Raw genomic sequence first — 138888 nt, 5'->3', positions numbered from 1 at the left:
TAAGTGAGTCAATATTTTCATTAAAACGATTAGCAATTATTAACTTTGCAATACTTAGCTGCAAATTACCTAGCAGAAGCCTATGTAGGTTAATTGTATTTAATTAAACTAGTTAAGTTACTAATATTGGGTAACATTTTTATATTATTAGTATTTTTAGCATTTCATTAGCATCATCATCATTAGCATTAAAATAACAGCATTACCAAGCGTTAGCATTTATGTGGGCATCCTTACAGTTGTGGTGAGTTAGTTGCTTGCTACTGATTGTTGTAGCAGATTTAGTTGTACTGGTCGCAGTGACCTAAGTGCTACTATAGTTCTGCAGTCCTTCTTGATATGGCAACAAGATTTATCGGCGTTAGTATTAGTGTAAACAGTAACACAGTAACTTATGCTAGGGCCCCTGCTAACCCACCTGTTCCACTCCACACCGGCAGGGGCGCTAATTCCCTGTGAGCCGTTAGCAAAACAAAACCAGCTTGTCGTCTTCGTCACTTTCATGCGACTGTCTCCGCTTTGTTTGTTCCGCACACGGCAGCAGAGCCGCACACACCCACTTTTTTCCCCCAGATATTTTTAACCGTGTTCAAACCATCTGGTGAGCTGTCCACAGTCGCAGCCGCTCAGTCTAACATGGCCAGATCTAATGATCTGAAAGTCTTCTTGGAGTCTTCTTTGAATGAGATCTTTAAAGCGACAGTCAGCGATATCCTGGACTCGGTGGACAGGACCCTGTCGGAGTACCAGGGCACAATACAGAGGATCGAGTCTGAAAACGAGGGCCTGAAGCGGCTGCTGTTTGCACGGAATAGCACAGAGTCTGTTGCCAGAGGTATGGTTATCTGCACTCGGGTAATAACATATGTAGTGTAGAATAATGGAAGGTGTCGGTGCTTGTATTACAGTGGACAGTGTAGCTTCATACAACCACTGACCTTTTGTTCATGCATCCCCTGCACTGTCAGCAAAGTGAGCCTGCGGTGTGTGTTTAGCTAAATCTAATTAAATGGTAGCATGAGACACAGAGGAGTGTTCTTGTGTAAATTGCATTCAGTATATTTAGTTCATCCTTATTGACAACATGCAGTTCAGATTTTGCAATGTCTAAATGTCTCTGGAGAATCGTAATTGAACTGTGCAATCCCCTTTAACTCCGTGGAGCATTTTAGTGTGGTTCAGCATGTTGTTTTTGTTTTCTGGTGCACAGCTACAGTCGTCCAATACCAATCAACAGACATATTTTTAATGATTAGCCAGTGAACACAGTGAAGCACTCGACAATAACAGAAAATTCACTCAGGAGTTAGGGGAGACAAAGAGTGGATGGAGGATGGATATTAGGATCTGAACCGATGTTCATTATTTGGGTTTGTGTTCAGTTATAAGATTCAGACCTTTTTTTTGTTTGTTTGTTTGTTTTGCTGGGATGTCAGTGTGTCATCAAAGGCGAATGGGAAAATAGATTTTGTCATCACGTTATTGTAGTATATTTATACTCTTTAATTGCACTCTTAAAATGTGAAATGCTGTCGCAGCTTGGGTGTCTGATGTCCCACTCACTCAGCTGTAAACGTCATTCTTCAGTTCACCTTGTCCGTTAAAGGATCAGTATGTAACTTTTATAAACAGAACTTTCTTGTCATATTGGCTGAAACTCATTATATCATGACAGTGGACAAACACAAGGCAGATAGTGTAAAAATTAGGTTCATCTGGTCCTCCTGTCCTCCTGCTGCACAGCCCCCCACCCCTGAAAATGCTCTCACTCTGTCAAGTCTAAAGATATTAGATCTTTAACGGCAAATTCAGGAAGAGCAACCCAAGAACATGTTGGATTCAAATTTATCAGGTATCCTAAAATATCACTGCAAATGAAAGCATTCATTCCAAAAAAAACTTATTTATCCGGCTTTTAATAATAATGTAATACCACAATTGAATTTGTTCAGACTATTTTTGTACTACCACTACTGTCAACTAATCAAACACTTTAGCTGTTATGTAAGTATGTATGATCTGCGGCCTGTACCAATTTAATCAGTATTTTGATCTTTTTTTTACAGATATTTGTGAACAGGATGCCACTGAAAAGTTTTCGACCTCTGAATGGAGCAGTTGTTCCATCACCTCCACCCAGGGAACATTCAAGGTGTCCATATGCAGCAGTGACAAGAAGAGCTTCAAGAGGAAGCATAAAGACAAAACGAGGAAGAGCATATCCCCTTCCTCAATTCTGCTGCAGGCTGATGATATGTTAGAAAGAGCATGTTTGAACACAACAAAGGCAGGTGTCTGCAACCAAAACTTTATATCTGTAAAAACAGAGCCAGGCCTGGATGAAAACAGTGCTATTGACCTCTCACAACCTTCATCCCTTCTCAACATGACAACAAGGCCGATAAAAAACGAGAGCACAGAGGATGGTTGTGATGCATATGCACCTCTGCCGCCATCTGCAGGCCTCCAAGACTCCAGAGGCAGTGACAGTGAACTTAAAGTCACCATTGTCTCTGACACGTACATGGAGGATGGACAGCTCATTAAGACAGAGGACGAGGAGCAGAATGAGATGTTGCAGTATGGTGACGAGTTAAAAGACACAGTGGGATTTTATCCTGAGTCAGAAATGGATGCTGAGGGAGAAAGCAGACAGGATGAAGTAGCGACACCTGAGGAAAGTGATTCACCCACTGTTCCTGCAGACGAGTTTCTGGAGATTCACGACAATTTTTTGCGCTGTCCCTCTTGTCCCAAAACATTTAGCCGAGCGACTTCGCTCAACATCCACATCAAAACTCACAGTGGCGAGAAGGCCCACAGCTGCAGCTACTGTGGTAAACGTTTTGGCCGAGCTGATCTCCTCAAATCCCACAAGCGCACACACACGGGAGAGAGACCCTACAGCTGCAACATCTGCAGTAAAACATACGCCCATCCCAGTCAGCTCAGGATACACAAACGCGTCCACACCGGTGAGAAGCCATATTCCTGCTCGCACTGCGGGAAACGCTTCAACGAGCACAACCAGCTCAAAGTCCACTTGCGGACTCACACAGGGGAAAGGCCTTACAGCTGCCAAGAGTGTGGCAAAAGTTTCAGCAATGCAGGCAACCTGCGTATACACGAGAGGATCCACACCGGCGAGAAGCCATACTGCTGCGCCCAGTGTGGGAAAAGGTTCAACGGCTTGGGTGACCTCAAGACACATTACAGAATTCACACTGGAGAGAGGCCCTACAGCTGTGAGCTATGCAAGAAGACCTTCAGCCAGGCGGGCCACCTCACCATACACATGAGGATGCACACAGGGGAAAGACCGTACAGCTGCAATGAGTGTGGCAAGAAGTTTACGGTGGCCAGCAGTCTCAAACTGCACCAGAGGACTCACACAGGAGAGAAGGAGTACAGCTGCTCCTACTGCAGCAAGAGCTTCAGCAGGTCCGGTCACCTGAAGAGACACGAGCTGGTCCACACCAAAGAGAAGGTCTTCCTCTGCAGCGAGTGTGGAAAGACCTACACTGACCAGTCCTCCCTTAAAAAACACCTGAAGATGCACGCAGCCAAGGAGCAGAAGGCTCAGGGTGAGGGGAGCACCAGCGAGGCTGAAACTAACTCGGCCCAACCTGCTGCTTCGGAGACAATTTCAGAGAAATTGGAACCAAAATCTTGAAGATGAGTAATAAAAAAACAACCCTGCAAATCAGAAAGAATGTTAAATCAAGGTCCACTTACTAGCTTTTAAACTCATCTCACGGCCTGCTCCAGCAGAGTATTACAAAGTGTTTTAAGCATCTGATAAGCCTATAAAACCTTTAACTTGTTACTCAAGCTGGACTTTCTGTTTTGTGCTGCTCTTTAAAGCTCCAGGAAAGGCTAGTAAATGGACCTTACTAAGATTATTTTGTCAAACCACTGTTCTCAGCGTCGATACTAAAGTTTCTCCCTCAAAACTGTATGTGATGTTTGTGGTACAGTGCAATACACTGTTGTCTAATTGTTGCTGTGATTTTAGTATGTCCAAATATTTACCAATACCATGTGACTGATTCTTTTAACCTAATTGATGAACTCTAATATTCCTCTTGTAGTCTTCTCTGTCACGACACAGTATAAAGAGTAACAGACAGAAAATGGGACCTTTAAAAGAACAGCCGTTCTTTTTTCCAAACTTGTTGTATGTTACCACAGTGTTGGTGGTATGTTTCTGAAACGCTTTAAAGGAAAAGAAGAATTATTTAATGCAGTGTCTGTCAGATTGTCAGAATGATTTCAACCAGCCTGCTGAAGCACACTGAATTTCAGATCCAGGTGTCCTTTTCTGATGCTTGTCCTGGTCAGTAGAAAATAACTATATAATAGTTTTAGAGTTAAGATACTTCTACGCACATTTATACACTTTGTAGGAACCAGAAGTTTAGAAAGATGTGTTTCATCAGTGATTCCCGGTAAAGATCATTAATATATTGCTGTATATAGCTTTAACTATACAGTCAGGAGCCCGATCCATTGAACTGACAAGAATGTATTTAAGTAATAATTTTACTGAAAATTTTGTTGCTGATACTGATTGCAAATACTCAGTAGCTTTTAACCAACTTTCAGCAGTAAATTAATAATCGTTACTTAAGCCGTGCTGATCTCTAAGAAGAATGTCGCAAGGATTTGTTTTAGGTTCGCTGTTCTGCCAGGAAACTTGTGTCTTATGATAAATACAGAAGTAACATCATGTTTATAATGATAGGGCTACTGTTTGTTGTGACAACTGATATAACTGCGCAGTAATGTATAAACTGTTTGCTACTAGGAGCTAGGAGCTCATTGTGACGTACTTTTTCGTGATATGTGTCTAAATTAAAGAGAAGAATTAACTGAAAGAGTTTGTATGTCTTTTTTACACTTAAGTATATTTTATTTGAAACGGTCGACAGTGTGCAAAAAACCTTTGTTCACTAAACTACAAAGCACAAGTACATTCAAATACATTCTGTGAGATCTTTACATATTCAGTGCAACCAGAAAAGCAAATACAGCTAAGTATATAGATTTTGACGCTGTAAATGCTCATCAAACATGACGATTTGTTTTTTACAACACATTGTGAAACAGATTCATGAGGAGTTCGCTTTGCTGACAGCTGAAGTACATGAGGATTATATTTTTAGTACTTACATTTTCTACTGAGTGGCACTTTAAAGAGTCAGTTCATCCAAAACATAAAAATAACATTTTCTTATGTACCTCTGGGGGAATGTAGCAGGCCATTCAGATATATAGAATTTCTCTAAATTATCCACAGAATAGACTATAAGCTGTCTTCTAGGACCATATTTGTGGAAAGACACCTTCCTGTTGATTTAACTCCTTTATATTTGAGTGGAAAGAGATCTGGTATCTCTCACCGCAACAGTTATTTTCAGTTATTGATCTGATGATTAGTTTTCCAATGAATTCTTTAGTCTGAAAAATTTCAATTGTCACAATTTCCTAGAGGCCAAGGTTACACCTTGAAATTCAATTATTATTAAGTCCAAAAACACAAACTATTTTTTTCTATAATTCTATATTTAGTTTAAAAAATCTAGATATTTGAGAAGCTGGAAGTAGTAATTAGTTTTGCACTAAACACCTAAATGATTAAGCAGTTATCAAAATTGTTGGTTAATGTTCTATGGCTCAACTAATGATGAAATAACTAATCGTTTCATCTGTTGTTTCTCTAACTCTACTGTGACAAATACAACCTAAAACAAATCTAAATGGTTGCTAACAGCTGGAGCTAAGCCAGATTTTTTTTTCTTAATGTTTGTGATCTGGTCCTCTCAGTAAGATTTTATTAACATTTGATGGTGCCAAGCTGCCAGTCTTTGTGTTAAGCTAAACTAACTTCCTGCTGGCAGGATACCTTTAACGGACAGATAACATAATTGCTTCATTCTGTTCTGCTGACAGAAGTGAATAAGCATATTTCCCAAATTGTCAAACAGTTGTCTTAAAAAAACACACAAAATTTCCATCTGCACAAATCTAAACAAATCTGTTTATTGGAGTGATCCAATTATTTTTTAAATAGTTAATCAATCATTTTTTTCAACAACAGGACAACATAATTTATTCTCCTATTCTCTTACTGGATTTGGGTCTGGCTGGTCTGGCTGGTCGGGCTGGTCTGGCTGGTCTGGCACCAGTTGAAGCTGCATGGTTTCTCCTTGGACAGGTAGAGCATAGGCTGAATGCTGCTACTGAAGTCCATCAGTCCAAATGCGATATAGTAAATGTAGCAATGAAACACATCAGGAGAGAAGAAGTGTTTGAAGGGGAACAGGGCAACTAGTGGGAAGTAGTTGAACACTATGATGGCCAAGATGATGAGGACCATCTTGAAGGCTCTCTTCTTCACAGGATGCATCTCGTCTCTGCCAGGTCCAGACTGCTTCAACGCCCACAGTATCGCAATGTTGCAGAACACCATGAAGACGAAGGCTGTGAGGATCATCACCGTGAAGATCTCGAAGTTGTGAATGGTTCCCATGCATTTAGCAACTGCGTAGGTCAGAGTGATCACCCAGACTATGAAGGCCAGGACTGCTCGGTGCTGACGGTCCTTGAGCCCAGTGAAGGTGATGGGGTGGAGCACAGCCATGTAGCGGTCCAGGCAGATACAAGAAAGGAAGAGAGGTGAGGAGTCTTTCATGCCATAGAAGAAGCGCAGAACATACCAGGTGCTGCTGGTGGTGAGGTAGACTAGGTTGGCCAGCTCTAAAGGAAGGATGAGACAGAAGAGCACATCCAAAACTGCCAGATGAAGGATGAAGATGTCTGAGGTGGACGAGTCACCCTTGTTCTTGTGAATGAGCCACAGCACCATGATGTTGGCCGGGATTCCCAGGAACATGTTAATGAGCTGCAGGCCCAGGTACCAAATGAGAACCGCAGGCATGTCTTTGCAGCTCTCGTACACGGTCTTCTCATTGTCGGTGTAGTTTCCGGGTCTGTGAGAGACGAAGAACACAGAGGAATTCATGTACAAAACCTCCATGATGGTCAGTTCAGAGGGGGAGGTCGTCAGAGGGCAGATCTGTCAGAGAAACAAAACAGATCAGGTTGAGGTTGTTAGAGACAATTGTGTTAAAAGACTTATGGTTTGGTAAAGATAAAGATAAATGATAAAGATAAAATGCAAAATGTTGTAAATTTGTTCACAGTTTAAGTATTCTTAATACCCAAAACATGATGAATTTGTGGTAAGTGACGCTTCCTACCTTTAAGCACAGTGTCGATTTGTGAATAGATCTTCTCTGCCCTCAGCTGTCTGTTTTGTATGCCTTCGTTATACCAGGAAGTTTTGCCTAGCACATTTGCATTGCACTTATACTCGAACACACATATTGTGTCTATGTTTGGTTACATACACCCTTCCTATGCAGACACAAATACATCCTGTTTCTTAATACTGTCTGTCAGTGACCTTGAATGACGTCCTGATCCACCCTCGAGTGTGACTCTATACTTGCTCTCAGATCTTTTATTAAATAACCACAAAGACAGATTTTGTCAGCGTTTTCCTTTTTCTTTTCACCAAATTTTATTTCCACCACACCACCAAGTCAACAAACAGCCCATTTTGCTATCTATTTACTACTTGAATATAAAGAAACTCTCATCTCTGGCAGAGCATTTGATAAAGTCTACAGTTCCAGAATATTGCCACTGTAAAAGACAAGACTACAGGACTGAAAAAGATCCAAGGCATTTATGTAAAATTGCAGCTGAATTACCATTTCATGTCAAAATGACACTCACCTGTTCAACAGGACACTGCAGCACCTCCCTAAAAATGACTGGTGTCCCCACTCTTAATCCTTGCGACTCCTGTGTAGGCTACGTCTGTCCCACTGTGAGCAAATACTGAGCCTTCAGTTCAAAATGAGTGGAAAACATCTTTTGGAAGATGAGCCAACACTTCAGGGATGCTGTTGCAGCAGTCTCATCATCCAATCACAGTGAAATGAAAGTGTGGAAGCTGAGGATGATGTCCCTCTGGATGTCATGATGTCTGGTTTGGCCCCCTGTACATACATCACAAAGTGAACAAAAAATATAGAATCCTAAAACAAGAATAAAGATGACCATTTGAATGAGATGAATAAAAGCGTGATAGTGGGTTGGGTGAGGGATGGAGGACATGTTGTGGCAAGCCATCAACCGTTCACACTGATTGGAAATGATGCAACAGACCAATGACGGAAAATCAAGAGTAAACAACTGATGCAACAATCCAGAAAATCACTTCTGATTCAATTCAGCGCAACAAAGTGTACTATGTTACGTGAGGCCGACATGGTTTCGAGGTGTGATGTCTGTCGGTGGGTTTGTGCTGAACACAACCTGCAAAGCAGGGACCTGTACTGAGCGATCGCCTCACCATTCACATTTACAGTATTAACATGTTTCTCTGGTTGTTCAGGGCTCCTAAAGATCATTTTTGAATGACCTCTTAGGTAACATTTGAGCTTTCACTTCTGCTTATTGCAACCATAACAGTCCAGCCAAGTTACCAGATTACGCTCTTTAAACAACCATCACTTCTCCATTTATGCACTACGTGTGATTCTGCACTTGTGGTGTTGCAGTGGGTGTTTCAGGCTGTTTGAGCAGTTTGGCTCTGTTGAAACTCGATCAAGCTTTGTTAACATTCATGTGTCTGTCTCGGTGTCAAGGATATGTGTCTCCCTCTTATAAGGTAGAAGATTCTCACAAGTTTGCTAAATTCTGCATCAGAGCAGGAACACACACAGGAGAGCACATCTGCTTTTGTCCACACAGGCCAACCGGAGCTTCTTGAAGTTGATATTAGAAGATGCAAGCGTATCAGTAAGATTTTCCAGGTGACATTTTAGGGAGGGATTCGAAAAAGAGACAGAATTGCTACATGGAGATGGCTAGTTTGTATGAAGAGAAGAATCAATAGTACAAATGGAACTTGATCATAAGGTTATAAAAATGCCTGCTGATGTTAAATATCCACACCAGGCATGTTAAAAATCTGGCCCTGAAAGCCTGTTTTCTCATGCAGCCGCATGTTGTGAACCACAACAGAATTAGCAGGACAGACCATTACGGTAATCTACTGACTCTTTAAGCAAGGCTGAGTTGTTTTCTTTTGAACTGCAATTCAAAAAGGTCCTCAAAAATAGCATATTGCATATGAAATTGCAAACACTTTACATGACGGACCAAAATAAGGAAGCAGAAAATGAGAAGTAACCATTCAAAGGGATGAGTTGTTAAGTTAAGGCCATGATCTACTTGAGAATGGAGAAGTCTTTCGACGTACTATCTACAGCATCTGTACCAAATGCTTCAAGTCACCTCCTTTGTGAAGCTCAGCATTGCCAAGCTCATGAGGCAAGACATTGCATGGAAACACAGACCCACAGTCAGTATTTGTTTGGTCGTATTTATTATTTTTATATTTGATCTCATGTTTGAGTACTCTCGATAGGAAGCAGAAGGGAAAGAGTTTCACTCGCACATAATGTAGCTCGAGCAGCAACAAACAATACATTCAAACAAGCGGGAAACGGACATAAACAATATGTTAAGTGCAGTCATCCCAGCAGTACCATACAGATCCATTTTAGAACTACTGTGTGTTTTTCCTTCTACCGCCACCCACTAACTAAACATTTTTTTTCTTGTAAACTTACGGCTGGCTGAACGTTTTTACAGTTTTAGTCTAAAGCAAACTTGCGAGGACAAAATTATATCTGTGCTACCATTTAATCTCAAACAGAAATCTCTTCAGATAAATACTTTGCAGCTGAAAACATGACCCATGCAAAGAATCCACTGTAATAAGACATACAGGGGATGTGGCACTAGAGAGCCAAAGTGATTATTTTTTTCCTGACATGACATCAGAAGATCTCCCAACCAAGGAGCTCGAGCTCCGACATGCACCATCTACCGTGTTTACCCTCCGCCGCTCTCTCCTACATGCAAACTTTCAAACTTCTCTCATTCGTCTCTGCCCTCACATGACGATGGCTTGTAGGTTGTCCTCCCGTCTCTTTCTCTCTCTTTTTTCTTTTTAAAATCAATCTTAAAAAAACACATCTCTCTCAAAGGTCTTAACATTAAACGTGTTAATATACTGTAATATAAAAGCTGCTCTTTATAGTAATTCCTCTCTTTCCGTGTTTAAAACACTCTAAAAGAACGCTGAATGTCAGGTAAACATATTATTCATTTATATAAAGGAAATGCTAAAAGACACGAGCAAAGTGGATCTTGTTATCGTTTAGATCAAAGTACCAAACTTAAAAGATTTAAACAAAAATATAATTGATAGGTCACAGCAAGCAGATGCAGCTGATGATTTTTTTTTTAGAGTACAAAACTGTAAGAATATGGCATTATATTCCAACAAATACCAGCCACCCTCGTCCTTTCTGGACCACTAAGTTAAAATTCATGTTTTTTTTCTGTTGCCTGTGCAGTCAAGTGGCAGAAGTGAAAAGCACAAGTCTTTTGGGAGTGGGAGTGGAGATCTTGCAGATGCCGTAATCCTGCAAGGAATGGATCGATGGGATCTCATGAGACCCGAGTGGTTTCTTGAAAGTGTTCCAGTCTTTTCAGCTCGTTTATGCAGGAAATGTGAAGGCAGCAAAGTAAGAGAGTCTTCTGACTCTCGGGTCAAGTCGTTCAGATCAGGTATTCCTCGGAGTGTTCACATCTAGGTAGTGCGTGGTTTGTTTTGGGGTGGAGTGGTCACATGCTCCTGCAGTTGAGGGTGTTGGTGAGTCACAGCTAAAGGTGCATCACTGCTACAGGTGTGGGTAAACAACAATCAGCTTCAGTCTTTAGGAAGTTTTGCTCCAGGCCAGTGTTGACGATTCCTGGCTGAAACGCGGTGATGTTGTGGTGTTGCGTGGAGTGTAATTGTTCTCAGATGAAGGTGGAGTCCATGGTGCTGGTGTCTTGTGCACTGCGGGCCCGAGCCTCAAAAAGCTGTTTTATCAAGGCCGACTTCTCCTGCTCCAGCTGGGCGATCCGCTCGCTCTTGTCCGTCACCTCCTTAATGAGGAAGAAGAAGAAGAGCAAATGAAGTGAGAGACAGCCTCACTCCTAAAGTGACTTGTATGTATTGGCAGTATGTAGCCTGAGTTAGACCTGTGTGAGGAGTCGGTTCTGGTCCTTCAGTCTCTGGATGGCTTGTGGAGGTGCTGGAGCTGGAGGCTGGGAGTTAGTTGACAGCGCTGCAGTCTGAGCAGCAGAAGGAAATGACTGCTGGGAAACAAACAGGGACCAGCATTAAAGGAAAGATTCACCCCACATATGCTGTTGTTACATATCAGTGGAGTTTTCCATCAATTGTCTTGTCACAAAATGCCATATTTCACATACCTCCCACATCCTGCCTGGTTAGATAAAAATAAAAAAAAAAGATACATATTTTTCCTCTCATCTGTCTGGATTGTTTCTACATTTGATAAATCTGCAACTCACATGAAAACAATCAAGATGGATAAGTAAGAGGAAAATCTTAAATGAACTGTTCCACATGAACAGCCTGCTGACGTTTATTATAGGTGGCATTTGTGTGATGCAGTACTGAATTTCAGGTATTGACCCAGTGCAGCCTTAAAGTCCAGCAGAGGGCGTTCAACTCTTCAAACAACATCTCGCATCACGACATCTTAGGATGTCTGTTGCACGCATCCCAGATTAACAATAAGATCAAGCCATTGTGCAGTTTCAGTTTTGTGCTACAACATGTATAAAAACTTATGTCCTTCCATATGCTCAATACGGTCATAACAGCCATCTGTCGTTCTATTTAATTGGTGGCTTGTTGAGTGTTAGCCACTCAGTTATATTTATATCATACAGTGCATCCAGAAAGTATTCACACCGCACATTTTGTTATGTTACAGTCGCATTCCAAAATGGATTAAATTCATTTTTTCCCCCTTAAAATTCTACATAAAATATCCCATAATTACAAAATGAAACAAGTTTACTTGACTGCTGCAGTCATCTTTCCCTCAACCCTTACTAGTCTCCCAGTTCCTGCTGCCGCAAAACATCCCCACAGCATGATGCTACCACCACCATGCTTCACAGTAGGAATGGTATTGGCCAGGTGATGAGCAGTGCCTGGTTTCCTCCACACATGACGCTTGTCATTCATGTTAAAGGGTTTAATCTTTGTTTCATCAGACCAGAGAATTTTGTTTTTTTGCGGTCTGAGAGACCTTCAGGTGCCTTTTGACAAACTACAGAGGGGCTTTCATATGCATTTTAATGAGGAGTGGCTTCCATCTGGCTTCTCTACCATACAGGCATGATTGGTGGAGAGCTGAAGAAATGGTTGTCCTTCTTGAAGGCTCTCCCCTCTCCACAGAGAGTGACCACCTCCCTGTCTAATGCCCTTCTACCCCGATCACTCAATTTAGTTGGGCAGCCAGCTCTAGGAAGAGTCCTGGTGGTGCCAAACTTCTTACACAGACTACTGTGCTTTTTGGGACCTTTAATGTGGCAGAAATCTTTCTATACCCTTCCCCAGATCTGTGCCTCAACATAATCCTGTCTCAGAGGTCTACAGACATTTTCTTTGACTCCATGGCTTGGTTTGTGCTCTGACACGCGCTGCCAACTGTGAGGGCTTATATAGACTGGGGTGTGCCTTTCCAACTCATGCCCAATCAACTGAATTTACCACAGGTGGACTCAGCTCAAGTTGTAGAAACCTCTGAAGGATAATCAGTGGAAACAGGATGCACCTGAGCTCCATTTTGAGTGTCATGGCAAATGCTGTGAATACTTATGTACATGTTACATTTTTTTGTTTTTCATTTTTAATAAATTTGCAAGAAATTCAAGCAAACTTGTTTCACTTTGTCAATATGAAGTATTTTGTGAGACTATAACATAAAATGTGGAAAAAGCAAAGTGGCGTGAATACTTTCTGGATGCACTGTACTCACACTCTCTTTACTTACTGCAATATGTGTTCTGAATTCCTGGGCCTTAGAATCGCAACATTAATGCAAGTCAGTGGACATGCAACACTCACCATCCCGGTGCAGGATATCAGGTCATTAAGGCAGCGGTTGACCTCTTGCAGTTTGGGTATTAGAACATTCATGCGACTCTGAGTGGCTTCTGTGAAGAAATCCTGTGAGCAGAGAACATAAAGGACAATCGGTGTGAAATTCAAGATAGTAGTCAAAGGCCTGGAATATGGTCACTACAAGGAGGGACATGACAAACCTAGGAGAAGCTATGGTAAAATTTTAAATAGTAATTAAGGGGGTATGTGAGATGAAGTCACATGAGTCAGGCACCACACAAGACCTAAGTCCTGGATGGTGTTTTACTTTATCAGGTGTGCTAAATCACTCATTAAGCCGCCTAATCTGGTTCTCCAGTTAGCTGTTTGCTACATTTCTCAAAATGACTCGCACAAAATGCATTTTACAAGAGCATCCAAAGTCAGTAGGAAGAGGGGGTCAAAGCAATTCCATACTTTTAGTTAAATAATGTGTCAATGACAGGACATTAACTTATTTTAATCTCTTTGTTTTCTATTAATAAAAACAGCCAAATTAAATCTCTAAATCAAGTAATAACATTAACTAAGAGCAAGAACACTATCAAATAATTGCCAGAAATCTCTTCTCTTTACCACAGAGTGTTTCAGACTTGTTTGACTGCTTAACAGGAATAAATAAACTGGATAAAGATGGCCTTAAATTTCCATTCTGAACGACAGACACCAAAATCTGATATTCAGTGTTTATGCTTAGACCAAACTATGAACTCTCTCCCAACAGATATACAGTTCATAGTTTTTGGCTGTTTTTATTTGGAAATAAAACTTTTAGCAGCTGTAAATTTGTATCAAATATGTGTTAAATATATTCTGGAGAGTCAAATGAAATACAACATTACTTATACTTAATACGGTGCTTTGGAACCGACCGTGCAGTGGGAGCTCTGGCCGACCTGCCGCTGTCTCTCTGTGACATTGTGGATTTGGCCCTGGTACCAGTCTCGGGCCCGCTCCACCACTTCCAGGCCCGCCAGCAGCGAGTCCTTCTCCTGCTCCAGCTCTTTCATTTGCTTCAACTTTGAGTTACAAGAGGAGGGTGAAAGGGGGGAAGAAAGAATGGGGTGAAAGAGGAAAGAAGAAAATGTGTTTAAAAAGAGCCAAAAAAACAAAGGTCACTTTCTGCCCAGATCCCACGTGAAGCCCCCCACGGAAAGACAACATTTAATTTTCATATTCCACATGCCAGCACTAAAGTTTGCTGCAAAGATTAAACCCAATGACTGATTTTGGGCTGCTGGCGGCCTGCATAGTAGACAGACTCCCATCTTTTCACAGGGGCATCTGCAGCAAAACTCCTTTGTGCCAGCGGAGACAATGGCGCCATACCAATTGTGCAGGACTCTCTCCCATCCTGAACAATGTTTAGAGGAGCAATCAGCCCGGTGTCATGGCAACCACGCAGCAACCTAAGAATGGGGTAAACAGCGAAGCCACTTCAACTATGGCCGCCACAGTCAATGTGTGTGTGTCTGTGTGTGAAAGAGAAAGAGGGAGAGATGTGAGTGTGTGTGTGTGTGTATACACCCCAGCAAGGCTTCATTGAGTTGTGCTGACCAGGCTGTCCAGCCACAGTCCAGGCCACATTGCTGGCATTCAGCCACCTGGTGTGTCATCTTTCTATCCACCCCATCGCTCCAGTCCTCCGTCCCCTGTGGACCTCAGTACATTCCACTGATCATTGCTCATCAGTGCTGTTTAAAAACACAGCCACAACTCATAGGCAGGGACACACGTTTGAGAAAGTAAACATAAAGGATTTCTAACAGGGAGTCCACAATCAAGCCCTGTCTAACATTTTGGTGCTTTTTCCCCAAAGAGCTCGAAGGGAGAACACATACAGAGGACGACAGGAAAGAGGGGCGGTTTAGGGATCAGAAGAATGGGGGTCGAGGGTCCGTGTCTAGAATGAAGTATGACCCTGTGTCAGGCCGCAATGGATGTGTGGTAATCAACAGGCTGGAAAACACACCATTTTAAAAAAGAAACAGGAGCAACAAAGAGGAAACACACACTGAGAGGGAGCAGCAGCAAACGGTTTTAGGGAAAAGTGTGTGCATGTATGTTTGTGAGCAGGCTGAATGAGCAGACATGAATGCACACAACAAGGCAGATACAATAACATGACACCCGTGGCACAAGCTGCTAAAAACACAAAGAACATAACAGCCTTTCAAACAGCATCTACAAAGCACTGTGTAACAGTGTGGTCTGAACCTTGAAGCTCTACAGTGCAAAAGCAGCTCAGAGGCAAAATATACATCCAAGCCCCCCCAAAACAAGGAAAAACAACTATTTACATGGATGAATTTGTTGGCTGTTTTCCCAGTTAGTCCTCTTAACTATTAAGCATAAATCACTTCAGAAAAAAGTGAGAAACACGTCCCAGAAGTTTCCAGAGCCCAAGGTAGCAGCATAAAACCCAAAGATGTTTCATTTAGCTTTAGAACAAAGTGAGAACTGCAGCAAACCATCACATTTAAAAAGAAGTAGAACCAGTGAATGTTTGACATTTCTGCCTGATCAATGACTTGAAATGTCAGTGAACTAATCATCTCCTTTCAGTGCTATCAAATGAAATGTCAGAAAAACAAATCAAGTTCTTTGATTTGACTTTGGTTTACTTAACAAACAATTAATAACCAAGAGATTTTGAACTAAGTACTAACATTTAAGAAACCAGCATTTTCGCCTTTTGTCATTTTCACTTGATGAACAACTGCAAACACGACTGTCTGTAAAATTCTGGTAATCCACTTAGTAGTCTCTCTTCTCTGAAAAGCTCAACTCTTCTCTGAAAAGCTCAACATTACTAAAGCAAGTCAGAGCTAACACACAAGCACCAAACTAGCACAAACAAATAGCTTTTGATATCCTATTCAACTTATAGGCTGTTGAACTTGGCCACAACTTTTCATATCCCGTTTGTCTCAAATGCCACAGTTAAATATCAATACAAACTGGTGCAGATCCTGAAATAAAATCTTTAAAAACATCTAAAATACAAGCTTTAATTGTATCCTCTGCAACCATCTCTACCTTTCCTTCTCTGTCCTTCTCTCCCTGTCGTCCTACTCACCCAGAGGAAAAAGTGCAGGGCCTTGCTGCTGTAGAGGCTACTGCTGAGGGGGATGAAGACGGTAGTGTAGGCAGCCCACACAGCCGTCCAGGCTGGGCCGGGCCGGCCAAACGAGTCCTCTACTTCTACCAGGCCCCTGGGCCCGACCCGACTCACTACCATCAGGGCAGCTGTGGGCCAAGTTGGCCTGGGTGGGAGGGCCAGAGGGGAGGGGGAGGGGGAGGAGGAGAGGGGCAGGGAGGGAGGGAGGGAGAAGGAGGGGAGTCGGTCAGTCAGCCTCTCCAGACACTGGAGGCCGAGGGGGGAGAGAAGAGACGAAGACAGCAACACAAACGGAGAGAGAAAGAGGGAGAGGAAGCGAGCTAGAGAGAGTGAGAAATGGTGAGGCAGGGGGAGAGACAGAGAGTGAAAGGAGGCATGAGCTCCTGACTGGAGGGTGGGAGGGGCCGAGAGAGGGGGAGGCAGCGGGTGGAGGGATGGGAGGGGAATGAGGGGGCCAATAGAAAGTCAAATGGAGAAGAGCCTGTACTAGAAAACCTTGGTTTTTTTTTTACATTTCCTGGAATTCTCATACCTCGAATCTTTAAAAACTATCCGACACATTTCTTTAAAAGTCTCAGTCCCTGTTATGTCCAATCACACTTCAGATAACCCAGTCCAAGCACACATCTGAGCCTCTGAAAGTCTTTTACCACTCGTCTGCCAAACTTTGCACCCACCGGGGGATGTTCAGCAGCAAACTCTGACAAATCTCCACTCCACCAACTTCCATTGCTACTTATGTAATATCACACCTTCATTCAGTAGTTGTCACATTTTGTCAGGTTAACAAAGTGTACAAAGTTGGAGACACTATAATTCAGTCCGAGAAAAGGCAGAAAATAGTGAAAAATTCATATTACAAAAGAAGTGAAGAATTAAGAGCACCCAATAGCTGAAGATATTTAAATCACCAGCAGCACATCCACCTATTTGAGGGGCTAAAATCAACTATTTTAATGCCATTTTTGCTTGAAAAATGATTCAACTATTAACTGATTATCAGAGTTGTTTCTTTGACTTGAGACTAAATTAATTCTAATAAAGTGCATGGAAGCGCTGATCTGAGCAGGCGTAGTAAAAGAGCCCACTGATTACTACCATACTTGAAATCTGTTTGTGTTGCAAACCAAAGATGAAAAGACATTCTTCTGAGCTTCAGTAATGTCTTTTATAATAAAATGAGCCACACAATGCTCTGAGTTTGTCTTTTATTGGCAAAGTATAAGCTTTCCCAACAGATACACTGAGTTTACATAATGTGTATTAGTGATGTGCAGTGATGTGATGTTTATTAGTTTTACATGTGAAGACCAGAGGATTTCAAATGAAGAGATATTTAAAAGGGACTAAAATGGTGAGTGCAGCCAGCAGGCTGTGTTGCAGGCAAATGAATAGAAACTGGCTGGATGCACAGCAGAGCCGTGCATCACTAACGTCAACCCATAACCGAGTTTGCTGATTGTTGTTATCAATCTATGTTTCTCACTGAAAGCCAGACACAGGAAGACCTTTAGGGCACTCTGTAGAGACTGCTGGTTTGTGTGTGTGTGTGTGTGTGTGTGTGTGTGCGTGTGTGTACACCAACCATTCCATAATCCACTCCGTTGGATATGGTGTGCCGCCTCTGCTCTTCCCGACTCCGCCCGTGTCGTCTGGAGCCGCCAGTAAATCCTGTTGCCGACTCGCTCTGAGATCTTGGTAAACCTGATTTCACAACACCTGGACAAATGTGACAGACACCGATTGAATCAGTTTCAACACAACACAGCAGTCTGGAATGCACTCTGTAATTATGGCAGTTTTACTGAGTGTAGGACAGGAAAAAAAAAACACTTTATACAATCCTAAAACAAATTGAAAAAAAAAAGGAATTTATTGTGGAATGCAATATACTTCTGAAAACTATGGCCAACTTTAATAGCTAAAAACCTTTAATGCAAAGAGTGTTTTTACAGTAGGCATGCAATCACATGTAACACACGTCGCACATATGCAGAATTATGCCTTTTCCTTTGTTAAGAGGAAAACACTCAGACTCTGTTATCTTAAAAAGGGTGTGTATCAAATCTCCATTCAAAGTCTGTAATCCGTGTCAGCCTGAAAATTCTGACTCGGCAACGACACACATTTATTGCACTTCTTCAAAGTCAAGCAGGAACAGTAAACAACAACATCTTCATGTCAAAAACAACAACTTATTGGATTCTTCTTTATTTTCAGTTCCTGTGCTAGAAAAGTGTGAGACTGTTCAAAATACTTCCCCAGCTCTAAAGAAAAAAAAAAAACATTAAAAAGGAAGAACAAGAAAACTGAAAGCAAAACATTATCCAAAAATGCATTCAGAATTGCCTGTACGCCACAGGAGGGAGCTGTATCAACACGGTGCAAACTGAACTCAACACAGACCGTTGTAAATCTTTTGGTTGACCTGACGAGGATGAGTTCAGCGGAGTGGAAGGAAATATGTGAAGCATCTGAGCCATAACAAGCCGTAGAGATGACACCTCAGAAACCTCAGAACCTGAAGCAAGGCCTCAGACAGTCACTGTCTGGATTCTCAGTACTGAGGTGAAATGAATGAGCAGCGAGTGTGAGTGTACTAAGCAAAGTGTGACATTTAGAAATTACAGTGGGTGGTAAATACTACGGAGAAGAAGGAGCGTCTTTATTTTCTAAAGCTTCAGGTGCTTTGGAATAAATGGGACTTCATCTGTCACAATCACACAAGAGTCTGTGAAACGATTGAAAGCTACAAAGCAGCCACTAAACAGACCTATCAGCTGATTCCAGATTCCACCAGTTCCAAAAACAACATATAAAAAATTTTCAGTCTCTCCTCTTTTGTGTGACTGTATGTTTTCTTTCTCTGTGTTTCTGGGTGTTTCCTATCACAAAAGAAGGACATGCAGGTCTGATAAAGCGGAGGCTGCCTCCGATTCCTCCGAATCGAATGTGTAAACAAGCCTTTTTTCCGTGGTATCTCTCTCATATCAGCTAAGGTACTTAGGCACACACCACTGCAGTGTTCCCCACACCAAGAGAGAGTGTGAGAATGAGAGAGAGTGAGGTCGGACTCTGTGGTTATGTCCAGGGTGTTGGGGAGGATTTCATCACTGCCGTGATTCAGCGAGCCCTGGCCTGTCCCCTGTAATCTGGCCTAATCCAGCAGGGTTTGGCTGCATGTGTGAGATTACAGCACGGTCACTGGTGGTCCGTCTGCCTGTCTACATTAGGTGGCGGATGCATGGACAAAGTAAGTTAACATAATTTTATACAACACATATGTGGGTTTTGGAGACACGATCTTATTCCCCCCAAAAAAACATAATGAATTCTCTGTGGAAGCTTTCCACAAAATGTTAGAAACTAGCTGCAGGGATTTGATCCCATTCAGCACAATAGCAACTGGTTTTGGGTGATTCATCCCACAGGCATTAGATGGAGCTGAGTTCAGGACTCTGTGCAGGCCAGTCAAGTTCTTCCACACCAAACTGATATCATGATTTCTTGCACCAGGGGAACAGTTATTGTATCACTGTGTATTGTAGCACGAAGATCTCCTTTCACTTTGAATTCACAACAAAACTGAGTGCACAAAAGTGTGTGAAAGTTTGGCCACATAATCTGTCCATCTGTCTATCTGAACAAAAACACTGTGAGTGTGATATAAACGATGGAAGCCCCGAGGCCCTGGCTGTACAGAGATCAGACAAACTCGGGCAGGCTATAGTTGAATGTGTGTGTGGCAAAGAGAGAGCAGGCGATAAACTCTTGTTTGACTGTGAGAGGAGGTAAAACAAGAGCTGAGTGTGAGAACGAGAGCCTGTATGCATGAACAAGATAAGAAGCAAGCAAACGGGGAATTTCTCAGATGCAATTCCCACCTACGCATGGCTCGCAGGGCGAAAGAAAATGCTAAACATGCACACAGGTGACCATCACCGATTCTTCAGTCAGATGGCTGACTGACTGTGCTCCGTCGACAAGACAAACCCTCAAGATAGATACATTTCTGCAGGGATTTCCGACACAACCTCTGACCCGACCTGGGGTTAACAACGGTAATTCGGCACCCACCATTGCAGCAGAGCCCCTTAAACAGGGCCTGTTTAAGCTGTGACATAGCACCTGGGAAGTCTTTTGTCAAACCTCCAAAACATGATTGCGGTTGAGCCGCGTTCAGCTCCCTCTGGATGACAAACTGACATGCAAGCGCCCTGCAGACATCGCACACTTGTGTGGACTACATGGATCGCTGCATCCAATTAAATTAGAATATGAGATCGAAGCTGGCGAGACTGCAGTGTACATATCAGCCCAGTTATGCATGCAATCGGTTACGCATGCTAATGGGAATTCAGTCTCAAGTGTGTTCTGTGTTCTGGCAGGCACTCAGGGACTCAGTAGCTTTACTTCCAAATCTGGGTGCTGTACATTTTGTTTCATGGCCAGATGAAGATGCAATTGCAACAGCAGAATCTTTGACAAAGAGTACTGTTGAAATGTCAACAATAGATGAACCAATATTTCAATCAACAAAAAAAATATCCTATATGCATTTTTTTAATTGATTATTCATCTCTTTTTGTAAAAGTCTTTCTGTCAAAAGATGATGTGCTATTATTTTGTTTCACATCTCTAAATTGAATATATTTGAAATCTTGGTGGGCATTCTTCACTATTCGATGACATTAATGGAGCCTAATAGATAATAAAATAGAAAATAAAACCAATTAGTGCACCAAGGTGAGTTAGGAATCAGTAAATTGGGGTGCAGGTGCTGACACATCTGTATGATTCATCATCTTGCTTGAACTGTTGATTGGCAGATGAGACGTTGAGACGAGATGTTGCTGTTAAACTTGGATTTTGACAGACAGGGTTTTTACTTATTACAGACCAGAGTCCTCCATTAACTCACTGTCCTAAAACCCCATGTGGATTAACACTTACTTGGTCTGTGAAGCTGCGGTGACTCCAGAGCAAGCGACTCAATGGACCTGACCCGGCTCTGCTGGGGCTGTGCTGCTTTGGCGACCTGGCCCGGCTCGGCCCGGTAACACCCGCCCCCCGGAGCGACTGAACTCCGCTCCAAACTCCGCCCGGACTTCTCGAACCCCGCGCTGTACGGTGCCGGTCCACACTCGGGGAACCCGGTTCCCTGGTCCGGTCTGGCCCGGGACCGGTGCTGTTGGGTGTTGGTGACGTTGCTCGGTCCCAGCGGACGGACCTTGTTCTCAACCCGAGTCCCAACACTGCACGTGGACAGCGGGGCGGGTTTCTGGGGCGGCTTTGCTGCCTGCTGCGGGTGCACGGCAGCCTGGGCCTTGAAGTGGGAGCTGTTCTCCGGGTTCAGCATGGAGTACCGCAGCCCCGCCACGAACCGCTCAAAGGTGAGGCAGCCATGTGGTGGGGTGACGCGCCTGAGGCAGCCCAGGACCCCGCTGGGCAGGTCCCGTGTGTCTGCGCCCTGCCAGCGGCTCTCGATCTCCGAAATGTGGACATAGCCCCGTCCTCCGTCGTCCAAAATGTCAAACAGGGTTCTCAGGCTGTGCAGGAAGGCTTTGGGGAGACCATCTGTTGAATACTCCGTCTCTTTTGGCTGCATGTTGGCGGTTTTAAAGCCCTCCACTTTGCCTGGAAACACCTCTTTCCTTAGCCCAACTCTGCCGTAGATGGCCGACGTCCCGTTCAGCTTGCAGCCTTGGTCAGTCGCTATCAGAGCCATGAATGCACCGATAATCACCACTAAACTAATCAATCAAAATCACGCCAGGACAAGCTGCTTAACTTTCTATAGACACACAGCTGGACACAGAGAATAATAAAAGAAACCCAGCTGACGAAGCAGCAACACACATGTCCTTTTAAAGCCTTAAAGACTTGAATATTCCAGATATTTTACCGTTTGGAGCGTCTACCTTCCCACCGAAACTCCGCCGCTCTGTGATCCATACTTTCCTTTTTTTCTGGCGAGGACCGCCCTTCAAACGGCTGAGTGGGAGCGTCCCGGGACCAGCCATTGGCCGCCCTACGCACGAGCTCGGCGTTCATTGGCGCAGGCCTGAGGTAGGCTCCAGTTTGAGTTGCGCTTTTGTTATTACTAATGCCGAGACGTTATTCATAAAGCCAGGATATTATCCACATAATCAGAAAGAGCTGTGTAAACCTTACGGCCCCAAACAGTCGGAAAGAGGGAACAGGATCCTTTTGTTTCACATGATTAAACAAACTTCTTGCAGATGATTAAGTTGCGATGTGAACTGGATGCGATGATGATTTAATAAGCAAACATTAACTCATTCGTGTCGATTCTGCGTCTCAAAATGTGCCATTGTTACTCACTGAGGAGTTTAGCCTCTTGTCTGAATAAAACTGACTCAAATAAACTTACTAATAAAAGACTTAGTTGCCTAGACAATGATGTATGTGTAGTAAAAAACCGATAATTGTGAAGGGTATAAACCATGTTTATTAGAAAATAATGCAGTGCAAAAACAGCAATCTTTATTCAAAGGACTGAACAAGAAGTTCCACTTATCTGGAAAGTTTAGCTATCGTGTTAAGCTGTATGACATTATACTTCCTGTATAGTTTGTCTGTTTGATCCAAGTTTTCCTTGATATTTAATAGAGAATGCATCTTAAATGTCTTTCATAATCATAAACTAAAATTTAAAACAATCCTAGTTACGCTTTTGATTTCACTTAACACTCAACCCCCAAACTATGCTACCAGTAACAACAAAAACAACAAATAATTGTACCTCAGCACGCTGTGTTTCTCCCTCCCTCACTTTCATCATGCATCAGTTGTGATATTACATAATGTGATGCTTATCAAGGTTTCCTCTCAGTCAGGTTGGAAAGCTGCATAGAGTCAACCACTTCTGTCACTTCAGGGACACTTCTGTTTCCCTGTCTTCAGCAATGAGTCTGAGAAACTCTCAGTCCCTGCACAGACCTACGTTTATCTCTGACCTGCCCAGACTTGAACTCTCATCCTGGACAAAAGCTTAAGCAGTGATTAATGCTGACTATACCGTCAAACTGTCACAAAGGTCTCTCTGTAATTTGTTGTCTGCCTGATGCATGCAGTTATTTTTCCTGTCAGACCAGATACTGACTCATATATTTTCCCCATTATGCCTATCAAACGCACTGTACGTTATTCTTTATGAAAAGTGAGGCCGAAAGAGGGGATACACAATCGATAAATCCTCTCACAACAAACGTGACAGTCAATCACACACCAGTTGTTCTCGTCAACGCATTAATTTGCAGATATTGATTATGGCTCTAGGATAAAGAGAAGTGGGGAAATAGATCCAATGTTCAAATACTCAATAATAGTGTTTTGGAGTAGAGATTTAGATCAGGAGTGGATTGATTTTGGGATTTGAAAAAAGCTGTAAATTGCACTTGTTTTGGGGATTTTGTGGACTTTCTTTCCAGGCTTGATTGTTAACCTAAGAAAGACAAAAAGTAAAAGACAACTCACACACACACACACACACACACTGTCCAGTTGCAGCTCAGCTCAGTGTGATCACTCGACTCACAGGGTCAGACGAATGAGCGCTCACTCCTGCTCTCCTCATCTCTTTTTTTTCTCCACTGTTGTCACGCACATGCACTGCTGATGCTGCTGCTGCTGCACAAAATGGCCAAACGCTCACACACTCTCTTTAGGCATTAGAAACCGTGCCAGTGGTCGCCAAGCACGGCAAAAGGCCAGTCCATACCGCTGTTTGTCATAGGTATTGGACATGTACTGATCCTCAAGCTCCACTGGCCACTCAGTCCTCACACACTGAGTCCTCTCCCTCATTATCTCCTGTTTGCTCACTGTTTCTCTTAAGTCTTTTCCTTCAGCAGCATCAGTGTGCATGTGACAAAGGATTCGAGGGCTTATTCAGTTCATGCAGTGGTTTTTTTTTTATTTTTTTGATGGAGAGGGAGAATCCAAAGCCGTCAAATCTTAGAGGTGTTAAATCAGATTTGAATTGCAGTGGGAGGAAGAGAGCGAAAGGAAGAAAGGAAGCAAGAGTGGGGGTGGATTCAGATTAAACCAAAGCAAAAATCTGCCCTTGTTCAGACTGCCTTTTCTATGAGCCTCACCGATCCAGACCTTTGTTTTTTTTACTGACACTGTACAAGTGTTTCCCACTGCCCTGGTGTCAGCTTGTGTTTTCAGCCCTGAGAATTAGTGGACTTTCTTTGCCCTGTTCTGCATGAATCCAGACCTGGACTTCGGTCACTTCATTCACTCGAGGTGTTAAAGCATGCTTGAAAGACTCTATTGTTTCACTGGCCTGCACTGCATGGTGCAGAATTTATGTTGCTAAGACTTTATTGTACAAACTAGTTCAGCTATGCAAAACAACTGGCGATGCTGTGTCAACAAAGCCAAATGCTATTTTCATTCTTCATCATTTTTAAAATAAAAGAAGATGTCATTCACACCCAGCTTGCTAAATTGAGAGTGACTGAAACGTCACTAATTCTTTCCTCCTCTCAGCTGATACTTTTACTTTAATCTGGTGACAATTTCTGTATAGGAAACTGCAAGCGCTTAATTTGCAACAACGTTTTCCCTCACATCTTTCCATCTTCATAACCTCACTGCTCATTGATATAAATCCAAATTGGATTAATATTTAGTCACCCTGAGATATGGCAGGGTTCATTACTGAGCTGAAGATGGTGCAGTGGCTTTAAGCAACAGCAGTTAATTATTTCATGTGGATTACACTGCTGCCTTGAGCATTTTTTAAATAAGTGAGAAAGTTTATTCAGTTAAACACAATGATTTGCTCAATGTAGTCCAATGCATACATGATTAAAATTAACAATGTGTAATTCAGATCATGTGCTAGAAAAATGGTTTGATTCAGCCTACAGTGCCTGCAGTATACAGCTGCAAAGTCCATGAGGTGCACAGTGACAACTAGCGGCTGGTGTTGGTACTGCAGTGTGAATTCTGTTGCATGTCAAATAAACACATCCACATAATAACACGGGATCACAAGCTTAACATCGGATTCCTCCTAAAAACCCAAACTAATTCCTGAACTCTGATTCAGGAAACACATATGTTTATCCACATAGTAATGCTGTTATGAAAGAAAAAAAGCACCACAAACTCTGACATTAAAAAAAATAAATGGCACTTCATTCATTTGCTTTATTTGGGAAATAAAGGTGAACACATCTTAAATACACAGCATTTGCTCTCTCACAGCCCGCACTCAGCTTGTTTCCAACATTTTCTGAACAGATATAGTTATATACAGTAAACTGTTAACAACAATGTTTACTCCATAATGTCGCCATATTTTGTCTTCTCTGGTCCTTTTGGCTCTTCTGGTCTGGACACTGAAAGACAAATACAGACAGAGGTAAGCAAACAGCATTACAGTCTGAATACTGTCTTCATATGGTTCAGACTGACTGCAGAACAGAGCTGGTGCAGACAAATGTCACTGAGCCAAGGACTAAAGCATACTTACTGCCATAGAACTGTGTGTCTTTTCTTATTTAAAGTATGATCCGATACGGCGGTTACATTCACATTTAATAATTTTCTAGTTTGAGAAAGTGAGGGATGACGAGCAGGCCTGCAGCCACATGCTGCACTCACCCGGTGGCGGCGATCTGTCTGGGACTTTTCCCGTTTCTAGGAACAACCAAAGGTCTGAGCATTTCTGTGTTTCCCAGCGAGTCACTGTGTAACTCCCCACTGATGACGCCACTGAGAGAGATGAGAGAGGCGAGGTTAGAAAAACAATACCCAGAGAGCAAGCAGTTGTTGATATCTTGTGTGTTACCGATTAAAACCCATGTTTCATTTCTCACCTATTGAAATGAGTAGGTTCCACTGAAGAGGATAAGGAAACTTCCTCTGGAGAGCCGTCTGAATGGCAAATAAACTGACAGCACCTGTAAAAGCAACACGGGACGCATGTCAGTAGCAGCTTTAATGAACATTTAAACTTTATGTGGCTCATTCTGTGTCAGTAGGTCTCATTACTGCCCTCAACTGTTTTCCAGTTGGTATTTCAAAAGGGAATTTGTGCACAGATTGCTCATGAAGTTTATGTTTGAGCACAATTCGGAATCATATCTTTACCAGGGTTTTCTTTTCACCTGTGCTGATTTTCAGTACTCTCACCCCTGCATGTGGTGTGTGTATACAAGCCTTCTAAAGTAGAAACTATGGCCGAGAAAAGAAATTCATAGGTTTTTCTGGGAGAAATTACGGGGCAGATTTCTTATGATCTTTCAAAAGCTCCAGATTTCAGTAAGAGGAAAACAAAATCCTTCCATGAGAAGGAGGATCATGACAGCAATGACAGTGTGCCACAATAATAACTTTGGCCGTGGTTCTCATTTACATGGACAAAAAAAAGTCAATTTCACTTTCTTAATATCCTTCTTCAAATGTCAGTAATACTGGCATTCATATATAAAGTATACTGACTCAGTATACTTTATATGTGAATACCCGCATGATGTTCATCACGATAGACCAAACTCTGACTTTCAGTTGATCGTCTAATGTATTTTCATAAATAATTTACAGTAATAATGCGTATCAAAGCTCATATTATGAGGAAACTATTATGATTGTACAATGTTACAGTGTGCACCACGACGTGAAAAATATCCTGCTTTATTGATACCAGAAACATTTACGCACTATAGCTCCCCCTTGTGGTAAACATCGACCAAATAATGTTTTGGTCTTTTACTCCTCGCTTAGTGTTTGGTTTCTCACATATGTTGGTTAGTTCAGCGACTGAACGAGAGACTGAGAAAATAAAAACAATCCTAAATATTTTTTTTAAACATCTGATCATTCAGTGAAAATGATACAATAAAATATATGACAAAACACTGGATTTTGTGGTGTCGGAAAATTACACATAACTCACCAAATATAAAGCTCCCAGTCCCTTTCATGAAGGCATGAGACTGACAGGCAGTATAACTCCCTAAACCCTGAAAGTGAGAAAGCAATCCACAATAGAACATTTCTATGTAGTTTTCTACTATATTATACAAGTTTCAATACAGAGTCAGCCAAAATAATGTATACACACATCAGGAAAAGAAAAACATGCATAAATATTTAATTTGTATAAGTACTTCTATACATATAGATACCTCTTTCGAAGTTTGATCACATTACGATAACACCTGATGTGTGTATCATTACTTTGGCTGACTCTGTATATACAGCAGATGGTTTATTCGACTGTCAGTCTTCTCCAGAGATCAGCAGACTACAGAGAGGAGGAAGGAAAAAGATATAAAGGATAGCTCACCGGGTGTTTTGCTGCCAAAGCGTCGTCGACTTTAGCGAGTCCGATATTGACCATTTTGTTGGCTGTTGTGAACACTAGCTGATGCTGAGAGTGTATACATAAGTCAGGTACATAACCCTACTGTTACAAAACTTCCGGACTGCAAAGCAACACGGAAAAAAGAGAGAGGAGCATAGGTTTGCGTAAGACACTAGCGACACCTGATGGACAGGAGGTGGCAATGCAGCTTCTCGCCAATTAAAGAGCTCCGAGCTCCAAAAAATTAAAATAAAATAAAAAAAAAACACCATACATTATGGGAAGCATCTGGAAAATGAAAACAAGGACAAAAAAATCACGTTTATCAATTAGAAAACAAAAAAAAAATCATTTTCAAACACATAACAGCATAACATAACATAAACACATGAGCAATGCACAAAGAAAAAACAACACTGGCAATAATCACTTTGACCATAGCATTAACAAGAGATGCATACATAGGCAGTAGCATACTCAGACATTTTAACTATATACCAATACCATTAATACTCTGACCGGTAGCAATACCACAGTGTAGAAATATTTTCTTACAAGTACAATTCCTGCATTAAAAATTTAACTTGAGTAAAAGCCTTACATTAAACACATCATTCCGTTATAGATGGTCATTTCTGGCTACTGAACGAGGATATTTATTTATTTATTTGGTTACTAAACTTATGATTGAACCCAATAAACAGATGAAAGTTGGTGCTTAAATAAAGTAATCATAGTGACCTGTCTTTGTATCTGTTACATGCTGAGCGTGACCTCAGACCTGCTAGGCAAGATTAGCCTGCTGACCTCTGTGACCCCACTGCTGATCTTTGACACCACAGAGACCTCAGCGAGGCTGATGGTTCTGCAGAAAGATCCTATTCGAGCGGGAAGAAGAAAAAGAAGGAGAGGCAGATGGAGAGAAACCAACTACTGCTGAGACACAAGTAACAACAGAGAGGCTTGTATTACCAGACAGCTACAGCAGAGCGGCGGGACATCTGTTACTTGTTACACAGGACAAAGAAGAAAGAACAGATCAGAGATAAAAGTGATTAAAGAAAGGCTGTGCATGTTTTGAAAATTATGCAAGCTAGATTGTACACACATGAGAGTTCATCCAAGAGGGTGCAGCCACCTGGACTTTGGCAACTTTTCCATCAGGAACCATGATGGGGGTAACTGGCCATTGATACTGAATGCAGTGAAGCACCAGTAAACAGAGTGGATGGTAAATTAGCAGTAGGGATGTCAGGACTCACATGTTCAAGAATTTCCCTCCAGGGATAAATAAAGGAATTCTGATTCTGATTTGGGGATAACATTCAAGTCACCATCAAATGTATTTACACTTCACTAGTAAGTGAAGGCTGGTTTACAAACAGATAATCATATTAAAGAGTCTGGACATGCTCTATTTGGAAAGCATCATGAGATAATTCTTACTGCAACTGGTGCTATATAAATAAAAGTTGATTTAATATTGTTAATCAGTTGTAATAATGTAATTGCCACCGTGCTGACACTGTACAATAATATACTATTATGATGTCCTCATGGCCGTCCACAACTACATTACAGCATTATAAATAAATGTGCGCAGGCTACAACGGCTTGAATTGATACTAGTTTGAAATTTTAGAATTATCAACCCACATTTATCACGATTATTCACACTTTAAAACCGCCACAAGCAAAGTCCAACCGCTGAGGTTCATTTTTATTTATTGTCATTTTACATTGGAAAAGCAACCGTCATTTATCCCCAACTGTACTTCCATTCACATATTGTAGCTCTTTATTTCTAGGTGATTAATGTTTATATTCTTACAAAACAAAAAAAAAAAGATTTCAGACACAATCTGTACACTCCAAATCCAAATCACACCCCTCCCTTGAACCCATCTATGACAAATACGCTAACATGGGAGCCAAATTTTAGTGCAGTGTTGAAAACCTGTTCACACACACACACACACACATACATACATACAAAATAAACGATCAACAAGTTGCATGTACATCTGTGAATTACATGCTAACTAAGTGTCTGGACTCCTAACACACAAGAGGACACGATAAGCAGGTGTGCATTGTAGGTAATACGAGAAAGGCAGGCGATTGAGGATAAAGTTGACACATATCGATTTCACTTTTACGGTCGTGTCTTAGAAAACAAAAGCAGAAAATGGTTCCGTATGTAAAACCACTATCCAGACAAAAATTTACCAAAGGTGTTTGTGTAAGGGGGGGGAAATTCAAGTTTTACACGCCCAGCCATCTCTTACATGGAAGAATTTAGTGACAATGATGGTGTGCAGTGTTTTCATGGAAACTCTGGAAAGACTCACTCATTCATTTGGGTTCAGGATAGAGAAAAGAGAGAGAGAAGGTGTTAAGAAGGTTGAAATGTTTAGCCAAAAAGATGAAACATAATAGGTCCCGTATTGTTCAATTTTGACGTTTGCCTTCAAATATCACCAGGACAAAAAACACATTTCACAATCAAATGTTTTAAATAAATATAGCTCCACTGATAGAATTTCTTCCACAAAAAAACAAAACAAAACAAAAAACCCAACTTAGAGCAAACACAAGAAACCAAACACAAACCCCCACCCCACCAAACATACTATAACCCTGCAGATGCAAAAAACACAGATGAAAAGACACCCCTCTCTTAAAAACCAGCAAACTACAACTGACTTGACGGATTTAACCCAGTTGGTTGGTATAGGAGTGCCAAACTGTACTATAGTACACTTTCGCTCTGATATTTACTTTACATGCGATCATTAGAAAGGCTTGACAGAAATAATTATTTTAGGAGCACAAGATAAGTCATGTATTCCACAGTCACTTTAATAACACGTTTTGTGTGTGGGATCAAAGTAACCGCTAACACCCGGACTGGCTTTTTAAACAGGAAATTGAGAATTTTGAAAAGGCTGATTTAAAACGACCCCCCCTACCCTACCCCCCCAAAAAAACAAAAAACAACTGTACCTTGTCCTGAACAACAAAAACAAGTCTGATCAAGCAGACAGAATAATATAATAATGGATCATTTGGCAGCTCCTTTATTAAATGACAGTGAAAATATCAAACCCATCAATGTATGGTTAAATTTGAAATTTAAAAGATGTAATATGGCCCCTTTAAGACGAGAAACAACATACATGAACCCTGCCCATCACCCTTGTAACTGTCCTTCAGTACATATTGGCAACACATACATACATATACAAGCATACACACACTTACTCACTCCCACACTCAATACTGGTAGTGTGATTCAATCAGTGAAATATATCTGATGTGTGTCGTGGTTGGCTGCATGGGGGAAGTACGACAGACAGGGAGGGAGGCGGAGGTCTTGGTGACCATGAAGACAGCAGCCATGTGCACCAGAGGTCAGAAAAGGGAGCGATACAGTGAAAAGGTCCATGTCCCATTGTACCAGCTGAACGATGGGTACTGCGGCCCCTGGGTCCCCCGTCTGCACAGACGTCACCACGCCCAGCGGCTGGGTGGAGGAACAAAAGTGGATGACGACAACTGTCCATACTGTGGTCCAAAGAAGCTTGTCCAGTTCGTCAACAAGACAACTTTTTTTTTTCCCCCACTCACATACAAAACCATAGCAGCAGGTAGAGCTCGAGGGTCTCTCTCCCCCCTCGAGAAAAAAATAAAATAAAAACATAAAACAAATAACACCCCTCCCCCCCCTGTCATCCACATGAAAAGCAAGCTATGGAGAGTTACCAGTTCTGGGAAGTGGCAGATGTCTTTTTGCTTCGTTCTCTTTCACCTCCTCCATCTTCTCACCCCCCCACCCCCCAAGCCGTCAGACAATTAAGCAACCAACATTGTCCTCTGTCGTTAGCCTCTTGTCAGCAATTTTCCACATTTTGCACTTCATCCCCTCTCCCTTCCCACAGCTCGAACCCCCCCTCCCCCCTCCCTCGTTCTCCCTCCTCCTCTCCCAGGTGAGGATGAGGGCAGATCATCGTTCAGGCTCCGACTCAAGGGCGAGCACTCGCTTGCGTTCGCGACACTGCTTCTTGTGGGCAGGCCAGTCCCTCTGCTGGCACTGGGAGCCACAGTAGCGCGCCACCTGGCAGCGACCGCAGATGTTGAACTCCCGGAGCTGTGAAAAGACAACAAACAAGATCACCTTTGGTTCTAGGCCTGCCTGGTTAATGCTTTGGTGCTGTGATGTCAGAGAACAATTTCCCATCAACACGTGGTTGGGTTCATGCTAAATTTTCATCTCCCAATTAAAAAAAATAAATAAAAAATGAAAGGACTATGACTTCACTACACACAGGTTTGATTAAAATCTTTAAAAATCATGCAAATTTCATAGGGATGCCAGTTGCAGTACATACCCTCCTCTCAATGAGTGAACAAGGAGGATAATGACACTCGTAGTAGGTGCAGGAGCACTCCTCTTCCTCCACCAGCTCCCCGTTAGCGTTGTAGTAGCGTGTGCGACTCAGCTCCAGATACTGTTCCTCCACAGGGTCGGCTGGTACCTGCTGGATGGCCAGCCAGTACAGAGACTGCTCTCTGGACAAGTAGGAGAAGAAACATTAGGCACGTGTTTCCAATTCAGCGACAAATATAGAAGTATAAGCTTTAGAAAACCTCACATATTAGACTTTTACACAAGTCATATAGTACAACAGTCAAAGCTTCCATTTCTCTAAATCAAAACCAGTAGTGTCACTCTATTTCCTTGTATTTCAAAGTGCTGCTAGATTTACTGCTACTACTTCCTTAAGGAACAATACAGTTCTTAAATTTGATAAATAGTAACCAAGAGCAGAAAATGACATTTTTTTTAGCCATTTGAAAAAATAAATATATAAAAAATAATCACTAAAGGCATGCAGAGCCAAGTGCAAGGCTAATGGCATTTTAATGGTATGGGTCCAAAGGTCAAAAAAAGCAATCTTCAGCGTTATTGTATTAAGATGTCACAATATCAGGACAAAAATTTACACATTTTTCTCAGCAAAACACCCCTGTTTGACAGAACATTTGGCTCATTCTCTACGTTCCTAGAGAGCTACAGAAATATGATTCAGCCTTAAGCACTAGCACAGCCACAGGCTCTACCTCTGTTTGCTGGAAATCTCCTCCGGCTTGGGGCTCCAGCCTACTGGCACCAGTCGCAGGTTGTCTAGCCGGTTGTCCACCGTCACAGAGTTGATGTGGATGACTTGAAAACTAGGGGCAATGCCTCCTCTGTGCTTCTCCCTGGGTCAAGACAAGTATGGAGATCATAAGTCAACCACAACCACAAGTTAAAAAAAAAACAAAAAAAAAACAGCGACTTCTCATTGAGATGAGGACATTATTTACTGATGTGGAAGTGCAAGCAGGACCACAGGGTCTGCATGTTGCCTACTTCCTTGATTAACTTGGCTTCATATTAGAGCATAAAGAAAAGAAGAGCATAAAGTCTTATTTATTCATAGACTTTATCTGGTTCAAAACAATATTGCAGCTCATAATAATTTTCACAAATAATTGGTAGGGATACACAAAAGTCCCAATTTACATGCCAATAAACAGTTACTATATCATTATATGAAAGATCGATAACAACTCTTGATTTAAAACTGAGATACACACCACTGGTCCACTGAAGTAACAGAGTTGCATAAGACACCAAACTGGTGTGAAGCATATGGATACCTGCAAGGAGGCTACAAAGTGGCCTCTACAGAATTCAACTAGCAGTTTTAGCAGTTTTTGATTAGACAGCTGAAACAATACACATTTGCATTCACAATTGCTATTCAGAACTTTTAGGCTGTTGAAGATTAGAAGATAAGGGACACTTTCAGAATATGAACACCCACCAACACAGAGTCTCCCCCCACATGTTCAAACAGAAAAAAAGTGTTGATTCCACGCCTGATATAATAAACAAGTTACTTACCAGAGCAGCTCATGTAACGGCCTCCCTGCCCAGCGACCTTTGCCGATGTCGAAAGCATAGGCAAAGATCTTAGCTCCATTGCCATCCGCATCTACCTCCATGCGCGCCTGAAAAAGGATAATGCAACTGTTCAATCGTGGCATCAGAAAAGCTGTACCAGCAATACTTTCCATAAACATAATTTTCAGGTGAGCCCTTGTATTTTACCTCAAACGCATAGTTCTCCACAAGCGGTATGTCCTGCTCATCGATCAACGTGTATTTTGTCTGGAGTGAGAGAATAGAGAGAGAGAATGTTTTCATTTTCATGTTACCACATAAAATAGTGAGAACCGCAACAAGCCTTACAGGATTAAAAGGCGTCAATTAGTGATATATCTAATAATTTCATAAGCCCCACAGATGGCACATATAATTTGTCCAGTGGAGGATAGTTGCTATTGCCACCTCCTGTTATTTAGCAGTGGGCATCCAGAACTTCTTAATTTTAGTGACAGGGGGCCTGTGATTACTAACCACATGCCAAGCGAAAAAATAATCAAATCCAAATGTGGCACAATTTAACTGGTCTGTACAGCCTTGAACTGTTTGCAGAGGCCACATCAGTCACAGATGACAAGCAGCTGAAGGTATGTTCAAACTCCGATTTGCAAATTTGCCTGCATGTGACAGCTTCAGCACAGACATGACTAGATGGTATGCATCCTCTGAACACCATAATCCATATCCACATCATCAAACTTTGCGTTTTGTCCCAAATTCAGTTTGACATTACCTACATTCTGGCCTATGGATGCATTGCAACATGTTTATAAAAAGGAGCAGCACAGACTCGTGGCACTAAAGAGCCACCTGGTCGCTGTTAGTAAATGGAACTTACAAATCCACGTGACAACATACCAACACAGTCGCCCCACGCTACAGTGAGCATGGTACAAAACAGCACGAGTGGCGTTATCCACATACCAAAAGGTCAAAACATGCAATTTGACACTTTGTCTCGGCTGTCAGACTATTGTGTGGATCTTAACAGGAGTGACATCATGCAAATTACTCATGTGAGCGAAGTCCAGGAGCACGGTCACCGGTATATCCTGAGTGTGAGTGTCTTGTGAGACGAGCAGCCAGGGGCATTTCTTGACCAACATTCAGCCATAGTTTAACGTCGCGTCTGTGATGATAGATTACTTATATAACTTGAGTCGAAAAACACGATGCAAGTTTTGGGCACACAGCTGTCGAGTAAGAGTGGTGTCCTGTCGGTGCTTTGTCACGTTGCACAAAAGAATCAGTTGATGGAGCATGACAATGGCTTCCTCATTAGCAGACACTTTACCGTGTAATCCAAATATCACAGCTAGCGTGGCACTGCTAGCTGAACCATCGACCATAAAAAAATGATATGACCCAACGTCGAATAGAAAAGCAGCAGTCGTCACCATTCATATGCTACCAGAAACCGGCAACGATAAAGTAAAGACCCCGTGTTCACCCCTGAGACGCTATTCTAGTTACCAATTAACGTTAGCTGTTGGCTAACCTGCTACATGCTAGTTAGCGTTAGCTTCATAGCGAGACTGAAGTGGCGGCGAAGGCACAGAAAACCAGTTTGGCTTGGCACGGCCGGCTTCTCTAATCCGTTCAAATGAGGCTAAAATCAGTAAAGCTCAACCACTAGAGCATCGGTTACGGCATGATAACCATTAAAGTGACTGACCAGCCCTAACTCATCACTGCGAAACCTATTTTTCCATCGCCTTTTGTGGTCCCAGTGGGCCCTTCTCCGGCCACACATGGCAGCCCTGAGATCCAGCTCACCTTCCCGGCCACACGGCCGAGCCGTACGATCCCGAGCTTGAAATCCGACATCAGGAAGACGGGCGAAAGTGACAGGGAGAGGAGTAGGATCCCACCTAAGCGGTATTCAGGTTTAAAACTCGCAGGGGCAGCCCCTCAGCCCCGCTGCGATGCCAGTTTGGGTTAACTGCTTAGGTGTTCGCCCTGACTCCGGATCTTTTTCGGCGGCAGCCCAGCCTCGGTGACACACCGCTGCTGGTGCAGGATAGCCGAGCGAGCTGCTGAGGGGCGGGGCGGGACAAGCCACTAAACAGACCGTCCAATCACACAGAACGTTACGTTTTTTAATACCGTGCGTCCGAGCATGTTGACCAGTAGAAAACGACCATTTTTAATGACGGCCTGTTTGGCTTATTACGTCACTACATTCTCGTGACCACTTCCAGCTATTTTCGCGCGAAATGTTTGATGGCTGGGTGGGATGATGTGGAGGAAAAACAGCGACTCCGAGTTTTAGTATTTAAAATAAAATTTGTTATTGGCAACAAAACGTGAACTGAACAAAATGAAACACTGGCACTGAAAATGCCGCACTGTAAAGTGTTGTTCAGCAGCATTTTCAATGCCCATCAGCACAACGCGGTCCGATGACAGATCACTTTCAGTTCAGTTAGTAAAGTGAGTGAGCACCCTCTGGAGTTCAGGACCTGTACCTTACAAACGTATGAACTGTACTTTCAGAAAAATAATTTTGACTTGAGATATCTTCAGTTATGACGTTGTTGTACAGAGTTTTCCACGTGTACCTAACTTGTTTAAATTCCTGAAATTATGACTGGGATATTGCCGTCAGGTAAAAAAAAAATATATTAAGTTATCTTATTTTTGTAAACACGTGGTTTTCACTCCACACGACAGTAATGTTTTGATTAGTAAAGTCCAGATGGTTGCCAGTATTTGGCTTATACGATTGTATTTTATATGGTAAGTCATCTCCAGTTACTTGATTACTTAACTTACGGATATTGAAACGGTAAGAAGGAAACTGAATGTCAGTGTATCCTTCAAGGACATTAACTTCTTTACTAAATGTTAAATCTTGCTTTTCTGTTGGACACGGAAAGCTGCCTAATTATTATTAGGCAGCTTTTATTATTATGTTAACATGCTGAGTGGCATCTAACAATGAAGAGAGAATTCGCTCATTATTTGTGAAATTTATTTTCAAAATTCAAAAGGATGTATAAAGAGTGAAAAGAGGGTGTAATTTTCTTTTCCACTTTTTACAGTGGGTATTCAAGCATTCAACTCTTTCTTCCACAACAAACTTAGTGCACAGGGAACTGTTTGTTCCACGATGTGAACACCTGTTCAGGTGTTGTGTTTACTGCCTTCAGCTCATTACAAAACAGCTTCTTATGCTTGGAGACAATGGCAGACCTGTGTCCGTGCTGTTCTCATTTCAAAGTGAAATGTGTGGAGACCCACCTCGTCTGAGCCAGAGGGCATTACTCTCTTCTGTCAATCACTCCTATCCAGTTACACACAGAGAGGGAGCTGGGAGGAGTGGGAGGTGCGTCGCCCCTTCACATGGTTTGAAGAAATCTTTCAGTTGAGATCAGTCTAAAAACTGAGAGGCTAGAAAGTAACTGAAAGAGTATACAAAGCTTTTTTGCTTTCCTTTGCCAGTTTTCCTCCTCAGGATGCTTTGAGAGAGTTAAGAGCAGGGCAGCCCTTCTTTCGTAACATAAATCTTCCAAACAATAGGCGTTGCTCAGTTGCTAAACAGAGCTGTCTCCGAGGTGTGGCTGTATCTCTGATCCATGAGTGCATTCACATGATGAAACGAGTATCTATCACACCTATCCTCCCTGGAAAATTTAATTGCCCTCTTCCACGGTTTTATCACAAGGGTATCTAGTAAACATAAGTAAAATTTGATATGAGACTGTAATAAAATATATATATATGAAAGGAGCACAAGTAAAAAGTCTTCATTCAGAACAATAGTCCTTATATTGCCTTTCAGAGGAATCGTGCTAAATCTCTGGTTATCATTATACAAAATTCTTTTGTCTGAGGTGATGACTTCAGGATAATTGTAATCTTAAACCAAGAAAATAATAAATTACAGTTTTAGTTTTACATGTGAAGTAACAAAGAAAAACAAATAATTACATTGCAGAGATAGATAGTGATATATACATCAATATGTGGAATAAAAACCCACAGTATTAAATTATATCACCCAGACTTTGCTGTGTAAGCCCAAGTTTATTATAAATTTATTATAAGGTTTGAATAAGCCTTATAAGGTTTAATATAAGGTTTAAAGTAGCAAAAAAAGACAAAAATGAGGAGAGAAACAGGAAAATAAGACAAGCTGCAGGGAATGAAAAAACATTATGTTACATGATATTTTAGCCTTTTCATAAGCCTGGCATGAATATAGTCTACATGCTTATTGAAACATGATTTAAATCTTAAAGGCTTAAACCTTATAGGCTATCAGCTGACAAATCAAACAAGAGAAACTTTTCCTGTCAGCTCTGACCTCTGGTGTCCGCGTTACTTCCGTGTTCCGCTCACCTGTTACACCTGTATTACAGCGCTGTAGCCTGCTGTAGGTGCGACTCCTGTTCTGCCGGTGCACCTGTTGCGTTATTGTGCCATGACCGAGGAGCTCCTACAGTGCGATTTAACGTGCGTTTCCTCGTCGGCTGACACGGCGGAGACTTTAGACGTCGTGAAAACCCTGGAAATGGACTGTCAGCAGCCTATTTTCTCCGTGTTGGGCGGCGGTGTGAGGCAGCGACAGCAGCAGGAGGGGGACACCGTCGTATCGATCTCACCGGCGGCCACCACCACCAACGACTCCGAGTCCGGGATCTTCTCTGGCGAAAGTGAGCTCTGCGTGGAGCACGAGTCCGAGCTGGACTGGTTCTGTGGCACCGAACAGAAGCTCATCTGCTCCCATTGCGCCATCGTGGGCCCCTGCCACCGCCACACTGTGACCCCTCTGGCCACCAGAGTAACCGCAGTCAGGGTGAGTGTGTGTGTGTGTGTGTGTGTGTGTGTGTGGAGCGGTGTGTAACCCGCAACAGCTGTTTGCTTCTTCTGATTTGCTGAATACGCTGACTGAAATGTGGCTTGATGTTGGTTGTTTTCAGCTCATCATACGTTAAATAAGCTGTGGCGTTTTCTGTATTGAGGATACCTGCAGGGTTAAAAATAGCCCAGGAAGGTTACTTTCATTTCAGGTGAAGGGAGTTGACTTCTAACGTATTTATGTGCCTTAAACTTGTTTTTATACGTGTTTTTACTCATTTAATGTCATCTACAGGAAAACCTATGCCAAGTTTCTTCCATAAGAAAGAAAAAAATATAGATTTTCTTCTGTTTCAGCCAGTCACTTTGCCGAGGGTGTTAGCTGATAATGTGCGTAAATGTTCATATATTTGTGTAATATGTGTACTTAATAATTCTTTCGTGGGTGTGCCACAATTTGCATGGGGTTTTTCTCGCTGATCCTCTGCGTGGTATTTGAAAAGACAGGATTTTCTTGTTGCTTCTCCAGCTGATGATGTACATGTGTTGTAGGTGTTGTGATGTTATTCAAAAACCACTGTGTGCGTGTGTGTGTGTGTGTGTGTGTGTGTTTTCATCAGAACCAACTGGTGGATGTGTGTGAGAAAATACAGCTGCAGGCACTGAGGATTGAGAGGTTTATCGACCAGACATTGACAGCCAAAGAACAAAAGCTTCAGGTGAGAAATTGCACTGATCCCCACCCATTCCACCACACACTAATGATCACACACACACACACACACACACACACACAGCTCTGTGGAGCCAACACTGTTTCACAAGTGTAGCCTTTTAACATTGGCTTGAAAAGTCACATGTCCTGTGTAGACACATGTCGGGATACTTACTGCGGGCCGCGTCCTGTTTTCATTAATTAAATGATTACTCTGTTGACTGTTTCTTCAAAACAAAATGCCATCACCATTTATCAGCACTCAAAGAGATATTGTTCAAAATGCTCGGTTGGTCAGACTAGCTTTTTCAAAACCCACAGATATTCAGTTTACAGTAAGTGAACAAAGTGTGAAAAGCTGAAAAAAACAGCACATTGGAGAAGCTGGAACCAGCAAATGACTGGTATTTCTGCTAGATAAATAACTTCACGCATTCTGTGAAAATGAATGATCTCATATTCATGTTCCTTTTACATGACTTCAGGCATTATTTCACAAAAATACACATACAGCATAAGATATTAGTGAGTTTCTCAGTGCGTCTCTTGTGTTATTATTTCAGCTCCTTTAATTCTAAACAAGTTTTGTATAACGGGTTAAATGCATGACTAAGAAAGACAAAAACCAAGGTTATCACTTGTCAGAACTCGAAATAGAGACTGTGTTTCCGTATTCGGCCAACTTATTACAGCCATGCATGAAGCAAAGGTTGCCTCTTTCAACGCATGCATATTTATTACCCTTCATGAACAGAGTGGGTGTCTGAAATGGGCAGAGTTACTGTTATGCATGTGCAGTTTTCTAGATAAGTTACCACAAGCAAGACCTTAAGCAAACAACTAAGGCAGGTAAGACAAATACGTAGTTCCCCTATGTAAGCGAGCGTCACACCACTGAACTGATGTTTCTGCTCTGTAACTGTTGGTGTGTTTATGGTCAGATGTGGGGAGTCAGTCGTGTGAAATGTCATTTACAGCCTCCCTCGTGGGTCCCCACCATCAAGTGTTTATTTGGTTGCTTAGGAGCAAGAGAAACTTGGGCACTAGTGCAGTACCTTACATTTCATTCTGCTTAAAGATACACTGCAGTTTTCTGAATAAAATAATGAATGAGTTTCTCTCAATCTCTCAAACCTCTCAAAGTGTGTGGTGGTGGTGTCTGTGCCTGCATGAACTCCGCCCTCTGCCTGTATTTTCTTATTTTTTTAGTGTTTTGTTGTGTTGTATTCTTTGTATTCTACTATTTATGCCTTTAACAGGGCACCTGCTGTCTTCATATAACAAAAGTAATATAAGATAATACAATACACAAAATATTGTAAAAACAAGATGGCAGGTGCCTCATCAAATTGGTGAGCAGTTTGTCTGGCTGTGATGATGCTGATGATCCTGGTGTGGAAAGTCTAAGTGATGAAGATTTTATTTAACCCGATTCGCCAGAACGTGATCAGCAGAGCAGTGATCATAGTCAATCAAGAGTGAACATTTTCAAACTGTGCTTGTTTAAAGTTCAAGTAGATCCCATTTACAGGAGCCTGTCCATTTAGACAATATTTCCCATTAATGCCCATGTAGACCTTTGTGCTGTCCTATAGGGGCAGCGGGTTTGTTTTACTGTCTGACATGGTAAAATCACCAGTCTGCAACCAAGTATATAAGTATTTACTTAATGCCTGAACATGGCTGTTTGCATATTGAATATTTGTCTAGTGTTTTGTAAGCCTGTATTAATTTCCCCTGCTCCACACTCCAGTCTGTTGCCTGTGTTGTGTTAAACAGTTGCCTTCAGTTTGCAAGTGCGGAAACACCTTGCATGTCAAAATCACCAGTGTGTAACAAAACATAAAGGTGTTTATTGTTATAACATTGTCCAAAATGTCTTGGTATGCTGAAGCATGAAGATTTCCCTTCACTGGAAGTAAGGGGCCGAGCTCAACCCCTGAAGAACAACCCTATCCCAATACTTTTGTCTATATGGTATACCAGCAGTAGGACTCATAGCTGATAATAGCTAATAGCTAATAATAATAATCTGAAGATGCCAGTTTTATGACATTGTGTAGACTGAAGATTTTATTGAATAAAATGAAGTGTGGCTTATTTGCGGCTCCACTTTTTTGTTGTATCAAAAGCAGCAGTACATGAAAAATATTTCACTTGTTTCACGTTTTTCACTTTGCTACTGGAACATATATCATGAAACAGTTTTTTTAGAACCTGATTTAATGCGTTTTATAAATTTTGAAGCATTTCACCTGCTGTCATAATAGTACAGCATCAATTCAACACCATGCTGTTTTCTATAGTAAACCTTAAGATTTCTTCTTCTCTTCCTCTTCTCTTGGTGTAGGCGGCGGCGAACAGGGCGAGGGAGCAGGTGGTGGCTCAGGTCAGCGCAGCACGTGAAGCCCTGGAGGAGGAGGAGCAGCGTCTCCTGGAGGAGGTGCAGAGAGAGGAGGAGCGGGTGGAGCAGTGTCTCCTCACCCAGAGAGCCCACTGGAGTCAGGCTTTGACCAGCCTGTCGCAGACACGCTCCAGCCTCGTGCACACGCTGACACACACTCCGGACACACAGCTGGCGGTTAGAGACTTTTTTTGACATGCAGGAGGGGGGATGACTGGGTGAGGGAAGAATAGAGGAGCTTGTGCTCAAATAACAGTATCCCTAATGGCTGTAAATTACTTAACTACACTCTCTTCCTGTCTTGTCTGCAGACTAATGTTCAGGAGATAGCCGAAAGGTAATCTTTTATCACCTGGCATGCATGAAAACACGCTTTATCTTGCTCAGGACATACCAGTGATTGTCTTCTCTCGCTGTTTGTGGGTCAGGGTGGAGGAAGCAGAGGGGGTCGGGGTGCCCTGCGACACAGACCAGCTCAACCTCAACCCAGGCTGCAGTGACAGCAAGCTGCTCAGAGGTCTGTGGGCCACTGCAGTGCTGCTGGGGCCCAAAGGTTAGTAGATTTCCATTCAGTCTTCATGTAAATATGACGAGGTTACTGCACATATTGATAATTGCAATTACCAAAAGGCAGGGTGTCTGGAGACAAGTCTAGTCTGTACATCCTTCTGAATAATTTTTGGGGATGTAACTAATAAAAATATCACAGGAGATGCTGTGCTCCAAACAGAGGCTTTGCAGGAGAAAAGTGAACAAGCCCGCTCATGGCCTCCATTCAGTGTTGAAAGATTCTTTACTGTAGTAAAAGTATCAACATTACAATATAAAAAGTAAGCAAATACAGTACAGAAATATTATAAGTAAAAGTATCTGTTCCACATAATGGCTCCTTTGAAAGTGACAGTGTTATTATCCAATCATTATTACTGACTCATCAGTAATAACACATCATATGTTATAAGCTGAAATATATGCTAATTATGAGGCTTTGTAGGTAAAATGTTATTTTGAAAGGTAACTGGTACTACAGAATAGCTGTCACATGACCTTTAATGCAGTAAAAAGTACCTGAAACAACATTTTCCCAATACACCACATGCACCACCCCACTACTTTCCTCTTCACAGTAGTAAAATATAAACTACTTGTACCTGAGTAAATGTAGCTGCTGTTCACTACTGCATTACTTTCTTTATTTCAACGTTGAATACATAGTGATGATAGGACTCGTGATGAGTGTGATGATGCTTTGACTTTTTTTGATTTTCAATTTTGTTTTTCTCCTGGGGTGGAAACAGCAGTGACATTTTTGTGTTACTGTCTTAACAAATGAAGTTAGTCAATGTCGAAATGATCTAAACATTAGAGAAAACTGAGAGAAATGAGGAGGAGGAGAGCTATATGAGAGAAAATCGAGGGGCACTCACTGAAATCTGGAAGCTGAACAAGTCCGGTACTGTTTGTGAAAATGCAGCAGTTTGTGACATTCGATCCACCTTTTTCTTCCTCTCCTCACAGCTTATGGATCGACTTATCTTAAGTTTGATGAACGCACAGTGAGCCCTCTCCTGTCCCTGTCTGACGACTTCTGCACTTTGACCTTCTACCACAAAAAAGCTCGCCAATCCCTGCCCTACGACCCAGCACGGTTCGACAGCTGGCCCAACGCACTGGGTTCACCGTCCATGTCCTCCGGCACCCACAGCTGGGTGGTGGGTGTTGGTCAGAGCGCTGCCTTTAAGGTCGGGGTCTGCTACGCCTCTATAGAGCGCAAAGGCTCCGGGAACGAGGCCCGGCTGGGCTACAACAGTCAATCTTGGGTGCTTTCCCACTATGATGGGGAATACTCCTTCTGCCACGCGGGGAAGAAGGTGCCCCTGCAGGTCGTGAGGAGACCCGAGAAGATTGGCCTGCTGCTGGACTGGCCGAGTCAGACGCTGATGTTTTATGAGCCGGACTCCAGTGCTGTACTCCACTCTGTCACACATCACTTCAGCGCCCCGCTGCTGCCGGCGTGCGCGGTGACGGACCGCAGTATCACCATACTGCACTGACAGACCACACACACTGCCAAACAAAAATAACTGACCTTAAACATGTGAAGAAATGTAAATATGATCAACAGATTAAGATCCTCCGTCTGTGCAATCATGACAGGCCTCAGTTGCTATTTATTCCATTTCCTTTTCCATTTGTACCACTGATTTTTTTGGAATGTTTGTAATTATTTAATAGATTTGTTTATCCATAGATTTGTTTATCCATAGATCATTATACAATAGTGCTATAGTACAGTATTGTTTGACTGATGATATTTTTTTTTATTATTAATTTTATTTTTGTTTTTGTTAGAAATGTTGTTTTTTTTCTCATCTGGTTCATCCAGGCCTGTGTGAAGTAAGAAACTCACTCGATACTTTTTAGTAAAACATTTTTTTTACAGCTCGATTGACTTTTCCTGGCCATGCAATAGACATACACAAGGTATGTTTTGTATTTGCCTTTGCTGTAACATTTTGTCTGAGTTGCCAGAGTTTGTCTTTTTTAATTTTTTTTTGTCCCAGTAGGATTTAGGCTTTTATGCGCATTTGGAAATCATACATTACAAGTTGTCCTGTTGGAGCTCAGTAGAAAATTCATTCTTGCTATTACAGCAGAAAAAAACCCAAAAATTCTGAATCTTCTAAGAAGTTGACCACTAGATGGCAGCAAAGTCAAATCAAGCCCTCACTGCCAGCCTCAAACCTGAATCACTCAACAGATGATGTGCAGTTGATGAGTCAGGAGGTGAAAAAAAAAGCCACTCCAGAACCACGGACAGTTACAGGTACTCACTGCAATCAGCCAGAAGCTTAAATTGAGCACATGTATTTTACCTGCCGAATGTTGTTGTGTATTCACGATGCATGTAAAATTGTGGGTTTCATTTGTGTTTTGCGTCCAAAGCAAAATGCAGACTAAACGTTACTTACATATTTAAAAAATAACCAGGAAAATGTTCTTAAGTGGAAATGTTATTTACAGCTGCCAAAAAGGGTACACAGTTTGGTTTCCTGTTGACATCATTATTTCTGTAGAAATGAAACACATATTTACAGAACACAGCAAGCAGTAAAAGAGTGAGTCAAAAGATAGCAGAAGCAGCTGCATCAACCTACTTCTGCTCAACCATAAATGCTTGTATCGTGCACCTGCAGCCGTACTGCTCCTCGATAATTTAACAACTGGATTAAATTAAAGAACTGGTCACAAACACGACAAACAGTATCAGCGAATATTTAATAACATTTGTTGTTCAGTTTTTTAAAATTATTTTTGTCTTCCATACAAACACACACACACACACACACTCCGCTACACTCTCAACAACATAAAAACCTGAAAATTTCAACAGCTGAAATTACTTCACTCTGAATCACATTTCAAAGCAAAACTTGGCTTATCATGAAGGAAGATACATTCAGGATGCAAGAAGGGACAAGCCAAAGTTTGCCAAGGGTGAAGTGAAACTTCCCCTCCATTTGCTTAGTGATGAATAATTTCCTTCTCAAAATTACATACAAAATTCCAGTAAGACTGGAAATATTTCTGGTTTGTTGACTTTTAAAGCTAATTTGTCCTGTGTTTCCTGAATCATTCATCCTTTTTTTCCTGTTTTTCCTCACGTGCTCCTCTTGTTGGTGGCGCTGAGTGTGACGGGAGGGGGCTCTATGTTGAGCTCTTGTCGGAGCTCTTCGAGGCTCTGCTCCCATCGCCTCTCGTAGAAGATACTGAGGACACAGCGGGACCGCCGCCCGTTCCTCAGAGCCCACGGACCCAAGGAAGTGAACAGTGACTGTAAACGTCTAGTGAAAGGTGATACAGGGAAGGAACGTTTCATCATTATACAACAATGATGAGGTCATTTTGTTAAAGATAAACAGGCCAGAGCCCAGTGAGACAAAGAACACAGGTAAATTCAGTTATCGAATGAGGAAGGTTTAATGACTGACAGGGACAGAATAGGTTTAGTAAAGGCATCTATTAATTTCCGAGTGTTTCCTCTTATCCTTCTGTTACTGCTCATAATCAGGAAAACGTGTGATTCATTTTCACAATATTTCAGTAATTCCTTGTAGGTGCAGAATTTGGCTGCATTGGTCAGAGTTGGGCTCATGCTTTCTAATGTCCATTCGTGATGTACAGACTAAAGTTTGAAACCTTTGACGTATGTAGAGTGTGAATACATTTTTAAGCAAAAATTCTAGCAGCTTTCAAAATAATAATATTCACTGGTTTTCTTAGTTTTCTATTTATATGAAATTCAATATTTGTGGATTTTGGCCTGTTGTTTAGACAAAACATCTGAATATGTCCTTTGGGACTTGGGGGAATTGGCCATTCCTTACAAATCTTTGACACTTTCTTGGTTAAAGAAAGGCTTAATCAAGAAAATAATCACCACATTAATCGCGGCTGAAAATAATCGTTAATTTGAGCCCAAAGCAATCTGCTCTGTTCTTGGCACCATGAGTATTTCATTCAGTCACTCTAGCTGTAACGAGCTCTACTTCCAATCAATCGCACTACGACTGTACCTTGCATTCAGCCGAAGTGGTCCCAAAACGGCTCCAAGAGCACACATTGGAAGCCCAGTCTGAGCAGCTTCAAACCATTTCACTGCCACCTCACCTGAAAGCAGCAGGAAAGGACAGAGAGAAGGACATGTCTACATTATTCAAGACGAAAGGAGAATAGAGAACCAGAAGTCAGTCATTCAACAGTCAAGTGTGTCAATCACACATTTAGGCTTCACATGTTCACCTCAGCTGGTTTGTCTGCCACGCACACAATAATTCCTGCCAACTCACAACTGCGTGCCCAAATGCCAACAGCAATGAACCAGCAGTATTTTAGGGAAAAAATGTCACTTATTTTCCCAAACTTTTGTAATTATAGGTACCCCATGCTGATTTGCTGTACATTTATATTTGAGTAACACTACATGAAATGCCCACACTGCACAATCAAAAGCATTCTGAGAAAATGTCTCTCTGTGTAGTACTCCTATTCTTCTATGGAGACAGAGGACCACATCTGCATATGGGCCACCAAGACATAAACACACAACACAAGAGTCACTCTGACCTCCACCCCGTCTCCTCACAGCTGCAACAGAACGTTATTTTTTTTACCTCAGCATTACAGAACTTAGAATTAGAAAAGACTATTTTAGAAAGGCTGACTTTGGTCTATACAATTTGACATTGTAGAGGGCAGGGCAGTAATCGCCTGTTGTGTAATGGCAACTCACCCAACATGTTAGTGGGCATGCCCAGCAAGGTATGAAGCAAATCATGGACTTCTCTGTATCTCTGCATGACGTAAGCCAGCTCTTCATCGTCCACAAACTTCACATCTGCCCTTGAGTCCGGGGTCACGTGCTGACAGATAAGGAAAATGAATGCATGAGTCAAGACAAAAGAGAAACATGCAAAGAGGGAAATCTGGGGAAATGTATTTAGCTTGAAATGGGTGCTGAGAAATGTAGAACAAGTATGAAGCTTTTTTTGTGTGTAGTTTTAAAACACATCAACAGACACTCACATTGTCCTCCAGAAAACGGAGGTATTCCCTCCCAAAAGAGCCGTCAGGCAGGGACACCATCGTGCTCAGATCAAGGGTAGACAGCCGGATCCTGGGCCTTTCTCTGCAATAGCCAGTCAGTAATAAATAAGACAAAATCAAGTTTTATTCACAGTCGAGAAAATTATATTTTAAAGCATATATATCTGACTATTATTGACCAAAATGTCTTGCAGGGACTCACGTTAAGACAATGTAACCTTCGGGATCGTTTCTCATTCTGTCCCTGAGATTTATCAATGCTAGATGTCCTGTCGTCTCCCCGAGCACCGCGACCATATCTGTCAAGAGTGTTTCATACCCTTAAATTGTATTAAAAGTACAATAAAGAGATTTTCAAGATATGAAACCCACAAACTAATAGTTGCCTGCCCCAGAAAAACAAACATTTCGGCATCAAGATTTTCAGATTTTTTCATTACATTGATAATAAACATTTTATGGCTTCTCAAATTTGTGCAGTTTGTCTTAAAATAGCATTTTTAATGGAGCTTAAATGTATCAGAATCAAAATTTTACACAAGTTTAGTTTAGTCAAAGCCCCATGAGGATTAGAAACAGATTTTACAAGTCTGAGTATATGCCAGAAAATGCCACGTCCGGTGATGTTATCAGAGTTATCTCAGTTTGGGTTTTAGGCTAGACCTTTTTAACACAGCCTAGAGTCTGCATTACGCACATGGTGGTATGGAGCTGAAATGTGTGATATTATTCTGTAGTCGTGCATTTACAAAGCAATCAGCATATTTGAAGATTTACCACTACCATGGACAGAATCTCCTTCTCAAAACAACTGACTAAGACATTTTTGAGACATATACCGTAATAAAGGTCTCCAGGGAATAAAAGTCTGAGAGATAGTAACTGATGTAATAGTACATGAGAACAGAACATCAGGTACAGCTGCCCACAGTCGGTGTAATTCTACTGAAAAATGACTAACAGGATGACAACAAGATCACTTTAAACACAACATGTTTGATGAAACTTATGGTGTAATAAAATAAAATGTTAAGGGAGAGAAATTTGATACATTTAATTCTCACTATCAAACAAAACTATAAACCAAATAACAAAATAACCTGAAATGGTTGTAAAGAAATTATGTTGAATTAGGACTGAAAGTACATTCTTTATAATGAAAAGAGCAGTTTGAGCAGATTTGCTTGTGGCCTTCATCAGCGAACAGCAAAGGTTAACTTTATACTCTTCATTAGGCTGCAATGTATGACAGATTTCTCGTCAAAGGTGCATTATAAGTTAGACCGACTTTTAAAGAATTTCCAAAGTTTGGAGCATTAGGGGATTCCTACTGCAACACCACAAGAGCTATCCCCATATTTGACTAAACAGAAGGTGTTTCTGTGGTTTTCTCTGCCCACAGCAGATTGGATTCATTTTCATTGCAAAGATACAGATGAGGAATGCATGGAAATAGGTGAGGTTTCCATGAAACAAATGTCACCAAGGGAGCTGCAGTTTGACATGAGGCAACCATGTGTATAAGTCTCACCATGTCTGTAGGGGTTTTGTAGTGCAACCACACCTGACCCAACAGCCAACAGGGCTTTCTGGATGGGAGTGGTGTGGATGTGTTCAGGGTAAAGGCCATCATGGCAGCTGTCTGTAAGCCCATCGCTGCTGCTGCTGCTGCTACTGTGCAGCTGCTGGACACACACTGCTTGAGACAAAAGTTGAGCAACATTAGGAGCAGGATTAAGAAACTCTAATAATGTAGCTGACAACTGTTTCATAACATAACAACTCAACAGTTTGCTGATAATGATGCATTTCAGAGCAAAAACCTTTGTTATGCTCTACAGTAAGTGGCTAAAACCTCCCATATACTGGTGCAACCTTAGTATACTACAATGGATTATAGGTGCACCCTTAGAAAGAAAACTGACAATTACAAAACAAAAAAGTTACGACAGAATCCAGGTATTGTGAATTCGAAAAAAAAAAACAAAACTTGTGTTTGGACTCCTTTGTATCCTCTTCATTAGGCTCCTCTGCTCTGTTTGTGGGACTGTTTTCCTGTCAGGATGTTTCCCTCCCATTTCCTTTCAGGGCGGCTATGAATCGCAATTTAGCGGAGGTGGTATTTTTGGTATTTTGTATGGACAGTAAGCCAAACAAAGCTGAGATTGAAACCTCTTCATAAGTGTTTTCAGCAGTTAGTTTCAAATCTCCACCTCCGAAAAAACAGCAGGGCACATCACCTTCCCTACCACCTTCTGTGCCATCCAGGGACCACAGTCCCAAGCAGTGAATACTAATATAACACACAAAGGTAATCACTTTCTGAAAACCAGGCCCTGCAAGACCCCAGCTACTGTTTCAAGACAAATCTGGCCTATGACTCATGCATCACTGCTTCAATTTCCTTAAATAATATGACCATGACCAGATGTCCACTAAGCTAGCTACGTAAAGTAGCTAGTAGTACTGTTTATGCTTTCTTTGGTAATGCTAGCTAAACTGCCCGGACAGCTACGTTTTGACATTAAAACAGAAACAAGGACACGTACATCTAGCTGGATTTATTTGAAAATAATCGTGGTACCATTGCGCAATTCGCTTTAAAATAACAGAGTTACCTTTGGAGATCAGCACGCATTGCCGTGAATTTAGCCCTTTTAATGCATGACCCAAGTGCAGCAACATTGCGAACGCTAATGTGCATGCGCATTGTTTTAGATAGTTTTTAACTCCGGCACAGCCACGGCGGAGGGGCGGGATGGGTGAGGTACTGTAGTGCACTACAGAGCGTCTACAGACGGTGACTCCGTTCTCCCCAGCTACCTTATTCAAACAAAAGAAGCGCATGCAGCAACAAAATTGTAGATACAGTCAAAGGTTGCCAATGCGTTTCCTGAGTGATGGCAGTGGCACAATAAAGACGCGAAGGTTAGTTGACTAGGCTGGTGTTTCTGCTTGCCAGGTGACTACTTACTTAAGCAGTTATCTGACCGAACAGTTAATTCGCTAAAAACACTGTAAAAGGGCTGTCAAAACTGCCCAACTTAGTCATTAACTAACGCTAGCTACCTAAAGTTGTGTAGCTACTACGACGTAAAGTATAAATTATGTGCGTGGTACATTAAATTACTTGTTTTTAGCCGATAACACAAACGATTAAATAAAGTAAAAATGACAGCTGTATAAGTTACTCGCTACCGCAAAGGTACGAGCTAACTAAGAGATTGTCGACTGAAGCGAAAAACACTAACCTCCCGTTAAGGCTGACGTGTCTGAAGTGGGTGTAACATAAATACCGGGGTAGATCTGGCATGCTAGTATAAGTGGAGCACGCACTTTTGCAACATTGGTGAGTAAAGGGTTTGGTTTGGTTTCGATACTGTGTCGCAGCAGACTCAGACCCTGGAAGCACTTGCCGGACTGAGAGAAAAACTGACTGACTGACTGACTGCGAATAGGGCGAGCGTACAGGGAGCGTGAAGTGTAGACGGCGTTGTTGGTGTTGCCTTCACGTAGCTGTTTAAAATGCAGTCAGTGATTATGTTTTTGAGACAGGGAAGTCATTGCGGAGGAAACTGAATGGATAGCTGTACTTTATTTTTCAACAGATCGTTTTGTTTAAGAATGCAGCAGTTGTTGGTGGTGATGGTTGTTAGGTGACAGTTGGTGACAGAGTTTGCGTGACTCTGTGGATCAAGTTCAAAAAGTAGTTTCGTTATACTTGTGCATATGGGTGCTTTTAAGTTACTTACGTTCTCATTTCCGGCATTTTCAACCAGCTTTTACACAACTCCAGTTTCTATATGTGATTACGTGGTTTAATTTAATTGTTGTTTTCACTGGTTTTCTAATTGGCAGCCACTCAAGGTTTCCATGAATACACAATCTAATCACCAGCTTGAGTGTATTCTTGAAGTTAGTAAGATTTTCCTCAAGGTTGTTTTTCATGTCATGTTGTTCTTGAATCATATACCATTTTTTCCTCCTACAGGGTAGGTTTCACCAAATGAAACTCATTAAAAGATTGTGAAATATCAGAATACATTCACCACCACATGTTTTGTAAAGGTGAAGAAATATGAATCAGCCTACAGTTTGAATGTGCTTATCTGTCTGATAAGCATTCTGAGAATTTAAACAGGAACAGGCAGTGAAACCAGTATAGGATAGTTCACAGAAATGAAATATAAAACTTTTCCAGCCTTAAACAGGGTTCCTACTCAAGTTGATATGAAGTAATCTTGGGTGTAACATGATTACTAAACGATGACTGGTCACTGTTCTGGAGAATTCACTGTAAGATAACCAGTATTGCTGTTTCATTGCCAAGTGTAAGAGTTAGTAGTTCAAATTTGAAAATTTGACAAATAAACTCATAAAATATCATTATTTAGTCTTGTTAGAAAGGCTAATAAAATGTCAGCAATAGTTTAATGTTTACCAAAATATTTCAAACATAGTTAAAATGCTTTGTAATGTCATGTTGTCAAAGTTGGGATTTACCAGAAATATTTATTGAATGAATACAAATGTGAGATGAATGAGACTGAATGTTTCTGGAAAAATTATAATGTTTGTAGTCTGAATGTTTACTTTAAAGGTTGCTGTTGGTCAAATGATGACTTGTAGCAAATTAAGTCTCATGATGAGCATGAACACTCTCTAGCTTTTAGTCATCTGATCACAAGATTTTCATCATTACTCATTATGCAAAGATCATTTTGAAAATGTAAATGTAAAGGTTCTCATGGTAACCTTAAAGTTGCCAGTTCCATCTGTCTTTTTAAGTTTTGAATTGACACTTTTATTTCACTTCCCCACATAGAAAGTTCAGATATTTCCCACTTTTAAGCCACTTCAACAAAGGGTTCACTAAGCTCTCATTCCTAGTAGAAACATAATGAGAAACCAGAGGCACACAGTCTACATACACTCAGTGCAGGATAAAGAGCGTGTTTTGTAACCAAACAGTGCAATGTTGGTGGAAAATATGGCCTTTACCTCCACCTTATTTAAACAGATAGCCCTGTTACCGCTGTCTCACATTAGCAAAAGGCTGAGTTGAATTTTATATAGTATTTATGTGTTTTTGTGAGTGGAATTCTGTTTGACACTGAATATTTATCTACGGGTGAATTATTTTTTAAAGATATGCTTTCACTCAAGTAAATGAATAGGTGGAGACAACACTGCTCAAAACTGGCTTTTGTACTGCAGTTAAAACCAGATAAGCTTCATACCTGTTAAGCAACTGTCAACTGCAAGCCAAAAGGTTTCAGAGGTTAATCAGTCCTGTCATTACATGTTAATTTCGATCTGGTTGTGTGCAGAGTTGACATGTAATACTTGCATGCATGCACATACTGTAGTATAACGTTTTTGGCATTTTTAAAACTCCAACCCGGTTGTGCGCTGTGACAGGCCGCAAACATCAAACAGTATTTGCTGTGTTTGTGTGGGATTACATTGGTGTATGATGACATGTCATATGGGAAAAATACTCGCTACTCATTTCCCATAATGTATTTCTCAGTAATCAAATAATAAATAAATAATACAATAATGTACTCATTAACAGATCAAACATTTATAGAGCAGCTTTCTAAAAGGAAGTATTTTTTATAATGGCGTAAAAGTACCAAATGTAGTTCCTGCACAACTGTCATACTGTGTCCAATGCGGCAGACTGTGGGAGTGACATGATGTCAATGGGTTTTGTAGTCTGATTTGGACAACTCATTACTTCAAGCTTAGTCTGACGAACATTATTGGAATTGTGAATTGGAAGCTGACTAGACTTATTCAGCCTCCCCTAGTTGGTTTTTTTTTTTCATTGTTTATTCGGAGATACAGCTGACGCTGACAAAGAGTAAACACACATCACGAGCCTTGCAGCATCTCACAGCTTTTTAAAATTAGACAAATAGATTTAAAGTACCACTGCCGCTTTTGACCTCGCTCAGTTTCATACCAGTTGGTGTGGCCTGTAGGGGTCACTGTAATCACACTTTCCAACATAAGACGTACAGATGTGTACGCGAAGACTTACAACGTCGTAAAAGATATAAATCTGCAATATCTTGGAACCTCATTTAATTTGTGCACTGACACGTAAAAAGTAATCCGTAACTGCTCACCATCTTCACGTTGTGCCTTGTGTTGTAGTCCATATATTGTGGGCAGAAAATAAAACTACCACTAGGTGGCAGCACAAGTAAGATTGTGAGCATTGTGTGTGACTTTTTAAGAAAATTCATCTTTTGAGCAGGAGATGGCATACCTAAATCTAAATAAGTGCATATAGCATGAGAACACTGTCCTGTCCTGGCACATAGATGAATACCACATACACTATATAGACAAAAGTATCAAGACACTCCGCTTTATGGGGCTGGTTGCTTCAGCATATCAAGACACTTTGGACAATGCTATGCTTCCAACTCTGGACAACAGTTTGGGAAAGGCCCTTTTCTATGGCATGGCTGTGCCCCAGTGCACAAAGCAACATCCATAAAGACATGGTTGGATGAGTTTGGTGTGGAAGAACTTGACTGGTCTGCACAAAGTCCTGACCTCAACCCCATCGAACACCTTTGGATTGACCAGGAACAGCAACTGCCAGTCAGGCCTTTTGGTCCAACATCAGTGTCTGACCTCACAAATGCTCTACTGCATGAATGGGCAAAAATTCCCACAGAAACACTCCAAAATCTTGTGGAAAGCCTTCCCAGCAGAGTGGAAGCTGTTATAGCTGCAAAGCTACAGCTCCAATACTTTTGTTTATATAGTTTACCAATTAATCAAGAAAATAAAGCTCACAGACAGACTGGGCACATGATGGTGCTGTTACCACAATTTTTATGTTTTGTCTCCTTATGTCTCCTTAACTGTAACAGTTGGCATCCATTGTGATCTGTTGCATCATGTTATAGTTGGCCTGATCTTAGGTTTTATCAAAAGTTGTTTGTTTTTCTCTCACTATTTTGAGAAATTTTTCCCATATCTCATGTAGGCTTCCTGGATAATGCAGGCATTCTGGAAACACATGCCAATGTAACGTGTATCTTAGTCACAGGGGTTCCATTGTACTTTCAGTGGTTTTACATCTTTGGAAATTCATGCAAAGCCACAGGTTATTTCCATGTGTGGTATTACAACAGATTCACATCTGTTTTGACTACATAAGATGTAAGATTTAAAACATGTTTTAGTCTGTAGTAGCCAACTTAATAAGGTTAAGATGGCAGACTCCCGCAGTTTCACAATTATGATTCAACCATACAGTGTCACTTTCACTTCAGGGCTTGATTGATACTCATTTTGTACTTTCAGTACAATTAGTGGATTTCACGTGTTCTGACACTTCCAGTGGGTTGAAGTCAGACATTCTGGTAATTATTAGTTAGATTTATACCTACTGGAACTGTTCATTAAGTAATTAAGTGTCTTGGGGAAAACACAAAATGTTGTGATTGATGTGCTGTCTGTCTCGAAAGGCTTGTTTTGTTGTTAACAGCTGTTATGTATGGTATTCATTCACAGGATATAGCACCAGGTTGATGGAGAACAATGGCACGAATTTCGTTGGACTGTCAAAACTCTTTACCAGGGATCCCCCTCAGTGTGCTGTCAGTGCCTATGGAAAATAAATACAAATGTCAGCTGTGTCTCCAGGTCCTGAGGAAGCCTGTCCAGGCTCAGTGTGGTCACCGCTTCTGTGTACACTGCTTCAAGCAGCTCACCAGGTAGACTGAACATCCTCAGACCATTTACGGTCATGTGGAAACTTCCTTCCTTCCCTTCCCCTAATGCTTACCCTCTTAGTGGACATGTCTCAGCACTTCCTATGTTCTTATCACCTCTGCAAATTCTTTGAAGATCCCGAGGTCAGTTACTTTATGCAGACTCATCCACCACATGACTGGATTATTTTACTGGAGCCACCAGTGATTCACAAGGATTTGACAGTGCTGACTCATTCTAACTCATTTTCTTTTCTTTGTTTTCATGTTTTACTGCTTAGCTATTTTAAATATGCTGGTGTGTCACCTTATGTATGGTGATGGTTATCGCATAGGGTGACAATACAGGGAATGAAATAATTTTAACGGCTATACAACAAAATGTATTAAACTAAACCATAGTTTCACCTGTACTTTGCGTGCGTATGTGTGTGTGTGTTATTCATTTATTTGAACTCATCTTTGCGAAAGCTAAAACATTTTTCCTTTGTCCTTTTTCCATTTTTGACAACTTTTGCAAATGGCAGCATTTATATAGCACTTCAAGCTTGTTTCACTTCTGTTGCAGTGGTTAGAGAATCATCTACTTGTGCTGCGTTCCTTAGAACACAGCAAAATTGTTGCTGACTGTTAGCAATAACTAGCTATTGTTGTTGTTGGGGTTTTTTTTTTTACTAACTGCAAAGTAAACTGTTTCGTTTGTCAGTTCTGGGCCAAAGCCGTGTGAAGCCTGTCGCCAAGAAGAGATGTATGAGGAACCTATGTCCATTCTGAATAGTAGTGAAGTAAGTTCTAGCATGTAGTTTCCTGCCAACATTGCTTTCTTATGAGACATCTTCCACACCCATCTGCTTCAGAGAAACTTATATGACAACAGTCTGGGGTTTCCCCCACCACAGAGTAGCACAATGCAAACTATTATGTCTCCTTGCTATTATAATTTGGAGCTTTGTGTTCATTACTCCCTCACTAGGTATTTCCAGACAATGCTGCAGGTCGAGAGATAGCAAGTCTGCCTGCCAGGTGTTTGAACGAGGGCTGTGACTGGACAGGGTCGATAAAAGAATATGAGGTGAGGTATACATCTCAACTTGTGGTTGTGCTTAGTGCTTTCTAGATGAGTGTCTGTCCCTGCCTTTCCCAGTATTTACCCAAGTGTTAGTTTACCACAACCAAAACAAAAGTGGGAGTATTTGTTTGAAATCTTTTTAATACCAGCAGTGCACATATTCTGGGTTCTTCTGTGAATTTTTTTTTGCCCATACTGTATGCACTGCAGCAGTACAAAAAACAGGAAGTGAAACCTAACACGCGGTCTGGAAAATCCCCATGTTATCCACTCAGCTAACAACAACAAGTCAGTGTGGAAAGTACCAGAACATAAAAGGCCATGTGGGCTCAAGATTAGCCTGACAGCTGGTGAAGCTGGTGACAGCTAGTTGACCATTGTATGATAATGAAACTGCTTTTTTTAGACTTACGTTTCATCAGTTCTCAAGGGAAAAAACAAATTCACATGAGCCGTCTGACATTAGATTGAGACGATGATTCTATCCTTGACACAGACTGTTTGTGGAAAAATCCCCATTAGAGTCATAAAGGCTGTTTGTGTTTCTCCGTTTGAATGAGTGTCCGTTTGATTGCTAGTTCTGTTTCTGCTGTGAACATCACAGTGTGGGGCGAGTTTGTGTATTAAAGAGACTTTCTGATGCTCTCTGACGATGTCTTAGTGCTCTCGCTCCGTTTGTGGTTTTATCTCAACACAACTTCGTGTAGATACAGGAAATGTTAAAATAATGTGACAACAGGAGATATTTAAAGTAATGACGCTTGCGCATGGTGCTAATATTATTTTTCTCGCTTTGTAAATGTGGCTCTGACTGGTAAGCTAGTAAGAAACACGTGCTGCTGTCTTTGTCACTGTTGAGTGGAAAACAGCTTCGCTGTTGTTAGCTAGCCAACACACCCAAAACCAGGTCCCACAAAGCTGGAAAAACGGACTAAGCGAGGTGTCTGGGTGACGTTGGAAGGACGGGGATTTGACTGCTAAATGATGATTCATATTTTGGTGTGGTTGTTTGGTTCAAGGTTTGCTGGCGTTACATCTGCACAGTGAACAGTCAAAGCGAAAAACAGGCTAGCCTACCTGAGGTTGCAGCTCTGTGGCTTCATGCGTGCTGTTCGTTGCCATTCTGAAAGAGACTAACTTCCTGGTCGGTGGACTCCGCCTCACAGTTGAGCTCCGCCCTTTCATTTCCCGCTATTTTTTTAAAACGTAGATATTTTATCTTTTAATTTTTATTTTTAGCACTTTAAAGAAAAAAAAGCTTTTTTCCAGTAAGGTTTTGTCGTACTTCCATTTTTCCTTTATTGATAGCTCTTGTCTCTCAAATCTCCCTTCTTATCTCACTTCTTTGCTACAAATATTAAGTCTCACCCTATTGGGTTACAGTGGAAAAGAAAAATAATAATAATCTCGGCAAAAATTGCATGGTCACAGAATCTTAGAGATCACTTTGATAATTAAGTGCACCTTTCCTTTGCGTGAGATGTGAACCTGCGGTTAAGTAACTTGTTTTTCTACATTTAGCTACGTTCATCCTGTACCACACGTCTAACAAGGGTGTGTCGCATTTATATAAAAACTGCCAAAAGATCAGGAGCTTTTATGTGACTGGTTTTGTTGTGACTCTCTTTCTAAAACAAAACAACAACAAATACCAGAACACACCTGCTTTGCTTATGTGACAACAGCACTAATAATATAGTTGTCCTCTATTTTTTTTAGGCTAAGCATGAGGGTCGTTGTGAATTCGAGCGAGTACAGTGTGAGGCCTGCCAAACGTTTATCCTTTGTTCGGAGAAGGACAGACATAATGAGAGAGAATGTGAAGCAAGAACACTCAACTGCAAATACTGCAAAATGACCTTCAACTTTAAAGACATCAAGGTGAGAGATAAAGTTATCTCGTGTTAAAGCAGATGCAGTTGTGTCTGCATTAAAGGACCCAAGATAATATTCTCCTACTCCTTCATACTACTTCTCCTTTGTCTGCACAAAAACGAATTTCCCCTCGGGGATAAATAAAGGAATTCTGATTCTGATTCTGATTCTGATGTGCTTTAGGCCCACGATGAGATCTGTTTGAAGTTTCCCTTACAATGCAAGGACTGCGGAAAGAAAAAGATCCCAAGAGAAAAGGTAAAGCTTGAGCTGTTCCTCATATTACCTTTTAATTTTCTTCATTATATGTATATATACGTGGAGTTAAGTGGTTTTAAATCACTCATCGTGGTAATGTTTGACAGTGTCCTCTTTGAACAAAGGCTCTTAGGTTTATAAGAGGCTCTTAGACTTCTTAATGCTGTACCTGTGTATACAAAATTCACTGATTAGGCTAATGCTACGTAGCCAAAGCAAACCAAGCAACACCTGTCCCTGAATTGTTATGAAAATTTATATATATTATTATGCAAAGAACATGTTCTGACACTTCCAGTGGGTTTGACTAAGACTTTCTGGTAAGCAAAAGTGATAATAAAAATGAAGAAATAAATGTACCATGAAACTAGATGGTGTCAGTTTTGCACACTGAACATCTGGAAAGTCTAAGGCTTCTTTGTAAAGGTTTTAGAAAATGGTGCTTTAAAATTCCCTTCATGACCACTTAGTTTCTCTCTGACAATCATGCACTTGCACTTTCACTTTTCTGTTCGTTTAGCGCTGGTCCAGTAACTCTTAACCTTCCTTTCTACCTTCAGTTCAATGACCACAGCAGGTCCTGCGCAAAGTCAAAGAGTGCCTGTCCCTTCAGTGAAGTGGGCTGTAAATCTGTGGTATGTGCAGTAATCTAATCAAATATAATGCTTTCATTGTGTTACTTGGTATTGAAGCGGGTCGACACAGACTATTGATGCAGAGTTGTTATTGTTCAGAGGATGTTTGACATTTTAGGAAAATATACATATTCACTGCCTTGTGCATAGTTGGATTACAAAATTGATACCAGTCTCAAGATGTCTCACTGGGCCATTTTCTCTGAGCTCCTTTAAATGGTTTGAAGTGGGTGGGGCTGAGTTTGAAAAATGGTGACGTCATATCCTCCAGTGCACCAATCAGGGTTTGGCAACATTTGAACGTTTGAAATCTGATAAAACTTAAAGAGTTGCTGGCTTACGTTACCAGGGCACACACACAGAGTCCTCGATGGGTGTTTGACTCTTGATAACCACTACCTCAACATGTTTTTTAAAGTCTGTTGCTCATTGAAACAGTTGGACATAACTTCCTCAGAACTAATATCACCAACATTAGACAAGTGTTTATCAGTCATTTGCAATTTATTCTCTGCAGTTTGGACTTTTTCAGCTTGCCACTAAATACACCGGTGGCTAAATAAACTGTGTTTTGTTCCTCAGATAGAAAACGGGAAGCTCAGCGACCATGAGCACAGCAGCACCATGGAGCACTTGCGTCTGCTGCTGCCCATGGTGCTGTCCGTGGGCCGGGCGCGGTCTGACAGTTCTGGTCCCGGGGAGTGGCAGGAGGACTCTGGTCTGGGCCTGTACAGGGCTCCTGAGGAGGGAGGCAACATAGGCACTGGAGCTGCAGCCTCTGCGCAGTCCGTGGACTTGGAGAAAAAAGTGAGCCTGAAACGTGTTGGATGCTTATTGTTGGCTGCTAATTTTTCTCTGTCTTAATTGAGAATCTAAATGTATCTGTTGCTGTTTTTGGACAGATAAGTGCATTAGAAAGCATCGTGTGTGTCCTGAACCGAGAGGTGGAGCGCAGCTCGGTTACGTTGGAGGCTTTCTCACGTCAGCATCGTTTAGACCAGGAAAAAATTGAAAACCTCTCCAATAAAGTGTGTCAGCTCGAGCGGACAGTCACGATGAAAGACTTGCAGCTGTCTGAAACCGAACACATGGTGCGAGAACTCCAATTCTGCACCTATGATGGGATATTTGTCTGGAAAATCCCTGACTTCTCACGCCATAGACAAGATGCTGTGATTGGACGTTCACCTGCAATGTTCTCTCCAGGTGAGATGGAAAACATAATCACCACCCGTTGTGCATTTCAAAGGTGCTCACATGTGGTTGCTTTGAATTTGAGTGAGCTAATATCACATGATTTGTATGATCTAAACTTTTGGCATGTGGTAAAGGAAAATGTCTTCTAACAAGTCATCTTTGTTTTCTCAGTAAAGTTTTTAGGCTTTGTTTACATTCCGGGTTCTTGTTTTTCTTGCTCACAGCGTTTTACTCCAGCAAATACGGATACAAAATGTGTCTGAGGCTATATTTGAATGGTGACGGGACGGGGAGAGGGACACACCTTTCGCTGTTCTTTGTCGTCATGAGGGGCAAGTACGATGCGCTGCTCAAATGGCCTTTCAGTCAGAAGGTAAGAAGACTTGTAGATGATCTTTCCACCCATTTGAAGCCACGATTATCACGATCAGTAGCACAAAACTTCTCCTTCTCTTTCTCCAGGTGACTCTAATGCTCTTGGATCAGAACAACAGAGAGCACATTATTGATGCTTTCCGCCCCGATGTCACCTCCACCTCCTTTCAGCAGCCAACCAGTGAAATGAACATCGCCAGTGGCTGCCCGCTCTTCTGTCCACTGGCTAAGCTGGCTGGCAAGAGCCCGTATCTGAGAAACGATACGATTTTCATCAAAGCTATTGTAGACCTCACAGGCTTATAGGGTGTGGACTGTGGAAGTTAAAGCACCAAAATATCTGTAAAAGAAAACATCAATAATATCATTAATATAATATTATAAAATATTTATATAATAATAACAATAATAAGAATGATAATGACAACAAGAATAATAATAATAATAATAATAATAATAATAATAATGAAAATAAGTATGATATGTAATATCTACTCTATACTAAGAATATCATGTCACAATTATTGTGGTGGATCTATAATGGTTATGGGCAACCACCTCTAGGTTTCCAACGGTTGGTACTTAGAAATAGAAAATTTAGCCATTTCTTTTACTTTACATATACTAAAATATAAAGTGCTGTTGAGCTTAATATCTTCAATTATCTGTCATCCTAAAGAGGCACTCTTTGCATTCGTTGCTATAATTAACTCTTAAAATATTTTTATACCTATTTATCTGAGCAGATAAAGAACACAGTTTAACGCCTTATAGTGACTAGAAATCTCAAATAACTCATATTCTCTCTATAGTCCCTTTTATTATAATCATTATACATTATTTACATTTATAGTTTCCCTTTTACTAATAATACTTTGGTGTATTTTGATACTTGTTTTAAAATACTTCTATCAGAATCATCCAAAATTTCCTTTCAGCATTTATTATGGGTGATATACACAATTAAAAGTTAACCAAAAATCTAATTGTTGAATGTATTAAGTTGTGATTAGTGGTGTTTGGCTTTATACATAAAACTGTAAGTGTTTTAATGTCCTATGTTGCTGTACTTGGGTGCCTGAAATTTACTGTAATTATTTACTATGTTTGCTCCTCCTAGTTACAACATTAAAATGTTTTGACATTAACACACCAATCTTTTAATTCAAGCAGTTATGACATTTAGTTTTTGATGAAAATTAAAATCATTATCAATCCTTATGCATTTTTGCTATAATTATAATAAAGAACTGCATCATATTTGCTGAATTTTTACACTTATTTTCTTCTGAGTTTTTATATGCCAGTCATTCTTTATGTGGTACCACTGCTATGTAGGAATGCTATGCGGGAGATTTTCATTTGTTCAGTTGCCGTACATTGTCATGACAAGAGGAGAGCAGAGAAAATAAATTAAGACAAAGATTCACTGCTTCCTTTTGGATTTAAGGATTTAAGGATTCGAGGAGCTTTGTTGTCATTTCACACATGTAGAAACATGAGGTGGAACGAAATTAGTTTCCCTGGTCCCGGTATAAGCCCAATAACCTACCCTAAGCTAAAATACGTAGCTACTATAAATATAAAACAGCACTATATAATTATAAAAACTACCAGAATGAAAAAAATATAAACAGTGTCAGGGGTGACAACAATATTTACAGCGGTATTGTGCGAATGACAGACACAATTTTTATCTCCCACATAATGATGTGATGTGATATATGATGACTCAACTGCAGTTGAGGTTGAGAAAAGGATGTCACAACTGGGTTATCCCCACATCTTTCAAGAAATATGAAACTCCCCGTCTAAGATTAAAACGAAGGGTGCAAAATTAAACAGTTGCTTTGAGCAACAGCGCTACCAAAATCCGAAACCTCGCTGCGTTTCAGATGTGTTGCAGCTAGTAGAGATGTGATCAGCTCAGATGGAAAAACCCGACTAAGTGTCACTTCTGGCCCGGACGCCTGCTAGTAATGTGGCTCTAGTGTCCCTCTGTAGGTTTGGCTCAGATGAAAATATCCCAGCAATGTGATTTCATAAAATGATGAATTCTACTAACCACAGTGATTTTTCTATGTGAAATGTCTTTTGAACATTTCAAAGACACTAAATTTGGCACAGACTTTCTCGCCTCCCCTCAGGAGGAATTGTATTCCCTATGATGAACACTTATTTTTGCCCATATTTTCCTCTACTGCCATTATCAGGTGTTACCATCAGTTAGTTCAGTTTCTCCAGTTTTCTTTTGAGCTGCAAGCTTGCTGATTAGTCAATAGGCAGAAAATCCTGCTGAGTAATATGAAGGCTCTTGTTGTTGTTGTTTGTATTAGAGCTCATGTTGAGACCTTATAGGGCCAAAATCCAGTTTGTATAATATCCAAAGTTCTTCCAGATAAGAAATAATATGTAGTAAATCTTCATCACAGGTCATTTTGAGTTGAGATAAGGACATTATGAGGCATTTCAAGATTATTACACCAGTTCACACCATCTTAATTGTATCCCCTCCGCATGAATCTTATCACATATTGGCAAGTTACTGCTTAGAATGAGCTAAGAGATGTCGGATCCTTTGTGATGTTCAAGGTTTTAATAAGTAAATATGTTTCAAGTGGGGATGTGGGAGGAAAGCCTGAATAGCTGTTATGAACCCAGTGTATAATCTGAAAATATTACAGTTTCAAATTTTCAGTTAATTGTTGAATAGAAGTGAGTCTGAGAAGTTTTGGGAGCTTCAGTTGTCTGTAAGTCTTCAGTTGTTTTTATGCTGCAACTAACCCAATTTTTCAAAGTTCCATCTGCATCCTAAACTATGCTAAACATCAGCATGTTAACACGGCCGTTTTGAGCACGTGCAATTAGGTCAAGGTAATTCTGGGTACAGCCTCACAGGATTGTTAGCGTAGTCCAAATTCTGATGCAGTACTTTAATCAGTGCCAAATGACAAAAAAGCAAGAAAATGCTCTTTCAAGTGTCCAGCTTTCTGCTTCTTAGCCTGTTTTTCACCATTTACTAGTAGAAAAGGATATAAATCTGACACTTTTACAGACTTTGGCCTTTCGGGTCATGCTTTTTATTTTGGGGAGGTATGAAAATAATATGAGAAGACAGGAAACATGATTTGTAGAAAAAAAAAAGATGGAGCTAAAGTAAAAATAATTATTAAAAAAGTTGCCTAACAAGAACAAAGTTCATGACTTATTACAAACATTTCAAAACAGGGAAAAAACTGTTCAACGGGTGGTAAGAGTCTGCAAGTGAATTGAAGTGAACTTCACCAAGGTCTTCCTGAAAAAGTGCCAACAAAACATTTTAGATACTGAGATATGTCATGTCATAATCAGTTTTATAATTAATCACAACCTTGTCAACCAGGGAAATTCAATGGAAACATAAACATCTACCAGGTAAAGTACCTGCAGCTTGCGTTGGTTAAACAGCAACTGAAATTCAAAGTGTAAAAGGTTCAGTTATCATATGTTACTTTTTGTTTTGTTTTTGAGGGATAAAACTGATCGTGAGGTCTGCTCCATTTATTCCACAGATCTCATATTCACTGTCCTTTGTACTTTTTTATGACTTGAAGATGCTGGTCGGCATGAGCATTTCAAATTATTGTTGCATTGTTGCTTGTTGTTTTAAATTATCAAAATTTCAGGAGAGATATCCTGTGTTATGTTAGTTTATTTTTACCTCCTCAAACCCATCACTTTTATCAAAACATACAGTACATTGTGCATCCTGAAGGGGAAATAAAGTGTATGCGACTCAATGACTCTTAAGTGGGGATTTTGGATTTCACTTGAGGAAGTTTTGCTTGGAGACCAAACAAACCTTCAGTCACATGAAATGATGAGGAAAGAAAATCCACCTTTTTTTAATTAAAAAAAAGACTCCATGAGACATACATTTCTGAGCTTTATCCTGATGACAGAAAGTCTTTTGACAAAATTAAAGTGTGCAGCTTTGAGCTACAGATGAATAAAGGTGTTTAAATACATTTCTACATAATATAGGCCCAAATAACAATTAGCTACACACACATTTTTTTTTATTCACAGTCATGCTTCACACTAACTGTTCCTCAACAATTCTTCTAGATTAAATCAGGCAATGATGCTACGGCGAATAGAATAGTCGTCAGTCATTTCTGGGGCACAAAAACAATTTGATAAGACGTAGTTAAAAACTGAGGCAGACCGCAGTAAGTGTAGCTGTAGCCATCTTCCCTTTTGGTTTAAACGGTTTTACACTCTGAAAATAGGATTTATGAGGTGTTTACACTCAAGACATCAACTGAATATAGCATTAATAAAAAAAGACGAAATAATTCTCAATTACAGCACTTTGCCTCTGATGGGCACAACACGACAGCCTTGATCATAAGGTTCCATTTCTGCAGGACATTTACATACATTTATACCTCAGGTCCAGGAGTCCTGCGTCTGACCTGTTGAGACACCACGTTACAGATAAAAAAAAACAGACAAAAAACATCTGTTGGGGAACATGTCTGGACGTCTGTTTTGTGCATTTAGGTGTCAGCTCTACACTAACTGTTTCTGTGGTAACATTTTCACATCACTCCTGTCAACAGCAGATAGTCTGTGGTGATTTCTGCCCTTTGCTGGTGCAATAGCGCTCTCTTGTGTCTGAAGAGTCACATCACATCCTGACACCGTGCATCGCTGTGTCACAACACCGTGAGCTCAAGTAAAACCACTGACTGTAACCACACTGAACATATATATGGAGTGTATACATATATATTCAAACAACAGAGGAAAACGATCAAATTTTCCTCTCCTTCCTCTCTCTCACTGCAAGTGCTTCCCAACCTGACTCATGGTTTTCCATTTACACTGCTGGCAGACGTTGAGTTCTTGTTGCGGCTCAGCCAGGATGACAGGAAGGTGCGGGGCCTTGCCGGCCGGCTGGGGGCCTGCGCCAGGCGTACCATGCGCGGCGAGCGCCACACCTTAATGGTAGAGTCATCGCTGGCAGACAACAGCAGCTCCTGGTCAGCGGGGCTGAATGCCACTGAGTTCACCACATCATCGTGAGCCAGACGTGCCAGACAGATGTTGTAATGGCGATCCCAGATGTAGCCGTGCTTGTCTTCTGCTCCACTACGAGTAAAGAGAGTGGAGAGCTATTACTAATACAAACCAGAGCTGCTCCAGTGACAACAGCAGCTTCTTTCATTTGCACAAGCTGCAGGTTTACATTATTTTGAAACTACGGGACCACAAATGTTCTGTCATTGTAGTATCACTTCCCTGTCCCCTTCCAATTTTCCCTTAAGACCACTTAAATGCAGGCAAATTAACGGTGAGGACTGCAAGTGTGAAAGCAGACACTCTTCAATCACCCACCTGGCAACAAAGTCCCTGCTGACGTCGAGGAAGATAAAGAAGCACTCATCGTTAGGCGTGAAGGCTCGGTGGGCGCGCAGACTCCTTCTCTCCTCCCTCAAACTCTTCAGATCGATCACATGTAGGTCTATCTCCTCGGCAATAGGAGGAGGAGACATGGGGTCAGAGATCACACACCCAGCTGGCCAAGCCCGGCTATTCACATAAAGGTACCTGATTGATCAATGAAAGGAAAAGAGCAAATAAGAAATTAAATTAGAGACATGTAGTCTTGTCAGAGTATGTGGACAGGGCTGTATATATGAGGCCATACAGCTTATTTTCTATACTAAAGCACACTGAATCCATACACCCACTTACCTATGGTCTGGTGAAAGGCCCATACCAATGATGTGTCCATGGATATCAATGACATGATCCAGGGAATCAAAAAACTCATCAGAACTCCGCTCTTCCCCCAGAACTGGACCAGAGGTGGTCATCTGGTCGGGTTTGATCCGTTTAATACCTACACAGGAAGCAAGACTACCACATGAGCGGAGACACCTGGCACCACCATGTGTAATTTTTCTTTTGTGGATATATTTGTATGCTTTGGAAGCAATCTTACCTATCTGGTGGGGGGAGTATGTAAGGCTGCCTGTGGTGAAGAGTAAGTATGTTTTGTCCTCTCCCTCTCCTGGCTCAGATGGATCAAACAGGCTGGAGTCAGGGGCCTTAGTGTGGGCTCTGCCCATCATCTGAGCCACCTGGGTCTCAATCTCCAGCTCCCTGAGCCCTACATTTTTCCGTCTCTAACAGGAAGAAAGAAATGCACAAACAAAGAGGCAGAATGAAGAACAATATTATTTCAAAAAAAGGGATCACAAAATGAATGGCTTTCACACCTCATTCACCTGTAAAACGTGCTCCAGGCCTGAGATGGTGGGCTGAGGAAGACGACCAGCTGGGTGGCTGTGACATCTTGTTTCCTTCTGGCGCTCCTCGTCCTCCATTTCTTCATCTTCTTCCTCACTGCCGGAGCTTCCCAAGTCAAAGAGGAGGGGCTGATGGTGGTGCTCCTGCTGCTGCCCTTTCTGCCTTCGAGCCTGAGACTGAGCCTCGTAGTCTAGCAGCAAATCCGGGTTGTCGTGACGCCGGCAGTGGGCCACCATCACTGTGCGGATGGTGCTGGCGTTGATGTTCTGGATCTTGAAAAGGCGTTTGACTACATTGACATTCTCTGATTCCACATCCTGTTGAGAGAAAAGGAAATGATGAAGAGGACAGACACTGTGGAGGATGTGTATTTTAACCTGGCAACACACAATGATGGGATCTAAATATGGTGTTAAATACACCAATAGCAACATATTGTTCAGAACATTTTAAAGAGTCAGTGAAGAAAAACAGTGATCTCACCTGGAAGGCTTTATTGAGCCAGAGCACAGAGCAGGACGTCATGTTGCCTATCCAGTGCAGGTTTCCAGAGATCAGGTGGGTCTCATTCAGCCAGCAGCCAAATACATCATACGGTTTGTTCCTCACACGCGATAACAGTGTGTAATTTTCTGTCGTGTGTGAAGACGTGCAGAGAATGAGAAGAAATAAGACACGCATTAGCTGCATTGGTTTCAGCAAAGTGTACCTACAAAAACCATCTTATTGCATTTGTCAAAATAAAGTATAGATCATTTAAGGGTTTGTTTTCCTCATTGAAAATGATAAAGAAATAGCAACTTAACATAGATGAGAATTACTTCAAGAGCAAATGATGGCACATCAGTGTTGTGGAATTTTTTTTGTTTTGGTTTTTACCTAGACTGATGACAGCGATTTCCCCAGATGAGGAGTGGTGTGGACCCAGGTAGACACCAGACACGAGCAGCAGTGTGTCATCAGCGTTGAACTGGGAGAACTGTGTGTAGCCCCAGTTAAACTGCCGCATGCTGGAGCTGTGTACCAGTGAGATATTACCATCTGGTCGCTCTGTGTCCCATAGCTGCACACAAGAAGCCAGAAAACACATTATGGAAAAGAAAGGAATAAGGAGGACAATTATAAACCATTTGGAACTTCCTTTGGCTGTGAAATTTGCTCTTTGCTCTTGAAAGAAAAGTCCTCCAGTTTGGTATTTAACTAAATGCTGAACAGTCGATTAACGCACCGGCAAAAATCATGAAAATAAGATCCAGCGTGAAAGTAAAACCTCAGTAATCCTTTAATCCCCTACCTTAACAGTACAGTCTTTGGAGCAGGAGGAGAACCGGTGACCCCTGTGAGAGAAAGCCAGGTGGAGGACTTGGTCACTGTGCTCTCTCAGCGTCTGGACCTCCACACAGGGGATACAGTCAAACAGACGCCTGAATTCCCTGTACCACGACACAGCCGCTGCAAAAAGGTAGATCAGGAATGAATTAAAACTGCAACTGGCCTAAACATCTGTTTACAAATCTGTGTCTTTTGCAATACATAACTGCAATGGATTACTTGGATTCCTTCACCTGAAGAACTGTAATTATTTACCTGGGTGTCGAGGTACAGAGCGTGGTATGCGGTAGTAGCTGTAGAACAGCTCCCTCCAAAGGAACTCATCTCTGGAGACAGCCAGCCACTGTCTGCAGGTCAGACCAGCTCTCAGCACAGCTTCATGGGGCAGACGAAGGAAGATCTCTAACACCAGGCTATCCGGCAGAACTGGGCCACACTCCATCCTAACATCCTGTGTACTACACACACATGCCACAGATACATGGATGTGCAGTTACGCGAATGCAACTTCAAGCCTTTAACGTACAGTCCCCTCTGTTTGCTTCCACCTTGTTCTGTATAAGCTTATTACAACTTTTCACCAAAGCTATATGATGATGGAAAAGTCAAACCAAAGACTTCACGTTTTTATGACTGCAACATTCAATCAAATCAAACACTTTCAGGATGTTTGTGCATCATTTCACACACATTTCCACAAAAACTCAGCCTGACATATATGATAGCTTGAAAAACTTTAGGTTATCCACCATTAACTAACAATTAATAGCTTATCAAAACAACGGAGATTAGTTTTCTAGTTATCAGCTAATACATGATACTTCAATAAATGAATTTGATAACTTTGGTGAAATAAATTGCACCAATATGTTTAGAATATTTCCTTTTATTCCAACTATCAATTTAGTACTTCATGCGCCACTTCTCGCCAAAAACACAATACCTGTGCATTCCAGAGGGAAATAGTTGACAGTGACAAGAGTCCAAAACCCCAAAATACCGTGTATAGTCAACTACTAGACATGACACCGAAGAGCAACAAATCCTCACATTTAGAAAGCTGGAGTATATGGCATTTTTGCTTGAGAAACACAGTAAGCTGATTATCAAAAGAACAGTCGACAGTTGGACAGTCGAACAAATAGATGGGGTCCCTTTTCCTGGAGCCAGTAAGATACATAATAATTTAGAATACCCCGAAATCAGTGAAATTAGCTTGCCCTGTGTACGCATAAATAACTTGAGGCCCCACTTTTACTGGGACTAACTTGAGCCTGACAGCTGAGAGCACAGACAGCACTGAGTTGTGTTCAGCCGTCCAAGTCTCCTGCTGTCAGAGCAGCTCATTAAAGTTTCCAACATTATGTTCGACATGTCAGTGCATCCACAGGAACTTTAGTTTGGACACTGGACCCACCAGCCTGGCATTTAACAAAGGCAGTGCGAGTGAAGGATTTCTGAAAAACATAATAGCCACTAAAACGTAGTCATCTTGGCGTGACATTTCCTCGCTAACAAGCCAGCACAGCTCTACCATTAACAAGGTCATGTGAGCTTGACTTTGTAAAAATCAACCTGCCCTTATTTACCTCTGGGGAGGAAGTATGCAGCGCTTCTTAGTATAATCAACCCGTCCTGTGAAGATGACCTAACATGGAAATTTTTAACGCTGTGTGTAAAACTCACCACAACTTACTGTGATTACAGTGAAAGCGGACTTTCTAGCCCTCATACTGATCTACGAAATATTACTTAACTAAATCTGTGACAATTAGCGGACATCTGTGTAAGCCTGTGCGGCGAAAATCAGTTAACAGCTTAGTCCACAGCTATGCTAGCCAAACATGTCCATCGAGCTAACGCTAAGCTAGCTTAACTTGTTAACAAGCCAGCTAGCTGTTAGCTGGCATCTGTTTTCAACTTTTTTGGACTATCTAACGACGTTTATTTCCGACGGCAAGCGGTTACTCTTATTAACATTGCTTTCGTTGCATGAGTTAAGCAGCTCGGCTCAGTGCAAGGTTGCTGACACAAACTGGGACCCACCTGCTGGATCAAAGTATGATTGAGAGAAAAACGAGCGACTAGCTAGCGTTGACGGCTAGCTACAGAAAAATGACAACAAGCCTCTAGCAGCAGCTACTAACAGATCACAGCATCGTCGCTCCAACAAGGCCAACTCAATCGATTCCATATTCACAAGAACATAGAGATAAAGTGTGTATGTATGGTTTTCCTCTTAGTTTAATCATGACTAAATAATCCCTTGGAAGTACACACAAGATATATGTATTTTTTATATTTTCTTTTCATTTCTTGAGTGAGGCAGATTATACTATATTATTACACTACTCGGCCTATATACTGTATATTATTTATTGTAGCCCTGAGAGACAGATTACACGTTTGCATATAAAACAGAAGTCAGTGTGTTTTATTTCATGCAGCTGTGGGGAAAACCCTTAGGCATGGATGGCATGACATGATTCATAAAGAATAATTAAAAAAATATATATATGGACAATCTCTCCCCTTCATAATCCCAGTAGGGAAAAGCATTTACTGAGCCTATTTGTTAAATGCTTATTGTTTTCTTTAATCATTCCAGTCACATTTAAACTCCCATTTTCATGCTGAGATGGTGAAGATTGTGGTTGAGGTATATCTCTAATTAAATATTAACTTCACAAATACATATAAATGTATATCTCCTATTTGGATATGTGAATACTTTTTTGTTTTTAATCTATATACACAATTTAAGAAAAGATCCCTTGTGATACATTTATACACCGTTCTTACCTTAAATACTCTCAATGTCAACATCCCATTTTAGTCAACATCGTCATGAAGTAACCACGCAATGGAGGAATTAATGGAAACACGCATAGCAGTAATATTATACTTCCTGTATTTGTGTGTTGACATGTAACACCAGCATGAGCATCAGTGAGTGGAATACTGGAGTCTCTATACTGAGAAATGCTGTGTCATTGTCTTAGAGCCTCAGTGCACACACACTACAGTGAACACATGGAAACAGATGAGCTGGACTTCAAGTTTAATTGGTAAAGACAACATAAAAGTGGAACTATGCTGTGACGTCTATTCTCTGGTAAGTGTTTAAACCTACTGAGACTCTTCAAACTTTAAATGAGACAATTTCACAGCAAATTGCATAATCATTCAAGTAAAGTTGTGGTAAATGATGACATCTTTTTTTCCCCATAGACAGCCTCATTCTTTTCACCATGAGGTACAATTTTTTTAATGAAGTAAAAACTTATGCAATGAAAATGCATAGTTAGTGTTGATTGTGCATAGTGGAGCCTGTTAAACCTGATAGGGTCGGGATCAGGTTACCTGCTGCAATATTATCTCAGCAGACTTGTGGCTGATACTGCAAACAGATTAAAGAAGAATAACCATGTGTTTTACATTGTTTCCCTTAAGCACTGCGCAGAGCCGCTGAGTGGATAGCTTCTTGTTGTTGCTCCTCAAAGAAGAACGGGGCAGCATCAGGATGACTGTACAAGTGTAAAGGTGCTGCTCGCCCTGGGGAAAGTGGTACAATTTTGAAATAATGACATACTTAGCGCTGATGCACTGCTGAACTGTGTTGTTTCGCTCATTGTGCAGGACGGAACGTGTGGACAGTCTCTAGTGATGGAACAACGTCCAGTCCAGATCCATCCTAAATGGAGAGAGGCTCACATTTCCACTCCACCTTATGTCTGAAAGCTTATTTTCTTAACTCATGCTGATCAACAGTTGCTCTGCGCTTGTTATAATGACGACTTGTCCGAAAACTCCTTGTTGGGAAGTTGGATTATGTTTGACAGCTGACAAGTGCAGCAGTGGCTCAGAGTCGACTGTATCCACCAGTTATTTACATGGTAAACACGCAGTGTGGTCAGCACAGTAAAAAATCAATCCAATGAATTTAAGAAATGGTTGTTAAGATCTTTCAACCGTCATTAAAATGTTGTTACACCTTTGCTCCAGGAGAGGTCCTCTTTTCTCTATGAGACATCTTTTTTCCTGAGTGTGTGACGCCATCATGTGGAAAGAATAACAACTGCAAGAGCAGTGGTAGCAAGCAACATTCACTCAAGAGCTCTGCTGTAGTACTGCTTTGTGGTACTTAGTTACTTTACATGAGTATTCATATTTTATGCCACTTCAAACTTCTACTTCCACTAGCAGTTTGGAAGCAAATATGATGCTTGCCTCCAAGCTGTGCTAATATGCTTTTGTCTCCATTACATTTATATGAGAGCTTTAGTTACCAGTTACTTTGCAGATTTAGATCATTCAAACAAAATATAAATCAACTAATAAATTATTAACTAATACATTTAAAGTTAATTTATTGACATATAATAGATTCTAATGTATTATTATATTATTCTGAAATGGACAATTTTGCATAAGAAGTACTTTTACTTTTGGCACTTTAAATATAGTTTTTGTAGCCTACTTTAGTAAGATTTTGAATGCAAGGCTTTTACCTGTAACATGGTGTTGTTACTCTGTAGTACCACTTTTACTTGAGTGCTTCTTCCACCACTGTGCAGGAGACACTTACCTTTTGACTGAAGAGAGGCAGCTGGTGTACAAATTACTAAGAAGAAACTGTACTGAACAATAACAATACGGTGTGCATGAAGTGTATGAGACAAAAAAATTCTGCCTTTTGAGGTGCTTATTGGTTTCTTTATTTATTAAATATCAATTAGGCTATTTTATGTGCATGCAACAGGTTAAACAGAATGCAATTTTATCTTGCAGAAAAATTTTTGTCTCAAACTGACTTCTTATATACAGAGGTGTTACCAGTCTAGTTGCAACACCTCTGTGGCGTCTAGCACTGACACACAGAAAAACTCAGAGGTTCTAAAGCACTTAATGTACCTTTCCAGAGCACCTGCTGTCTGGAGACTGTGAGGGGAAACAAGCATACAGATTCTCCAGGGTTGGCACGTTCCAGTCCTGTGAGGCACCAGAGCCCTGAGCCAACCTGCCTCTTACCTGTCCAGTCCCTTTACCCTGCCACTTGCTTAACACGCACCAGTATACCGGGTTTCCAGTCTGTATGGTGTTAAACCGGACAAGTAACAATGATTGATTTTCATAATGGCTGGTTTAAAACCTGCACAAAATCTTCGCTACATTTTCCAGTCTGCTATGGGAAAAATCCCTCAGAACTATTTGTTATGCCAAAAAAGTACGCTCATGTTTTACTCTGCCTGCCACTTATGCAATGGAGTAGTCAAAATCCCATATGATGTGGGAGTTTTATTTGTAAAGTAAGAGCATCATGATTTTTGTTTTACTCAAAAAAGTCGTACTGATATGACCAGCAAAAACAAGACAACAAAATTACTCGGCAAAGTGCAGGTTTCCTAAATACAGATTTTTTTAAAAGAACTGTTTTCATGGAATCTTAGGCAAGTTTTTTAAAAACCCCTCAGATCTCTTTCTTTGTTTGGAGTACAGTTAAGCAAACCAGACTAGATTATCAGGTTGAATCAGTTTCAGGCAGAGAAGATAATCTCAGTCTGTTGTCGGTCAGGATTTTACTCTCTTTTAAGAACACATTATAAAGCATGCACTCTTTTAACAAAGGCAGAACTGCGTTTCATTTCATTAGATTTTGATTTGTCACTTGGAGTCTGACTTTAGTTTTTTCCTTGACATAAAGACTCCAGCACTATAAATTTATACAGAAAAAAAAGTAAATCTTGGTGTATAAAAAGTCACCAGCATGCAGGAAATGACATGTTTTGCTTAAAGTGTGTCCCCTTTGCAACGTTGAAACAAATCCTTTGTCCTTGTCCATATGATATTCGCCACACTGAACAGCATGTGAAACTAAATTCTCAACCACAAGACACAGCGCAGAGAGATGTTGATGTCGATGATGATGTTTTAAAGTGGCTCTGCTGGGAGCCCTGAAAGCAGCAATGGGTGTCCCCTCAATGATTACTCTTATGTAATATCATATCATATTTATTTAGAATAGAAGAAAGCACAAATGCATTTACATTCACATGTACAGTAGCATACAATACAATTTTACAATTACACAATAGTATAGTATACAGTCTGTGCAAGGTTAAAGTGACGGTTTCAATTTACAGTGTGGTGTGATGCAGTGGAAACAATGTACACTGGTGGCCACGTCGTTTATTTTCTACCTCCTGTACAAATCTGACCGATGTTTGAAACTACTTTTCACCTGAGCTGGTGAGGATGCGTAAAATATAGACAAAAGTCCCCTCATCTATAGTGACATGTGACACTTAACAACAAATTATTCATAAAATCTTGATTTTTTTCAGTATACTTCAGCTCTCCAAAATACAGTCATTAACATCTTTCTGCTGGAATGTTGACCACATAATAACCAAAGAAACAAGCAATACAAATAAGGCAACCAATTTAAATGCCTTTGTGAGATGTTTTACTCGTCATATCAATTCATGTGTTTCCCTTATGTGGGCCGGACTCGTTTGGATCACCTTTCTATACAGCTGTAATCTAAAGTGCAACGTTGTTCTGCGTGACTGTCCCTCCGCGTTTTCCGTCATCATAGTACCATGGTGGGGATGTGGTGCACCAGGGGCATCTGGTGCTGGTGGGGCATGGCCGCAATCTGTGGGGGAGGGGGGGACACCTGGGACGGCACGTCAGCGGCGTGCGTCACCGGTTTGTGCCGTGCGCTCTTCTGGTGCGCCCTCAGGCCCGCCAGCTGCGAGTAGGCGCTCTGACACACGTGACACTTGTAGGGCCGCTCGCCGGTGTGCAGCCGCACGTGGTTTCGGAGCGTGGACGACTGACTGAAGCGCCGGTTGCAGAAGCGGCAGACGAAGGGCTTGTCCAGAGTGTGGATGCGCATGTGCGAGCGCAGGTTGCTGCGGGAGTTGAAGCCGCGGTGGCAAATGACGCAGCGCATCCGTCCGGCTGTGATGGAGGAGGAGGGTGAACAAGACGAAGTGGCGTCAGAGGAGTGGGAGTCATCTGGGAGAGGAAACAAACGAGGAGAGAGAGAGAGATGAGTGTCAAGCTTTCACAGCTGAAGTTTGTCTCAAACGGGCGCTGGTGCCCACAGATTTATCTCTCTGTTTTGTGTTAAAACAGGCTGTAATTGATGGCTGGTATTGATCTGTAAAACGACTTACCATTCCTGCTTTTCTTCTGTTGTTCGTCATCTGCTCCTGGCACTCCAGGGATTCCCAGGAATGTGTTGTGAGTGTTTCCATACCAGACTAGAAGTTCCTGGTCTGGTGGGATCGTCTGAGGAAGGAAGCAAAGGGTCAAAGGTCAGCTAATCAATATTTCCTTTCAGGTGCAACCTGGCAATTACAGCAATCACATATTCAATTCTCATTTTAGCCAACTGGTGGCGCTGCTCTAAAACACATTTGCATTCCTGTCAGTGGCCAGTAAAACCCCCGAGGGCCCAGTCGGCCTACAGACTCAACAAACAAACTGAGTTACTTCTCACCTCCACCGCCTTGTAGAAGATGCTGCTGCCGATCTGCACCACCTCCAGGTTTTGCTCCTGTTCATTTCGTGCGCACTTTATGTAAGTCATCCAACTGCGCTGGTCCTCCTGGCTGGCATCGATGAAGTAGCGCACCGTGCCGTCTTCATTGAACACCTGAACAACAAGCAAAACCGAGTCAGCGATGCTACACAGGAAGGGAGGCATAAAACTGGCTCATGGGGTCAAGTGTCTGGATAACAAGGGCTGGCGCAGGTTGATGTCAGCAGGATCAGGACTCACCTCCCACATTAGGTTGTTATTCTTGAGCAGGTCCACGTGTTCAGGGGACAGGACTCTCCCGGTGAAAGGGCCCATCTCGGTCCCTGCTTTGATCCAAGTCTTTGAGAAGATCCCCAGACCTTCTCCAGGGATTGAACTCTGGGCGATGATCACTTCACTGGGGAGCACCAGGCTGGACAGCTTCTGCACCTCTGCAAACGTACAGGAAGAAATGTGAGCATGGCCTGCAAAATAGTTGCGACAAGGCCTGGAAATGACAGACAGAAAGTGCGCACAGCGTCTTCAAACTGCTTTCTGAAAATGCGAGTAAAAGTGCACAAAAAAATACCCCAAATGGATTTCAGATAAAGCAGAAGTGCTGTGGTCAGAGAGCTGTTGCCAAAGCACCTCATGAAACAGGATTGTTGGAAAAGTCTCGATCTTATTTTAGTCACGAAATATTAAGCTACACATTATCCTCCGTTTAATTCGATTATCTGGTTGAATTGAAAGTTTTTGTTGTGCAAAGAAACCCCCTCGGAAACCGTTTTCATCCGCATCAAAAAGGGGAAAAAAGAAGATAAAAAAAAAAAATCTCGCGCTTCTTTAATGTCAAAATCAAAGTTTTTTTAAAAAATTTTATTTCAGGCCGTCCGAATAGGGGTTAAATGGTCCTCTATTGCCCAAGGTCCAGCAATTTGTCATGCTTCAGATGTGATATTCATTAAAGTTTACTGGAAAAGAAACGGCTAATTCCAAATTCATTATCCTTTTAAGAACTTTGTAGCAATAAATTTGCGCTGAATGAGACGAGGACTTGTTTAAAAGACTCAGGAATTTCTGCAACAAAAAAATGGAAAGGCGATTAGATGGTTGACATGCAATGAATAGCATTAGATTTAGCCTTCACGGTGCATTATGCGAGGAACAGCAAATCTTTTAAGGAGAAAGAAAGAGAAAAGCTCAGGAGCCCCATAGCTGCCAAGAGAGGAAAAGAGACTGTCCGGAGATTGATGAATGCGGGATAAAAACCCGGGACATCTCAAAGAAAGGAAACCTTTCTCTCCTCGAGGTTTAAGTGGAAACTTTCCCAGGTCAAGCACAAAGTTAACCAAATGAATTTAATGCCCTGCGTCTTTCAATCAGCGGCAGTTACACGCCTAACAAGCCTCCAAACGCGAGGTCTCAAAGCTCTGAAAGGGTTAACGCGTTAAATGGGTCGAAATAAAAGCAGCAAAATGAGGGAAAACGCAGGCGACAGCAACAAGTTAGTCAGAAAAAAAAGGGAAATTAATGTTTGAGAAGGGCGGTGAAAGTTAGGCACAAAACTGTCAGAATTCTTGCTGGTGATTGGGTATTAGTATTGAGAAAAATGTCAAAATTCAGACGTGTCAGCGGAAAAAAAGGGTATTTCCTCTTGGATGTAAGTGACACATATTAGTAACAGAACGCACACGACCTAATAAGCACAATCCTCCCAAATATTTAATAAAAACCTGAATAAATCGTGATTTTGATTACCACAAAGACATGTTAAGAGACGCTTAAAATCTTTTAAAAACTTGCAGACATACGAAATAATATGACACAAGAGTGAGGATTAAAATGAAACCAGAACAGTCCCGCAGTAAACCAGCGTGCCCGCCTACCTCCAGCGAAGGACTGAGCCAGCACCTCGGCGGTGAAGGCGGTCTTGGGGCTGCAGCCGCTGCCGCTCTGCCGCTCCTCGGCCAGGTGTTCGCCCAGCACGTTCCTCCACCTGCCGTACAGGAAGCTGTGCAGGATGTCCGAGGTGATCACGTCTGACAGCGAGCGGCTCGGACATTTAAATCCAGACTTGAGAGCCAAAGCGTCGGCGGGTAGCACGGAGCCCATGTTACAAGACGCCAACAAAACACCCCCCCTCCTCCAATAAAAGAAAATAAATAATTAAACTAAAATAAAAAAAAAATCTGCAACAACCTTGGAATGATAACAGCGGAGCAGCTGGAAGCGGAGCGATGAAAGAAGGAGAAGAGGAAGAAGTGGACACGAAAAGCTGCTCCTCAGTCCGTCCTCCTGCTCCAAACTGTCTGTGCGTAAAGCTGCCCTGCCTGGCTGTGAGGGTCTCTTTATAAGTGGCTGCTGTGACCCCTGTCTAATTACTTATTAATGTCACACCCCTCCGCGAGTGGACCTGCCTGCTGCACCGCAACCAGCGGCCACAGCCGTGAAAACACACAGCAGAGAAGAGGAGGAGGAGGAGAAGAAGAAGAAGAAGTGGCCCAAACTTTATTTTAGTAATTATCTGCGCTTCGTGCTGGGCATTAAAAATTCATACAACATTTTGATGCAAAGCTGCACCGCACACGTCTGCTAAAATGAGAATTAAAATTATTTTTCTCAAATGTTCTTATTTTTAAAAAATGTGCAACAGGCAGATGTTAAAGTGCTTTAAAAGCCACCGGAGGCTGCACACACTGCAGTGTGTGTGTGTGTGTGTGTAGCACGTACGTGAATTCTAAGATAAAAACAATGCAACAAATTGAAATAAACAGACAGAAATGATAAGAGAAAAATATTTCTGTGAGTTTTAAGTTGTATTTATTTCCCTCTGTGCCCAGAAGTGGGTCAGTGAGTCTGGGAGTTGCTCGCACATTTTTTTCTCAGGCATTTCGTATTCATGTGGTGGTAATATTAATTTTTTTTGTGTGCAGTTTAGCGCGGGAATAACAAGAATGGAAACAAGCTCGATGTGGCTTTTTTTCTCTCTCTCTTTTTTTTTTACAGCATTGTTCACATGCAAAAAATGCAAAGCTGCTTTGACGTGGTTCACTTTTTCAAGCCCTTGTTGAGGTAAGCGGTTTAATATTCATGGATGTTCGGAGCCCCTTCGGTATTGTGACAACGTTTAGATGAGTATATACGAGCCCTTTCTTCTCTATAGTCGCGGTCCTCTGTGTTTTTTCCTCTCTTGCCTATTTTTCGGGCTTGATGGACTGGGGCTAAATGGGCAGTTTTCCTTCTTTTCCAGCAGAGAGGACATCTTTATTCCATCCCCGGCTCACAGGTTTCCTATTCAGCTCCCCTCCAAGTAATGTCAGGGCCCTGAAAAGTGCTGCAAATCAATCTTTCATGGTGTTTTGAGGGCAATTTGACATCCATGCACTCCTCTTTTCACTCCAGCAACTACAAGGGGATTGTCCGAAAAAAAATGGGCAAGTTGTGCTCTTTCTCTCTGTGTATGTGTCTCTCTCTGGACGAATATGGCAATGTAATGGCAAAAGAAGATATGGCAACTAAATACAATAGCGGAGGGGTTTTTTTTTAGCTGCAGAGATAGTGAAAAGGCAAGGTGAGTGACAGGGCACGAAAAAAGATTACTGTGAAACAGCTGCTTTTTATGAGCGGGCCCCTCCTACATTTGTCTCCTTTTCCCAGATGAAATTTCTCTTCTCTTTCAATGGGGATTCTTTCTCATCTAGATTGATTTACATTTATAGCATTCATCGCACAAATCCGAGGTAAATGGAGGGGACAGGGGGGTGGGGCCGCTTCTTTATTAAAGAGGAATTAAATGAATTGAATTGGGGTAACGCATGGATTTGATTTGCTTATTTATGCATTAACCTATGGCATTATCTGGAGCTGGTAAAGCCGCGGGCATGTCAGCAATAGCAAATCATCCTGCTTAGCTGTTCCATTGTAAAACAATTTAAGCTATTATTCTGTCCATTTAAAGCTTATCAATTTAATGTGGATGATTGACAATTATTGCACAAAGAATGCGGTAATTGTTTTATTTCAAAGAGCTGCTGGGAAACCTATCAAAGAAAAGCGTTTGTTTGCGGATAAATAGCCGAGTTTGACGCTTATCAGGGGGAGAAAACCCAAAAGCCTGAAGGAAAAAAGCGTAGAAAAAAGGACTCGATGGTGTTAGAATAATACGCGCGAACATCTCAGCTTTAAAAACCACAAAAACACGAGAAAAACATTTTAAAAAACGCTGGAAAAGTTGTTGTTTTGTTTTTAAACGCGTGTTTTGTTGTTTGAAATAAGAATTCATCCAATCAAAAAACAAAAAGGTGCGTTTTTCTGTTAAGAAATAAAACACATGTTCACTGACTTAGATTTCAGGCCTGCTGCAGGGAAGACACACACACACACACACACACACTTCTTCTACCAGCTGGGAGGACAGAGGAGAGTCTCCGGGGATCCTCCTCAGGGTCATTAAAAGCAGATTAAGGTGGATGCCACAGTGTGCAGGATACTGAAGAGCGGCTCATCTGTTGCAAAGGTGAGAAAGGTGCGCTCCTCCACCTCCTCCACCTCCACAAACAGCAGCTTTTATTTTCTTTCCCCTCTCTTGTTGGACGGGACGGGACGGGACGGGGGGGGGCGGGACACCTGCTTAAAGTGGAGGAGTTGCAAGTCTGCGTGTGTGTGTGTGTGTGTGTACATTAATTGACACAGCGAGTTTGTTTATCCTGTCCACGCAGGACTAAAATAAATTAGAGAAGTGGATTCAATCTGTTTCATGTCCTCAAAGCAACAATTAACTCGTTAATTAACTCAATTTAATGTTAAACTCAACACGCTCTGTATGTTTTAGATCCGTTTCGTCCTCCTAAACTACGTTTAACTAAGTAGTGCACTTACATAAAAATAATTAAGGTGGTTTAAATGAGCAGTTCAGTTCTTATGCCACTTTCTTCTAATCCGCTGCATCTCAGAGGCAAATCCTGCAGCTGTACTTGTCCCTTCAGTGCACACAGCATGTCTGACTGCTTAATTACTTTTAAAGTTCAAGTCATTAATACAAAATAGAAGTCAAACAATGACATAAGTTATGCCCCACGTATGCCAGCTGCAACATTAAAGTGGTGTGCCCATTAACACAGTGATCAGAATCCAGTTGTGAAATGCATCATGATACTTAGATACTTAGAGTGGGTTTATATGTACACTGTGCTGCTACTTTTACTTCAGAGTAATTATCTTTCATGTGTTTGCAGTCACACAGCTCGATGAGGACAACCTGCTGTGAAGAGATGTTCAGCAGAGGATGCAGTCAATGGGCCTTTGATAGCAGGCCTCCTCAGATCTTTTCCTGGAGTTAAAGTAAAAATACCACAATGTAAAATATTCTCTTCTTATTACAAATTAAAGCCCTCATTTTAAATTTTTCCTTCGGTTAAAGTATAGAAGTATTATTGGGTGCATGTAGTACTCAATGTGCAGATTGTCTTGTTCTTTCTGCTTTAAAGTATTAATATTGTTTTGACGTTATTGTACGAGGTGAATTTCAAGGTAATAACTAAAGTTGGAAAAAATGTAGTTGAGTGTAAAGAACAATATTTGTCTCAGATTTGTTGTGAAGTATAAAATAAGAGAAAATGCAGTACTGGAGAACAGAAGTTGAGTACTTTGTACCACTGGATACAGCACATACAGTACATCCACTTAAAATAATCTGAGTTTGAGGATTGTATACAAAAATATGTATTCTCTGATTTGATTGCAGTACTTTGTTGGTGTAGCTAAACAATTTAACATAAAACCACATATTTGCCTCAGTAGAATCTGTACAACACTGAGTGTGAATACTTTCTCACCTTCCTCTCAAAGTGCAGCATAAAATAACCCCTGAAGGAGAAAAGGTATCCACCAATGGCCTTTATTGATACTAATTGTGCCTCTCAACCTCTAAGTCTGCGAATGATCCGGGAACAACTAAATTATTAGATGACTACAAAGAACCACCAGGTCAGAAGTGTCCTCGGGGACAGCACATTAAACAAAAAAGAAAAGAAGAAAAAAAATAAGAAAGAAAAAAAAAAAAAGGAAGAGGATCAAAATCAAGGGCTGGATTTGGAAACAGCTGCACCGCATCAATGCAGAGGCCGGTATGGGGGCCGTGCAGGGTCCACTGTGGCAGGAGTCCCCCTGCTGAGTGCAAAGATGTGCAGCGACAAAGGTGAAGGGGCTCTCTGGAGGGAGGGGGGGGGGGGGGGGGATTTCACTGGACAGGAGCCTGAGGGGTGACAGTTAACATGCAGGAGGGGAGATGATGGAAATGGGCTGCACAGGGAACAGTGAGACAAGAAACTGTCTGTTAAAGTTCGTCAGTAATCTGAGAAAGTAATTCTGCAGTGGACAGCCCTCACAACGGACAGCAAAGGTAAACAGGTGTTGAGAGGGATGTTGAGCCCAAAGTTGCCTGATTTTCTTCACTCTTTACTTCACATAAAAATGCCAAACCTTCAATAATTTGTTTTCCTGTTAGAATATTGGGAACGGCTAATAGATTTATAGATTTTGACCTGAACATCAGGAATAATAACATGCTGATATTTACAGATGTGTACATCTCAACATGCGGACATAATTAGTATTGAGATGTATTTACTGACATGTATCCTCATGTCTAAAAGCTAAACCCAAACTGATGGAAAGTGTTGCAGTTAACATGAAGAACTTGTAACGATGGTATAATTCAAGCACAAGAGAGGCTTGCGGAAAATTTATTTGAGATTGAGAACTGGCAATAGACTATAGAAAATATATATTTTCAGCTTATAAAACATGAAAACATACAGTTGGCCTATATATCCTCCATGTATCACCTGTTAGTATATACACACAAAAGAGCTCTCAAAGTTTCTTAGTATCAGAATACAACAAAAAGACATCCAAATGTTTTATAATAATGTCATAAAACAGAAAAATCAGCTTAACAAATACACAATAAAGGTAGACTGGATGTTTTTAATACCAGTACATGGTTAACTGTACACATAAGGAAAAAAAACAAACAAACACCATAATTAGACATTTTGAAATTATATCCCTTTTCATTAAGAAATGACGTTAATACCATTTTTCCATAATTATGCATCATTTATACCATTTATATTAGATCACACCATGAAATAAAAAATTAATTAAAAAGTTATTAGCATTGGACTGAGTCCAACATCCCACTGAGTCCACAGCGAGGGCTCAGTGGGATGTTAGCGAACTGGGAGGTACCAAATAAAACAAGCTGTTTTCTTTTTTTGATCATAATACTTAAACCATAAAAATACTACATTAATTATTACACAGGTAGAAATACAGAGGCTTAGCAGTCTTGAATAGTTACAGAACATACACAAAAATCTACCACTTCTTATTTTTCTTCATAACAAGATGCAACATCAAATTTCAAATCACACATTCACAATCTTTGAACATTTTCAGTATGAAAACAGAACAGAAAATGAGGGACAATTTTCCTGCAACACTGATCACAGAAAAAAAAATTTCTATAAGTATATATATATGAAACATATATATTTTAAATTAACAGTCAAATATATGAGCATATATACATAGTTTTACAAGGTAGCAAAGGCAAAGAAGCTATTTGCAACATCCCCCTAAATCCTATCAGATCAGATAATTGTAATAAATTATCCATGACATTTCCATTTGGAAAAAAAAAAATCTTAAAACTACAAGTTAAAAGTCTGTCAAAATATTAGAGAACCCATCTTTGTTTCAAAAGTGAAATAAGATATTGCACCTTTTTTTTTTTTTTAAACCAGAGTACAATAAAATGACAATGAAAAACAGCATACAATGCACAACAGGAATTAAATTAGAACTATTGCCACTGGCTGACGTTAATCCTCATTTTTAAGCCTTGTAACAAAAATACATTTCCTGTAACAAAACATCACAGTTTCAATTCACTGAATTATGTAAAAGGAAAACATTTTAAACACAGTCTTTTAAACATCTTATGACATATGACAAATGGTATTCAAGACTGCTAAGCACATAACAATGATTTCAATTTAACAGAACTAGGAAAAAAAAAAAAATCATATTGCCGTTTGAAATGTTGCAACTTTTGGGTTCATTTTGGCGGTACAATCTGAGTCAAAGACAGGAAAATATAGAAAAACTAAACAGCTCTCTCAAGTCCAAAAAGGGATTCCAGATACTGTCTATCCAAAATAACAGTGTACACAAGCATTTAGTAACAAATAAATGTTCCTGATTTTTAGAAATATTACTTTATCATATAAGTCATTCTACAGCTAGTGTTTCTCACTAAGAAGAAAAGTCTTCAAGGCGTTGCAAATCTAAAACCCCCTCTCTAAAAAAAAAGGGTTGTTTTTCATCCTCTCAGTGATTCAAGTCTTTCACCTGGGCATCTTCTCTAATGATCCTGTAGAACAGAAAAACAAACAAAAAAACAGTTTGTTCATCATTTACCCACATCTCAGGTGATTCCAGTGGATAACATTAAAAAAAACAAAGATAAAAACATCAGACATTTGTGTGGAGCTTAAAGGCAAAAATCTACATTTTCCTGTTGAGAACAAATCCCATGAAAAGACCAACAGGAGCCACACTTTTGCCCTGGGGTGACACGATTGCTCATTACTGTGAACACACTGTAGTTATGTAGTACTGAGTACTGCAGTTTAGACTGGATTTATGTTAGCAGGATGCTTGTGGGGACAATAAAATACCACACCATATGTGTATTAATAGACAGCTGATCGTATGATACAAAGTACTGAAAAACGTGCAGATTTCAGATCTCAAAGTCACATTCTTGTTTTGTCCAGCCAACAATCCAAAATCTTTAAATGATTAATTTACTATTATGCAAGACAAAATACGCAAGGATAAGTAGGACAACACTCACATTTAAGAAACTAAAATTGGCATTTTTGTTCGGAAAATAAAGCGATTATCATAATTAGCTGCATATTAATATTCTGTCAATTGACTAATTGTCAACTTTTGCTACCAATATTGTTTTAGGTGAGGTTTTTAAAAATAAAAAGAACAAGGTATTTTTGACATGTTTAGACAGATTTATGTTCAGACTGACCACAAAAGCCAGGCTGTGGAAGACAAAGCAGATCTGGTTTTGATCTTTTTATGGGTAAGGGTTTGGCCTCATCCTGGTGTGGACTGTCAAGCATTGCTGTGGCAGCTTTCTCCTTACCTGAAGGCCTGGGGGTTGTGTCTGCTGTGCGCCCTGGTTGAAGTAGGCCATTGGCTGTCTGTAGAAGTCAACCCAGGCGCTGTAGTCAGAGGTCTGCTGAGATCCAGGACCAGCTGTCTGGCCTGGAGAGGAGGAAGAGGAGGGGAAAAAAACAACAATGTGGGAAAGAATTAGAGAAAATGAAGTCAGATTTGGAGGTCTGATCTAAAACTCCCTGTTTAATCTGTTTGTGTTGTGTTCATGATTAAATACACTGACAAGTGCTCACCCCAAGCTTTGTTGTATTCAGGAGCAGTGCTCTGGGCTTGGTTTTGCTGACCTGCAAACAAACAGAAGAATGACTTGAAATGGCTTCTATCACAAGTTTTCTGTTAACTCCAATTCCTAAAGACAATTTCTCCACTCTTATTTGTGTGGGCAAACGTCAAAATGAGCCTTGAGATGGTTGTTGCAACAAAATATTCTCTTCTCTCTACGTGACACTTGCCTAGCTTTTTATAATACTGCTCCCAGTCCATCTGGCCCGTCTGGGAGCCATTGTGACCTGAAACCAGACACAGATAACACCACCAGAGTTACTGAGAACAACTCTCTCCCCCCGCCCCATTTGCACCTTCTGCTCTCATCTGCAATTCTGTTTCCTAATGATTTCCATCGACAGCAAATTTAAAATGTGTCCATGCAGGAAAGAGGTGGTTAGCCACAGGGAACGTAACCATCTCATCCCAGCTGGGAGAAGACTTTGAAAGCTCAGCCAGTTCAGCTTTATCTCTGATTCACAGCCTAATTTATGGACGACAACATTCAGAAGTGAAAACTTTATATGTTCTTCTGTTCTCTCTTTGAGACAGGCACAGAACACGTTTATCGATCTGGGGAAAGGATCAGATTTCTTGTTTTGTCATTTCTTTTTTCTTTTTCACTTGAGTTTGGTAAGTTAGCTGTAGCAGCATTCTGTCAACAACTGTGTATTTACTTACTGTGCTCCTGTTGGCCTTGAGGTTGCCATATCTGAAAAGTTGTACCCCATCCTCCAGTCATGAACGTCTGAGGCCCACTTATGTAAAACAAATGGAAAATTCAATGTGAGTAATTAGCTTGATAGTCAATTTCTTACTGAGGAAACTGTGCTGCACTTTGTCAGCATGCATTTCACCGGTAATATATGAAAACTGTGTCAAAGTGGGACATTTTGCGGGGGGGAGTAGAGCCTTACTGTTGAGGAGGAGTGGTTGGTCCTTGGTTGTAGGGATTCATACCAAAGCTGCTGTTACCCCCCATTATTGGGCCCTAGAGCAGAGAAAGGGAAGAGAAGGCGAGTGAGAGACCACACTTGTGTTTAAGGGGAGCCAACAGGCAAGGTCAGAGGGCAGGTCCGGGCGCTGATGCACTCCATTAAGTCCATTTGATGGATTCTTCACATTTAACCTCTGGTGACATCCTGCTGGCCACCAGGACCACAGCAGTCCAGCTCGCCCCAGCAACTCTCTACACTGACATGTGGGCTCATGAATATCAGGCCAAACAATAGTGTTTTGGGGTGAGTATGGGAGGGGGGGGGCAGAGCCAGACCACCTACCCCAATTCTCTCATCGATCAGCTGGCGGGCCTTTTCCAACTGTTGAGGGGTGCCACGGATGGAGAAGATGCGCACGTTGGGGTCGGTGTTGGGCGGTGGGTTTCTCTGTAGCTCCACGTGGGCACGAGACTGCTCTTTGATGTTCTTGATGGTTTCTCCACCTGGAAAAGCATCAAGTAAAAGGGAATTAATCATCATTTGTGTTGCTGATTAATCTGGACATTTTTTTCTTGATCAACTGTATGGTCTAAAACACGCCACACAATACAGACATTATCTTAGAACCACGGTCCTCAAAATTCTTATTTTGACCTAAAGATGGTTGGTTAACCTTTCTGAAAGACAAAGTAAAACAGCAAATCCTAACATTTGAGAACCAATTCTTTGAAAATGGCTTCAGTGAGTTGCCAATTCATTTTCTGCCCTTCAACTTATGGATTAATCAGTGCAGACGACAAAGAGCAACTGAGACCTGCTCTTCTGACACCTATGAACACTTTGGGTTTTCACCGTGGTCAGACATGTTGCTGATGTTGATTTCGTTCTTTTCTGCAATAACCTGACCCAAATTCCTGTGCCTGAAAATCGAGCACTGCATGTAGTTAAACCTAAGTGTAATGGCTGTAGTGTTATTTTGTCAATGCACAGTATTATTAATCTTTACCAAGACTGTAATCTTACAACCGCCTTATCCTGTCTGAAGACAAAAGTCCCCAGCAGAATCACATCGAATCACTTGTCTAAAGTGTGGTAATAGTGCTACCTTATGAAAACTCTGCCATGTGTCTCACCACTTATCTACCATTCTGTGCTAACATCCATGCAAATCAGGAAACAAAAGGAGACATCTTCTGCACACCTCCCCCTCCTCGGCATCAGATGCCAACTTCCCGACGTGTGGGGAGAGCAATTACACCAGCAGGGAGAAATGAAACATAGCTGGCAGGAGAAAAGGGCCAAAATTGAAGCGTATCCTCCTTCTGAGCTATCGTTTGTCTCTTTTACCCTTTTCATTCTTGACTTGGTGTTGTCCTCTGTGATGAGAGGAGGGAGTGAACGGGGGGCATATAGCTGCCCCCCTCCTCCACAATGCCCATCTAAACGAAAAAGGCTGAGGGTGCTTCCCGGGGGGACACCGGGGCTGTCCCAACATCAATTACACATTTGTTCACTTGTGGCTGACACTCGGATGACCCTGGCTGACCTCTGAATGAAAACGCTCATCAAAAACCTCTCCCCTCCCGTAGCCTATTCCTTGCTGCCAACAGACTGCACATGGGCCATTAACCCATTGTCAACCAAATGAAACTTCTGCCTTAATGAAGCCATTATGAGCTCTTCTAGTCAGACAGCAGAGAGCAATGAAGACCCTGACTATTCATTTCATGGACTGGGCTGTAGTGAGGACAGATAATACGGGCCTTATTAATGAGACTGGTTTAGTGAGCTGGAGAAAAGGAGGGCATACAAAAGTGCAACTGGTGACGGCATTCAAGGCAAAGCCAAGGGACTGGTTAGCTGCTGCTGGTGGTGGTAGGGGAGGGGGACACGACTCTAAGGCCTTGAGGGAAAACAACATTAGCAGAAAGCATAATGTGAAAATTTCTAATGTAACAGCATCTCTACATCAAACTAGGAGTGGCCAATATGAATAAAACCAATATCGCATTTTTTTTCCCCTCAAATCTGTAAGGACATGACCACTTCCAGAGATACTAGATGACTTAAGGAAAAAGTCTAGAGTGGCTGACAGGGCAGGGTGTTTTTGGTTGTTTTAATTAAGATAAGATAGGATAGGATAGGCCTTTTAATAGTCCCGTACTGGGGAAATGCTATTAGAAGAGTTAAAACGATGAGCTTATTAATCAATTTATATCCATTTAGGATGGTCACGTGAGCTGATCCCATCTGGCACTGGCACAGGTCACCAGTCAGTCACACAGCCTACACGCAGAGACAATTCATTCATGCTCACAATCACACTCACGGAAAACTGTAGGCCCTTTCGCACACGCACTGCTACCCCAAAAAACTGTCCTGACATTACCGGAAAGAGCTCAAAGTATGAACTCAAATGTCTGAATCAGTTGGCCTGGACATTCAAAATGGACTTTACCCTGAAAGTCCATCTGCTGTCCAATCCAGTCCATGTGTTATTAGAGCGGGTCATTGCCTGAAAAATCAAACGAGTGGGCGCACTTATCAATTATCTTATTACCAATCACAGTTCAATTCACTAGATGCGAACGCATTTGACAATCTTATGCAGCTTCAGAAAACGTCCACAGTTCGTATGTGAACGTACTAAGAGTCAGCAATCAACCTAATGAGATTTTGACACAAAGAAATTTTAAAACCTGGATTTATACAGTACTTTTATTCAAGGTGCTTTGATGCCTCTTATTCCTCCTTTTCACACACACTGATTGCAGTGAGCTACATCTGCAGAGTATATATCAGAAAAACGTATGAAAAGTGTACACTTCATCAGTGTAAAACAAAATCCTCACCAACTCACATTAATTTGGCACCTTAACTTTAAATCATTACACACGATTCCAATTATAGGCAGAAACTGAAACCTGAGAAACCACGTTTAGATGATGTTAAGGTTAGGTTAGAGCCCATTTTTACAGTCAGTAAAGTAATTTTTAATCATCAGTATAATGTGGATGTTCAACCTTGAAGCAGTAACTTGACACATCTCAACTTACTAGTCTCCTTACTAGGCTTTTAAACAAGCAATTATCAACTTTTATCCAAGCAAACTCTTTGCCTGCTTTGGAAAACCTGCTAAATGGACCTTTGAGTTGAGATGTTTTTAGCTCAAAATCCATGCGTAAAGCCGTAGTATGCTTGTTATGACTTCTGCACCGATTTCATGTCTGTAATGAAGTCTGAGCAGGTTGGTTGGTGGGTGGCTTGATTCATCAAGCTTTGTGTGTGTGTGTGTGTGTGTGTGTGTGTGTGTGTGTGTGTGTGTGTGTGTGTGTGTGTGTGTGTGTGTGTGTAGGGGGTCAAAACAGAGGGGCAATGGGCTGCATATGGCATCGTAAAGATATTAATCACCGCACCCTTTAAGGGACGGCTGACAGCACCCAGACCCACCGCCATCTCCACCATATTGGCCCACTTCATATGCTAATGCACAGAGAGGGGGACGCAACGCCCAGGTTTATTTGTTTCCCTCGCCCCACTACATGCACAAAAGCCACTTGACATTTCTATTGCCGTGTTTTTATCTTAGGTAAAGAGGCCCCCTCCGACCCCGCCCACCAATGCACGCACACACACACACCAAGGCAACATGCATGCACACATACTGCACCCACTCTCTCACACACACACACACACACACACACACACACACACACACCTCCTTCCAATGCAATGGTCAATGACTTTTAAATAGCTGGCAATAGAGTGGGCATGAATAGCCAATAAGCTAATTCCTCCTATTCATTCCCTTGCTGCACTCTATTGGGCTGAAAGACCCTCATTAGATGCCAGGCAGCCTTCCACATGATTGAGGGCTGTTATTATGCACCTTTAACAATTAATGTCACATTACACGCATTATCCCCATCATTAAGCCCTTAGTGAAGCCAATGAATGCCACTTGTGCTATATACATGAGCCCTGGAGGGAGAATAGGAGGGTGGTGACACAGGCCCCCCACCCTCTTCTCATCAGTTTCACGCAGTGGCACAACACCAAACGGCATTCAGTTATTAAAAGGGAAAAGGCAATCTGGTGAACTGGACAGACTCTTATGAAGACTGATCAGGCCGATGAACCTGATTTCTCTAAGACAGCAGGTTTTAGGGGACGGCCTCACAGCGGGAAACTGACTAAACCAGACACACTTACGCTACCCAGCAACTTTTCAATACAAACTAATGTGAACAAAAGGTCCTAGATACGCATACACGACTACAACAGTCCGCTGGGGTGCTGGCAGCATCAGCAGGTGTTTAAATCTAAAAAAAATATAAAAAGTAAAAATCTTACAAAAGACATGTTCCTTACCTTTGCCAATCACCAGGCCACACTTGTCAGCAGGTACTGCATATGTCACCTCCTGCAGTCCTCCAGGCCCTCCCACATTACAGTCACCTCGTCCTCGACGGCCCATGATGCCTCCAAACCCATCTCGCTCCTACAGGAAGAGAAAGAGGAATAAAAGAAAGAATTTTGATTGAAACAGGAAAAATAAAAATGACAACCTTTTAATTTAGTCTAAAGTGGTATTGCTTCCTTAGGGTTTCAAATTTGATAGTTTTTTTTAACCTGGACTCTCAAGAATTTTTTCAGGCTGTAAGAAATCTTGATAATTTGATTTATGCAAAATGTTTTTCTGCATTACTTTCGTAATTATTAAAAACAGCATCTTGGCAATACTCGTCTCTATCCTGTTTCTCAACTAAAAACAAATGAAGCGGACAGAAATAAATATAAAGGACAAAGCAGACGCTCGTACCTGAGCAGTTTGAACCAGTTCATTGATGAGGTGGATAGCATGGTGGCAGTTGTCGGGCTGGCCCATCACCTGAGCAACCCTGTCAGGGCTGACTCCATCATCTGGATGACAAAAAGGAGACAAGAGACACAAAACATCTTTTGCTTTAAATACAAGTCACTGGATAAAAGGAAAGCAAAAGCCTGGTGATATTTCCAAACTTTAACTGCTTGCAGGTTTGAATTTCACACGTAAAGTGAGAAATGAGTAAGTAAAAAAGCAAATGCTGAACTTGGGGATGTTTGGACTGGAATAAATATCAATTTAATCAATACTGTCCACGTATTCTGATGATTGTGAAACTCTGCCTGGAGCTAAACGATTAACAAATCAACAACACAAGACACATCGTCGCCTGTGCCCTGATACACACTGTTGTGATTCAAAATAACTGATGATGACCTTCTGGGTGTGCTTTCCATACAAAGTGAGCCCGAAAAAGCACTCAGACAAAAATACTGAAATGCCTAACACATTACTGATATGTTTCAAATGTCTCAAAAACTAAAATTCATACTTGATGCATATGTGCGCACCATATATAATGCATACAAATTACACTTCTACTTTGCAGTGCAGAATGTGTTGTCAAAGAGAACAGGACTATCGAGTCTTTTGTTTAACCTCCTTAATGTTATCTTGACTATCAACAATCTCCTCTGGCATCACAGAAACACACCAGCCAATCACAGTTCTTGTGGTCACCATGTGGTTTCTCTGTAGCTGCTGACATGTTTTTGAGGATGCGAACATCAGCTACAGTGAAGCCTACAGCGGTTATGTATAGCATCTCAGCAGACATCATGTAACCCAGCTATAGAAATTACACATTTCAACTAGACTGCCAACATCAGGTCTTGCTTTATCTTTGTACCTTGTTTGAACTGAATCCTGACACCCGCATCATTTTGAATCCTCTTGATCATCTCTCCGTTCCTGCCAATAATGATGCCGACAGCAAATCTGGGCACAACCACCTGGTCGATGAGGACACAGAGAAGAATTCAGGAAAGATTTGCTTATGTGAATAAATTAGCACACTATCTTAACTGCCCAGCATTTAAAGAAAAGGAGAAAAAAAAGCTCTTACATCCAGACTGCTTCCCCCCATTTTGGATCCAAAGTCTGCCCTGCCAACCCTGAATTCTCCTTGGTCTTTGTCACGGATGAGCTTCGCCACAAGTTCACGGGCTTGCTATAAAACACACACCAAAATCTTAATTAAGAAAAAATGTTTTAACAGAGAATGCTGTGCTGGAAGCCTAACAAAAGTCAACTCAATGAAAACAAAGAGGTTTTCAGATGCTTGTGTGCACACCTGAAGGCATAAAATGTGTAAAATTGAGTGTGAAGTGGAAAGACAGCAGCACACACTGAGCTCTTCTGAGACTGACCTGCACTTTGTGGGGATCTCCAGTGATTCTCAGGGGCTTGTCTGCTCCGGTGGGCATGGGGTCATCCTGAATCATTATCATCTGCACTCCTGTTCTCTCCTGCAGGGGTACAATCAGACAGGAGCAGAAACACACATCAAAGAGTTACCTGGGGTCCAAAATACTATTCACTCTGGAAGGTGGAAATTCTGCCATATCTTAAACAACAGGCTTTATTTTATTTTTTTAACATAATTTTGTAACCAGCAGGTGAATATCTACAAATGACGTGAGATATTACACATAATCTCAAATGTGTATCTGATCAATGTGTCATGACAAGTAATTGGAAATGTCATTTGAGCAGCCGGACATAATCAAAAGTCATCAGTTTTCATGTCAATGCTCCAAATCACTCAGTAATTATCGTCGTGAAAGTAACAGCTCACTTTTTAGGTCATTCGTGCACTAAATGGGACTGTGCTGACAGAATGAGGATAATGCTGCTCTTATGGATACCTTTTATTGGTCAGTTTCATTTCTTCAAGTATACCGATAATAACCTGGTTATTACTGATTCAGAGCTGCTTCCAATTCAGGAGCAGGTTTTAGAAGTTTCACTTTTAATTTAATTTTAATGCCAAGAATGCGGTTTAAATAACTGCAGTTTCTTAAACCTGCTCCTTGGCAGACATGATTTTAGAGCTGTGACATGTCCATGAACTCTACAATGATTATCTGTGGAATTACTTAAACAGTAATGTTGTTATATGCACAGTTTTACTGCAACTGCTATATGTTCACTACCAAACCTGCAGTTGTTTGATGGTCTCTCCTCCTTTGCCGATGACCAGGCCGACTTTGTTGGCGGGTATAAGAATCTGCTGGATCGAGCTGTTGCCATCCATGTCACTGTGGAAGCCCGGACCATACCGGCACTGCTCCACAATCTCACTCAACAGCCTCTTGGCCTGCCTGCGGGGGTGGAGCAAAGACTAAGGAACACATTTGTCACCACAGTTACATACTCTACACAAACACGTTTCTCTTTGTCACACGTGAAAGAGGTGTTCAGGTGATTCAGTGACTAATTAAGAGAAGATGTGAAAAGCAATGAGAGTTCATGACCTCTGTGTCACAACAATGGGGCACACTTTCCGAACACCCCGTGCAGTTTCAGTAAATCTGTCAAAGTTGAGAGGTGAGACTTACTCAATGTTCTCTGGGCTCCCAGTCAGTGTGCAGGGCCTGTCCAACATGCCTCCACTGTCTGTAACAAAACAAAAGATACTGCACGTTTTAACATATATACAAGAACGAGTAATCAACATAATACTTCAAATGCAAACTTAAAACTGCAAAAGCTTTGGGTATGCAAGTTGCATATCGGCACACGACTGTGTCCTGAACCTGAAAATTGGTAAGCCAAATCTTTCAATGAAAGGTCATGAACATTGCTTTTGAAATGATAAAAAAAACTTGTGTCACTGTGATAATTTATCACCAAACACATCCAACACGACTGTTCAGTGCAATTTGTAAGGCCTCAGATTCTGCTGCCAGTTTGAAGTCTGTTTTTCATGTCTCTTTGTTAAAACACATTGTTGGCCTCTGTGGATATCTTGTAAATGTGTTACGTGTTTTGTCACAGCTTACCTGAAGCAATTTGGATCTTGCAGCCTGATTCCAGCTGAATTCGTGAGATCTGCTCTCCTCCTTTTCCAATGACTACGGAGATTAGAGAGTGAGATTTAGATGGGAGCCCCGAGCACTGACCCAAACACTGAGTAAAACGTCAATACTGATGATTACATGTCAAACCCTGAAACTGACTATAATGAACCGAAGGGCTACTTACTGAATCCTACCATCTTATCAGGCACTTTAAAGTCTTCTGTCGCAAGAGCCCTGGGAGAGATTAGGACATGATCAATAACTCTGGCAGAAACAAAGACGACAAAACCAAAAAATATCTAAAACCAGACTCCCTTTTCTCCAAACCAACTTGTGCACCCTAATATTTGCTGGTTCCAGATTCTGAAAATGTGAGGATTTGTTGCTTTTCTTGTTTTCAGCCAATAAAATTAATTGCTTTTATCTATTGGTCTTAAAAAGTAAGTGATGTGAAAATGTCAACTTGACGACATATTCAAAAAACTTAAACTTCCAGCAAAAGCATCGCCAAAATTCCCCAATAGCAACAGCATGATGCCTGTTGTAGAAAGATAATATGTCTTTATAAATAAGCCTTATGGTAAGATAAAATAAGAAAAATAAGGGCTCTCAAAACTATTTCAATGAGGCACAGAGTAAATACTAGGAATCAAAGGTACTAAAAGGTAGAGAAACAGAAACGAGAGGATGCTCTTCTCACCTTTGATGTACCATTGCACCGAGGTGATTTCCTACTGAGAAAAGTGAGAGAGATGCAAACCAATTAGCACGTGAGAAATCATTTTAGATCATGGTTAAAAATAAATACTAATAGCATGTGTTATAGTGACAGCTGATGAAGCTGCAAAATGGAAAAGAGCGAGTCAGGGCTGGATGGAACGGGAGCAGATGGATATGGTCCTGCCAATCCTTCGTGTTCATGTCTGACCCACAGCGGGGGACTTTCACCAGCATGGTAATCAGATCTGTGAGTGTTTGAGTGAGTGTTTCAATCAGAGCCATTTGGGGAAAAAAGAAAGACCGCAGCCGGGTCAGTGACTGCCGGTCATGAATTGAATTTTGACAGGTAGCACCAAGCAAGGGTCCTGCAGGGTCAGTGGAAGATGTGCTGCCATAGACGTGAACACCTGAGTTGATATCTAGCAGTTTCAATCAATTTTATGGCTGTTTGCTCCGATTTCACTCCTTCTGGAAGTGCACCAGGGTTAACGCTTGAGAATGGAACAGCTATGAATATAAAACAGGAGGTGAATTCATTCAAGGACAAGACTGCGAGATAAAATGTGGACGCCTTGAGACTATTTGCATACTTGTACATTTGATAATTAAATGCCAAGAGCCAACCCCAGTGCTTCACAGACAATTTCTGTTACTTCCCCCACACTGTGGGACAACCTTGACCAAAAAACACTGAGGACAAAGTATTGCAAGCAGTAACAGTGCGGCAAACAAACCTAAACCAGAACTGCATACAATTTATCTATCCATGCATTCAGGGTTGAATACATACAAACAACTGTGACAAGATAAGAGGAGTACAAGATAAACGACTAGTGCTTCCACTTAATGGATATGAAACAGATCAAATCCTTTTTATGCGAGAAAAACACAGCCAGACAGAATGACACTTTGTTTCTGTACACTGTGGTGTCAGACACTTACATACAAACATGAAAAATAAACCATGGGTGTGTGACCAGTACTGCAGAATGATAAAATTTTTTAATCGACTGCCAAAACAAGTGCAGAAATAGAGCAGTCATCATCAAGAAGAGTTTAACAGGAAATGAAGTTAAATTTTCAAAGGCATGTCTTCTGTTTGGTTTGGTTTATTATGCATCCCTAAGGTAATGTTACGCTTAAACCTTGTGCAGTTGTTGACCACTAGTAGTACAATGGATCAATCTTTTTTTCATGAGTGGGTTTGTTAATGCACAAGAGGAGGCACATGCATACGCGTGACCAATCCTGCCAAAGATTTTATCATATTTCACTGATCTACAGACGGAACATAATGTACTAACAAACACAGTAATGTAACCAGCAAAGGCGGGAAAGAAGAGGATAGCTAGCAAGTAAGTATGGGTGTAAACAATGCGGACTGCAGTTTGTGTTTTTTTTTTTAAAAAAACTGGGAGTGAATATTGAATAATAAATGCTTGTTATGTAAGGGACACAAGTAGTTTGGCAAACATTCCCACCCTAATTTACTTACTGTCATGTCAAGTATCTACCTACCTATCTATCTATCTATCTATCTATCTATCTATCTATCTATCTATCTATCTATCTATCTATCACCTTACAGTAGTCATAATTATTCTTAAAACACCATTTTGGAAATGAACACAATTTCTAAACTTTTTGACAGCTTGGTTTGAGAACTCCAGTTCTTCAAACACATTATTTTCCAGTTATTAAATTAGGCTTAAGGTTGTGTTCGGTGGCTGTTTCCTTGCTTGGAATAACAACCAACCAATCAGAAATTTGCATCCAAGATTAAAAATAGGGATGTGATCTTGGTGAGGCCGAGAACCACACAGTTGTACAGGCTGTGTGCTGGGTTACAAAGATAACTTTAAATTGGTATATTTCTTAGATTGGCATAAAAAACTCTGAAAGGTAACTGCTATGAGCAGCCACCGCTACAGCTTTTGTCTCGACAGAAAATGATGTTGGTGGTTATGTCATTTGCTACTGATTGGTTGGGGCAAAATAATAATAACTCTTCGCAAACTGAAAAGGCAACTTGTCAGACTGCGTAATGAAGTGAAAAGAAATGGTAATTTTCAGGCTAAACTTTATAGGGTGGTTTGGGCAAAATCTGACATAAAGGAGCACACGCAGTTTGAGCAAGAAGAAGACAGCTCCTAAGAGCGTTTCCTTTCTACAGTGAGGAGATAAACACATCGAGAGCTTTTATGTAGCAGACTGGTATTATTATAAAGGTGTCCACATATTCTCCAGGATAAAAGCATCAGACAGAGTGCCTGTGAATGTAAACCAATACATCAGAACAGTTTGCAGACCCACGGTTATGCGTGTATAAGTGAAGGTTTTACCTCCATTGTCTAGTGAACGTTTTTGGCCTCCAAAGCCGTAGAGGGAGGAGTCTAAGACCGGAGAGGAGCTGTTCATGTGGGACATCTGGTCTCCTCCCATCTTGGCTGCCATCTGAAAAAAAACAAAAAATGTAAGACAGGTGGAATAAAGATGAAAAGTGGATGTGTGGAGATATTCATTCTGAGCATACATTTCCCTTTTCAAGACAACATCTTGGACAACCCTTCACGATAAGCGTGACACATCTGCTTTTCTTCCTGTTTTCTTAAAAGCATCATGTTTGCCATGAAGCTGGACAAAGACATCAGTTGTGCAGAGTGTCATCTTTTGACAGCACTTGAAAAATGCATCTTGTACAATATTACAGCAGCCTGCTAGAGCTCTTGTTGAGACTACCGATGGTGGTGCTTTCCTTGGAACATCTGTCATGTGCAAGCTCTCGGTGACTAAACTAACCTTTTTATGTTTTCACTGACAAATGACACAGGACATCACAGCACACAGCAATATCTCAAAAGACCAGATTTGCCAGTAGATGAGCATGACAGAAAGCTACCTAAAACTATTACACACACAAAAAGACTGCTCATAGAATAAGGAGAAGGTACATAGATGTGCAAAGCTAGACAAAGGTAAAAGGATATGAGGGTAGAAATGTGGTCGAACAACAGTCTCAAGGTGGGCACCCCTGGGTGCAGTGAATATGGTCAATGTGTGCAGGTCTGACCTACTAGCACAGTAAATAAATGTATATTAACCAGTTTTAAATAATCATGGGAATAATCAGTAGAATACTTGATTAGCAGCTGCTGGCGAGTAAACGAGAATAGGATCCCACATGTGGTGAAAGCTTTCAGTACCCGTCTGGTGTTCACTTTTTAAGTTTCAGAACCAAAAAAGTATTAAAGCTCAGCATTCACCCATAGTCATGGTAACATAATATGATTAAACACTTCGCCAGGGTCTACTTTCTGTGGCTCAAAATCAATACATGACTGGCACAAGGAATGACCTCTGTGCATTTCTGGCCACCCAAAACATACATTTCTCCACATATTTCTCCTGTAGTGATTTAGAGAGTCAAACCCCTGCATACCACTTCAAGAGCAGTGCACTTATTTGTATTACAGCTTAGCTAAAAAACCAATCTGTGTCTACTGCAACCTAAACTAGATGATGATCTGCAGTGAGGGACATTTAAATCTTCAGTTTTGCTGCATGCGAGCGCCAACAGCCACTAACTGTTAATCTGCCACCTCTCCTTCCATACAAAAGTATAGCGTTTCAGAAGATTACACTAAATTGACATCTGTGCCTGACTGGATTTTTTTCTTTTCTTTTTTCAGAATATGAAAATATAGCGAGTGCAATTAGAGTCTTCCATCACCTTCAGGGATTATTATCTACTTCAGAGCCCAACAGTGGAACTGAGAGGGGTGCAATGGAAATAAGGAGGCAGAAAAAGAAGCAGGTGTGGGGTTGCTGTTTCTATGACATTGCTATAGCTATGCATGTCAAGCAGCTTGAAAAGAATTTTAGATGAAGCCAACAGTCAAGAAATTGCTTGAACCCCGTGTGATATCAGTGTTTTGTTTCACTAAAGTTGGGCAAAGAAGCTGCTCCCAAAACACCTGTCAGTTTTATCAGCTATGTCCATTACAACATGGATGAAGGTTATTGTGGATTTCACCAGTCAAAGAGGCTACTGCTGATCAAATTTCTGCTGCAATATATAATATACACTTTTACTGCTTATTCAGTGAGAGACAACAACATCATAGTAGGTTACTTCCTTCAGCACACACTGAGTTTATCATTCATATCATTTATAACTCGTTTTAAATGTCCATATGGCTGCACACACTGCACAGACTTATTCATCCACCTGTAGCTGTGCCGATTTTGTCAGACAAGACAGTGAATGGAAAATGAATTATTTTTATTAGCACCACAGCACAGCAGCTTTGGAATGACTGCTGGTTAGCATGAAGTATTTATGAGTAACGATTTGGCCGTATTTCTCATGTTCAGGTTTTTTGGGCAGAGGTCTCAATGAAAATGACCTCAAAATGCTAGCGTTGAAACAAGTTGTTTTTGTCATTACTCACCAGAAATAACTATGAAAGCAAAATTTTGTCAGATGATGATTTACCGGAGGGCACCGCATGTAATCAAAGATGTATTTGCTTATATGTAAACATTACTACTACAGAGGCATCCTCTAACAGTTGGGTTAGATTTACAGACATGCAGTCTGGTGAATTTCATGGATAACTGTCTGGTACAAATGGTCTATCCTACAGTAGAAACCCCACTGTCCTCTGAGGCCTCTGGGTAAACACCACAGTGGACTGGACTCCAACACCAACTCACTCCTTGAATGCAATCTTTGCTGAGTGAACATGTTAAAAACAAACAAACAAAAAAAAAGCTCTTAAACAGTAACTGCAGTCAGTCAGGCTTCCTACTTTAAGCCTTGAAATGTGCACATAAATGTCTGATTTGTCCAAAAATAAGCAAAATAAAATCATGTGACATACAGCTAAATGGGAACAAAAGCACAGATAGTTTACATTAAGGGTCAAAGAATACCTTGTCCACTGTGGCACATCTGTTTCATCAGTGATCTACACTATTCTAACTTCCACTCAATGAGGTTTTTATATTTAACAAGAAAGGTTGCTCATGTTTGTATGCTAATAGTTATGTTCAAAACAGACAGGTATATTTAATGACAGTGAGACACTGGCAACTGGAAAAAAAATAGCTCAGATCAGAAGTGGCGAGCAGAAGGAGGCAGAATGTAATAATTAGCAAATGGGAGGCTGACAGCAGCGGTCAACATCTGGTGATTCAAGCTAATGACTTAATGGACTTCACATAATTGGTTGCTTTGCTTTTGTTTGCTGTGATACCTGTTTAGCACAGAACAGTTAAAATTAAATGTATTGCACAGCAATTTCATCCTGCGCAGCTTCAAGATTTAAATGTTCCACTGACTGTAGTCTGACCGAGTACAGAGACGCATGTGACGGCTGCAACTGTGCAAAGCAACACCACACGCACCAAAAGTGAAGAAGCACTAAATGAAGGCCTTCACTTCCCATCTCTCTTATGCCACATCTATGTCATATGACTACGCACAAAACAATGGATTACTTCCCCTTCTACCGAGTATATATGGGTACTCGCATGCTAACTAACTGGATATACAACTCAAATATACAATTTAACATCAGCCACTAGCAAAATGTGCAGACAAAAAATTCAAATATTTAAAAGGGTTCATGTGATTCATTCTGATAAATATCTTTGACTATTAACATCTATGGTCATCTGATGACACAAGAGCAAGGCTGATGTCTACAATCTAATCCCTTATGCCCAACTTGCTGTTACTGCAAGGAGGCTTATGTGAAATATTCCTCCTAATGCAGCAGCTTTATGTTATGGCAGATATGAGATATTGGGAACAAGGTGTGAGCAAACGTATGAGAAAGTGGAGGAAGGAGGGCTGATGGTGGGCTTTAAAAGAATCACAAAAGACATTAAGGAACAGCAGCGCCTACCTGTCGTGTTTTTATCTTGGCGTAATCAAAATTACACTGAAGTTTAACTACATTTTAAAATATGCTGATAATGTGCCTTAAACTCTGTTTTTGTTGTCATACAAATAAAATGTAGAACTAAACCACTGTTCATACCTATGTTATATTCTTCACAGGGGAAAGTTCAACTGGTATGACTTGGGTCCAACTTGCACACTATGAACTGCATTCGGTGGTAAACTAATCTTCTATTACATCACAAAGACAACTCTTGTTTACACCAGGTTAATAGTAGCCCAGCTGTAGTGACCAATGACCATCAGTTAACGGGAATCAGTGAAATATAGGATTTCTGAAATGATATTTTTCAGGTAATTTCCACGCAGCAATGGAAAAATCCAAGTGTGCTCACCAGGAGGAGTGGAGGGGGGCTTATTTGAACAGATGACGTTACATTACATGGCCTCACTCCAGTGTAGCCTGCTCGGACACAGAGTACCACGCAGATCGCTATCTAGCACCAGCTCTACGAGTTTAACTCTGATGTATTATTATGTGAAAGATGTGCTCCAAGATTTATATATACGCTCACTCTGAAGTGAGTGGAGGCAACCGGGTGAATTTTAACGTTAGTGTGGCATACGATTACTGCTTGAGCTTTCAATGTGTCTATTTAACTGGGGAAGCAAGCAGTTACACTGGGCTAATTTGAGACTTCAAAACTAGCAAGCTAAATTTCTGACTGCGTGTAAGGCAGTCCGGCCGTTCAGGCTTGATATCTGAACTAAATATTAACTTTCTTCACGTTGTGGGCCAAGCTGCAGGCGATCAAACTAGTCATGAGTAAGTTAGCAAGCTAAGCTAACTGCAACTTCTGTGACTTGACAACAGGTTGCAGTGCGTCAGCTTAACTTACTAAAGTTGCACAAACTTCGACATGATAATGGGCCTTCGTGTTTTGCATGAGACACGACTTGCCTGGTCGTTTGGACCGTTTTGACACGGTTAGTTAAGGCGTATTCCGCCCCGTGTAAACTCTAATCTGTTCTCTCAGCTATGCTCTCCCTGCTATTTAACGTTAGCTTGCTAGCTTGCTGAGTGCATGAGGAGTGTTTGTAGTAGCCTTGAGGGTCCGGGGTGCCCCGAACAAAGTCCTGCACTGCTCCACATGCAAACACGCTGTTTCGTGGTCCGAAAGCCCTGCAGTTGTGTTCGCTGAAGAGCATTTTACCTGTCGGACCCGGCGTATCGTGTCTGCGAAGTCATCTTTCGTTCCGGGCTGAGCCACCGAGGCCTGTCCCTGAACCAGCTCCGCCATCATCATCATCCGCCTCGGCAGCTGAGAGCCACACTTAAAAAAAAAAAAAAAAAAAGGATCAGCACACGTGCCGAGCCAAAGCTTCGCGAGCCAGCCGATCTCGCGAGTTGATCGTAGAAGAATATCAGAATTCCTTTATTTATTTTATTTAAAGAGGAAAAAGAGGGAAAAGAGATAACTTTGGTACCAGATAACATAGAAAACAACAAAAAATATAAAATTATGATAAAAATAATCCCAAATGTTTTATTTTTCTTCAAGTATTTGATCGATTTAAGTCAAATAAATGAACATTTTTTTACGTTTTTTCTCTCTCTATATATATATACTATTATTCTGTTACAATTTAAAATAAATTATTTTCAGTATCAATTATTTCTTTCAATCGACAGTAAACCCAAACCCAAAACATATATATACTCACATATAGCCTGTTTAGAGGACCTCTTGGTATAATGCAATACAATTCAATATAATTCAGCTACAAGCAATTATAGTGAAATATATTGACATCTGGAGTCTGATGTAATTAGAGGAACACTAGCTTACATTTACAAAACATCTCACGCGTTGAAAAAAAGTCCCTGAAACAAGATGTATCAAAGATAAGACATGGATCCAATTAAAAATATAAGCAAAGTTTAATTTCAGCAGCCACAGACATCCAAATTTTTCCACCTTGCTTGTGCCATGTGCTCTAATGTGTTCTTTTCTGTAATCTGTACATCTTCAGACACACACAAAATGAATAAGAAACCCGAACATACATCTTACACTTCCCAATACAGAGCCTCAGAGTTTAAACAGACTTTAGCTATTTATCGTCCTATAAGCTGGCAGACTGTCTTGACAAAATCAGAAATTCCCATCTGACACAACAAAATGACGCTGAGGAAAATCCTCCTCGCCGCACATGTGGAAACATCTGTTGTTGCACATCTGGAAAATGCCAGCAGCCAAGACAGAAGAAAGTGAAATTGCTGCAAATTTCCAAACTGTTTATGCAAAACAGTTCCTGCTCCATAAATTGCATCCAAACCTCAATGAAAAAAGTCGACCAGTATGAATGTGTGGTCCATCAGAAAGAAACAGTTCAGATTTCCCGCTCTGAGAAGGTTTTGTATTAGTTTATTTGTTTAGTGATGTACAGCGTCATATTAAGTGGCTCATATCTGCCTTTTTTCAAAAATGTTTAACTTTAAGACATGAAAATCGATGTGGAAATGCACTAACCTGAAGTTTATAATAAATTTGACAACATTATGTGTTGTTTCTTAAAACCTAAATAACTGTGTCCCACTATGTGTCATTATATGAGACACACAGCTGCCTGAACAGGAATGATTGACCTCGAATTTGAGACAAGCAGATTGGTGTGCTGTGTATTACAGACATCCATGCAGATATCAATTTCCCTTCCTTGTTAGCCCCTGGGCATGTTATCACCTCCAAAAAAAGAAGCAGAGAAATTAAGTGGGAGCTGAAGGCTGTTCCCAGACCAGCAGCTTTAAATGAAGACCTCCAATTTAGCATGACTGAAGTATGATCCTGGCAGTGGCTCTAACATATTGCTACCATGTGCCGTCCAATGTATTCAGGGTGGCTGGGAAATGATTTCAGAGCTCTGGTATCAAAGGTGGTGGTCGTCATATCATACTAAGCCAGATGATGCATACATGAGTGTGGACGCAACACACACACACAAATAGTTATTATGAATTCAGCTCCCATCTGGTCAAACAGCCTAGAAAGTAAAGGCAGTTGAAGCAGGTGTGGGTTTCTGGCGTCTTGCCAATCAAGAAGTGAGTTAGTGTGTGTCTACATGTGTGTGAGTGCTTGCGTTGTGTGTGCGTGTGTGTGGAGCTGTGGTTATCGTAGCAGGCTGATCAAGTGTCACAGACAAACACAGCTTCCTCCCCGTCATTGTCTTGCAGAGAATAGCATCTTGTTCCCAGGGTTTGCTGTCATTAAACCTGTAGGGCCATTCGTCAAAGGAGTGCATGTGAGCATGCAAAGCATTTGGTCTCTCAATGATAAAAAGTTCAAGAAGCCGTCAGCGTGCACCGAGCAGCTAATCGATCCATTTTACCTTTCATTTTCATTTGAATGAAGTGAGAATGTCATGTTTTTGTGGGCAGGCGGGTGGAATACATGCCCTGCTGGACAGCTGAGCATTTAGAAAAAAGAACATCAATATTGGTGCGCTTATTCTTTTTAACTATTGTGCTTTCACCTTCTCCTCCATCTCAAAAGAACCACAGCCACATGAAACTGTAATTGCTTTATAATTGCCAGAGTTCTGCTATGGGCGTAAATTTCTAAAGACAGGATGCAAGAAGCGGATAGTGTTTCATTCAGAGACCTCTGAGGTATCCCAGCACAGCTTTCATTCAGGAACACATTGTTCATGCAGAGAGAAGTAGTGAATAAAAAGGCAGTGGCTCTAACGTATTAATACTCGTGTTTTTTGAAAAACATCTTAATCCTTTCTGAGAACTCACTCCTTTTCTTGTCTTGTACGGCCCTCATTGTTTTACTGTTTTACTGTTTTGTTCTGTGATCTGAAAAAGAATCTGATTATCTCACTGTTGTAGCATATTTTTTTATTTACTAAATTTGCTTTATTGTTAAAAAAAAAAAAAAAAGGATCTTGCAAATTTAAGCATGGCACTCTCTTTTATTCCACACACTCTTCTTCCTTGTCAAAACCTGCCGCCTTCGTTACCCACAATGCAACTCGAGTGCTGAGAGTTTGGTTGAGATTTGAAGAAGTGACATATAAATAAAATTATGAAGTTATAAACAAGTCTAAACTTAACCATGTGCACAGCCACTAGTTAGACGTATTCATGTCCTATGTAATGAGATATATATATATAAAAAACAAACAATTAGAAGAACAATATGTGAGAAGAAGTATATACTGAAATAACAAAATGAAAGACAGGAAAAATAAGAAGTACATTTCTTGTGAAAAATGAAATAAAAACTTGAGGGAATGCGAAAGAGAACAGGAAGCAGGAGCATCATGGGGGTGACAGAGTAACAAAAAAAAAAAAAAGCCAAACAAACAAACAAACACAAATGTCTGACAGGTAACATCCGCTCTTGAAAGAGAAGATTGACAGATGAAACAGATAAACAGACCAGTTTTGTCCAATAATGGGAGACACACACTTCTAACTCCTTGTTTTTTTTTTACCTCTCATCCATTTTACTTTGCAGCCTCCTCCTCAAACAGCCACTTTGCTTTGATTCAGCTCTGTATCTGTATTTTAAATGACTCAATTACATGGGATCCTGCGGTGAAAATTACGGATGTTTTCCACTACTTCTCTCCACTGGGACACCATGACCCCTCCCTGGCTCCAATAACCCCCCCCCCACTCCTCCTCTTTCCTTCATCCCTCTCTCCTGGCTCTCACTCTCTGTCTCTGTCTCTCTCTCTCTCTCCACCTGTCCTATTTTTCTCCTCTCCAACAGTCGCCCATTTTTCTTGCTAAATGTTGGCTTTGCTGTGCGTATCTGCGACTGAGAGGAAATAATAGCTAAATGGTCTTGTTTGTGAGCTCTCTGCACAGTGAGCTGACAAAGAGTGTTTTGAAGGTAATTCTTCTGCTGTGACCATACAACAAGCCACCGAAAAGACTTTCTTAAGAATGACTCAAGACACAGTTCAAATCCAAACACCAGTCATGACAGAAATAAAAGCATATCAGCAGGCAGAACTGCAGAGATGGACAGAATGTTTTTTTGTTTTTGTTTTTTTTATTCATCCAAAGAGAAGCGGTGTTGTGACTCCTCTTAGCACTTTAAACCCATATCTTATGTTGGTCTGAGGCATTTTAAAAGTGGAATCTATGTTTGATGTACTCTGCTGGTGCTGAATCTACTTTCATGATAAAACCATCACCTACTGCTGTGTTGCTCATACTCACTGAGGTGCAAAGTGACAAGTAATGCTCAACCAAAGTCAACGGTTTCAGAAGCCTTTAAGGCAGCAAGACGTCTACAAGGAAGCCCAGGAAGCAAAACATATCTTCCTTCTCTCATGCAAACAAAGGAGCACAGATCATGGAGGGCTGTCCAACAGACACTTGATGAGCTTTATTTATTGATTTGATCACTGTGTTTTAACTTTAAGGATCAAAAACAGTCAGTGCAGTATTTAGGTATTACCTAAATGACTTACACTGGCTTTATGGACTGTACGAACACCAAGGGTATTTAAATCCTAGCCCCTGTAGACACTGTTTTGGAGATAGCAGTATCTCTCAGATTATTACTGCTGAATGGTGCTTCTTTCTTATCATTTTCAACCTAAAAACAACAGCAACAGATCTGCTGTGAGATAGAAACACCCACTTTATTTTGACCATATTCAATGTTACATATTTTTTTTCTTGCTTTACATTGTATAAAACATCATTAAGAATGCATGCAATGTTTAGATGGACTTTGATGGCTGAGAAGGTGAATAACCTAATCATTAGAGTCTGTATATGAGACTTTTTTATTTTCCAAATTTCACCAGTGAAATAAATTCACGGCTGTCCTTCTGTCTTTCTGTTATTTCTACTTTTCTCTGTTATCAACCTGACATTATGAATTTTATTTGGAGGTTATAGTGTATATTGTAAGGAGACAATCCTTTAACTCTAACTATAATTTCAAAACATACGGTATTTGCTACAGGCTCACTAATGAAGACCAGTTAAACACCCAGTCCAAACAGCCTGCATACCCTGTGGTGTAATTCAGGCACCATCGGAAAGAACCTACACATTACCATCCATCATAACACACGCCATAACAACCAAATAACCAGCGCTATTAAACATTTAGATTGTCCAAGGGATTCACTGAGAGTGGGGCGGACAAAGCTACCAGGGTAGCCACCTTGAACCTGATAGGCCTCTCAGAATCTCACCACCCTACAGACCAACAGATCGAAGAACATAAAGAGTGTGTGGCCTCAAACAAACCCCACCAGTAGACCCCCAGGAGAGGAGGGGAAGGGGAGAGGCAGGAGCCAAGTCCCTTGCAAATGAAGGAGATAAATCTATTGATTTGAGATCAGCATGCTGCATTACTGTTGCTGCCTCAGGGGATCTTGGAAGTGGAGGAGGGTGTAATGGTGATGGTGGTTTGAAGCCATTCACAGGGCATGGCACTGGAGATGGCAATTTCAGGCTGTTTGTCAGACGGTTGATCCACCACTTTGGTTCAGACTGAAATATGTCAACAAAATACTGGATGGATTGCGATTAAGTTTTGCACCAAATTCTAACTTTTTCTTTTTTTTTTGCATCTCCTCACTTTTCCTTGACTGCTACCAGCAGGTTGATATCTGTGGCTTGACAACTGCTGGGTATATTTATGGCATAGTTGTTCATGCTGGCTTAAGAATGAGTTGTAATTGGATAATTTAGGTGAACCCCTAATTTTCCATCTCACATCTGGTCAAGATTTTCAATTCACCTTTTTACGTGCAAAACTAATGATCTCCCCACCAGCCTCAGCTGTACTTTCTGTTTGGTGCTACTTAGCAAATATTAGCATGCTAACACTCTGAACCGAGATGGTGAACATGGTGAACACCGTAACATAAGCACATTAGCGTTGTACCAGTACAGTCTCACAGAGCTCAACAATGTGGGCTCACGAAAAGTGTTTCATACTTAACTTACCCTTTGTGCGGATGGATGATGTAGAAATAAGTACAGTTTAATGAACTGGTTTTTGAAACATTTATCTATTTTATCATTCTGTATTTGCTGAATTTACAGTGAAGGATCAAAATATGATGGGTTTTACAACAAATGCTCACTGCAATAGAAATAATTTTACATGCTGTTGTTTCTAAATTAAATACAATGTAATTTGCAGTGATCAAATATATAATACATAGTTGCTATTTAAATATGGGTACAAGTTAGACTATCTTAACATAAATTATGGAAAGAGCTACTCTGGTTCTGTTCAAACCTGCCAACCAATACCTACAAGGCTCACTAATTAACGTGTCATAATTGTCAGAAGAAAATGAAAAAGTTAGCAAGTTACAACTCGACACAATTAACAATTCAGCAACTAGAGCAATTATAACAGGATAACTAAATCCAACATTGACAAGGTTATCGATTCCCTAGACTGGTCTAGTCAGTGTTAGTGGATAGCTGAGCTACATTTTGTTGTAACAAGAGACAGGAAAGTCCTCACACTCATTAACCCTTTTAGATGGGCAACACTGAGCAGCAGGCAAAATATTTCTATTTTTCCATCAATATTTCATCACCAACTCAGGCCAAACAAAGCCAGGGGCTTTGACCGTAATGGTCCCATCTGTCTATAGATCTTAAGGACATCATGTATGGGTGTCCTTTGACACCAGAAAATAGGCTTCGACATCAAGGAAAAACACTGCACTCACACTCACAGGATCCATGGATGTTGGCTAGCCTGGAAGGCAAAGCGTATCCTGCTTTATTCTGATGGGTCCTCACAGATGGTCTCTTGATGTTGTAGCAGGAGATCAAGTTTCAAGAGTATGAATGGACATTTCAGCTATTAGGACAAATCAGTCCTGTTGGAGTACGTCAGTGGCATTTATACTAAATAAGTGACCTGAGTCACAGTATTAATTAACAAGTGAATACAACTCACAACTGCTGGAAATTTCAATTCCCTTCTCAGCCGATGCCCCTAGTTGCCTTGCCTCATTTGGATCACTATCCCACTAGTTTAGTCAAACTCAGCCACAACATTAAGAAAAGTTTGTTTATTCAGCCTCACAAGCTTCACACACTATGAGCTGTTCATCCTCTGATTATCACTATTTATCCCACTCCACCTAGTGCTAACTATAAATACAAAACATAGTATAATATGAATAATAAATTGTATTAAGCCAACAGTATTGGCCTGTAAATTGCTCACTCAATAGAGTGACCTCATCATCTCTGCCAGGCCCATTAGCTTTCTGCACAAACCTCAGGGGACAAGTCCATTAACCCCTTACCTGCCAAGTAATATAACATCAACCGAAATGTTCGGAAACAAGGAGCCGATTTACTGAGATATCTCTGTTACCTGAACAAATATGATGTGATAGCAAAAAAGAAAAGTAAAAATGAAAGCAGGAAGTCTGGTCATCCGAGGCCGCCTACGGAAATTTACAGCGAGTTAAAGTGGCATATGTTCAAATAATTTTCTGGGCACAACTTGAATTAAATCTGGAAATCTGCAATGTGGAAAAGGACCATAGACAGGGGGACTGACATTACGGCTCCAGGGCTTGGGTTACACCATCCATAGTGAAGGAAAGCCACTTCGGCCTCTAATAGGTTGTAATTAACCCCCCATTGTCACTGTTCCTGCCTCATTGTGTTTTAAGAGGAGAGGTCAGTGAACATGGGAGACAGGTAGAGATGAAGAGCACAGATTGAATGACCACCAAATATTCTGATGCATTAAAGACATTCTGACGTGTTCTGTTCAGTTAATTCTTTGTTTAAGCCCTCAAAGTTAAAAACCTAGAAAATTCTAATGTTGGTGATTTTTGAGTTTGAACCAAGAAAGCTCTGTAATTAGCTATTGAGACATTGTAGATAAAAAACACAAATGTCAATGTTATGAAGACTCTAAAGGAAAAGTCAGTGGATCACCAAGTCATTAGGATTCATCCTTTGGAGAAACTGTAATCGTAATTTTCACAAAGATCCATCCAAAAGTGGTATAGAACAAAAACTGCACTTGCACACAAGTATCTCCACACTTTCTTGTTCTTTAATTCTTCGATCATCCATTTCCAGAATTGTTGCCTTCTCATCGCCAGCGGCTCTCTGCACTTCATCTCAGGAGGTCATAGACCATGGTCCTGAACAATAGCCTCCTTTGTACGTGTGCTGTTGGAGAGTGACAAGGACTTGAAGGTTAGTTGGCCTGGACTCCTGAGGAGACACGGTTGCACAGGAGTGTCCATTAAGGCTCAGTCCTGTGACGCCGCCGACTTTCATGTTGTGCTATTGTTACACAGGTCTCCCCTGAGAGGTGGCCACAGAGTGGGTAATGAGGGGTAATTGGTCCAGGGTCAAGGATGATTAATTGGTCAGGTGTCAGCCAGTTTTCATACCTGGCTGGCTGGCTGGCTGGGTAGGCAGGTAGGAGGGAGGCGAACATGGGTGGAATATGAGACATGGTAGACAAGTGGGTAAGTAGATTGTGGTGTGCACATACATGCAAAGCCAGTTGAACAGGGAAGTTTGAGCTTAAATAAAACAAAGCCCAGATACAAAAACCAGCCATTAGCCGTTTCTATAGCAAATGCACACATTGTAAGAGACTAAGAGGCTATCACATCAGCAAAAATTTCCCTGGATCATATCTTTCCAGAAATAAAGATGAAAGGTCACCGTGAACCTCCCCCTCCAGCCACTGAAGCCAGATTGAGATTGATAGCTGTCCCCATCCCTCCTACCTCCTCTTCAGCTTGACTGACTAATCTGAATACCTCTCCATCCATCCCTTCATTCTAACCGAGCAATTTTGGACACTGATTATCCTGCAACCTGTGTGTGCACGACAGTAAATGCAGGGGCTGGCTGGTAATTGACCAGGCAAAGACTGAGACGCCTGCCGTGTAATTGAGCGGGGGCTGAGGGGCTCTTTAAGAACTGAAAGGGTCCGAGGATCCCTCATTGCCCATTAGACCTGGCAGGGGGTCTCCTGTGCCTGTGGACTCCACCTTGAGGCCCACACCATACCCAACGCTTCAGTGCAGGACTGACATCTTTCAGTGGAGGGGATCGGGGAGAGATATGCACAGTTACAGCTGCTGGGTCCTACAGACTGAGGCATGATATAATGTGGCAAATGGAGTAGTGTACAAAGATAAGGAAAATCATTTTAACATGTACACAAACCTCAGAGATATCCTCATTGCTGTTGTACATGAACTAAACTCTGCCGAATTTAGGTAAGAAAATCTGTTGTGTGGGATCGTGAGAATTGTTATCTTCATTGTTAAACATCGTTGCAGATGAAAAGCTATGACTTGACTTAAAATTTTATTCACCGGCTTCCTTTCTTCAGTCTCTGGCTCGCTCCTGGAAGTTACAGTAACAGACAACCAATTGTAATACACAGCATGATTAAATTGCAGATTTCTCTGGGTTTGAAGAAGGTTGGAAAGATTTGGGTTAATCTAAGTACACAGGTCAGCAAAGTACCGTATATCACAAATGTCTTGCTGCCATTTTTAGACATTTAAATATGGAAATGCTACACATTATATCTTCATCATCACAGCCTTATTCTCTGAGTAAGTGACAGTCAAGATAGACGGAGAAGATGATACATGATGATATATATTCATATAGATTTCCTGCAGAGGGACTCAAGACTCTCACAACATGGCAATTTATACGACTGCAAATTATAGCAGTAGTTTGCTTACCACTCACTTTGTCTGAATGTTGGATTTGAAGCGAGGGCCATATTTTTCATTTCAAAAAAACAAAAAAAAAACAAAGACAGATTTATCTGTTTTTCAAAACAGGTAATAATGAATCATACAATACTCAACATTTGCCTTTAAAATGCTTCTTTCTCCCTCCTTCCTCTGTTCTCTAACCCCAAAGACCCCATGCAGAGCAGGAAAATATACATATGTGGCCAATTGGTTTTCCTTCCATCTGACTTGTGCCATTTGAGCTCAGAAATGGCCTCATTACTGCTGTCCCAGTGGCTATCTGCAAGCCTCCACGTTGACTTTCGCCTCTGCCAAACCCATGCACTGCTCTCGCCTTATCTACATAATGTAAATACGACACGGTGTCCTTTCCTCGCTGCCCTGAAGTCTTCACGGGGCAGCGACTGTACAGCACCAAGAGTTAAACAGGCAGGCATTAATAAACAGGCCGTATGCCAAACTATTAATCACTAGCACATTCACACTGACGGGATGATTTGTGTCACCAGAGTGTTTGCCTTATGATCAATATTCATTATTTTCTGTAATGAATTAAGAAAAAAGGCTGAGGAAGAGAAAACACAACTCATTTGATTTTATTTCTGAAACAAGGAATTTGTGTTTAAGTACAGACCTACTGATGCAAAGAATGAGACAAATTCAGGAAAGCAAAAGTTAAGAAACACATATTACTAAATGTCATTCACATTATAATTGAGGAACATTTTTGTACCACAATTTCTTGGTCATGATGTTACATTTCATTTATTTTTCCTCCTTCACTCTTCACCACCTTAAAAACACAATTTTACAGCAAGAGTCTGGTGTGTCTCAGGTGTGTTAGACACCCTGATGCTAAAATAACTACAAGTAGACAATAAGGCAGAAAGTGGACAATGGAAGCACCAAGTCTAAACACATTGCAGCTGAAGACACGGTGGTGAGAAGAAAGACTGTTCACAGACTGCAGCAGTTACTGCTTTGTGGTGGAGAAACCCTGCAGACGGTGGTGTTCCCTTAACCTGTGGAGAAGACCATGAAGGACAAAAAGATTTAAAGACACTTTTAACAGTCAGTTTTAACTGTTTTGCACAGCTGTTGGGAATCATTCATAAGGCTGAAGGGATGCTAACCTGACGGCATTAATCCTGATGAATCCAGAGGCGTCACATGGGTCATAGTCTCCCTGCACATCCATGCTGGAGTGAAAAGTAGTTAAAAAAAAAAAAAAAAAAAAAAAGAGGCTGGTGAGACCAATCTTCTAATTTAAGGTTGGAGGGAAACATACGTCGACACAAACCAGGTACTGATGGGCAAAGTGACAGGATATTCTGGCAACAGCATAACTAGAATGTTTGGTATCACTGAAGTAAACACAAAGCCTCATTAACTACTGGGATAACTGGATCATTGATAATCTGCGCTTTTGAAATAATGTTCCAATCAATTTTCCTCTGAATGCCCCTCTTTGGCATTGTTTGTCCTGAATAACGGATAATCAATATGGTACAATATAAACACACCCATCTTCACAAGCGTACAAAAGACACACATAATCCATTTTAAAACAATCCCATCATATCAACTCCGTGATAAGTGTCGAGATGATTTTGTAATCTGACGTTTCTGTCTTCCACTTTATTCACTTTTTCTACAAAAGACGTGAATCTATAACTTGTGCGACTGCGTGAGCTACGTTGTTTAGGCTGCTTGTTGTAAAGTCATCACTTGTCATCACTTGAGTGTGTGTGTGCGCGTCACACAAAGAGTCTGTGTGTGTTGTGTAATTACAGTAGTTTCTACCTGCAGGGCTTAATACACTCCCTCACTGAGTCCTCTCCTCCCTGCGACACCCCCAGCCCCAATGTACAGCTTGCACTCATTCTTCAAAAGCACTTAGCAAAAGAGGAAATTGCCAACAAATGATAGGATAAACACTATAAAAAAGAAAGAGCGACAACTAAATCATCAACTCTCAATACAAGGCTCCCTACCCGGCACCTGAACACCATTATGAGTGAGTGGCTTAAAAGAATATGGCAATGCGTGTGCGTGTGCGAGCATGTGATATATTTTGTGTATTTCCTTAAGAAACCCTGCAGTCTAATTGAGAGTGGAGCCAGCGGACAGCGAGGAGGGTGACATTTCTGTCTCAGATTGGTGCGGTGACGGGCTGTATTACCACTGTGTTAATGACGCCGTTTACTGTTGCCCGTGGAGAGCCAACAGGATGCCAGCAGGGGGTTTCATGCCTAATCTGGTCTGTGTGTGTGTATGTGTATGATTGTAGCCTTCATAAGGTGGTGAGGTGTGTGTGTGTGTGTGTGTGAGCTGAGCCGAGCCCGCTGCTTTCAGCTGTCAGGTACAGCACATGTATGTATGCATACAACGGCACTATAGAAGTTTGAATAATCTGCAACATCTCCTTTTCAAACAATATCTAACGGATGGATTGCACCACCTATCAAAATATACTTTTATGTACTATTCATATGGTCTAGTCCTCTTTTCCTCCCTTATGAGGACTTGTATATAGCTGTATATTGTACTCTGTTTACTGTAACTTGTAAATTGTTAATTTATTTTAAATCTATATTTTTTTTGTAACTGTTTTTGCACACTTTTTGCTCTCTTCTTCTGTTCTTGTGAGCTGCCACAACAAGTGAATTTCCCCACTGCGGGATCAATAAAGTTCATCTTATCTTATACATATTTTGAGGGAGAACAGTTACTGCAGGACCACAGCCTGGTGCACTGGCGAGCTTCTCATCTTACAGACACTTATTTACATTTGTTCTTCTTTTAGCACTTTATGCCTTTATTAGGCAGTGGACAGTAAAGTGCTGTCAGGAACAGTGGAGAGAGAAATGACATGGTCAGCTCCAGTAGATGGGCAAATCATATAGTTTTGCATTGACTGATTCAAGTTTAAAGTATTTCTGAATTATTTGTGGGTCTTTTTTTAATAGTTGACATTTACAAAACAAAATAATACATTTGAGACTGTTTTGTGATGACTTACGATTGGGCCTCGTATCGGAAACAACTGCGCCCCTCTGTCAGAGGGCTCGAGGTGATGCTGCAACACAACACCTGTGTCACATCAGCGTCATCCCAGGTAAGGACTGCGTCTCTACAAGGTCAGCTGTTGAACTGAGAACGTGACTGATGGAAAGACTGATGATCCATAATGCATCCTGAGCGACTCAACAGTTATTTATTAAATGTTTTGCTGAAGACAAAATACTCACAAAGTCTGAATACAGTATAATCTCTGTTTATCTCCCTCGCCTACACAGGACAAAAGTACATTCAGCATATTGATTTTTTTTCCTTGGCTTTTTCTCTTGCCACACAAGCCTAAGGAAATGAATGGCTGACTGTGGGAGACATGTCTCCTTGGCTCTCTCTTTCTGACCTGCTTAACTAGCATGACACCCATGTATTTTCCTTCTAAAAGCCCAGTGAAATCACCTCTCTCCTCTCGCTGAAAAACGCCATTAGCTCTCTGACTCTGGGGTACAACTAGAGTGTGTGTGACTGAAGTGGAGATAGAGAGGCATATGGAGGGGTTTCACTTTGGTCAGTGCTGAGCCTGCCCAGAGGGGATCAGGGGTCAGCATCCTGAACAAACCCACTGTTAGCACGCTTAAGAGGCCATGGAGGGGGGGGAATGCAGTAAGAGGGGTTGGGGTCGGGGTCTGCCCTCCAGGAACTGAGCTTGACACTTCTCTGATGTCTTTGTGAGGCAGGGTCGGTTTAGTATGTTGATGTGGAAGTCATATGAGAACTTGGGCAAACTGACCCAACAACAGGCTTGCTGGTGAACATGTGGAATAGCTGCACTGTGCCCAGAGCAGCCAAACGCAGCTGTCAAGTCAGAACAAGCCCGCACTTTGATTCACTGACTCACTCACACACACACACACACAGTCTTATTCTGTCCCTGCTTACCTGACCAACTCCTCATTGTAAAGGGACTTGCCCGACTCTCGTCCCAGGATGTAGACCTGACCCTTGAAGACAGAGAGCTGTACTTTGCCCTCCACATTCTCCTGGGATTTAGTGATGCAGTGTCGCACAAAATCACACTCCGGGCTGTACCAGAAACCTGACAAGATCAAGAAAACGGTAACATGTTAACATTTAAAGCAAAAAGTGTGGCTATGAAGGCCCAGGGGGGTAAGATTTAGAACCAAAACTGTTCATTTGTGTGTAATCACCTGAAACTAAGAATTGCTGTGATTTTGTTACCTTAGAATGAGCATTTTACGTCTTCAGAAAGAGCTTGTGCTACTCTACAGAGTCCACCATGTTGCACCTTAAGACTTCTACAGAGGCCCAGAATGGACAAATCAAACCCTAGAGCTTTAGAGAGGGCCTCTCGTGGTGAGACAAGGGGTGTTTAGCTGGTTGCAATCCGTGACCACATTGCCACATGCTACTAAATCCTACACACTGGATCCTTTAAAAGTGTTTTTGATTTCACTGCTTTTTTTATTATTTTTTTTTAAACACAGAGACCCTTTAAAGGCTCCGTGGATAATATTGCCCTAAGTCATGAGCTGTATATGAGAAATAAAAAAGTGCCAGTAGTTTTGTTGATATTTGGTCTTATATATATATATATTTAATACCGTGAGTTTTATGAGAGGGCTACTGTGGCAGGCCCTATACTGGTCAGAGGGTTGGTGGCTGTGCCAAGTGTGTGAATGGGTGAATGCATCATGTATTGCAAAGCAGTTTGAATGGTCTTTAGACTAGAAATGCAGTCCATTTACCAATCAAGTTATTAATTGGACAACACAATCAAACAAACACACAAAAAAACAAACAAACAAAAAAAAAAAGAGGATGGACAAGTGGAAGAGGAGGCTAAGCAAAATCCTCGACTAACAGCAGGGTCTAAAGGGTGGTGTGTGTGAATGTGAGATGCCACAGTTCCCTATTTAGGAGCTAAACCTCTTTCTTCTTACTTTGGTCTCATTTCGGTTCCAGGTGAAGTTCATACACCCCTTTCTTTTGTCTCATTTCACTGACCTGGCCCATCAGCCTCTGAGACAGATGGGCGAGGGATGCGTCTGTATATGTTCAGAGGTCAGGCACGCCCCACTCAGCGGGGGTCCTCCTCTCATCAGCAGCTGACCTCCACCTCATCGTCTGGCCACGTTCAAAGACACAATCCTTCTCTGCATTCATTGCCTCTCAATTGGCATGAGGCGTCGGTTTAGTTCAGATTCAACCGGAGATGTTTTCATGTCAATTCTGTCTACATGTCACTACAAGTGTCTTTGTATGGCCTTTATCTGGGCAGATTTCAGTAATGAAACCGAGAAAAGCACATAAATATCTGCATTTAAAATGTTGTTAAATGTTTGTGCCTTCACCTGATAAAAGACATAAAGTGCTAATTAGTTATTAAAATTTACTTTGATGAATTTTCTTTTAATAAACTAAGATGATTGCGATCGTTGTGTACTTCCTACTTGTCAAATGCCCTTTTGCATTGGCACTGTGCTACCTTTAATAGCTGCTAATTCTCTGTAAATTGCTCGGGTAAATAGTGACGTATTAATGCAAAACAGATGCAGGACAGGTGGATTGTTAACATAAGCCCCACTGCCAGCTGTCTTGCCATCTATCAGAGTTATTAATGATTTAAACCCACAATGGGTTTAATCTCTGAAGGTAGTACCTTTGTGTGTATGTGTGTGTGTTTTGCATCTCTGGAGGGTATAACTGAAGTGGCCTAGTAGTCAGTCTCTAATGGCACTGATCCTATTATGTGGATGAAGGTTCAGGGGACCGACGGCTGAGCAGAAGGGATGATTAAGGCACCTGAGCCAAGAAAATCTCTCTCTCTCTCTCTCTCTCTCTCTCACACACACACACACACACACACACACACACACACACACGGACATAGGCACACACTTAGCATGTTCACTTCTCTCCTAATCACCGTTGAAAAATGAACTTGTGTCAGTGCTGTCTGGTGGACTAGGTATGCAATGGTGTAATTAGTTATCTTAGGTAGTTATTTTATGACATATACACCAACGCAGATACATCTGCCATAAAATAATAATGGCCTGGCTGATTTATCAGTCCGAGTCTATTTCTGAAAACAACAACTACCAGTGACCACCCACACAACTTTGTAAATGCCTTCATTTGAGATGGTGCAGAGGACAATATAGCACAATTCAACAACAACAAAAAAAATCATATCATGGACAGTAACTATTTGTCAGCATGTCAAAACTAAAGATTCTAATGTGTTATGCCAAACCCTGGAACTTCTGAACAGTCTTCCCCATCCTTAAATCAATACATGGCACACACAGATTTAAAATATCACGACTGAGCAATCTGCTTTAGAATAAAGGAAGCAATGGACAATACATTTAACAAAAATACGTATTTTAGACGCTTACCATTGTAGACGAGTTCGGAGAACCTGATACCCAGGCCCTGTTTGATCCGACGCACTTCTTTGTCCATGGTAAATGTTTCAATGTCTAAGTGGGCCTTCAAAAGAATTGTGCCTCCTGGGGTTTCATATATGCCTAAAAAACACAGAAAAAAAAAACCAAAATGAATGAATATTTGCACAAAACACAGGATTTTTTTTTTTTTTACACAAATTAAGAGATAAGTAAGTAGATGAATGCACCTTTACCAGCCTGTATAATGTTGTCCATCCCAAATATTCAGCATATCTGTCATTTTGATTTTTAACGACCTACACCTTTTTGAGACCCGAACACGGGGAGATAATGTGCAGAATTCTATAGCACAATCATCAGAGGCCATTCTTAGGAGCATAAACTGCAAGCCCTGAACTAACTACAAGCTAAAAGCTCGATTAGCCGTCAGCTGTCTGACAGACAGGCCTTCTCAGTGCTCACAAAACATAGATGAGCCTGTCCTGGGTAAATGACAGGGTAGGAGGCCCCTGCCAGCCTGGAGCCTGGACCAGGTCTCTGCCTACCCTGCAATTTACCCCCTCTGGACAGGGGGAGGTGGGGTGAGAGAAGAAAAGATGAGGTAGATGACAGGAGAAATGAAGCTGTCACTCAAATGTCAGCAAAAACAAAAGGAGGAAAATGCGACCAGGCAGATTTGACAACAGAAATAGGAGCTTTATCAATTACATCAATTTTTGTGACAGCTGAAATTTTTGAAAAACCGCTCTGTTTCCACATCCAATATGTGGTTCCTCACATCATGTGTCATTTTGAATGCTTGTCATTCTTGTTTGATTCAAACTATGCTACCAAACAGGCACTTAACTACAGCCAACACCGGGGCTGCCAAATTTCACAGTTTGTATGGTGTTTTTGTGACACCAAAACTCCTTCCTTAGATTTAACAGATGAATGCTATTAAAACTCTTTCAATCAGCAGTGCAGCTCAAATCTGTACAACCCCAAAAACATCAGCACTGGCACTGATCTGAAAGCAGAGAGGCACTTACTTTGTGCTGGTGGCCAAAAGCAGAGCTTAGCAATGCTGCCAGTTGACTAAAGCTTCAAAAGGTTGTCACCTGAGCGACAATGGCTTGTGGCTTTTTGGTGATCCAGGGCCAGAGAGGGCACGTAGGGACATTTCCGCTGGCTCTATCAGATAAATAAGTTAAAACTGCCCTCCAACACAACTTGGCTTAAGTGCTCAAAAGCCAGCTAGCTTAACAGAGAGGTGCAAACAATGAAACGCTATCTGTGTAAGCTCCAACAGTGGCAGTTTGGTTAAGCTTAAGGAGACAACACCTCCAGTGGTTTTTTTTTCTTTTTTTCTGAGTTTTAATCTTTTATATGGTTACTGCAGGTATGCTAACCCTGCTGCAGGCCTGAAGGGCTTCAGCTCAGGAATTAAATCTTCCTAAGCTCATCCCCTCTGACCCTTTGGGCAAACTGTTAGTCCTGCATAAACAGGCAACACATGTAAATAAAAGCAGATAAAAATCTTAAGATGGATAGAAAGTCACACCGAGTATATTTTAATGTGAAACAATGTGAGCATTTTCATATAAATAATCTCAACAAATGAAAACTGACAAAATAAACAAGTAAATACATTAAATATTGCTTTTCTAGGAACTAATTCTTTAGTGTTAGAGTTTGACAGTAACGAGGACTTGACATGTTTAGCCATTTCCCGCTTTTGATAGGTGCACCTCAGCTAACGCCATCACCTGTGCACAGGTCAGAGGCCTGACAGCACTGTGACAGGTAGGAAATGTTGGTCTAGCACATAGGCTGTTGAATGTTTTGTAGCACAGTGACAACATTCTTGACAAACCATTTCAATCCCCTCCGCCTCCCTGACCCGACACAAAAAAATGTGACCCAACACAAATAGGTATGACATGTCCCCATTCAATCCCTCCCATCATCTATTGTGCTTACACGACTGCCATTCCAGAGGAGACCAACATGTACACTCCATGGTAGTTATTCAACCACTTGGACACCTTGTGCTCCACCTCTTCCTATTGCTTCAGTGGAGGAAAAAGCTTTGATCTTTTGTTCAGCCGAGGGGAGAGAAAAGTGGCTTCCCATTTTCCAATTTCTACCTGCCAAGTTGCGCCACAGCCACAGTCTGTTGGCCAGTCAATTTGCCAATCATAACACATAGTGCCGTGAAGAGTGAGTGTGTGTGTGTGTGTGTGCTAAATACAAGGCCAGGACAGCTCACTGCCCTTAAATATCAGCAGTGGTAACACATGCAGAAACCTAACAAAGGAGCTTTTCCAGTTTCCTGTTGATACCAAACATAAAGGGACAAAAATATGCCTGTGCGACCACATTTGCACATTTGTGATCAACTGTGCATTTGTTTGTATCCAGTGAAGCATGCGCACAGTTATCTTGTTCACAGTGTGTGTGTTTTCTCTATGTGTGTGCATGCATAAGTGATTGGAAATAACTTCACTGTCTATGATTCCAGGTGAACCAGAGTAAAACATTTCCTTTGAAAAGAGTGTGTTTGCCATACAGCCCATTTTTGTGGAAGTGGAATAGCAAGAGTGACACTTAAAGCACTCATGTAAAGTAACTGCAAATTGCATGAAAGCCCTGGATACTGAAAGGAAAGCTTCTGAATGGACAAATTAAAATACTGAGACGTATTTCAGAGTAAGAGCAAATGTGTCCATCTCTGCGTATTTACAGCATATATCTGTGTTTGTGTAAGTGAGGAAGCCTGTCAGGCTAATTTGGCACACAAAGAAAAATGTCATAAAACGTGACAGATGAAAATAAATATCATTTTTAATTACTTACCTCGGGACTTCATGCCAATGAAACGGTTCTCTACAATGTCAATCCGACCGACGCCGTGTTTTCCACTGAGAGAAAGACGGGGGGAACCAGACACACATTCATACATTACTTTCACCTTGAAGTAGACTAATGGACATAGGGAGCTGTCACACTTAAGTAATAATTTGTAATTGCCCTGTTAGTCAAACATGATCATCTTTTAATAAATGTTACAATATTGAAAACCTCTTTCTTTCACCATCTCCTCTTCTCAAATATAATCTTTTGAATAGCAAAGCTCCAAAACTATTTCTGTTTCCCATGACTGTGGAAAGTAATTCTATGCCATTAATTCAGAACTACAAATGTTAAAAACTAGCTTGTGATGCATGTAATGAAAAAGCAGCACTAAACATGCTCAAAAGCGACAGAAGAAAATAGATTTTTCTCTGGCATCAGTCAGCTCAACTTGAATACTTTTCATTAATTCAGACAGGTAGAAAGCAGAGAGGGAGACAAAGTGGAGGAGATGCGGGAGGGAAACGTCTGGCGGGATTTGATCCCATTCCCTCAGCGACAGACACACATCATCCTGGAGGTGTTGAATTTAACCACTGCTCTACCTCTGGGAACCCTTACATATTCTGATAGAGAGGGTTCCGTATGCTGGATAACTCATAAATCATACATGGAAGGTAAAACTGCTCTTCAGCAAGGGCTTTATAGACATTAGAATCGGCCGCAGAGACATGCTCACCCAACATCATTGAGGTATGAGAAGATATCCAGTGGCGAGTCCTTTGATACGCCTTCCTTCACATTGGTCACCCTGACAGGCACCCCTAAAGGAGAAAAATGTTGATGTCTTAAGTAACATGGCACCAACATGCAAATAACACAAAAATAATAAAATAAACTTTATTGTACACTGATTTATAGGACTCATAATGTACTTGTGACTCACTTACTGCTGTTAAATACCATTACGGTCAAGATAAAGCAACATCACAATCTGTGATGCGTTTTATGTTTGATATTCGTTTTGATGCAAAAAAAGAAAAAAAAGACATACACAAAGCAGGTAACTTTTAAATTGTATCCTTCCTGCATATTTACTCAACCTGGCGTGGGGGAAAATACTATCCCGTGGTATACATCAGTTAGCTGTGCTGTTTGTACTGTTTTCTCAATTGAATCTGTGAACAATCCTACTATAAAATGTTCACATGGAGTATTGAATTCACCACAGTTGGCTGGTTAAGAGAAATTACAGCCATCTTTGCAATATTACACAGACAGAGTCTTTAAACACAAGGCTGTGTTGCAAAAACTATCATTTTGAATTGTATGAAAAACTGCACCTGTGTGAATTTTTTCGCCATCATTCACTACAAATACGCCTGCATGGAAATCTAATAGCAATACAACAGACTGACGTCCCCTGCCTTTTTACTTTTTGGGAGGGATCAGAGAATCAATCGGCACATGGTCCACAAAGAACAATAAGTAAAAAAAACCTTTACGTGGTTTAGTTCATAAAGAGTTTTGGAAAAAATAAATTCCAACTGTCTAAATTTTCAAAAAGCAATGAGCTGATAAAATCTGATGACAAGTGCTAATTATCTCAGTCACTGAAATCAATAGTCGTCAGCGAAAAGTGAAAACCATCACAAAAGGAGGTGGTGAGAAGGGCTAATAAATTCAAAGGCCCTGCACGCAGCTTTGTTACCCATACTCTCTTTAGCGCCGAGATTTTTTTTACGCCGATGAGTGTTTGCACGTTCATGCCCATGTGCAGGAGACAAAACCGCTTGCAGAATCATCACCCATCTTCCTATGTGTATCTCGAACTCTAACACACACACACACCAAAAGACACCCATATTCATGCCACACACACTTCCTCTCTAAGGCCACTTAAACCAAGTACACATCAATCACTGTCACGGACCTGCTTATTCATGGCCTTCAATGAGCGACATGGGCCAAAGGTGGAGGCGAGGAAACAAACATGACACATGGGTGTGCGTTCATGTGTGTGATAAGAAGGGAATATAACAATCTGAGAACTACACAAGCAGAGGAAATCTGCTGAAATTCACTCTCCATCCATCCAGCGTTTGGTCCCATACATGCTTGGGTGTTTTTGCAGTTGCCATTCAAACAGCTTTGGAGAGAAAAGCAGCACTTCTGCTCGCCTTTCAGCCAGTGTTTACAAAGGCCTGACAGGACTGACACGTGAAGGACTTGACAAATTTTTTCAGACAAGGGCTTTGTTGATGGCCCATTCTCATATCGCGGGAATCGTGCCGGCTCCCATGGAAGAAGAAAAAGTACCTCCCAGTGCAGGAGAGGGCAGTACGGATGATGCATTACTAAAACCGCAACACCCCCCCGCCCCCCCAAGATACCTAATAATTAGATTAAAAGTTCAAATAAATTAAGTGTCTGAACGTGGGAGTATAGGGACTGGCCTTTCGTCCCTGTGCTCTCTTTTTCAGTCGCTCTCTCCATCATGCGGGTTCTATCATTCACTGAGGGGTCTTTTTCTATCCCGTGATCCCTTTCTTCAGTTTTTCGCAGCCTAACAGTGCAGACAATGGGAGCGCAGACACAGTTGTAGGAAAAATTACTGCTTTACATTTTTCCTCTCTGTCTCTTTTTCCTCTCTACTTCTTTGGCATGAAAGGAGGGAGGGATGAAATTTTTTTTTTTTCTTAAAAAGGGAGCGGACTGGGGAATGGAGTGTTTGACGGGGGAAAAGGTTCCTGTCGTTAAATATTCTTTTTTAATCAGTGAGAAAACTTTGGTGAGAAAGGCAGGGATGAAAAGGTGGGAGGGGGAATGAAATGAAACATTCTTGTGCTGATCTTGTGCTCAGAGGGAGGAGTAGGCTCAGGCCTTTGTGTGGACAACTAAAACAGCTTTTGTCATAGGGTGCTCAATAAAGGCACCGGGAATAAGTGTGAAAACAGAGCGCAGGGCCTGCAAAGAACCCTTGAAACCAGACTCAGCTTTACTACCACATTACTGTTTTACAAAAGCATAAAAGCATATCTCATCTCCAGCTGAACTGACACCAAACTACTAGTTTTATAGTTAAACATTTTCTTTCTGGTAATGTGAGATCTGAACACTACTCAGTGGGCATTTTAATTTGCACTTGTCGCGGCTTTAGCGATCACAGTTACTCCCACGACATCATGACAACCTTCTGAACTTCCTTCACTACTGGAGCTCATAAAGCTGCCCATCAAGCTCATATGATCAGAGGAGCTAGTGTCTCTACAGCCTCCACTAGTGACCAGGGATGAAGGGACATCTGGGCCATTTGCCCCAGGCTCTGATGTTTCTTTGCGCAAACATGCGACACTTTCCACTTTTCAGCCTGGCCCTCGTGGTGATATATCTAATGAGCGTTTCTCTGGCCCCTCAGGGCTTGGTGTATAAGCTGGACTTAATGCTTCCGGCCTGTGTGTGTGTGTGTGTGTGTGCCCCAAGGACAAACATGGCAGCTTTGGACCAAGTAATGCTGTGAAGGGTTAAGGATAAGTCTGGGTGGTCAGGAATGGTGATAAAGTGCAACCGGGTCAGCGTGTGAGCTGTAGCCCTGCAGCGATAAGCATCAATGTTAACTAACATGAAGAAACATGGAGGGGACACTGAGTGAGGACGGACACAAAATCATGCAAACTAAGTGAAACGTCCAGCACTTTCCAGCACATGATATACAACAAAAACTAAATGAAAGTCCAAAATTAATTTGCCCATAAATATTACATGATTCAAGCTCAAATGCAAAAGGACCAAGTTGCATTTAATCGACAGATGCCATATCCATGATCATTTAGAAAGCCAGATGGTTCCATCTGAATTAAAGCTGGTTCAGTTTGAAAGGGAAAATGTAATTGAAAAATGTTACAGATCTCTAATTTTGTTGTACATCATGTAAGACAAATTTAACACGACAAATTTGCCTTTCCATTACCTTGAATGAATAATTCTTGTTAATATGAACAAAGAGCTCAAATTAGTAATATCAGATCAGAAGATTCATGATGTATATTTTATATTTTTAGCAAATTACCTGTTCTCCGATCTACATCAGCGATTAGGTTTTAAAAGTAACTAAAAAAAGCAGACTGACAGAGGAACAACAGGTGACACATGTTGCAAGTACAAACCATTTCTGAACTCAATCTCCAGTACATCAGGGACATTGGGAGAATCTTCTGGGTTCTTGGTCATCAGGTACAGGTCAGCTGGGGCATGGCTCTGAAAAACACACAAAACACACACACATACACTTTCACTCTCTCCATTTCACACACTTTTTTCCTCCTCGATGAATAACCATGACCTTCTGAGACCTCATCAGAGAACAGTGCGGCCGATGGGGAGACTATTGTGCGAGGTGATAACGGACAACCAGAGACACGGCTGGTAGAAGAAAAGAGAGGATGATGCGTGAAAAAGCAGAAACCTAAAAATGCCATCAGGAGTTGAGTGAAGACAAAAAAGAAAATCAATGTTCCATTTTTCTCCACTATTTGGTTTCATTTTCCCTGCACGGACCTTCGCCACAGGTAAAGGCGGGGAAAAGTGGGATGCAGCGAGAAGCAGAGTGGGAAAGGGCAAAAGAAAGAAATGACTCACATCCTCAAGAATAGCGAACACTTGACAAGCCAAAACACACCTGATACGATGACAGAAACTATTTGAGCAACACTACATCCTCAATGCCATCCTGCCTTTCTGTAAAAAAAAAATAAAAAAATCTCAGATCTACTGATTCTGTCATGTGTCTGTAGTTCTTCCCTTCCTGTCTTCTTCACCTCCTCTAATGTTCCAGTTCTGACTTTCTGAGAGATGTTTTCCTTCTGTTTTATTTTCAAATGAAGGACTTTGCTAAATGGGAATCAAAGTCCGCATCCTAAATCCACTAAAGTTGTCCTGGATGACAGACGTTTGTCGTTTTTTTGTTTTTTTTTCCAGCTGGTGGGAGCGATTTCAGTAAGTCATGGTTGGGACCTAAAAGAGCGTGGCAGTCTGACATGTCTGCCCAGCGATGTGGCCCTCGAACAATTACACAGCATTAGGACAAGACGATGGCCGATGTCTCCTGAGCTGAGGCAAATTGCAGGGGGACTATGCAAAATAACTACTGGGTGCATTTAAATGGAAAGCTTTACCAGACACTAAATCATCATACAATAACTAATCGGCATCTGCTTGTCGCCTGTCAGTGAGGAGAAAACGAGCAGCGCAATCACTTTCCTTCCTTTTAACTAAACACCAAAATTGACTGGGAAGGCGCCTGTCTTCCTCTCCTTTATTTTCTGCCTCAGTGCCCTGAAAGATGCCAAATGAGAGCGAACAGGAGAGGGGCGAAATGACTACCCTAAAAAGCCTTTTGATGCATACTCTTTTGGGGAGTGTGGGGGGGTGTATTGAATTTTAAATACCAGAGAATGAGAAATTCTGTGGTTCCTGTGGTGTTATATACTGGTTGTAAACTAACGTCTGTCTTTTACAACCTTCAAATAAAACAAAGTATAGCACACAAGAGCCAGTAGCTGTGACAGTATTTGCTGGTTTTAAATAAACAGGAAAACTGTGGTTATATAGTTACAATTTTTGACATGTTATGATTTTGCCCAGCATATTTTGTCTTTCTGCCAAAACGACAGTTTCCCTAGAGAGATAAATATTTTGATTCATGAATTTTAATTTTTCATTTCCCCTGTGCGTAACTAAAAAGGCTTCGTATGACGACAATTTCCTCCTGATCAATTAAAAATATATTTTTTAAAAAACGATACAAATTCATCCCTCTGTCTGGGTAATGCTTGAAAACTCGTGCATGCTCCAACAACAACAGCCTAAACTTAATAGGCTATTGGATACAAAAGGGGAAAAAAAAGAAAGAGAAAAATAAGGGGAATAGGCTTGTTTCCAGTGAGCGAGAGATCAATGCATTTCAATTCAAACCCCCTGCAGGTGGACCTGTCCCAAAGCCATGGCCCTGAAAGAGAGGAAAAGGTAGGGACAGAGAAGGCGGGGGGGCATTGGGTATTGGTGGGAAATGGGGCATGAAGCGCACCATCATGTAGCACAGAGCAGCTCCTTTGGCAGTCTTTGCTTCTGCCATATTGTTGTGCTAAACGTGGCCCATACAGCAAAGAAGAAGCCTGACGCATGAACTTAAAGCAAGTAAATTTCTATCTTTCCACATATTAGTTGCCTCATTGGTTTTCAATCGAAGCCAACAGAGCCCAAAAGAGGGAGAGGTGACAGGAGGGAGAGGGGGAGGGAGGGAAGGGACTGTTGAGAGGGAGATAGAAGAGAAGAGGATGGTAAAAACATCTTTGGCGCAATGGGTTGGAAATGACGCCTAAATCACCACGTTTCAAGTCTGTCCTTCTCTTTAAAATGCAAACATGGCAAATTGAGACAAAAGTAAAACAATATACACATGATGTGCTGGAGAGATATTTATATTCTTAACACCCAGGATGTTTTGGTTAATGTTGGGGCCTCAGCTGAATTTAATGAGGACAAGAGACACTTCTCCGCGGAGGCAAACCACAGTGACACCGAGGTGGACACAGGGAGCACTTTGCAAGTAACACAGGTCAGACCAATCAGACCTGAGGGCGGCAAAAGCACATGACAAACGTTGACCTCTTTGCTTCAAAGGGCACATTCACATGCATACACACACCTACAAGCCCACTTCCTCTCCCTACAGGCAGTGTTCTGTCCATCTATCTTCCTAGCCAGCCATGCGACCGGCAGAAAACAAGTTTTAATTTCCTCTAGGTGAGCAGGGGCTTGGCGTTACGCTCTTTTACTCCTGGTCAACAAGAGCGGTGGCCCATCAGCTCCCTGATCAAAGAGCCGAGTTGGCCGAGGGAAGCTCACTGACAGAGGCTATAATTAAGACTGAGGTGATGTTTTAATGACTCAAGACGAGTGTCAGGCAGCCCCAGGCAGGGCCCTCGACTGCTCACATGTGGAGGGACCGAGAGAGGAGACGGAGAGGAAACTGCAGGGTTACTCTTCAGACCTGATGAATACCACAACATGTTAAACAGAAATTAAAATGTGGCCTGTTAATGTCACGTAGGGGCTGATGATATGGTTAAAATCTTCTATGTCTGTGCGCATTCAGGAAAAAAGGGTAATGCCATCTGTTGGGAAAACATCATACAGCGGTACACAGTGTTATTGTAATTTGATCAAACTTCGAAAGAGGTATCTATATGTACAGAAGTACTTATACAAATTAAATATTTATGCATGTTTTTCTTTTCTTGATGTGTGTATACATTATTTTGGCTGACTCTGTATATATCTCGTAAATTAAAATTTTCGATGGAAAAGTTGTATGTGGTTAACCCTGTGAATCTCAAACTCAACAAATCACAAATCAAAATCCTGATAACAGATAGCCGAAGTTGCGCATGTCCTCACGCTGCCAGATGGAGGTGAGTAAATAAAAAAAGGTATTGTGCTACAGGGAAGATGGTTTAGGGTTATCAGGAAGGATACAGTGTTAATCATAGAGTAACCTGAACTCCGCTGACTCTTATCTACAGGAGAACATATGAGCGACCACTTGGACATTCCCTAATCTGACGGTGTTGAGCAGAGAGGGGTCTTTGTACCACAGGTGGTGGGGGGTGGGGGGCATTTTGGGGGTCTGAATAGTTGAGGGTCACCCTGAGCCTTCAGGGCTGTAACTGGAGGAGAGTGAGTGGCTGACACAGAGAGGAGATACTTGGAACAAGGTGACCTCTTTCAGATGACCCATCAGAATCTGTCACGTCGATTTGAGCACTTGGTTGAGAAATTAACTTTTTTGTAGTTGTACTTATTATATTATATTATGTTATTTTTGGGGGGTTCAATTTGTGTTTGCATTTAAATTCATGTTTAAACTTGGAACTGCACTTTGATATTGTGACGTTGTTCTGATGTTCATCCCGATCCTAATTAACAAACATACTTGGAAAAAGTCAAATTACCAGAGGGGCCAGGGGTTGTGGCTATTGAAAATTACTCAATTATTACAGCTCTTTCAAAGTTCAAATTATCATTTTGTGCCCTGGGTAATGTATTCAAATCCTTTTACCACTCTGGACCCCTGCACCATAAATATTTCATTGTATTTAATGCCATTAATCGATTCAATATTGGAGTAAATGGTCCAACACAAAACCCCTGAAAGAAATCAGTTACACAATACGGTCATCATGCATCGCTATGCTATTGAGCCGGTCCGTCTCATTCTTTTCAAAACATTTCTCCACAGGCCGACCACTAAAGAAGCAGCGGAGGGGTGGGAAAAGGACAGAGAAAGAGAGAGAGAGATAGAGGTCTGTGAGTTACAGTGGCCCTGCCCCTGCATCTCCACTCCAGCAGCGCGGGACCCCTCGCCTCCCTGTGACACCCCGTCCATTGGGGACTCATCTGTCTGGCGCGCTGTCTTTGTACTTTACTGTTACTGGTGACATTTTGGTGTCACGGTGTCACGATGAAATGGCTCCCCTCCCACGTTGCAGCCCGCGGCGGCACAACCAGTGGAACAATGAGGTCCCGAGGAGTTGGGGCTGGAACTCAGGAGGCCCCAGCTGGGCGCAACGCCCTAACCCTTCCCCCTCCCCGGCTCCCATGAAATCGGGAATTAGTCGAAGCGTTGCTGACGACAAGTCAGTGTCTGTGTGTCCCAGGCTCTTCCCAGGGCCTGGCGAGGACCCAGGGTGAGCAGACACAGAGACACAGACACAGCAACCAAGGGATGGGAGCTTTGGGGGTCATTGGGGGCAACCTGTATGTACTGCTTTGACCTCTGACCCCAGAAGAGATCAAACTCTGTCTCACCCATGGCACTGTGGGAGAGTGAGTCACGTTTGTCCCTGATGGGACTGGCATGGGTCAGCAGAGGGGACAGAGGCCTTAATGCTGTGTTATTTCTACAGTCACGCCACAAACGATGGATTTTAACTGTAACATAAAATGTTTAATTTTTGTCTTTCTGCCGCAGTGGGAATGACGGATCACACTGCATGAGAGGAGCACAGAGGAGTATTTACTGTACTCAATAGTAAACTGTACCAGTTTTAAAATCTACCCTCTGTGGTGGTTGGCAAATGTTCTGGGTTATTTTGTCTCTTCAGCAGCAGCTACACAGTAAAGGTTTTGCACACGAGTCACACCCGTACCTTTTTTCTACTCTACGCTGTGTTTGGACTCCGAGATAATCAAACAATTGCACTGATGTCCAAAACACGTGTTATGCCTCCTTACCTTTTGCTCAGTAATCAGTAAAGCAGTTGATAAAGAACCAGGCTGATAAGCAGAATTATTAATGGTACTGTTATCAATAAATTTCTAGCAATTCCCATCTCTGGACATGTTATCTAAAACTCCTCAGGTGTACATTTCCACTCTCCACCTGCACAAATGGTACACGTGTTTCCAGTTTAGTTATTCCAAGTTACTGAGCAATGATGAAAGTGATTAAGATCACAAATGGACTATTTTATTACGGTCAGTATTGTCCCACATATTGTCCAGTATTGAGCCTATCACCATGCGAAATAAGTTGCATGTTATTTCAGATGATCTCAAATGATTTTCTTGCTCTTTTGACTTCGTGACCAGCCTATATGTAAAGAAATTTCTTAAGTCACTGGAAATATATCAGTCTCGGTGAGTGGGACACCATGCCAGCACGGATTCATTTTTAAAGTAGGTACATCACATGCTAGAAAGTGAAGGGGCCACAAGGAGGACAAAGGAGTCATTAAAAGTAGGATTTATATTTTATCAAGACTGTGTAGACATGCCATTAGGAACTGGACTTACCTTAGGATTCTCCAGGACGCCAGACTCATAGCTGCAAAGAAACACAATTTAGAAAATAACAGTCTATTTTATAGTCATTTAAATAATGTGACATCAAAAACAACAGTCCTACCCACCTAATATGCATGAGGTTGGCATCCATGCTCCAGGGTGCCCGAGGGGTGACTGGGACAGGGATGCCATGCTTCTGTTTGATGGAGAAAGCTGTTATGTTACATACTTGCTGCTTGTAAGCTAACTGCACCTCAGTGTTTGAGACTTTAAAATCAGAGCCGTGCTTGTATCTACAGAAAGTTCAGAATACAAAAGAACCAAGCAAACTATTTCCGGTGGTTAGTTTTTGGCATGCTGTGTAACCAAAATACACCCGTTTCCCCACACTGCGTTTGTCTTTACGAGTCCGCAGAGAACAGAACAAACACAATCAACACAGAGAGATATTTTCATTATGTTCGAAGGAAAAGTCAGCAATTCAGTGTTTTAAGATTGGGTGATTTCACAAGTACTCCACAAGCCAGAAAGAGAGTGGTGTTGACTAAAACATGACAACCTTCCAGTGGGGAAAACACTGGTTTACTGCCATCTAATGGGGCCACATGAACAAACAAACAATAAATCTTTGTTTTCTATATAAAGCAGTGGATGTTTTATCTGCCATGACCCACTTCAAAAAAAGTTAAAGTACCCTGTCCCAAAATTTATATCAAAGATTAACAATGATAGGGAAAGCTCATAAAAGGAACAAAAGTCAGCATGTTAGCATCAGCAAACTCTTGTTTGTTTGCTTCCCTACAATAAATCACATTCATTCACTTCAGTATCACTCCATATTTTCCCCCCTGGTCATCCACACGCCCTGCAGTGGGCACCCCAGGGGGGCCCCCCACCAAATTTGCGACCACTTAAGTAATTATATCTAAGAATGGTTAACTGTAAATATGATGAGTGTCAAATTACATTTCAGGTTCGGAGAGTGGGAGTGAAATAACGAATTATATTCTTCATGACAGGCCACTAAATTCAAAACACAAGGATGAGGGGATTTAACTTAAAATTAAAGTTATAAGCCATTAAAGGATAAAGAGAAGAGGAAAGAAACACACAGGAGAGAAACCACTAAGTGGAAAAAAAATGTTTTCCTTTACAATGTAATGTAATCACACGTTTTACTGAGAAGTCATCCTTGTACGTCAGACAAAACCAACCTTTTCATGCCAAAATTACAATTTTTACACTTTTGACAAATTCTAACATCCCTTTTCAGTAACTGCAGTAGTTTTAGACCCAGACAATAGTAATTTAAATTAGTAATTTTATCACTGACATCGTAATTGTTAACTGGTAGACAGACTGGCCTTCGGTTTTTGTGATCCTGACATTAACAGGCTGGTGGACCTACCTGAGCATATTCCATCAGGTCTGTTCTCCCCCGGAAGCGGTTGTAGAACTCGGGGATCCTCCACGGTGCGATGATCTGAACAGCAGATCAGAGAGTAAAAACATCATTTCAACAGATGCTGGGTTCAACAGCACAAGCCACAACTCCTGTACAATAAAGCGGCAAACTTACCTTAACGGCAGGGTACAGGGCGTAGCACGTGAGCTCAAAACGAATCTGGTCATTGCCCTGAAAAACACAAACACGTTTCAGCTCTTTGTACAAGTGAGGTGTGCCAATATTCACTTGTATTTAGGTTAACAGTTTAACATCAGCAACAGTAACTGTTGACTGATTAATCTACACATCATTTCCTCCATGAATTCAATAAGGTCTTGTTCTACAATGTCAGAAAATAGTGAAAAATGCTCTGAGCTATTTACCACAATCAGTTCACATATTCAAATTGCTAGTTCTGTACAACTAACAGATTAAAATGAAAAGATCTACTATTTACTATCATAGAACCCTCACATTTGAAAAGCCACAACAAGTAAAATTAGCCTTTTGTTTATAAAATATCAATAACTAAAATACTGGATTAGTTTTCTGTCAGTTTGACTAATGAATTAATTGCTTAACAATTCTGGCGGATCAGTGATGTTTGCCACATCTGGAACGGCTGGTGAAACATGTCGGGATCACATCAGACTTGTGCTTTCATTCCCACGTTTTCCTGTGCTGTGCCGTGTCACTTTCTTCAGTATCAGTGACAAGAAAATCACAAAAATATAGACAGAGGTGAGCTGCATTGTCCTCATCACCACAAACAGCAACAAAAAGCTGAAAAATGTTTAGACAGCTGAAGATGTGGATCAGATTATTACTGGAAACTGGAGTTGGCACTTTATGATGTGGTACATGGCTCCATCTACAGGCAAAACAGGGACACTACATTTAGACTCAAATTTGGACTGGAAGTAACACAACAACACTTGAAACGTGAAATTATTGAATCATGAACTGTATCAAAAGAAAAGACTTGTACGAACTCTTCAGTTCCACTACCTTCAGTTCCATTTCAAATTCAATTCTACTTAAATTACGAGAACTTCGACAGGCCGCTTCCCTTACACTTTTCAACAACAAAGCTGCTGCACTTGATCATCTGTGTCAGGATAAAGGTGACTTCCCCAAATGTTTCTTTCGTCTCGTCCAAAATGTCGGCTCATTTTCTAATGAATTTTGAAGCAACACCGGCTTGTGTATTTTCTGTCCACGGCTGATGCAGAGAATTCACGCCTTGGTTTGATCCAGACTTGATTAGTGTGATGTTTGTGTGATCATATTACACTAATTTTGGCTTCACTTCAATGGCTTCCTATCCATTTCAGCTCAGACTTTAATATGCATCTGATGACTCATAAAATCGTAAATGGTCAGGTTTGGATTTGCATGGGTGCCTCAAGGGACTCAAGGGTATAAGGACAGAGAACAGCACATGCTGTACAGGTTGAACTGAATAATCTTTATCTTGATTTTTACAATCCTTCAGAAAAAATTTCAAGGTGTAATTTTAAGATAATGTTTTAGAATGCAGTAAAAACAAAACAAAACAACTGAACGTAGTGTTATCCTACGGGAGCAATACCACAAGTATGGACTACTTTCCTGGACTACCTCATACTTGCACACACTTGCACATGGATATTTATGCTGCACATGCTAAAACTGGCTTCTTTATTTAAATGTTTAGTTTCATATTCTATTTTTATTTAGCTTATATATCTATTTTATTCAACTTTTCATTTCATATTTTTATATTCTACTTAATGCGTCCTAATTTCGCACCATAAACGTGAGCTGGTATGACAATAAAAGTTCCTTGAATCCTTGTCATAAACGATACAGATCTTTATCACACTGCATTAAAAGAATCCTTTCATGTTGTTTTGTTGTTTTTTAGTTCCTTTTGCTCTTTAAATTTTCATGGATGTCAGGCTAATGTTCAACATTTTTCGGGCACTACTTACTCATGCCAATCAGAGGAAGCATTTCACAGGGATGCAAAGCGCAAAATGCCTTTTCCTTTTGAACTGCCATGTCTCATTTCTCATTAGCTGACGATTCAGATCAGCATGAGGAAAACATGCATGCAATAGAAATGTTAACATCTGTTTCGTATTCACAGGAAATATCCATTTTCTTTCAATGAATAAAGACAAGATGAAAATGAATGTAATCAGGCAGAAATGCCTCTAGGCAGGGTAGATTTCCGACATATTATCGTTGTTTGATTAACAAAAGTTAATGTTCAACCTTGCAAACACATAGTCTAAACTGTGGACAGCGACCTTGTTAACTATTACGTGCTCAGAAAGGGCCAGCTGGGTCGTTCTTGTGGACCGGATTGATCCAAACTGTCTTCTTCATTGGAATCATACACCTCCGAGCGCATCAATTGTTTTTATCGTGACTGAATGCTGGGCTGCTGCACTGGTGGAAACTTTCAACGATGAGTCATTCATCCTTTGTTGTAATGATATTAATGCCATACATGCTTTATCAGTTTGTTTTCTTTGACTGAGAAAACAATGAAAACAAATGCAATATAAATATGATCTCATTTCATCACATGATTGAGAACCAGTTTCAAATTTGAAACACCATTTGCACACTTGAGTCTTTTTTTTCTGCTCTGTTTCTACACTGTGCTCAGACTCAGAGATAATAAAACAGGCCTACTTTTTTGCTACACGCAAAATTAATGACGACTCAAAGGAATCCATACATAAAGAACACCGATGAGCAAAACTGATAACGGCAACAACTGAAAGTGGACTTTGGTTCCATAGACTTCCATTTACTTTGTCTTTTCTGTCCCTTCTCTAGAATGAAGTCAATTTCATCAGGCCCTGAGATTCAGCTATATTACTAGATTGTTGGACACTCTCCTTCCTCAGAACATATTCTCTTGTCTTATGCTTCACCTTTCCTGTGGCCCCATGGGAGACAAAATGGGCTCCCTCCTTGCGTGCAATCTCGACCTGCCGGCGGGCGATGCAGGGCCGTGCTACAGCAGTACCCATCAGGTATCGGTCCTCGTAGATGGCATTGGCTTGAACTGCAGGCCAGATGAAGTCCTCCACAAACTCTGCACGCAGGTCTTCAATGAAAACCTACACAGGAATGGAGGTCAGGACACAGAACAGGGCTTTGAGTTTCCTGTGAAAAAATGTTTAATGAATTATTTATGATATTGTTCCATTCTTGGAAAGGAAATAAGTCATGTTTGCCACAAAAGGGCTTTGTCTAACTGCAAGTATGTGATGTGAATGCAGAAAACGTTGCTCAGTGTAGAACCACAATAAAGGAACTACTGCTTTCCATTCACGACAGCATACTATGACATTATCATTGAAGAGAAAACTTGTGTTTTGGTCACTGGTGATTGGTTAAAGTTGTATCCAAGAGTTTTAGGGAAGATACTGAAAAAGATGGCAAAAAGCACTACATTCATGGGCTATCTTATTATCTGTCTTATTTGATCTTTAGCTTCTTGAATGTCAGTATTTCCCACCAGCTCATAAATGTAGTATCATAAAATAAATATATACCAGCATTGTATGGACTGCACTGCATTTAAAAAACTAACATTACTGAAACTATTTTAGTAATGCTGTGTAGGAACAGGACAATGTTCCTTATATCTCTTACCTTCTTTGCACCAAGGCGCTCTGCCTTTTCCCTGGCAGCTTTAAAATCTTCATCTTGCCCAATATTGGCCTGGAAAAAAACCCACACAAATGTAAGTGCACACAAATTTTCATTAATATTTGCCACAAAAATTGCATCAACACAGTTACTTCACCTTATAGCTCCTGTCTAATGACATGCAAGCCCCATGCAGACTCTTGACTGTACAAGGGTTAATACTGACAATCAATCATACTATAATTAAGATTTCATCTGTTGAGAACCTCCTCACAGCAGAGGCCAAGAATGAACACCACTTAGGAGCTTGAAGGGGCTTGTCTGATCTCTTGAGCTGAATGCTAGACTTGGGGAAGACCGTTTACAGAGACACAGTACTGATCCAGAAAACGGAACAAATTTGACATTTTTCTTAGATTAAGAACCCATTGAACACATACAACAAACTATGTTGCGATGACACTGCAGGGGCATAATGTCAACTCTTTTCCATTACTTAACAGATTACATTTGTATACCATATACATTATTTAATTATATTTCAGACAATATTAACATCTCACTGCAAAACACATTCCACATTCAATTAGTTATTCCTGTGTTGTATTATCCATTTCTGCCTGACTGTTGGCTGACGCAATTGTCTTTGACAAGGTGACACAAGTGCATAGCTTTGTAATTTCGTTATATGGATCAGTGCCTGCTATTCTTCTTCTGTTCCCCTGGACAGCCAACAGCAAAAAGATTTGGAGAGCAGCGGTAAGCTATAGACCATTGCCCATCCCCCCGCACTCTGAACTATAAAAACGACCGAGTGAAAAGTAAGCAGCAAGAAAATCTGCTTGCTGTGCAGTTCTAAACTGCAACAGGGCGAAAAGTAAATCCAGCCAGTTTGCACTTCCATAATGAAGTCACTATAGCCTCTATAGATCTATAAGTTGTGGTTTTGTTTGGCTTTTTTTGGGGGGGGGGAGAGAGATTGGATCATCTGTCTGAAAGCAGCAAACTGCCACACCTGAGATGCCATGAATGCAAACACAAACTAAGACAACTGTTGCACACAAGACAGGCTCTAAACCTTACCAAGAACGCAATTACATCGTAGCCCTGTTCCTTCAGCCAAACCAGAATGCAGGATGTGTCCAGTCCTCCACTGTAGGCCAGAACCACTGTACCTTTCGACATGATGAAGGCCTTTCAGTCCAACAGGTAGACAAGCTGTGTGGTGGCAGCAAAGAAGAGTCAGCAAGGTGGCGGCTTCATCAGTCCTTAGCCTTACACCATAACAGATGTCAATGTATAACCCGAGTGTAATATGGAGTTGATTAACAGCCTCCTGTTTAGCAAGTTCTACAACAACATGTCACAACCTGTTTTTTAAAATAACATCTTTGTTGTTTGTTTTACATTTGCTGCTTATACTGAAATGCAGACTTGCTTTGAACGAACAAAATTTGACAAGGTCACATTGCTCTTTGGGAACTTGTGATGGACATTTTTCACTTAGTTTAGAGACTAAATGATTAGATGACTGGGATTTAATCAATGAAGCAAATAATCATCAGTCAGTAAAGGTAAAGTGCTCTTTAAGCATGTTTAGAGTGCTTTACAGCGAGACAGTACATGTTGTCAGGTGAAAACTCCTAAAGTTATGTTGCTTAAAAATGCTCTAGAAATGTCACCGGAAATCAACTTCACGAACTTTTTCGAACCTGAAAAAAACAAAACAAAACTACAGAAAAACAAAATTAAACAAACAAAAAACATGGCATGATCAATTTGCCATCAAACTGTCCTACAATTACAATTTCGTAGCTGCTAATTTTGGTAGCCTGTCTCACATGCCACGATATGTTGGTTCTTTTAATCCGAACTGGATAAAAAAGCTTCATCGGCACTTCCTGAATAAATGGTTCCGTTGCTTTCACGGGCAGTGAGAAATGTCAACCCGTAGCCTAACAAACGCTCTGCATGCGCCATCTGAGGGATTAATTGACAAGCTAAACACATACACACTATTGTCTTTTTTTCTGTGATAGCTAACTACATTTTTTCGGGAAACATACGTTTAATATGCGACGGCGACTTTACCTCTCATGCCAGTTGAAAATCAGTGCAACCAAACAAGTCCAATTAGAAAGAAGAGATTGAATGACAGATAAAGCCTCGAATCAATCGAAACATAAAAACACGAAGATGGGTTTGTACTTACTAAAGACTGGGTTTTGTGAGATGCCGTTACCCTGTGCGTGCGCGTGTGTGTGTGTGTGTGTCGGTTGACGGGGAGTGGAGGAAAGTCACAGCTGTTGCTCGACTCACAGATTTGTAATCTCCCTGCTGGTTGATCCGGACTCGCAAAGCGTCATCTTGTGATACGCAGCCGCGTGGCGGAAGTACTCGTCGCCGTTGCCGAAGTAAAAGTAGTGCATTCAAAAGTAAAAGTTTTATCGGCACAATTGACTTAAAGTATCAAAAGTTAAAGTGCTCGCTCTACCGAAAACGTTTCATGTAAACAAAATGTAACTAGCTACTAATAAACTAAGTATGTACTTTAACCAGCTGAAGTGCTTGAGTAAACTTATGAGGTTAACTTTAGTATTTCAATTTTCTGCTACTATTGCAAATATTGCAGTACTTTTAATTTCTCTACTAATATGCACTGCAGCTTTTGACTGCAGGACTTACTTGTAACACTGGTATTGCTACATTATATGGACAAAAGTATGCAGACAAACCTCTTTATGCGGCTTCTGGCTACCAGGACATTTTGGACAATGCTACACTTCCAACTTTGTGGCAACAGTTTGGGGAAGGTCCTTTTCTATTCCAGCATACAGCGTACAAAATGGGGTTTGGAGTGGAACACGTGCACTGAATTGATGTCTTCTTCTAAATTAAGGGGTGGCTCCAAGGACAAATATGTCTGAGGAGGGCATTCATTTTAATTTTAAATAAAATGCTATACAGCATTCATCCCCTTTCTTAACCTAACATAATGAAGTCTTAACACTGGGCCCTTCTGAAAAGAGAGGACCACACATTAACTTTAGTAATGCCAATTCCCTGGCAACATTACAGCCAATTAAATTACTTAAAAGCCAGTAGACACACAGTAAAGCCTCATTTTTAACAATTAAGGCAAATTCTGCCAATTCTGACCTTACTTGTTATGATGAAGTTATGGTGTCACTACATTACTGTCATACGTTATCCAAAATGAAGGTATTACTAATTGCTATGAAAATATCTAAATAACACTAAAGCAGAGACTAATGGCAAGCAGTGTATTAATCTGTATAGTGCTGACATGAACACATCATCCATCAATCTGTTGATCTTTGATTCATTGTTGAATCTCTAACATCACAGAACCTGCACAGAAACTTCGGTTCAATTACTTTTTCTTATTGATGGCAGATAAGTTTACCATATTACAATGCATAGTTACAAACAGCA

The 138888-nt window shown here is 41.2% G+C and overlaps 12 protein-coding genes and 1 long non-coding RNA gene across 25 annotated transcripts; 4 read left to right on the top strand and 9 right to left on the bottom strand.

Annotated features, from left to right (window-relative positions):
• The first annotated feature begins 387 nt into the window (after nt 1-387).
• LOC124051480 (zinc finger protein 436) lies at nt 388-4877 on the top strand. Its single transcript, XM_046374894.1, has 2 exons — nt 388-835; nt 2067-4877. Exons 1-2 carry the CDS (start codon nt 637-639, stop codon nt 3671-3673), a joined length of 1806 nt encoding a protein of 601 aa, XP_046230850.1. The 5' UTR covers nt 388-636; the 3' UTR covers nt 3674-4877.
• Nucleotides 4871-7547, bottom strand: LOC124051482 (proteinase-activated receptor 3). The gene is made up of 2 exons (XM_046374897.1): nt 7263-7547; nt 4871-7078 (listed from the first exon to the last, which is right to left on the bottom strand). Exon 2 carries the CDS (start codon nt 7037-7039, stop codon nt 6128-6130), a length of 912 nt encoding a protein of 303 aa, XP_046230853.1. The 5' UTR covers nt 7040-7078; nt 7263-7547; the 3' UTR covers nt 4871-6127.
• A 1893-nt stretch (nt 7548-9440) lies between these two features.
• sapcd2 (suppressor APC domain containing 2) lies at nt 9441-22276 on the bottom strand. 2 transcript variants are annotated; one of them, XM_046374889.1, is made up of 7 exons: nt 22144-22276; nt 21192-21953; nt 17824-17957; nt 13990-14136; nt 13082-13183; nt 11176-11292; nt 9441-11079 (listed from the first exon to the last, which is right to left on the bottom strand). In XM_046374889.1, exons 1-7 carry the CDS (start codon nt 22259-22261, stop codon nt 10951-10953), a joined length of 1509 nt encoding a protein of 502 aa, XP_046230845.1. In that variant the 5' UTR covers nt 22262-22276; the 3' UTR covers nt 9441-10950. The 2 variants fall into 2 exon arrangements, with proteins under 2 accessions (XP_046230845.1, XP_046230847.1); XM_046374891.1 differs by having other exon boundaries at nt 11176-11289.
• Nucleotides 22277-25385: 3109 nt separating this feature from the next.
• On the bottom strand, nt 25386-27728 carry tmem141 (transmembrane protein 141). Its single transcript, XM_046375580.1, has 5 exons — nt 27568-27728; nt 27175-27241; nt 26096-26179; nt 25881-25991; nt 25386-25615 (listed from the first exon to the last, which is right to left on the bottom strand). Exons 1-5 carry the CDS (start codon nt 27619-27621, stop codon nt 25554-25556), a joined length of 378 nt encoding a protein of 125 aa, XP_046231536.1. The 5' UTR covers nt 27622-27728; the 3' UTR covers nt 25386-25553.
• A 1551-nt stretch (nt 27729-29279) lies between these two features.
• On the bottom strand, nt 29280-35661 carry zmynd19 (zinc finger, MYND-type containing 19). The gene is made up of 6 exons (XM_046375579.1): nt 35357-35661; nt 33746-33805; nt 33539-33645; nt 32710-32850; nt 31977-32157; nt 29280-31735 (listed from the first exon to the last, which is right to left on the bottom strand). The coding sequence occupies exons 1-6, from the start codon at nt 35405-35407 to the stop codon at nt 31592-31594; spliced, it is 684 nt and encodes a 227-aa protein (XP_046231535.1). The 5' UTR covers nt 35408-35661; the 3' UTR covers nt 29280-31591.
• A 2221-nt stretch (nt 35662-37882) lies between these two features.
• On the top strand, nt 37883-44290 carry bspry (B-box and SPRY domain containing). The gene is made up of 6 exons (XM_046376138.1): nt 37883-38381; nt 39004-39102; nt 41449-41679; nt 41814-41839; nt 41931-42055; nt 43021-44290. Exons 1-6 carry the CDS (start codon nt 38007-38009, stop codon nt 43554-43556), a joined length of 1392 nt encoding a protein of 463 aa, XP_046232094.1. The 5' UTR covers nt 37883-38006; the 3' UTR covers nt 43557-44290.
• Nucleotides 44291-44500: 210 nt separating this feature from the next.
• Nucleotides 44501-49956, bottom strand: coq4 (coenzyme Q4 homolog (S. cerevisiae)). 2 transcript variants are annotated; one of them, XM_046376139.1, is made up of 7 exons: nt 49728-49956; nt 48641-48808; nt 47312-47408; nt 47089-47191; nt 46796-46925; nt 46080-46173; nt 44501-45347 (listed from the first exon to the last, which is right to left on the bottom strand). In XM_046376139.1, exons 1-7 carry the CDS (start codon nt 49954-49956, stop codon nt 45164-45166), a joined length of 1005 nt encoding a protein of 334 aa, XP_046232095.1. In that variant the 3' UTR covers nt 44501-45163. The 2 variants fall into 2 exon arrangements, with proteins under 2 accessions (XP_046232095.1, XP_046232096.1); XM_046376140.1 differs by having other exon boundaries at nt 48641-48805.
• Nucleotides 49906-61405, top strand: traf2b (Tnf receptor-associated factor 2b). Of its 2 annotated transcripts, none has more exons than XM_046376137.1 (11): nt 49906-50037; nt 54652-54854; nt 55558-55636; nt 55825-55923; nt 57640-57801; nt 57979-58053; nt 58614-58688; nt 59271-59495; nt 59591-59894; nt 60110-60258; nt 60348-61405. In XM_046376137.1, exons 2-11 carry the CDS (start codon nt 54679-54681, stop codon nt 60564-60566), a joined length of 1563 nt encoding a protein of 520 aa, XP_046232093.1. In that variant the 5' UTR covers nt 49906-50037; nt 54652-54678; the 3' UTR covers nt 60567-61405. The 2 variants fall into 2 exon arrangements, with proteins under 2 accessions (XP_046232093.1, XP_046232092.1); XM_046376136.1 differs by lacking the exon at nt 49906-50037 and adding an exon at nt 50337-50458.
• A 2767-nt stretch (nt 61406-64172) lies between these two features.
• Nucleotides 64173-70071, bottom strand: fbxw5 (F-box and WD repeat domain containing 5). 2 transcript variants are annotated; one of them, XM_046376134.1, is made up of 10 exons: nt 69939-70071; nt 68148-68350; nt 67855-68012; nt 67440-67623; nt 67044-67192; nt 66539-66877; nt 66253-66436; nt 66003-66150; nt 65643-65855; nt 64173-65396 (listed from the first exon to the last, which is right to left on the bottom strand). In XM_046376134.1, exons 2-10 carry the CDS (start codon nt 68332-68334, stop codon nt 65111-65113), a joined length of 1848 nt encoding a protein of 615 aa, XP_046232090.1. In that variant the 5' UTR covers nt 68335-68350; nt 69939-70071; the 3' UTR covers nt 64173-65110. The 2 variants fall into 2 exon arrangements, with proteins under 2 accessions (XP_046232090.1, XP_046232091.1); XM_046376135.1 differs by lacking the exon at nt 69939-70071 and adding an exon at nt 69482-69631.
• Nucleotides 69973-71892, top strand: LOC124052167. 3 transcript variants are annotated; one of them, XR_006841949.1, is made up of 4 exons: nt 69973-70109; nt 70895-71007; nt 71346-71435; nt 71532-71892. It is a non-coding gene; the product is annotated as an uncharacterized LOC124052167 (long non-coding RNA). The 3 variants fall into 3 exon arrangements; XR_006841948.1 differs by having other exon boundaries at nt 69980-70113; XR_006841947.1 differs by lacking the exon at nt 69973-70109 and having other exon boundaries at nt 70632-71007.
• Nucleotides 71893-73888: 1996 nt separating this feature from the next.
• LOC124052138 (PR domain zinc finger protein 12-like) lies at nt 73889-77736 on the bottom strand. Its single transcript, XM_046376076.1, has 5 exons — nt 77313-77736; nt 75685-75875; nt 75403-75558; nt 75077-75191; nt 73889-74915 (listed from the first exon to the last, which is right to left on the bottom strand). The coding sequence occupies exons 1-5, from the start codon at nt 77536-77538 to the stop codon at nt 74485-74487; spliced, it is 1119 nt and encodes a 372-aa protein (XP_046232032.1). The 5' UTR covers nt 77539-77736; the 3' UTR covers nt 73889-74484.
• A 4399-nt stretch (nt 77737-82135) lies between these two features.
• On the bottom strand, nt 82136-101792 carry fubp3 (far upstream element (FUSE) binding protein 3). 5 transcript variants are annotated; one of them, XM_046375421.1, is made up of 19 exons: nt 101643-101792; nt 96863-96974; nt 94501-94534; nt 93985-94034; nt 93783-93854; nt 93339-93396; nt 92939-93101; nt 92148-92246; nt 91844-91948; nt 91628-91730; nt 90715-90815; nt 90264-90393; nt 86235-86395; nt 85872-85945; nt 85636-85715; nt 85143-85199; nt 84924-84974; nt 84656-84777; nt 82136-83863 (listed from the first exon to the last, which is right to left on the bottom strand). In XM_046375421.1, exons 1-19 carry the CDS (start codon nt 101736-101738, stop codon nt 83855-83857), a joined length of 1677 nt encoding a protein of 558 aa, XP_046231377.1. In that variant the 5' UTR covers nt 101739-101792; the 3' UTR covers nt 82136-83854. The 5 variants fall into 5 exon arrangements, with proteins under 5 accessions (XP_046231377.1, XP_046231378.1, XP_046231379.1 ...); XM_046375422.1 differs by having other exon boundaries at nt 85636-85712; XM_046375423.1 differs by having other exon boundaries at nt 94501-94531.
• Nucleotides 101793-111772: 9980 nt separating this feature from the next.
• On the bottom strand, nt 111773-138313 carry ass1 (argininosuccinate synthase 1). 3 transcript variants are annotated; one of them, XM_046374939.1, is made up of 15 exons: nt 138168-138313; nt 136516-136650; nt 135436-135504; nt 134709-134897; nt 131911-131967; nt 131740-131814; nt 130457-130527; nt 130341-130371; nt 124652-124742; nt 121225-121309; nt 120489-120553; nt 117639-117770; nt 115156-115312; nt 112335-112400; nt 111773-112223 (listed from the first exon to the last, which is right to left on the bottom strand). In XM_046374939.1, the coding sequence occupies exons 2-15, from the start codon at nt 136615-136617 to the stop codon at nt 112175-112177; spliced, it is 1239 nt and encodes a 412-aa protein (XP_046230895.1). In that variant the 5' UTR covers nt 136618-136650; nt 138168-138313; the 3' UTR covers nt 111773-112174. The 3 variants fall into 3 exon arrangements, with proteins under 3 accessions (XP_046230895.1, XP_046230896.1, XP_046230897.1); XM_046374940.1 differs by lacking the exon at nt 138168-138313 and adding an exon at nt 137645-137784; XM_046374941.1 differs by lacking the exon at nt 138168-138313 and adding an exon at nt 137752-137770.
• Between the last annotated feature and the right edge of the window lie 575 nt (nt 138314-138888).

This window comes from Scatophagus argus, chromosome 20 (assembly GCF_020382885.2).
Source record: "Scatophagus argus isolate fScaArg1 chromosome 20, fScaArg1.pri, whole genome shotgun sequence".
Taxonomy (NCBI): domain Eukaryota; kingdom Metazoa; phylum Chordata; class Actinopteri; family Scatophagidae; genus Scatophagus; species Scatophagus argus.
Note: the sequence above shows the minus strand (reverse complement) of the source record. Positions and strands in the feature narration are given on the sequence as shown.

Bases quoted from the DNA above. Each gene is read 5' to 3' on its own strand.
- sapcd2 (XM_046374889.1), bottom strand. From the start codon at position 22,261: ATGGCTGGTCCCGGGACGCTCCCACTCAGCCGTTTGAAGGGCGGTCCT. The intron at 14,137-17,823 runs GTTGGTGTACAC...TGTAACTCAAAG, and splicing joins ACGGAGTGGATTATGGAATG to TTGAAGCAAATGAAAGAGCT. The intron at 13,184-13,989 runs GTCGGTTCCAAA...CTCTGCTCACAG, and splicing joins GCCAGAGCTCCCACTGCACG to GATTTCTTCACAGAAGCCAC.
- fubp3 (XM_046375421.1), bottom strand. From the start codon at position 101,738: ATGATGATGATGGCGGAGCTGGTTCAGGGACAGGCCTCGGTGGCTCAG. The intron at 96,975-101,642 runs GTAAAATGCTCT...GTTTTTTTTCAG, and splicing joins CGATACGCCGGGTCCGACAG to ATGGCAGCCAAGATGGGAGG. The intron at 85,200-85,635 runs GTAAGTAAATAC...GTCTGGTTTCAG, and splicing joins TCAAGGCCAACAGGAGCACA to GTCACAATGGCTCCCAGACG.
- fbxw5 (XM_046376134.1), bottom strand. From the start codon at position 68,334: ATGGAGTGTGGCCCAGTTCTGCCGGATAGCCTGGTGTTAGAGATCTTC. The intron at 67,624-67,854 runs GTAGGGGATTAA...TCTTGTGTGCAG, and splicing joins CCAAAGACTGTACTGTTAAG to CTATGGGACACAGAGCGACC. The intron at 67,193-67,439 runs GTAAAAACCAAA...CACACACGACAG, and splicing joins AATCGCTGTCATCAGTCTAG to AAAATTACACACTGTTATCG.
- LOC124051480 (XM_046374894.1), top strand. From the start codon at position 637: ATGGCCAGATCTAATGATCTGAAAGTCTTCTTGGAGTCTTCTTTGAAT. The intron at 836-2,066 runs GTATGGTTATCT...TTTTTTTTACAG, and splicing joins CACAGAGTCTGTTGCCAGAG to ATATTTGTGAACAGGATGCC.
- tmem141 (XM_046375580.1), bottom strand. From the start codon at position 27,621: ATGGTCAATATCGGACTCGCTAAAGTCGACGACGCTTTGGCAGCAAAA. The intron at 27,242-27,567 runs GTGAGCTATCCT...TCTCACTTTCAG, and splicing joins CTTTGGCAGCAAAACACCCG to GGTTTAGGGAGTTATACTGC. The intron at 25,616-25,880 runs GTGAGTGCAGCA...TTTGTCTTTCAG, and splicing joins AGACAGATCGCCGCCACCGG to TGTCCAGACCAGAAGAGCCA.
- coq4 (XM_046376139.1), bottom strand. From the start codon at position 49,956: ATGCGCTTCTTTTGTTTGAATAAGGTAGCTGGGGAGAACGGAGTCACC. The intron at 47,192-47,311 runs GTGAGTCCCTGC...TGGCTATTGCAG, and splicing joins GAAGGTTACATTGTCTTAAC to AGAAAGGCCCAGGATCCGGC. The intron at 46,174-46,795 runs GTGAGTTGCCAT...TGCTGCTTTCAG, and splicing joins CATGCCCACTAACATGTTGG to GTGAGGTGGCAGTGAAATGG.
- zmynd19 (XM_046375579.1), bottom strand. From the start codon at position 35,407: ATGTCGGATTTCAAGCTCGGGATCGTACGGCTCGGCCGTGTGGCCGGG. The intron at 33,806-35,356 runs GTGAGCTGGATC...CTCTCACTCCAG, and splicing joins TCGGCCGTGTGGCCGGGAAG to ACAAAATACACGTTGATCGA. The intron at 32,851-33,538 runs GTAAGTAACTTG...GTCTTGACCCAG, and splicing joins CCGTTACATGAGCTGCTCTG to GGAGAAGCACAGAGGAGGCA.
- traf2b (XM_046376137.1), top strand. From the start codon at position 54,679: ATGGCACGAATTTCGTTGGACTGTCAAAACTCTTTACCAGGGATCCCC. The intron at 55,637-55,824 runs GTAAGTTCTAGC...CTCCCTCACTAG, and splicing joins CCATTCTGAATAGTAGTGAA to GTATTTCCAGACAATGCTGC. The intron at 58,689-59,270 runs GTATGTGCAGTA...TTTGTTCCTCAG, and splicing joins AAGTGGGCTGTAAATCTGTG to ATAGAAAACGGGAAGCTCAG.
- bspry (XM_046376138.1), top strand. From the start codon at position 38,007: ATGACCGAGGAGCTCCTACAGTGCGATTTAACGTGCGTTTCCTCGTCG. The intron at 38,382-39,003 runs GTGAGTGTGTGT...TGTTTTCATCAG, and splicing joins CCAGAGTAACCGCAGTCAGG to AACCAACTGGTGGATGTGTG. The intron at 41,840-41,930 runs GTAATCTTTTAT...TTTGTGGGTCAG, and splicing joins GTTCAGGAGATAGCCGAAAG to GGTGGAGGAAGCAGAGGGGG.
- LOC124052138 (XM_046376076.1), bottom strand. From the start codon at position 77,538: ATGGGCTCCGTGCTACCCGCCGACGCTTTGGCTCTCAAGTCTGGATTT. The intron at 75,192-75,402 runs GTGAGAAGTAAC...TTCCTTCCTCAG, and splicing joins TCTTCTACAAGGCGGTGGAG to ACGATCCCACCAGACCAGGA. The intron at 74,916-75,076 runs GTAAGTCGTTTT...TTCCTCTCCCAG, and splicing joins ACAGAAGAAAAGCAGGAATG to ATGACTCCCACTCCTCTGAC.
- LOC124051482 (XM_046374897.1), bottom strand. From the start codon at position 7,039: ATGGAGGTTTTGTACATGAATTCCTCTGTGTTCTTCGTCTCTCACAGA.
- ass1 (XM_046374939.1), bottom strand. From the start codon at position 136,617: ATGTCGAAAGGTACAGTGGTTCTGGCCTACAGTGGAGGACTGGACACA. The intron at 131,968-134,708 runs GTGAAGCATAAG...TGTGTTTTTCAG, and splicing joins CCCATGGGGCCACAGGAAAG to GGCAATGACCAGATTCGTTT. The intron at 117,771-120,488 runs GTAAGTAATTAA...TGTGTTTTTTAG, and splicing joins CATTGGCATGAAGTCCCGAG to GCATATATGAAACCCCAGGA.